The 144,179-nt window shown below is 37.5% G+C and overlaps 7 protein-coding genes, 1 long non-coding RNA gene and 1 pseudogene across 8 annotated transcripts in view; 6 read left to right on the top strand and 3 right to left on the bottom strand.

Moving 5' to 3' along the window:
* The first annotated feature begins 12,207 nt into the window (after positions 1–12,207).
* Positions 12,208–12,660, top strand: LOC144648387 (uncharacterized). The gene has a single exon (XM_078507964.1). It carries the CDS (start codon positions 12,208–12,210, stop codon positions 12,658–12,660), a length of 453 nt encoding a protein of 150 aa, XP_078364090.1.
* Positions 12,661–17,811: 5,151 nt separating this feature from the next.
* Positions 17,812–89,029, bottom strand: LOC144648388 (uncharacterized). Its single transcript, XM_078507965.1, has 25 exons — positions 88,965–89,029; positions 88,617–88,676; positions 88,199–88,208; positions 85,554–85,613; positions 85,143–85,159; positions 84,374–84,432; positions 82,000–82,067; positions 80,932–80,983; positions 80,354–80,407; positions 79,614–79,734; positions 77,187–77,258; positions 74,999–75,070; positions 73,740–73,811; positions 72,505–72,576; positions 71,181–71,252; positions 65,911–65,985; positions 65,196–65,267; positions 36,196–36,261; positions 28,714–28,785; positions 27,430–27,486; positions 26,033–26,238; positions 23,974–24,099; positions 21,088–22,650; positions 19,633–20,018; positions 17,812–18,150 (listed from the first exon to the last, which is right to left on the bottom strand). Exons 1-24 carry the CDS (start codon positions 89,027–89,029, stop codon positions 19,663–19,665), a joined length of 3,519 nt encoding a protein of 1,172 aa, XP_078364091.1. The 3' UTR covers positions 17,812–18,150; positions 19,633–19,662.
* Positions 89,030–96,962: 7,933 nt separating this feature from the next.
* LOC144648389 (uncharacterized) lies at positions 96,963–100,833 on the top strand. Its single transcript, XM_078507966.1, has 5 exons — positions 96,963–97,085; positions 98,466–98,653; positions 98,760–98,842; positions 99,653–100,390; positions 100,703–100,833. Exons 1-5 carry the CDS (start codon positions 96,963–96,965, stop codon positions 100,831–100,833), a joined length of 1,263 nt encoding a protein of 420 aa, XP_078364092.1.
* A 5,681-nt stretch (positions 100,834–106,514) lies between these two features.
* LOC144650172 (uncharacterized) lies at positions 106,515–109,518 on the top strand. Its single transcript, XM_078509830.1, has 6 exons — positions 106,515–106,967; positions 107,409–107,519; positions 107,921–107,955; positions 108,282–108,362; positions 108,647–108,816; positions 109,190–109,518. The coding sequence occupies exons 1-6, from the start codon at positions 106,758–106,760 to the stop codon at positions 109,498–109,500; spliced, it is 918 nt and encodes a 305-aa protein (XP_078365956.1). The 5' UTR covers positions 106,515–106,757; the 3' UTR covers positions 109,501–109,518.
* A 112-nt stretch (positions 109,519–109,630) lies between these two features.
* LOC144650173 (uncharacterized) lies at positions 109,631–111,649 on the top strand. Its single transcript, XM_078509832.1, has 4 exons — positions 109,631–109,795; positions 110,092–110,275; positions 110,645–110,851; positions 111,318–111,649. The coding sequence occupies exons 1-4, from the start codon at positions 109,631–109,633 to the stop codon at positions 111,545–111,547; spliced, it is 786 nt and encodes a 261-aa protein (XP_078365958.1). The 3' UTR covers positions 111,548–111,649.
* A 148-nt stretch (positions 111,650–111,797) lies between these two features.
* On the bottom strand, positions 111,798–116,114 carry LOC144650171 (uncharacterized). Its single transcript, XM_078509829.1, has 6 exons — positions 115,904–116,114; positions 115,136–115,541; positions 114,130–114,397; positions 113,401–113,633; positions 112,668–112,975; positions 111,798–112,362 (listed from the first exon to the last, which is right to left on the bottom strand). The coding sequence occupies exons 2-6, from the start codon at positions 115,539–115,541 to the stop codon at positions 112,177–112,179; spliced, it is 1,401 nt and encodes a 466-aa protein (XP_078365955.1). The 5' UTR covers positions 115,904–116,114; the 3' UTR covers positions 111,798–112,176.
* A 775-nt stretch (positions 116,115–116,889) lies between these two features.
* LOC144648391 (uncharacterized) lies at positions 116,890–119,181 on the bottom strand (annotated as a pseudogene).
* Positions 119,182–138,815: 19,634 nt separating this feature from the next.
* Positions 138,816–139,226, top strand: LOC144648392 (uncharacterized). The gene has a single exon (XM_078507968.1). The coding sequence runs from the start codon at positions 138,816–138,818 to the stop codon at positions 139,224–139,226; it is 411 nt and encodes a 136-aa protein (XP_078364094.1).
* A 4,614-nt stretch (positions 139,227–143,840) lies between these two features.
* The window catches only part of LOC144652334 (uncharacterized), a 3,449-nt gene continuing 3,110 nt past the window's right edge, over positions 143,841–144,179 (top strand). The window contains exons 1-2 of the long non-coding RNA XR_013570476.1: positions 143,841–143,925; positions 144,119–144,150. This is a non-coding gene — a long non-coding RNA (uncharacterized LOC144652334). The remainder of the gene's footprint in view (positions 143,926–144,118; positions 144,151–144,179) is intronic.

Consider the following 144,179-nt stretch of genomic DNA (forward strand, 5'->3'; position numbering starts at 1 on the left):
TGCTCCTCAAATACAATGCTGATCAAGCAGCCCCCAATAGAGCTCTCCAGCATCTGAAAATAGCCCCCCTTAAACTGCGTTAGAGTTTGTAATGACCTAAACTATTAAGGTGAATACCACCACGATGGTAAAAATCAGATTTGGACTTCCAAAAACCCCTGTGTTGCCAGTAAGTAAGGAAATGGTTCCAAAACTACTTAAAGGTATCTCGTCAAAGATTGACCTGTTTATCAAACAGGGCCACGTTTACCCGGTAGATTGTTTGGCAGACACATATCCTTTGCACATTGTAAGTCTTGTATAATAAACGAGCAAGGTCCTCGATGGAAGAACCAGTTTTCAAGTCATTTACTTTAGCTACAGTTCTACCTCCTATCCCGTGCCATTTGAAAATAAGATCATCGCTCAAGTTAAAATTGTTAACAAAATTGCAACCATAACGAGTAAGAAGAAACGTATGTAAGTGATGTTCAAAAGAGTGACTGAGAATAAGTTGGTGCCATTATAGTTATAAATATTAAAAATAAAAAAAATTTTTTTTTTTTTTTTTTTTTTTTTTTTTTTCCTTTTCTGCCTTATAAAAATTAAAAAAAAATTGTGTATGAAAATAAAACTGTACAACAACAGCTACTGAATAAGAAACAATGGGGAGATAATCAGCAAAATAGGAACTTGCCTGAAAATGAGCTTTCCTAGCGGAATGACAGAAAAAGAATTTTCTTCAGCACTCAACGTTTGAATGGCGTGGGATGGAAGGACGAATTACCCAAGTGTCCCTGCTTTTTACATAGGGAGCCCACCCCAAAATCCTATTGGTTGATCTTTGTACCTGGTACGAACCTCCGAACGGGTTATCATGTAACATGCCTCAACATAAAAAACTTTATGTCTAGACATGTAATGTTTGTCTATTACCATGATTAAAAATAAAAAAAATTAAAACATCCTTAATTGACTGACATTGCAGTAAAAAGCCCTGGAAATTAAAACTTACAATTTTAAACATAAAACTTCGAACCTTGTGGATGAAATCCTTAGTTCCAGCTAAGCTGTGTAAGTTCTCAGGAAGCACATTCCAGTGTTTCATGGTGTAATAACTAAAACGCTTTAGGCTGTATTTGGTGCTGTTCACCTAAGGTTGGGACAAGACATTTACACTTTGCAGATTGTAAGTACTCCTTCTGACATTTATAAGATGTTCAATTTTTGCCGGTGGTCTACCCTGAAATTAACTGGATAGAGGGTCACTAGCCTTGCATCATTGTCCTCAAAGGTAAGACGGTTGCTTAAATTGATGTTCACCTGCCCTAAAATGTTTTTGGCAAGCCTGTTATTCTGTTGACTTTGGAGATTCTTTGTGGCCTCTTGTTGGATGATTTCAACAAAACTTCTAGAGTTGCCACTATAACAACAACCACTTTCCCCCATCCCATTCCCAAGAATGGTTGCCATCTCTTGAACATAATAAGCAGGAAAAGTGAACTTATACTTAATTCCTGAGCTATGGCCTGGATTGGCTTTCAAAAACTCATTCATTTCTGTGGGATGTTCACTAGAAACATTTATTGGTTCCATGATGTTTGATTACTTGATACACTGGATTATTTCAAAAACTAAAAACATCCAACGATCTACTTAAACAGAGAGTTGTCTTTATGTTCTCGAAAACTTTGAAATGCCCCAACGATTTTGTGCCATCTAAAGTTGAAACCAAATAATAATGAAATCTACTTGTAACGAATGTGAAAGCATAAAAGTAACAAACAAAACTATGCTGTATAGAAAAAAAGAGAAACAAAAAGATATTACATAACTAAATATTCTCAAGCATAACATGATGTGAATTTAACTAATGAATTCAATTTTCTTGTGTCCATGGGATAACCAGCGAAAATCATGATCGCCTCTCTCCATTGCTGCTCCCATCAGTTGGTTGATAGCAATTCTTCCATAATCAACACTTGTGCTTCTTGGGGTTAGAGGATAGGCTTCACCAATGAATAACGTGCTGCCCTTTGCTTCTCTGATTTTTTTCATTAGCCAATGAGGTTTCCTCTCTGGACATCCCCTACTTTCCTCTTTTTAATTTTTTCCTCACTGTGCAGGAGATCTGCAAGTGAAAACATGAAACAAAAGGTATTGCTTCATAAACTGTTATAGTGATCGACTATCAACTACACATACTGCACCTTGCTTGTGTTGGTAATGCTGATGTATTGATTATAGCTACATCAAAGGGATGAAAACCTTGGTATTAGTTTCACAGGCGTCCTTCTAAAGGAACCCAGACTATACACATAACGCATTTTTTGGCCAAATGTGAAAAGTGAGTCTTGAGAAACGTGGATGTTTCATTTTGAGAAATTATGTTCCTGCCAAAAAGAAACAATGATGTGTATTGTAAAAACAAAAGGAAGGAGTAAAGTGGTTCTTGTTTGAACAAACGCAGGTACAGACATGACAGCATAAAAATTATATACAGTGTATGAAATATTCCTTTTTATTACAAGGTTAATATGTATATTTTATGTCAGTGTTGTACTTGGGACAGTCAGTGAATATAGAAATTTTAGAGACTGCTGTATTCCAGCCTCATTTCCATCCTTTGAGGTCACGTGACCACTAATTAAATAAAAATCCAGCAAACACCAATTGAGAGCAGAGAATGACATATTGTGGGCAAGTTTGGTAAGTAAGGGTCTTTTTTCATGTTACTTATATAGCAGATATTACACTGTAGCGAGGTATTGTGTTTGCCACGAGAACATAAAATTCATATCTTTAAGCCAATGTGTAATGTTCTTTTTATTATATGGAGACAAAATATCTGAAATTGCTCATTTTATTCTTTCCAAATTGTATGTTTTACAAGTACAGGTGGGCTTCGATCATAGAAAACAGAAAGTACATTGAAAAATACAAAATACCTGGTGCCAAGAATCCAACATGCAGCTGTACTGTGAACTAATTTCAACGAAAATGTCATTTACTCTGACTTGAGTCATCAGAAACAGTGATCTTTAGCCTTTTCTCTCAACGAATCTTTGAACACTTTTCAGTACAACTGGGCTGATACACTTGCCGTTAACTGTCTTGATTTGGCAGTGTTCAAATAAGCTTCTGAAAGGTGCACCCGCTTAATAGCTTTCCGACTACTTTCTCCTCAACAGAGATTGAAAATTTCTCATTCGACGCCATGTTTATATGTCCTTTAGCCGTAAACAGCAACGTTGTAACATGAATTTGTCGTTAATACTCCGCCATCATATACAAATGACAAACGATCGTGCTCGTCACGCTTTCCAGTTCTCCTAGAGGGTATCTGAAGTAATTATTGATCATAGCCCCCTATTGAAGGCAGTTTCGAAAGGAAATCTGGGATTGTTTATCATGTCGTGAAAACTCGACATCCGCACTCAGAGTCACGAAATGAGATGTCGAGTTTTCTCGACAACCACACCGAAAGAGTTAAAGGCAGCCAATCACAACATTCTGTTCTCACGGCAATTAGTTAATGTCATACAAGACGCGTTCCTTCAAAGAGATGAGGACCCCGACTTTTTTGCTGCGAGTCTCTCAGAAAAGCTTATTTATTTAACCTATGTTTTGTGATATTAAAGAAAGTTAACATTTGTTTAATTTTGTAAACATATTTTTCAACAGGCGATTTTACATAGGACATGACACATCGCAGTCCAACCTGTTTGTGGTGTATATCGCCGAACAAAATCTTTTTCATACCTTATGGAACTCTACTGGTGTTGAAAATTAAATATCGCTGCCCCTTAACCACCTTAAAATAATCTATAAAAGATTAATTGCACACTTATTTCGAACTCTTCCTCTGAAAGCTCCGAGGACGACATTCCGAGGCGGCGTTTAAGACTGCGCTGTGCGACCGCTGTACGCAAATGTTTTTTTCTGCTGACGTTTCTTCGAATTTTCTCATATTCTCTTTTATTCTTTAAAGCAGAGGAGAGGACTATGTCACAGATATTAACTGATTTTTGAACCGCCAAAATTTACATTGGTGTAGCAGAAAACGGCCTTTCTGCTTCTGAAATTTGAAAGACCGACTAATTCCGGGATTTAGGATTCCGGGCCTTGTTTTCCGGGTTTCCAGCATTCCAGGTTTCTACCATTCTCGGTTTTAGGACAACCTGAAGATTCACCACAACAGCGTTATTGTTGGTCTTATGTCCTGGGACGCTCAACAGTGGCTGTTGTCCAACTAACTTTAATTCTGCTTTCACACTTGTTCTGGAAGTTTCAGCCTATGTATAGAATTAGATCGAAAAAAGGCCGAGCAAAAATTATAAGTGCTGTTTTTCAAACAAGACCATGATCAACTAACTTCAATTCTGCTTTCATATTTGTTTTTGAGATTTCAATTTTAATTTCAATTTCAAACTGTCCCAAAAGATAGAATACACCTCTTTACGCATGCCATTGCCATCTGCATTTGACGTTCCCTTATTTCTTGGCGTTCTATAGATGTTCCAATCAATCCATCCATGGAACGTCCGCAGGTGTCATCTGGTGAAGGTAGTTTTGCCACGCTAAATATATGTATAGTTGTTTTTGGCACATACGTCTTTATCAGTTGACAGATTGAGGTATTAAATAAATTATATCACCTCTCTTTGGTGTACTTTAATCTACATTTAGTTTATATCAGACCAGTACAAATTTACACCATTTCATACATTTCTTCAGTTTTTTCCAATTTTCGCTTCTTGTTGTCTTTCTTCTTGTTCTGTTCTTTCTTTTTTCTGTACTTTTATTTGTGTACATTCAAGAGCCATAGTTGGTCATGTACACCTCCACTAGCTTTTCCACATTAGCAAGTTAGCTCTGAACCATTTGCTTTGTGTCCATAAAAGCTATCTTAAGTGGGTAGTAGAATTCATAGTCCTCAGATTTATCTGTTTAAAACAATGGTGTTTTTTTGAGTGACCATGGAGTTTGTTGTGCGGTTTCAACTGGTATGCTATATAAAATATTCATTTAGTATTTGGACTTTTCACAAAGATTTTTATAGTGGAGACTGTGAGCACTGTGTATGCCTCAAAACTGTATATATAAAAATATCTGCATCCTCCCCAGCAACCAGATTTGCCAGAATGTGTATACCCCCTCCCCCAACACCCCCCCCCCCCCCAAACAAATCCAGATTTTAACTACACAGTTCACCAATACAAGCCAAGCAAGATTCCCTACGAATTTGACATTTCCTGTGGGTCCTATAGCATCTTGAATGGTCATCTCTACAGTTTCTTCATGTCCAATTATAGTATAGCATTGGCTCTCAAGGGAGTCCTTGAACTCAACACAACTTTCATAGTCAGCTTTTTTACCGTTTCGTTTGTTAAAACTGTTACAGTTGGGAACCTTTCTTGTAAATTGGAAACAGTACCATAAGTACTATTCTTTTGTAATAGGGTGTCCATCCTTGATTGTTCTTTTCTAAAGCTAAGAGCAAGGAGATTAGCTTTTTGTGTTCTTTTCTTGCTCATGTCTCGCATTCTCTCCGATACTTGAATTTATGCTGTTGTGATTTCCACATTTAAAGCACAAGAGTGTTGCTTAAAGGGACCGTGTCACGGATTTTAGCCAAACTTAGGCATAGGAAATGACCATCAAATTCGTTTAAATGTATAAAATAACCTCTTAAAACAATATTAAGATAACACACAAAATGCAAAAGAAGGTATGGATGGCCAAAAGTGTCGATGTGGGCTTTTGAAATATGGTCCGGCGGAACAGTTTTCAAAGTTAATCTTGTCTGCTTGTAACTTTAATTTATGACGCCCGGGAGACACATTTAGCTGCAAGGAAGCTATGGTTTTGTCATTTAGTATCAAATAATTGATTTCTTTGCAAACATTTAGTTTCATAGCGATTATTTGGCACCATTTAATAACATAAGATTAACTTAGCCGTGACATAGTCCCTTTAATATTTGAACAGGATTTTGAGGATTTTTATAGTACACGTTTGCCCACATTTTAGCTGAGTGACATGTTGGAATAATAACACTTTTTCTACCATCACGTGTTGCAAGCAAGCTTTGGAATGCTGAAGGAAGATTCAGGGTTGTCCTAAAACCTGGAATGCCGGAAACTCGGAATGCTGGAATGCCGGAAACCTGGTTCTAAATGAAAATAAACTGACATGAATAACTATGTTCCGAATTCTTTTCTCAAAACATTTACATGAAGGTCAGATAGTTTTCCCTAATCACTCTCGGAAATTTCGATTTGATCCACATTCAAGTGCTTATTTCTCTTCAGCACGCATTTCTTTTTCATCTCATAGTAGCAATTGTGTGGCTTAAATGAGTAGGTTAGTTCTCCTCCTGGTTTGTGGTACATTCTCAGCTCTTCTCTTCGTAAAACAACATCAAATGGTGCTGGTGGTAGGAACTCTGGTGAGTTGGCTGGCGGCTTACTGTAGGTTGGATTTTTCTGTTGCATTCGTAGCATACATGGATTTTTGTTCCCTGAAGCCAAGTAAGGGTATACTTCTGTGGTACAGTTGGTTCTCCTGTGTTCAATTGATAGGAGTACAATGTACTTATAAATACAATGGCTCGATTTATACTAGAGATGGATGATCCGTCTGGACGAACTTACATTTTAATTAGGCGAGCATTTTTTAGTTCGTGCAATAATTCGTCTGTGTATATATACGGGCAAACAGATGGATTATCGGTCCAGACCAACTATTTTCATAATTCGTCTGCCAAGACGTGTGCATTATGTAACAAAGGGTGCAGCATTTAGTAATAAATCCAACTTACGCATTTTGTAACAAGGGCTGTGCTTATACTGCATGTCTGGGCTTGAGTCGCAATATTTGCCTACGAAGCAGGCGCCTGTGAAGTCAATGCGGGACTTGTAAAGTTACGTTACGTTTCCTTTCATAACAAATGCCATCCATCTATGCGGTCGCATATTTGTAAAGCGCGGCAACGAAGAGGGTGTATCTTTCTACAAGCGTTTATAGAACGAGGTATATGTTGTAGTTTAATTTTTACCTCTGGTTTAAATTTTTTCAAACCAGTTTGAAATTTTTAAACTGGTTTCAATTCATGTACTTGTTTTAATTTTTCCAAATGACTATGGCTATCACACAGTAACATTTGAGTTAAGATTTGCAGTAATGCTTCTTTACCAAGACTGAGGCTCTGCAGTGTCTGACATTAGGGCCATTGTTTATGCTTATTAGAGTTAACCACTTATTTGAGTCATTTGGGTTAAGCACTCAGTTTAGTGATTAGGGTTAAGCACTCATTTTAGTGATTAGGGTTAAGCACTCAGTTTGCTTGCAGTTAGGTTTTATTTGAGGTTAGGGGCACTACACACTAAAGTCACCCTATGCTTTTTCAGCCAGTCACTAAAAGCAACAGGTATTTAGACATTTGATTTTTGTGTTTATTCAAACAAAAATGTAAATCATAAATATTTTACATGCTAACAAAATGCAAAACAAATTCCATTTGTTCAAGATGAGTTCATAATAAATAACTTTTTATGTTCGATTCGAGTTAAATTTGTAAAATCCTCAATTTTCGCAAATTTTGTAAAATCCAGTGCCGCTCTGCTGATGTGTTGTTATTAACATAACAAAGGGCCAAACTTTTTGTAAAATCCGCAACTTAGCGCAGTAACGAAAAATCATAAAATTTGTAAAAACCGTAATTGCGTGCATTTCTGGACATAAGTGAGAAAATAAACTGCAAGAAAAAGAAGTACACCTAGACTTTTACAATATCATATGTGAAGCAACTGCTTTAAAATATTCACTTGCCTTCTTTTCTCGTCCATTCACTCACTTTATTCCACTGCCCATACAAGCGTTTCATCCATAGCTACAATGCAAAAAGGCTGATAGTTGTGTTGTTGCGAAAGTCGGCAGACATGAAGGATGTACAATATCAGTTTATCGATAGCTCAATATGGGTCTTGTTGCGCAGTAGTTGTCTTCCTTCTCAGTGAAAGTCCATTTCAAAGCATAAACTTCTGAAACCAGCCGTCGGTCACCTTAAACAAGTCTTGTTCACCTTCCGGACATCTCTCATCATACAGGTACTTTGCCTTAACCATTATTAGCTTGCGGAAACTCTGAGGCCATTTGCTGTTCGACCATGAATACATTCAAGAATTATTTCTTCAAGGTTATCATCAATGACTATTTGTCCACCTTCGTCAAGACTTTCCCTTCCTTGCCCTTTGCGTTTTTCTTTCGATTCTTTGATTGACTCTTTGTTCTGGCGCCACTCTCAGATACACTTAACATCGACCTTGATGCTACAAGGCTACGACAAACTGAAAGAAAGTTGCTGAAATATTGAGTACTGAAATTAAGAAGATAAAAGAGCGCTATCCGTACTTCGAGCTTGAAATTGAACAGGATGCAATTCGGAAGCCATTACCAACCAAACAAGAAAGAAACTAAATAACGTGTGATTTAAAACTCTTTGAAGCGTTTCCTTGATTTTTGAGGCGATTTGGGGGGGAAGTTGAGTGGGTGTCTTTTAGAGACGGGGCGTTTATTAGAGAGGGGCATTTAATACAAACCTCACACCTCAGGGGAGGCGTTTATTAGATAAGAGGCATTTATTTGAGGGGGGAGGTTTATTAGATCATTTACAGTATATCGGTTGGAAGGCAATTTATTTTTCTTCTACTTGCCATTTTGTGCTTTTAATATTTAAAATGAGGACTGCTGGAACGCGGAATTAGCCAATTAAATTCAAGGATTTATGGCTCCAGACCGCTGAAACGGGGAGCAGGGGGTGGCGAAGTGGTGAGAGCGCTCGCCTCCCACCAATGTGGCCCGGGTTCGATTCCAGCCCGGTGCCATATGTGGGTTGAGTTTGCACGTACACATCGACTCAACGAGCTCTAAGCTCTTCGGTGTCACGTGGGTAAATAAATTACATTTTTTTTTACAAATGCTTCAGAAAAAACCCCCCGATAAATATGATTTGAAAAGGACTAGGCCTTCATTATCTTTTACCAATACTTTACAGAAAGCCTAAAACTGTTAGCATAATTATCTTCTATCATCCTGGCAGGAAGATTCATCCAGATTCTTCACTTCTCAAACTTCACAGAACACTTAAAAATATCTACCTTCTTTGAAGCAGGGAAAATGCGGTTAAAACCCACATATACCAACGAAGGTCTTCTATTAAAATCCCCAAAATTAATAAACAAATTGTTTTTTATATAAATTGATTTAAGGAGGCTCATAACGTTTTCCAGCACTTTCCAGTTCTTATACTTTGATGGGTCATCACTACAAATATTGATCAGTTGCTCCAAAAATTATAATATCAAACAAATGTCCAATTATTGCTGAGTTGTGGTTTTTTTCATTACGTCACTGGTAACTATAGCAACAGCAGAGTATGTTAAAATACCCTTAATTTCTTAATTTTTGCTTCAAGTTCGATTTAAGTGCTTACAACTCAAAAACGAGCTCAGTGACCCCCATTTTTTATGATGGAATAATGATCACCATGTTGAGATAAAACTTTTGACAAAGTTTAAAAATTTATGTATTGCGGGTTCAGAGCCACCTAAAGTGTTCGAAAATTTAACGTGGCTCTGAACCCGCATTACAGAATTTTTTTAAAACTTTGCCGAAAGTTCTATCTTAATATGGTGATCATTATTCCATCATAATTAATGAGATCACCAAGCTCGTTTTTGAGTTATAAGCACTTAAAATGAAAATTAAGGGTGTTTTCAACAGGATATACCATTGCTATGGTAACTTGTAATGTCAAGAAAATAATCACAACTTGTTCACCAGTGATTGGGCATCTGATTAATCCAACACACATGTATCAACTTAAATAGTCACAGTATTGATGCTGAAAAATTTTACTTTGTTTTCTTGGTGTTTAATAGGCATAAAGGGCATTAAAAGAAATGTGATAACCTAGAATAAGGTTTGTTTTTCCTTTAGACTACATTCATTTCGATATATTTGTATGGATATTTTATCGAAACAATAGACTATACCAATATTCTATGAGCAGCAAGCACCTTTTTGTCTTCTTAAAGTAAAAAATTATAACATGAAAACCATTTTAGTCTAAATTAATGCAGGTTCTTATAACTGGGTTTTCATGTGCAATTATAACTACTTATTAACCAAGAGTGAGGTCCAAACGGGAAAATCTCAAACAGAGGCCTTGCAGTATTGACCAAGCGATAGCAAGGTCAATGCGGCAAGGCTGGGGTTTGAGATTTTTCCGTAAAGACCAAATGTTCGAGGTTAATAAGTTCCTTATTATATGGCTTTAAAAATAACGAATTCAAGCGGATTATCACTTTCCATCCGGTGTTGTGCGTGCTTGTCTGTTCATTCATTTAAAACCGCACAAGTCAGGTGAACTAATGGTACTCCATCAAAAAATATATTTACATGTAGTTTCAAGACGAATGATTACTACACAGTCGTAAAAAGTCAACCAAACAAGTTATTTATATAATACAAATTTAGTTTGTATCTGATCTTAAAATCGGTTTAAAAAGGTGGTAAAAAACGTATAAAACTGAATTTTTGGCAACTCTCTGTTACCTTCATCAGAGTTAAAATTGGTTCAGTTTTTGCATAGTAAGTTTTTATACACCGCCGGTCTCTAGGGATGTTCCCAATGTTAAATAAACTTGTGGGAAATCCACATGCTCATTCACACTCATTCACTCATTCACATGCTCATTCACACAGTTAATGTCCTGGATAGAATGTAGCACTTCTAGGAATAGGCGTTGTTGCCTATTGTTGACATTTCTTTCTGGAAATACCTACGTCTGCTCATTAGCCAGTGTCATCACAAACTTAAAGTTCTGGACAAAGTTCAGGAATCACTTCGGCAGAAGTTTGAAGATCGCATTGAGAAAACGCTCTACGGCACTCTAACTCAAGTCGTCAGGCAACGTTGCAAACACATTAAAACGGACGTTGAGAGGAGATATCAGAAGAAACTAGCAAACCCATCAAACTGACAGGAAGAGGCAATTAAGAAAAAGTGGGTTGTAAACATCTCCAACAGAGAACTGGACAAGAATGAAATATCACTCCTTCGAAAAGGCCTTAATTTCGCCATTACGCCAAGTAGTGTACCAACAAAAGAAATACTCGCTTCTGTCGAATCAGCTATCGATGGTCTGCCAAAACAATGTCAGAATATCATCCGAAGTGAAATCTGTAGCACTCTTAAACAAGCACACACCCCGAGACAACAAAATTTAACTAGGGAAGAACGAAAGCTTGCAAGGCTCTTAAAGAGGATGAGAGCGTTTTGGTTATAAAAGCCAAAAAGGAAACTGTACTGTTGTTATGAACAAGACGGATTATGACAACCAAATCCGTATACCAACCGATCACGGATAAAAGGCGAAATCCAACCTCAAGAACAGAGTCAGCCCTTAACAGAAGAAGCTTTTGGATCTCAAAAAGCAGGGAAATTTGACAGAATCAGAGTAATGGAGACTCAGGCCATCCGAGTCTACACTAGCAGCCTTTTACAAACTCCCCAAGATACACAAGGTAAAGCTGGAGCACAAAGAAGACCACTTTACTCTGCCAAAAGAAGCAACGCCTCAAGTTCCAATAAGACCAATTAACAGCTGTATTGGCATTCCGACAAACCAGCTTTCCAAGTCTTTGGCGTCCATCTTAAAATCCCTCCAGAGCGAAAGTGGCTTCCCTGTCAAGAACGCTAAAGAATTTACAAACTTTATAAGCAGCCAAGTAGTAGCCGAGGACGAACAAATTGTGTCTTTCGATGTTGTATCTCTCTTCACTTCAATCCCAGTAGATTTGGCGATAAATATTGTTCAACGTAAACTTGGTGAGACAACTGAATGGAAAGCCCTTACAATCTTAACACAAGCTCAAGTTCTCGATCTACTCTCCTTCGTACTTAACAACAGCTATTTCTCATCTGAAGGAACTCAGTACCACCAAGTATTTGGCTGTGCGATGGTATCGCCTGTCAGTGCAGTGATCGCCGAATTAGTCATGGAAGAAATTGAGAAAAAGGCCTTAGCCTCGGCATCAGTAAAACCGTGCTAGTGGTGCTGCTACGTTGACGACTCTAATGCGTGCCTAAAGAGTGAAAGCATCAGAGTTTTTCATAACCATCTGAATTCCATTAACCCACATATCCAATGCACGATAGAAATGCCAACTACAGGCGCGGAAGGCCAAACCATAGCTTTCCTTGATACACATAATGCGGTATCTGCGAGTGGTCAAGTGAAAGTGGGCGTGTACAGGAAACCCACGCACACAAACAAATATCTTGCCTTCGAGTCGCATAGTCACACGCAAAGCAAACGAGCTGTAGTAAAGACACTAATGGACCGTGGCAAAAATCCTCCCTCGATCTCTGAGTGGAAACAGAGCGAAAACCAACAAGTAATCGGTGACCTTAAAGTCAACGGATACCCCCAAAGTTTCATCGATGGCTGCCTTGTTTCGGCTCAAGAAACCATACAGCCAGAAAACCAAGAGAGTCCAAGGGGTTACGCTTCAATCCCTTACATAAAGGGTGTTTCAATGAGAGTTCGACGTTTGCTTAGGAAAGAAAACATAAGAACCACTTTCAAGCCTGTCAAACATGTACATTTCTAATTTGCATAATCCGTAATCGGCCCATGGGCATTACGGGAGAATAATTCCCTTGCACTTAGCCAATCAGAGCGCACATTATATCGGCTACAAGCGCTAGCCATATAATAAGTGTTATAAATATCTTCATTCGGTCTGGGATCTACTCAATCAATATTAGATACCAAAAAGATTAAGTTAAACCTTTTTAACTTCTGGTGCCTTCACAAGGCCTTTCTAGAGTGATTATTGATGCATTGATGGTTATTTGTCACATGAACTCCAGTGGTATCACACCCTTGTTTAAATTACGCACGACTGAAATGGTCTTTTAAAAAAAGTGCAAATGCAAATTAAATGGATACATCACCTTGTTTTTCTACCCTTATCTTAATCGAACAATTAACAGAACATGTGGTCCCATCTAGATCGATAGAAAGACAACTTTCTATCTATCTCAGGGTATATTGTAGCAAGACAGATTAAAGAAGAAGGGCTATATGCCAAAGTCTTTGCAATTGGTTCTGTATGGTTTATTCTCGGCTGATCTTCAGTTACAAGCTGTGGTCTTCAAGTATTTGAAGTGAATTCTAGGTAACAATGTAGCTCTATTATTGGAATCGCTTAACTTAATTACTGTTCTGCAAGGTAAGGTGCTATTCACATGCGAAAAGAAGGTGTTTCCATGTCCTATCTTTCAAGGGCAAAGGAATTCGAAATGATACCGTATTTATTTGATTAAGCACCCAACCTCAAATAAGCCCCCACCTCGAAAAGGGGCCACCCTGTAGGTAAGAGAAGTTAATAAGCCCCCAGCCTCGGATAAGCGCCCACCTCAAATAAGCGCACACCCTCAAGGTCCAAAAATTTAATAAGCGCCCAGGGCGCTTAATCAAATAAATACGGTATGATGTTTTCTTTGTTCATGAAAATTTTTGTTAAGTCGAAAAAAGAAGCGGTTTCCAAAACATAAAATCAACTCACTAGATCGAAAGCTAATAACTCAATCAATTTTCGACAGAAAGGATTTTAGCTTATTGTTGAGGAAGTAGGTGAAATTTAAACGAAAAATGGTTCAGCTGCAATAAAAAAAACTTGAAGGTGTCAATTCTTGCGAGCAGACTTACTTTTTAATGAGTTTGGGGAAACAAGGTACGCGAGGATTGAACAGCAAATGTGTTCACAGCTGAAAACACCTTCTAAGGAAAGTATTAGTTTTTCAGTGATAAGTAAGCTAATTCCTTAGAATACTTATTGTCCTTAATTTACATTTCTTCTAGAATTCTTTATTTCCGAGTTTTCAGGATTAAAAATACATGTACATAACCATTTTTTGTTTTGAAACTAAAGATAAAATAAGGCCCTTGCAAGGACTTTCTCGACCAGCTAGATTAGTGTACATATTTCAAACTAGTTTTACTGGAAATCAAAACTCTGACAGAAGAAAGAAGAGGAAGCGAAAAAAAAGAAAAAGAAAACCCAGACAAATATAAACCTATAAAGAACCAAAAGAAGGTCGTCGTGTTTTCACACCTACATTGTAGCTGATCAATTCAACCCTTGCCTTTGCAGAAATGAATGGATCTTAAGCGTATATATGTGTGGACACATGTTTATATATATAAACTGTATATGTTCCAACTACAGTATTTAGTAAGCATACAATTTAAATTCAAAAACTTCAGGTTAAGGTGGCTGGATCGGATTTTTTAGTGACGATACCTTTCACTTTTGAGCAACTTGTACGCCACCGTAAACAATCCGACCGAAAATCGATCAGTACAGCTGTACTAAAGAACCATGAAAGTTTCGAATGAGATAAGTTTCATCGAGATCGGAGTAACCATAGGAACATATGACGTCACCACCCATTTTACACCCATAAGTAGGCAGCGATCCGATGTAGGGTGAAAAACAGCGCAATGTTTACCTGAGTTAAGGCTTTCAATTAACTGCCTTAGAATGTTTCAATTATTTTGAAAATCATACATTTCATTATGCACCTCTTCTACTTTTTGAGTGCCAAGTTAAAGAAAATTTTATCGAGTGATTTTTACTTTGCGTTCATTTTAGTAAGCGAAGGCCCTTTTTCGATAAAAGAGCAAAAAAACACTTCAAGAAATCAAATGAAACGATTTCTCTGAGATTTTCTCCCAAGGTAATTAGATAGTACAAGATTCACTTAAGGCCACAATGTTACTTGATCGGGCCTTGTGACCGTTTTCTCAATGTTTTAACACTGCTTTGTTTTTGTTGTATTTTAGCACCTGAAAACTTTATCCAAAATTTTCTCGAAAACGCTCTCACAGAAATTCTTTAAATTTCGCAGACGTTGAGAAAACTATGTCAAGTCCAAGATCTAGAAGCCTTTTTTTAAAATTATCCCTCTATTACAAGAAAATCGGTCTCGTGTAAAATGGGTGGTGACGTCATTATGTTGTTATGGTTACTCCGATTTCGATGAAACTTTCATCTTTCTTTAGTACAGCTGTACTGATCGATCTTCAGTCGGATTGTTTACTGTGGCACACATGTTGCTAAAAGTTGAAAGGTATCGTCACTCAAAAATCCGATTGAGCCACCTTAAAATCCGACCAGAGAAAATCGTGAAAAGGAAAACATGAGAATTCAGATAACTTGCCAGATGTTATGTTTACGAATACAATTCACTTACAAATTGATAAGTGAAACCGACCAATAGACTGTTGTTTACCTAATCAACAAGCTCGTGGAATTATGAGACCTTTATCAACCGGATGACTTCATTATTTCCCTTGTCAGACTCTACACTAAAGTACAAGCGAATAAATATTAAGCGAAATTGTAAAGCAAATAAATGCTTCGAAATCCGACTGCAAAGCGTACGTGGAGGCAAAAGGAAGGCAGACACGGATCATTAATTCTTGTTAATTCCACCAATTGGAGTATTTGTTTGGCTTAGGAAGCTACTTCTTAATTCATTACTGCGGTCCTTTCATCTTACACCTCGCTTAGCTTGAGCTAAAATATCGGAGAGATCAAATATTTTAAAAGAAAAGAAAATCTTATGTGTTTTCTTGTTTTTAATTTTTTTGTTTGTTTCAGGTTTTTAATTTTTTTTGTGTATTTTTGGCTAAGTTTTGTGTTGTATAAGCGTGTAAATATCAAAGCTGAAGTTCGTAGCTTTCTGATGAATAGCAAATAGAGCAAAAACGTATCCTAACAATATGCTTTGAAGTTAAATATTTAACAATTATTCTGCGAAATCGCGCGGAATATCGCCTGATACTTAGCCGACGAGGCCGTAGGCCGAGTTGGCTAAAATCAGACGATATTCCGCAAGATTGAGCAGGATAATTGTTTTATTATTCAACAAATTTTCAACAAAATACATTTTGAAGCTAGAAAAAACTGTGGCTGTGCAGCATTTCTAAGATTTTGGGCGAATCTTGACAACCTACGTATATCGCAGGATATCTGTCATGTACGAATGTCAGATAACAATCACATTTTGACCATATTTGGGCAGCGCGCGCATCTGTTGAATAATAAATGCGGTTATTATGGTAATAGATAAACGTTTGTTTGTCTCACGATGGAGTCACATTGATGCAATGCAATGAGGTCGATTGTTTGCGTGTTGCTATTTGTATCACATTGTTCCTTATTATTCCGATTATAAGGTATTGTTCTCTCATGAGTCGGCTTCATCGATCAGCAGTTGTGCAGTCTTTGATCGTAGGTTTTCATGCTTCGGGAATTTCGATTTCACTGTGACTATTGTTGTTTTCAAGATTTAGTCATGCATGGATTACCTCTTTGACCTTACTTTTGTACCAATGGGGATCACGGTAACAATATCCCAAATAATAAAGTATTATTTCGTTTGTCTCACGACGTAGTCACGTGTGATGGAGATCGCAACGTTTCGACTGCATACTGCATACTATAGTAAAACGCGGTATTGTAAAGTGTCTTTACGAACGCGCTAAACACCTCGTAACAAAACCATCTGTAATCTCCAAGGAGAAAAAACATCTGTCATCTGTTCTTGTATCTAATGGTTATCCTTTTTCTTTCTTGCAGAAGATCACCAAGACTAGAAAACCGAACACCAGTGCTGAACCCATGGCTGAGTTTAAATCTACTGCCGTTCTACCTTATGTCAAAGGTCTTTCCGAGCAACTTCGCCGCTGCCTACGAAAACAAGGCGTACGCGCTGTTTTCAAGTCGGAAACTACACTACGATCACAACTAGTACGGCCGAAAGACGCTGTTGATTCGACTAAGCAAGATGGCGTTGTTTACAGGATTCCCTGTGAATGTGGCAAAGTTTACATCGGCGAGACTGGAAGACCTATGCAAGATAGGATCAAAGAACACGACCGGGACATCCGACTCGCACGCACCCAGACTTCCGCCGTTGCAGAGCATACCAACAACACCGGACACTACCCGCTTTGGAATAAGGTAAAGTTTATTGATCGTGACTCGCACTGGTACACAAGCCGGGTTAAAGAGGCGATTCACATAAGACTTCACCTTAATAATATCAACAGGGACAGTGGAATTGAAATTCCTGAAGCATGGATGCCCACGATCAAAAAACACAACAACAGGAGAACTGTACGACTGCGGACCGCCGAGGGAGCAACAGTACACCAGCATGCAGAACACTGAGGATCGAAATGCACCAATCAAAGCTGTTGAAAACCAACCAATCACAGCGCAGCCGTGTGCTTTATAAGCTAACGCACAACCAGTCGACCTTATCGCCTGATGAAGACTAGCAGTATGCAGTCGAAACATTGCGATCTTCATCACACGTGACTACGTCGTGAGACAAACGAAATAATACTTTATTATTGTACTCTACCACGATGAATAACCACAACATTTTTTATGACAATATCCCAAATGTTTAACTTTATTCCAAGTAGGAATTTGCCTGCCTCGTTGATGTGCTCTGGGACTACGGAAGTTGGTGTATGAGCACACAGTATGTCCCAAAGACCTCGCAACGAAGCCATCAGTTATATCCAAAAAAAAGTAACATTTATCGTCAGTATTTTCTTCAAAAGGATAGCCTCACTTCGAACAAGCCCGCACAGGAATTTAAATCTACCCGTACTATGGTTCTACCCTACATTAAATTCGTTTCATAGGCTCACACGCACTGCTTAAAATCTGAAACAAAAAAACTAAAAGAAGCCCAGTGTAAACAATCGTCCTTACAGCCTAATGAAGATTAGCAGTATAACAGTTGAAACATAGCGACCAACATTTCGAATAAAAATGTTTGTGAGACAAACAAATAAACGTTCATCATCTTTGAGAGAGAAGACCCAGCTAATAAATATATTTCTTAAGTTATAATAAGGCCATCTTTAGTTCCTACGTTTCACTAAATAGGTTCGATTGTTAAATTAAATCGGCTTAAAATTACTTCTTCTAAATAAAGAGTTTTATGGATGCCTGTGTGTCTCATGTCCTCCAGTCTTTTATTAGGTGAGCTCAATCAGGCAGAGCTGTGACCTGTCATAAGAAAAGACTACTTTTGAATATACGACGTTGAGTTACAAGGATAAGTTATACTTTGTTAATTTTAAGCAGGAACTTAAGTTCCGCTTTATAAAGGCCGATTCCCTCTATGGCACGTTCTTGCAGGGAATCATGGTAGTTGTAATCATCAAACCATGCGTGAGACTCGGCAACGATGATTACAACAGCCGTGATTCCCTGCAGGCGCGTACCATAGCGGGAATCGGCTATTGAGCTTGCCAGGCACAAATTTGTCAGCGACATGTTTAGCTGTGTCAAAACCATGCGTCGTGTACACACCAGGCCTAGGAAGCATGAAGCCGGGATGTGTAATGGTGACATGTAGCAAAGATAAAATTTGAATATGTACATGTTATTTGAATTTATGTTGTCTATTTAAGATATAAAATAAGAAAAAAGGAACATGTGCATGAACATACAAATAATAGGTGTTCCACTCTCATTGTCCTTCAATAGTTTTCTCGGTCTTGAGAAGCAGTTGAGAAATAGTGAAGATTGTTTTAGTAATTTTACGTTCAAACCACATTCTTTTGTTAATCGAGTTTGTGTTGTTGCACATACAGTAAACACCCGCGTGTTAGAACCTAGTGGTTTAAAAACCTGCTGGCAGAAATTTGCCATTTTAATACCCCAAAATATACGAACCTGTTTAGCCAAGCAAATTTCAGCAGGTTCTTATATGTGGGTTATAGAAAATTTTTATGAACATTTTTAACAGAACATGCCAAACTGTATTTACAAATAAAGAAAAGACAGATTTACATAGACTGTAATTGTCTCCTTTGGACCTTGCATGAGGCTTGAAGTAATACAGTTATGAATAAATGCTGAATAATGAAGGATCAAACCCATTTTTTTCTTCTCGTACAATCAAAAACTATGGCTCCTCCTTAGAAATTAAGAACCTTATTAAGAACCTACTTAGCCTAAATTACCAATAACTACCCCCAAATACAAGAACCTATTTTGCCAAACTTAGAAAATTGTAGGTTCTTACACGTGGGTGTTCACTGTATCACTAACATTTTAAGACACTGGACATTCCATTGATATATGGTGATGTGTCTCTGCTAAAGTATGGTCATATGTCTCTGCTAAGGTGATGAGAATACTATAAATGTAAAAATTAACATCAAAGAGTTACTTGCTCCCTTGTTTGTTTGGTTCTTGTTGTAGCCTTGCCTTTTACAGGCTAATAAAGCAAAACGGATTTACAAGGCTTGATATGCCACTGGGCAGCAAGAGGATTGACTAATGATTGGGAGGAGGGGTGGAGGCAAAATACTTTCGATATGTTCTACGAGAACGAGGGGGTACAAATTTATTTGTTGTCTGAGGGCGGTAGAAGGTTTTGTTTTCACTAAAACTAGTTTTTGAACTGCTCAAACTTGTCAACCATACAAAATAATAGTTCGTATTATTCCAACTGCATACTCATGCATAGTGTGAACTTACAGTGATTTACAAGCATGTCTTTTCAAATGACTAATTTACAGGGACATCAGCCATTGTGAAAAGCGACTTTAACTCCGTTTGTGTCCCTTGATCAATTTTTTTGCTGCTGTAGTTTACGTCACTACCCACATCATCAACATCACCTTCCTCGTTTTCTTCAAGGGTAATATCAATTGCGCCACTGTCTTGAAAGGCAGTCTGAAGTGTAACCATTTCAAAGTCTCCTGTTTGTAGCTGCGTGTTAAGGACGTTTGTCCCAGCAATCCCCTGAATTTCTCCCTGCAAACTGGTGAGAGGGAGAAGCAGAGCCAAGCAACAAGAAAAAGACCACTGTGGATTTTTGCGCCACTGCATGAAGAAATGATATAGGAACAAAGCGTACTCAACTGAAAGCAAACCAAGAATGAAGCGATCTTAAAACACTATATGGAAGAACTGGTACCAGAATGACAGGAAAAACATCTTCTCTTTATTTGGTCAATAAAAATAATTAATGGCTTATCTATTCCTGGAACTGGTATTGTGTCAAACACTTCGTATAGTTGCATGTAAGAAAAAAGATAACTTTTTATATCGCTCACAAAACAATCGATAAAAACTGGAATTAATATCTGCAAAAATCAGTCATGTTGTGAAAAGCAAAGCTTATATTATTTTCTTGTTCACTGCATCTGACTAAGGCTAAGTCGATGGAATGGCTATTTCTTCTTCAGTAGAACACTTCCTTTCAAACAAATATGTTTCCCAATATGACTGTCTCGAACTATTATAAGATAGCATAAACTCACACTTCAAGTACATTTTTTTATAAAGCATTACTTCTTTCAGTAGATAGAACTTGACCAAACGTCACTGTATGCTTTCAGTTGCAAATGCGAGTTGTCTTTCTGATAGGAAATCCCTGGTCAGTTTGTGAGTCGAAGCAAACCGATTTTTATTTGAAAGGAGATGAAAGTACTTTTAGCGAAGGTAAACTACATCAGGTTTTCCATCGGGCAAATAGCTATTTATAAGCCCAAAAACTGGGAAAAAAGAAAGGGACGCGCCTCTTTGAACGCTTACATGGTATTAAATGATTAACATTGGCGAATGAGGTTAACATTAGCATCACAGTAGAACTAAGGGATAATAGTGTGTTATTAAATTCAAGCCTTTAACCATAAAACCTCTCTGCCAGCGTTTTCAACATAAGTACGTTTGCGTAGGTTTTAGTTGTTAACCATGTAATGTCCACGGGTATGTTTCCCTTGCATAAACGGTCAATTTTAGCATCATTTATTTTTTCACTTTAGTAAAAACTTTTACGGCCAAAAATCACGAATGTCAGCCTGCAAGATCAAACGCGGAACAACTGGCATGCTAAACCTAACTGGCTGTTTGGATTTGTGATTGGCAGGCTGAACATCTGAGCTCGCTGTTAGATTGAACATATTTAAATATTTACTTTTTTCTTACCAACAAGCTGACCTATCACCAGCGAATTTGCTGCGAATATCAGTATCTTAAATAGAAGTGCATCAGTTTCTAGGCCGATCGAGCCTGTTACATATTCTGTGGGAATCTTACTCGCTGCTCCAATAACCAAGTTGACAACAGTAACGGCAAGGGACGTCGTCATCAGCCTGTTTTCCGTCGCGTCTTGTAAGGGTTTTACCCAGGCGAAAAGGAACCCATACATCCCAGCAATGACCAGTGCCAAGCCAATGTAGGACCTGCTCTCTTGTCCTACAAAAATTAGTCCACATGTCAGGATTACTTTACGAGTCATTTCAACAAGTTCCCAATACCACGAACTGGTGTTGTAATTTTCAAAGAGAAAGCGCAACCCAGAAATCATTTCCTTGTTAGAACCGGAATCCTGTGATGTGTCGTCGTCTTGTGTGCCCAACCGTGCTCTTTGTTGTCTCCAAAGGGTGATGAACGAGGCGGCAGGAAGGGCAAAAATATAGGCAGTTGAAATGTATGCCACGACAAGCATATGATTGTATTTTTGCCCTTGACATGGTACGCTATAATCCGCTTTCAGGTACTTGGAACACAAAACTTCTTTGTCATCTCGGCAGATCTCCTTGCACGTGAGTGGCAGAACAGAGGCTGTCTTGTAACATGTGCTGAGGTACGTTACATACAGGAAGAAAAACAAATTCCTGTACACAACCTCCTTGGATTGCGAGACTCTTCTTGATTTTTCATTCTCTTCGAGGTCGCGATTTTTTAAGATGAGCAGTTTATGGACTCCATAAGCAATGACTGAAAAGGAAACCATAGCAACATTCATTGCCATCACTGCAAAAAGGCTTCCAAAGGCATCCAAGTGTAATCCAGGGAAAAGGCACTGAATGGGTGCTATCTGCAGCATGTTCAATTGGAGAAATCCTGAATATTTAGCGATAGTTTCAAGAGAACCTGGCCATTCGATGTATGAGAACACGTCCAGCAAACCATAAGTGACCTGATAGAAGCCAATTACGATCTTTACCTTAGAAAAAAACTTATCCGTTAGAAAGCGTTCTTCTTCCTTCTTAATATTCCTTCTGCTTGACCACACCAAAACGGCAATGATAATCAACACGATGGCCAAAATTATAGACAACTGGCCCACAATCCACTTCTTTGATGGGCATCGTGTGCACAGTTTAAACTGTTTATAGTATCCTGAACTGCAAACACTGCAAAGTGGACCTTCGTACCCATTCTCACAGAGGGAATCTAGACCACCCTTACACGACTCTTCTGCTGGGCACATGTAAGGTGTTGGTATGGGATAAGGGTATTGTACATGGAAGGCATCTAAGGCTGGTGAAGATGCCATCAGATTTTTAATATAAAGATCGTAGCGATCTTTGTACGTCTTGTTTCTCCATTCCCACCAATGACCAGATTTCAATGAAGCGTAGTCATCTTGGCATTTCAGTCCCCCTTGGCCACATTTGAAACATCCTTCGAACATATGGGTCCGATATTGTCCCTCCAAGCATTTACAAGCGCGGTTTCCAGCAAAGAAGTCAGTTTCTGTCCCTGTTGAAAATTTAAAAAAAGCCTGTTATTTGTCAAGGGTAACTAAAGTGTTTATAGATTCAAATATGGAAACTATTGCAATCAAGTTAAATTAATTTTCTTTTATATTTTATAATCCTATGCAAACTGTTTGTTTGCTTTTCAAAATATTTGGGTTTTTAATAGAATTTTCTTGCCTCAGGTTATATACCCAAATCTCTTGGCATCAAATATAACTTTGTACTTTCTAAATTTTTAAATCTAACTTTTTGTTTATCATCATCATCATCTTTATTATTATCACACTTTGAAAATGTAACTGTTGTGGTTTAAATTTATTGTTGGTTTAAAATTTTAAAGCTGGTTTGATTTTTACTTTTTTCTTATTCCTTATCATAATGTAAAACAAAGGGAAATAAAAAATCAAACTGTTAACAAAATTTTGGACCAAAATAAGTTTCAACCACAGCAGAACTTTCATATCAATCCAATGAAGTTAAGGCTGCTGATAAGGTGATTGAAAATGTTCCGTATAGTCCAAACCAGAGATATCCCGTTCCACGCTCTCGGTAGTTGGGGGAGAGTGAAAATTGCGGGCGAGAGAGGAAAAAACGAGAGGGAAGAAGGCAAGCAAGCCTTCTTCAACTCTCGTTTTTTTCTCGCTCGCCCGCGTTTTTCGCTCTCCCCCAACTACCGAGAGCCTGGAACAGGCTAAACCAGAGAATGAACCAGATTATGATTTGATCATTCCTAGCATTTGGGTCTACCGAGACACCCGAAATTCATTTTTCCCTAATTGTCGTAAATTAATTATCAGAGTTTTAATATGAGTTAATAATGTAGGGAAGCACCAAGAGTTCAACTAACAAAAACTGGTCTCATTTCATTATATTCCTTGATTCATAGAACACTGGATTCTGATTGGACGAGAGCAGTATAATTAATCTCAAATTATACTTCCTAGAAGTTCCTTTTGCTTTTCTTTCCGACATCTTCAAAGATTTCCGCGGTTTTCCGAAGACTTTGAAAAGCTGACCCAAAATCTTCTGAAGATTTTCGAAGTTGACCAGAAGACTTCCAATGAATTATGAAGTTGATCCGAAGACTTTTGGAGTTGAACTGAAGTTTGGTCACCGGAAGTACTTTAAAGATAAACCGGGGAGTTATAATACATTCGAAATCCTTATTTTGCTGAGTATACTATAAATTGAAAAATCGCAAGACCTCGAGTACAATTCTTGATTAATAGGTACAAGTGATGTTTTCACAGTTCTGAAAATTGCATACACCTTGTTCACGAATTATATTCAAGGTCAAGCGATTTCCTATACTAATTATTTTTACCCAAGGGACAAGACTTGCAATCTCGATGTTGTTTTCCTGGTGTTTTGTCATATGCAACAAAAGAACCGTTTGGACATCTCTTGCAGGTTTTGTCCACATAGCCAATGGTGTCAGAGTAAAAACCTCCTGAAAGAAAGGCAAGCCCATTTCAAACTACACTTTAGTAGAAGATAAATGGGAAAACGCATTGTAAGTTATCTTTGTTTTAGCTCCAGGGTTATGATAAAGGGTCTTATTTCAACTCCTTCTTCAACTCTCAACGTTACAAGAGTTAGCCCATGTTGGTGGTAGAGTCATATGGGTGTGTCAGGTGTGGTGGTGGGGTTGGGGGAAACAAAGCCTCTTGGTGCCTGGGGCGAGCTACATAGCGTTGCCAAAAACAGCTGTGCCAGGAACAGAGCATGCGCAAGAGAACGGCCGGAAATGGGCAATAAGATAACATTTCCTGCCCTAGCTGCATTTTTGCAGAATGCTGAACCTTTACTGATCCTTTACTGAAATGGACCGAGAACACTTGATAAACACGACTGTTACTTTCACTTAAAATGTGAGCAAAAGCTGTGCATTGAAGCTGTAGTTGGCAAGATTTTCTTAAAGCCCCATACTTTGTTTTGAATGCACTCGTTAATAAAAAACAATAGCCCAAGTCAAGCAATAAATTGTCTTCTGGAGTTATGAATTGTTCTACTACTTTGGACATTTTAATCGCTACTTAAGAAAATTGTCTTAAAATTTGCTTAAGGACTTAAAGACTTCCAGAATTTTTGACCTGAACTTCTGAAATGTTGCAAAGTGTTATATAGCGCTGCGCCATATGAGGCTGGTAACCAGTCTCCCATCAACTTTCCTTCTCAGCCCCAGAACATCTCGATTTAGAAAATTACATCTGTTCTGACCATAAAGCAAAGAAATAAAAAGAAACTACCAACACCATGACAAAGACCGTACACACAAACTTCTTACATGAATCCGCCAGAACTTTTATTTTTAAGTTGAAAGGTCGATAAAGAGGAAGCAACCAAACTTTTTAACTGTAATTTTTACTTCCATGTTTTTTGCAATAAAAAAACAGCAGCTTTTTTTATAAAAAAAAAACATGTTAACAAATCTACAACTTAGCTGAGAAAGATCCTAGTTTGAGGTCTTAGTTTTTAGGTGATGTAAAACAATCCCTATGTTTTTATCAAGGGTTCGATGAAATCACAGCAATTAGGTTATTATAAATTGTATCCTAATAGCAAATGTTTGTCTCAACATTCACTGCTTTTGAGTAAAAACCCACTTCTGAGAATATAGTTACATGGCTCATGACGTCATTACTCTACGTTTTGTACAAGAGGTATTTTATGAAAATAAACCATGTAATCGCAAATGGTCGCACAACACATCTCATTGGTTTCGCCAGTACTTGAACGCATGCACACAGCCTATTACCGGCTCATCCTCGGTGTAAGAACCTGTGAAACTCACCGGTGACGTAAAACAAAGAACAAACAAAGCAACAAAGAGCGTCAACAACAATACAGAGCAGGAAAACAAAAGCTCCAAAACAAAGAAAAATATCACAGGTTCTTACACCGAGGTAAACCCCTATTACCCGTTCAGGGGCAGGCACAGACAGCTGTTTCATCCTTGTTAGTTCTCATCAGCAAGCATTGCCAGGTGTAAGGGTATCATGTAAAATCACCGGAGGCGAACTCAAAGGTCGCTTTAAACCCCAGCCCTATACAATACATATGGGAGGCGTGGGTGGGACTGTAGAAGAGTATCAGTAGTGTGACGACGTAAACCACGGAGATATGTTTTGTATCCATTCACATTCAGATGTCTTATTTTATGTATTTGTTGATTGTAGTGTACGACTTCATTATGGCGCAGGAATCCAAGTATCTTTCTTGGCCAACAGAAGTCTTTTCACTCCACATTAAACGTTTGACAGTTGATAAGGTGTTCGCTCATATTAAACAGACAAGAATCAGTTCATAAAATTTGCAGAGATTTCTTTGTTTGTGAAATAACACATCTTTATACTAGATAAACAAAAGAAGGTAGAAGTTACCTGCAGGGCATTTTTGACATCCTTTTTTTCCTTTAGTTAAAGGATCAATGAATGTTCCCAAGGGGCATGGTGTAAATGTTCCTCCAAATATTAAGACACCTTTTTGTTGGAATCCTGAAGCCAATAGAGAGGAAATATAGGAAGCTCTAAGCTTTCTGTCTGTTTCTTCCACGACGATAGGCTCTGAATCGGATTCGACAGGATTCCTAGAAGAAAGCAATTTCTCCTGAAGAAAGGTAACAGAACTATTTCTCTTAATCAAGGGATCCATCCTTTTTTAGGTGTAGAAGATTATCTACAAATACAATGGAGATAAGATAGTTTCTAGGTGATCAAGTTTTACCATCCACTTATGTAAATTTTACCATAGTCATTTCTCCAGATTTTTTATAGCTAGTCTTTTTAAAGTTAATTTTTTACTTATTGTTTGACATAAATAATCAATTGTAGGACCCTACTGATGATGTAGTATATACGGTTTCAACTGGATGTTAAACTCTTAAAAAAGCTGCACAGGGCACACAGCATAACCTATGAGCCCGGGAGTTAAAAATAAATATAGCCATAATGATAAAAGTATCTATGTAAAATATATAAAAACTATCTATATCTATTTATATACATGTACAATTTAATCGGCTCTCAACTCACTTATTATCATAATAAAAAGTTCTCATATGGCCAACACCAACAAAAATAAGGCTAGACACGATAAAACGCTCTCGAACGTCTTTCAAGTCACAACTTTTAATGTCCGGGCAATATTAAGCGTGCCCGACAGCACCGCCTTCTGCATTCTATTCAGCACCTCTTTACTTCTGCTCCCCACAATGTGGTACATTGTAGTGTCCATCTCCCGTGACCACCCCCCAGGGCATCAATGATGATGCTATGTTCTTTTACCTCGTAAACAGGGAACTGCTGGTTTTGTTCCCATCGGGGGGGGGGGGGCATATTTTATGGTCTTCTCTTCATTCTTTCCTCTGTTGCTGATCCATGAAAGCCTCATTTCGAGGCTAATGACACGCTTGGTCTTGTGGTTGATGATTTGGGCATCAGCTCTGTTGCATCTCATCTCCAGAAAATTAGAACTAGATATTTATTTGTTATTTGTATTTTTGGTTTGTATTTTTATGCATGTATTCATTATTATTATTATTGTTATGTTCCTTACGTAATGTTTGCTTAAAGTCCTTAGCGCCGGGACCAAACCATGGTCCTGGGGCACTGAAGGGTTTTCTTTTTTTTTCTTTACAACCTCCCCCTTAAAATTTTCCCCCTCCCCGCAATTTTTTTTTTTTTTTTTTTTTTTTTTTTTTTTTTTTTTTTTTTTTTTTTTTATTATTATTATTATTATTATTATTATTATTATTATTATTATACACCTGGATACTAACAGATATATTGTGGAATTCTGGTATTTAAGTGTTCTTACGGTTCGATTGTTTATTAACCTGAAAAAAGATAATAATAATAAAAAATAGAATGAGGAATAGGTTTAGCATCACTTGTGTACTAAAAACGTATCTGCTAATGTCTGCCCCCAGGTTGAATATCTTTCATCTTTTAAACACGAATTATCAACGAAAAAGCGCATTCAAAAATCAAACAGGCGAGTCAGAAATACACCTGGGGTTGAGCTTACCACAGTGTGAGTTACAGATTAAAGCCGTCATGACTTCTAAATGACTTTATTAACGGAGGGCAAAAAAGACGCGCTGGAAAAATCTTGGTTTCTTGGTGTTTCCTTAAGGAACTTGATCCGTTCTGTCAAGACTCAGGATTGATATTCTATAGTGCCCAAGTATATGAGAGACATTACAGGGTAGAAACCATGCCAGGACCAATGAATGATTCGAGGCTTAGTATCTTCAGGTTCGTCCGTAGCAAAAACCTGTTGACAGAAGAGGCATACATGTAAAGCACACTAACACAACAAATAAAACGTGTGCAAAAATGAAGCACTGCACAAACCCGATGTTAGCGAGGCGAAGAACACCGACAAAACAAATAAAGGCGTGCAAAAGGTGATAGGAGCTGACCAACAGGAAAAGCACTTCACAAACCCGGTGTTTGTGAGGCGAAGCACGCATAAGATAAACATTACAACAGTAGGGAACCGAGGAAAAAGCGCTGCAAAGAAGAGAGATTTGTGAGGAAAATATGACACATAACTTGGAAACACGTGGTTGGAAAAAACAAGCCAGTAAATGGCTAAAACAGGTAAATACACAATGCCACTTTAGCAGATAGTGCCGGACATGGGACTGGATAGCTTTAGAAGTGTAAAGGCATCGAAGAAATGCTTACGTTTGAAAGACAGCGGCCAAAACGGAGTTTGAACATTCGCTATTACAACACATCAGGTAACAGAAGTGAAGGATTCTATGCGAACTGGGCCGAAATGAGATACTGGGCTGTTATGTATACTCGTGCTTGTAAGGGACTGGCGCGAATAGGGCTATGTTCCAGAGATTTCTCGGGCATATAACAAAGAGACATGACCGACACCGGAAGGCGCGCAAGAAAAACGATAGATACGATAGGTTTGCTCGACCACATGTTGAACGCCATGCAGCTTCCACGTGATCCACCAGTCCACACAAATGTTTAACGCACTGACGTGCAGCCTGCTTTTTACATTATAAGGAGCCAGAAGTATATTTGGAGAGGTTACTTACACTGACAAATGGCCACTGCCGGCTCTGAATGCTTCTGGTTCGATTGTCTCTAAAGGATTATCCGACAACATTCTTAAACGAAAACAGTAAAATACTGATTATCAAACAAGTACCCGAGCTAATAAACTAGTTCATCATAACATTTGTACTAGACACAATTAGCTGCATGTTTAGTTCATGTACAGAGGAACATGATTTTACAAAATAGCTTTATTTCTGCAACCGTTTCAGTAAGATCTAACTTAGTCTATTCGAGGTTTATTTTTACGAGCAGTCCAATGGCTTTGAATGTGTTGACTCTTTCTTCAGGAGGATGATAATTTGAAAATTGTTTTCCTCTATTGGCTTTCCTGTACAAAGCACACAACAAGCATACAAACGCGTTATAAATTATTCAGTAAAGTCTTATATTCTTATATGAATTATTCAATCTTGTCCCAGACAGTCACCCCAAAATGCAGACCGTGCAGACTGCAGACTGCGCAGACCGTGCAGACTGAGTACTTGTTTTCTAACACTGGCTCTCAAAATTTCTTTTGACTCGAATTTGTCGGTAAGAGTGACAAAAAAGTGTTTGAAATATCTGGATCAGTATTTTTTATTTTGATCATTCACCTATTCACCTAAATGGCGGACGCACAAAAAAGAACTGGTACCTAAGGCATGAGAACAAGGCGTCTTAGGAGTTAAAAGGGGGAAAAATTACGTGAGTTTTTGAAGTTCTCGTTTGATGAATGAAGAAATAGATTGCTTTTCTTCTAAGCTTTTGAGAACATAACACAGTTAACTTTTTGGTTTTTCAAAGGAGCTTCAACATATGTTGGCTGGTACAAAAATTTACACGGAAAGATACTTAACATGATTTCCAAACGTTGTCAATGTACTGGGGTATGTTCTTTTCACTTTTGCAAAAGCAAGCCAAAAATTGAAACTCTGTCTCCTTGCGATCTTTAGCAGAGTACGAAGACTGGCTTTAAAATGACAGCTGCGAAAGGAGATTTGACAAGTCAAACTTCAACTTTCTGCCACTTTGACTGGTCACATTTCCTCTTAAAGCATATATATTGCTGTGCTAAAGCAAATCGTTGAAATGTTGACAAACTAAAACAGACGGTGACTATATATTGAATTCCAATGCAGTGATATGTTTCTTCATTGTAATAAACCATTATGTTTGAGAATATTTGATAAATAAGAAAACTCGCCTGGCAATAGTCTCAAGCTTTATTTAAATTAATGCAAAGGACATTTTCGTTCGCGGTGTCCTGTAAAGTGAAGCGAAAGCGCGATGTGCATGAATATTTGTTTATCAGTTGGCCCTTTATCGTGGCTTCCTAGCATGTGATTAACTGCTTCTTGAGATTTAGTTTTGCCGTCCTACACAACAGAACGATTTTACAAAATTTACAGAATTTTTAAATAGCTTTATTTTCGTTCATGAGTTGAGGTACATTGTGACAATCCTATTAGTTGAAGAATGTGTTGAACATTTACTGTCCGCTTCACTTATTGTCAATTTTTTGCGTTTAGCCAACCGATATTTTTCGTTTAATCGAGTTAGTCACTTATTATAGTCTGTCTGAATTATTGAAATACATTTTTTTCCTGCATGGAATGCAAAAATCTGCTCATAAATCGATTAAAGATAACACGTTTTTACATTGATGCGTTTTATGTTCGTATGGTTATTTCACCAGAAAAAATAAAGAAAGAGTAAGAGAATTCATTGGGACACATTTCTCCCAACGTACATGTATCTTTAAAAACAACCAGAACTTCAATCTTGATATGACCAAGGTATAAAAACTTTGGTAACCCAACGTATTTGAAGCCATGTGCATCTCAGCTTTTTGCTTACCTCCGGAAACAAAGCAATAAACATAAAGCCGCAAACTTATTTTGAACTAAGTGATCTAGAATAGAATATAATAGAATCTCAAAATCAGTTCTTTTCCGCTTGCCCGCCATTTATGAAATCGGTGAATGATAAATAACAAATACTGATCCAGATATTTGAAACACTATTTTGTGGAACTAGAACCAAAAATTCCAAGTCAAAAGTAATTTTGAGAACTAGTGTAAGAAAAAAGTACTCAGTCTGCACGGTCTACACAGTCTACACAGTCTGCATGGTCTCCGTTTTGGAGAAAACGCGTCCCAGAGGCCGATATTAGTTTGCTCAGCACTCCGATTGCGTAATCTGGTCAGACCAGTTTTTTCCCTTTCGACTGGCTGGTAAAACAAATAAAGATCAAGGAGAAAAGGGAAACGAAAACAAACTCAATAATCAGTTCGTCTCAGCATAGCCCTGTCAAGCTCATGCCAGTCGTCGTGATCTCAGTGTTGGCCCAAAAAAACTCAGGCATGATTGTTTGCTTGACAAAAATGACCGCAGATGCTTCAACACGTCACATACGCCGAAAATAATGTGACATGATTAGAAAACAATGCTGCTGTTCTTGTTTCAGTGTGATTCATTTTTCTTAAAGATAAAAGGTCTCCTTCAATCTGAGCACCGGCACACTGAGACACCGCACGGCTGTAATTATATAAAGGGAGCGTACCCTTACAAAAGAGTGCAAAATAATTCAGCTTGCTTACTCAAGATATGGTAAAAATACCTCAAGTATTTAAGTAAGATGATCGGCGAAGGAATCTTTCCCTCACTTAAGATGAATTTTGCATCGCATGATCAAATTAACTATTATCAAGAGAAAATGATCCTCTCTTGCTATTGTTCAAATGAAATGGTGATGTTTAACATTACATGAAATTACGTTGCAGTAGTCGTTGGTGGTGGCTTACTAAGCTAGATCACTGCTTGATACTCACATTACCGGCTTGCCCCACATAAGTCCTGTATAATCGAAGGCTCGATATGGAATATTCTTTAAACGGTTGGCACTTAAAAACCTTAAAGTGGAACAAACAGCAAAGGGAAGTTTTCGCATAAATACACGACGGAATTAGACAAAGTAGTTGATTGGAAAAAGGAGTTGTAACTTCAACTGGGAATAAGCTGTGGAATTCAGCCAGAAAATCGAACTCACCGATTGAAGAACAGGTGAGTCGTGTGGCCTGTTAAATGTTATTACTAGTGGTAACCACAGGTTAGAAAGTATGGGCCTAGATAGACTGCAATAGTTGTCTTGTGAGGGGCTTGGAAAGAGAGGTTTTGGGCCATAGGAAGTGGAGGTACTCGAGTGAGTGTGGACACTTGAGATTGGAACAAAAGAAGGATCCAAGCATATATTTCTATTGCAAACACTAAATTGGCGCAAGTGGCTGCAATTTTCAAGAACATTCCCACGTTCGATCCAAGGCAAATGAAGATTACTCACAGCGGATTTTTTTTCTAAAATATCAAACTACGTGCAATGTTAAGGTATTTTCATGCGATGTAAAAAGATCCATTTTAGGATAAAATTACAGCGAGATTTCCCTTGTATAAGCGCATACGCTATACGCTTTCTAAAATGATGTACTTTCCTTCTTGTAAAAACACTGATCAATCATCGTCACACACAATGAACACGCTCAGCACACACGTGAAAGTATTCATTATGACTCGATAGCTTATGTCCCGAACGACATTTTACATGCCTCTCAAATTTCCACAAAATGAATCTTACTTCTTCATTTTTCATTTTGTTTTGCTCAATAGCGAAACGGTATTCAGACGTGAAACTGTGCACGTAGAATCCTTCAACCACGGCTGTAGTGTGTTCTTACGATTTCTTTGCTTTGAGCAGACAATACTCCATTTTGTTCGATCCCTGAACACAAGCGAATGATCCTCCATTGTGTTACATGAGCAAAACAACAAGTTAAGATCGTTCTACAAAATCCAAGAGCAAAAGTTTACTTCCATTTGAACCAAAATATCCTCCATTTTAACGCAATGCTTTCGTAAACATTGAGGCAAATGATGGGCAACCTTTATGCAAGCTTCATCGTGATAGAGGCAATTGACAAAGGCTCCGATTTCATGGGATAAAATGCCCGTGATTGCATTTTAATCATTTTATGGGGATCTGAAAGAACAAATTTTCAACTTCCGGTTGGGGCAAGCGTTGTTATGATTGACACATTTTTTCGCATTCTGGTCGTTCTTGGTGGAAGAAGAAATTTTCAACTTCAGAATTTGAACAGCCCTGTAACAAACGTGGCGCGCACGCGTGATACGCAATCCGCTGGTCACTGTCAGCGTTAGGGTTGCGGGCCTTTCTTGGGCTCGCAATTTTTTTTTTAAATTATTAATTCTTTACCGAAAATTCAAGGGGTCCAGAAGGGGGTCCAGAAAGGGGGTCTACATTTCGTCTACACCCGCTTAGAAGGTTTGATGCTGGAACGTGCTGATATGAGGTTCAACGTAAGAGCATTCGTGGTTGGTGCTCATTGAGGCTGATTTGTATGCGTCTGCAACTGGGGGGTAAAGAAACTTCCTCTACATTCCCTTCAATGAAATCCGAACGATGTTTTTTGACAACTTGCAAATAAATAACATGATGGCTAGTGAGAGAGTTCGGTTTCCTCAGTTGTGTCATTTAAAGGGACAGTATCACGAGAAAACTTTAGTTTTAAGTTTTAACTAAGTTTTAGTGTGAACTATTCTAGAATTACAAGGTGCACTCACTATTTAACAGAATAGCCTTTGAACAGCAAAAGAAAGGCACAAATGTATTTTCCAAGATGTAAATGAACCACAATCAATGGTTCAAACTTGAAAACGTTGGCCCCATGTTTTCAGGTCTTAGGCCACTATGTTCTTATCAGTCCGTGACCACACCACTGTTTAACAGTTTTCTTGCCTAGTACAGTACATTTTAGCAACGCCAGACCACTTTTAGTGGATTTCCAATTAATTCCAACATCTTCATTGGATTTTCAGGTAGCGCTAATTGTTGGTGATACTGCGGGAAAAATGACTTCGAAAAAGGTTCTTGTTTTTAACATGTGTCGTTTGTTGTGAAATCAAACCAAAAGCAGCCTAAGCTTTTAAAACGACTGAAAATTTAATTATCGAACACTTATAATTAATCTTATTGTATGGTTTTATATTTTCGTATTAGCTTTATCTTCGAGCAAGAATCAGCATATTTCAAAAATCGCTCTCAATCCTTATAAAGCGTAGCACGGTCTAGTCACGAGAATGCCAAATAAAGTCGAACTGTTTTCATTGTATGGGCTTCAAGTCTTAATGTTTGCACTTTTGCACCCAAACTTCTCAAATTTGAAAGCCACGATAGTTATTCCATAAATTCATACAAGAGAAATGCCAACGATCGATTTATTTCCAATGTAAAACAACAACAATATTCCACCCGCCCACCTGTACAAAACATTCTCGAACACTCGCAGACCAAAGTTCTCTGCGCTTTCCATTAGCAGAACAGTTTTCAAGTCATAGCTGCGTTTTCATTGGAGAATTTACATTATCATTGTCGTGTGTGAATCACTCGTGTTCTAGCGTTAAAAAGTAAAGCAAAATCACATAATTCTATGTTTTTTAACATCACGTCGTCACGTAGTTGTAACGGCAAGATAACAGGAGATGGAAAATCCAGAGGTTTCGTTGAGCTGTATTGGACGATCCTCTAGGCAAATGTTATTTATTTCGTGCCATATTTTGCTTGTGTTTTCCTTCTAGTCGCAGTGTTACTGTCTGTAAATTATTTCAGGTTTCGAAGTCACTTATGTTGTGAATGAAAAAATTGAAACCTTGAGATCACAAACGTTGAGTATTTGATAATGGAGTAATTATCTACAACCGCAGCTAGCGGAAACAGCGAAAAATGAAATCAAATTTACAGTAATGAACTCATTAGGTGGAAAATTAATTAACACTATCACTCACACCATCACTAAATATAGTTACTTAAGAGCCTTAGAATTATGAGAACGTTGAAAGCAGAATATGGATTATATTTAAAGAAAGTTCTACCAAATGTGCAAAAATCATACTTACTGATATTTGATAAGGGTGGTAAAGGTCTTGTTTGAAATGGAGTTTATCTGGTTATTCTGCAAAAATCTAGCAATAAAAAAATAAGGTTTTTAAGTTGTGAACAATTTTCATTTTTTAATATTCAACGGACAGTATTTGCACTCGAATGCACTAATAGTATTAAAAAGACAAATCATGTCAAGAAGAGTCGATCCTCGCCTTAGGAACACCTCTGAAATACGATAATCATGTCACATATTGCGGACAGCTGACTTGGTCCGAAAGAGACAACGTTCATATAAACTCTACCACTGTAATACGGACAGTCTTCACTGTCTTTTTCGTGTTCGTATTAAAGATGTTCGACGGTAGTTGGTGCGCATTCCTCATACAGTGCTCCAAAAATAGACTTGGTACTTTGCAATCTTGCCTCGTTTGTTCCACACCAGTAGTCGTTGCATTAACTCCACCGAGAAGTAAAAAACAATAACTAAATTAATGAAGCACTACTGCTTGCGCACATGCTTAATTAAGGCCGGCCAAGCAGTGCGGTGCGGTTACGTTCACTTAGTATGATAACTTGTATTCACTTTGGTATTTTAAACAATTTGCACGGCAAGTTTTTCACCGTTTGGCCACCTAACACAAGTCAACAAAAGTCTTGTTGTTTACTTAAGTTCTTTAAAAAATGCAGTGTTCGCAGTGCCATTGAAACGGCTTTGGTGACAACTTGCGTGCACTTGCGAGGAAACGTGCAAGTCCTTTTGACCGTACGCTTCTGGATTGAAAACCCAACGCAAGTCTCTATGCAAGATAAACTTGCCACTACTTGTGCCTCGGTTTGACCAGGCCTTGAGCCACATTAAGTTGGTGATAGTAGTGACAATATGCGAGCCAGCGAGTCATGCGAGCCACGCGAGCCAGAAATCCCAAATCCCAATAAAAGGCTAACCGCAAGCTACCCAAACTAAGTAGAGGCTAACCAGAGTGCTATTTAGGCTAACCGGAGTGCTATTTAGGCTAACCAATGTGTTATTTCGGCTAACCTGAATGGCTCGCATGACTCGCATGACTCGCGAACCATGCAAGCCAGAAATCCCTAACCCAATATAAAGGCTAACCGCAAGCTACCTAAGCTAACTGTAGGCTAACCGGAGTGCCATTTAGGCTAACCGGTGTGTTATTTAGGCTACCAATGTGTTATTTAGGCTAACCGAAATGGCTCGCATGACTCGCCGGCTCGCACTTTGGCAATACCCAGTTGGTGAGCTTTAAAATGTTGAATTGAGGAATGAACTGTCATGAGCATTGACAACCAATACTATGCTATTAATTAAACATTTAATATTTATATATCCTCGCTGCCTGTCCCTTGGGTTCATTTCACCATATTCTCCGTTGATACGACAAGCAATGAAAATTTATTATCATCAGGGTAAGTTGAAATAAGATGGTTAAAGTGAAATATGAAATGTGTTCATTTGGTAAGTTGTCGAAAAGAACATATTTATCTAACTATACCATAAGGTACTTACAAAGCTTGCAAATGATCATTACAGCAACTCCCTGGCAAGTAACGAATTTCGTTGTAAGAAAGATCTCTGCAGATGAAAAGAGAGAAGTGACAATAATGATAAAAAGAAGAAAAGGAACGTTAAAATAATCTAGGAAAAAAGAAAAAATATTAGCTCCTGTATGAAGGGTGAACACTGTTCTCTATTGCCAATAAATCAGAGCATTTAAATATGTTTGACGAAGAAGAATGCATTCTAAGGCCAAACACCTCCAGATCTTTTTGACCCTGAAAACACAAAGATGAGCACCATATGGTCTTTGTGGTGTGAGACGTTGCTTTTCGCTGCTGGATGGATAATAATCTGTTTTTTTTAGTTTGTGCTTATCTTCTATCCAGTTTAAGGCAAATGTTGTTGACAAATTTTATAGTTACGAATTGTCAAAGACTGAGAGAATTGTGAAAATCAACTCGAACGTGGCCTATTTCTTCGGTATAGCAGACGACGAGCATTTTTGCTTGGTGGCAATAATAAGAACAGTTGGCCCGTTGCTGTGGTAAAATAAATCCTTCAAGCGGTGTTGTTGATGGCCATTGTGCGTTTCGCCCCCCTGGCTTTGGCAAAACTAACGAGCTTAGCTGGGGTGCTTTGTCGCCCTTACGTCAATGAAATGACGCAAATAGTGTTTTGCTATTCAGTTATTCACATTCAGCATTAACCCTGAGTTGAACTTTGATAGCGGTTCCACTGATGGCAAGCTGAGGCAAACCTTCATCTGATACAGTTTTGACAAAAATAACTAAGGATGGTCGATTCTCCCCATCATTTGTTGCTGGTCGGGATATTTTAAAAACTGCTGCAGTTTAGCGGTATGATGCCATTATTTTACCATAAACAACATTTTTTATTCAATACAGTTTAATTGCTTTATCCATTTTGAACTGGGCCTTAGCTGTTATGCATACCTTCATCGCTTTAACAATCCTACAAATAGTTTTCATCCATATCACACTACAATTAACAGATGCACTGAAGATTTTGTGGTGTGTTCTTTGAATGTGAGAAGGATTTGGAACACAATAAAAAGTCACAGACTTTTCGATGGCCCAAGTTGACGACTTATGCAATTTATCTTTTTCGAGAAATTCAATATACTAAAAAGAATAAGATCTTGTGAACTTCAAAGTGGGGTTTCTCAGCTATTTGTAGCAGCTTTACAAGTGGTAGTTCTGGAGTTTGAATACTTTTTAATGATAATTTTAAATTTCAAGTTCTTTACAAATTTTCAATACAGAGAGGAGACTCTTTATAGTAGACGTCGAAATGAAAAATAAGATTCTGACGTTAATAAATGTTTATGGGCCAAATGACGACAATTCCACCTTCTTTTGAAGAGAGATGCTCAATCAGCTTCTCTCTTACGACTACAATCTTGGACAAAACTGTTGAACACTTAACAAATTCACACCTTTTTAGCCAACGGAGTTCAGTTTTGCTACCCCCCTTCCCCCCATTTCAATGTTGGTAATGCTTAAGTGTTTTTAAAACAAAGCCTGTGGAGCCGCAAACCACAAGAAACAACATTGAGTTGGGGGGAAGGGGGATAAGATATTTTATCCCGCTTGCAAGTCGAGTCATTTGCGAAAAATGCGTGAAATGCGTATGTGTCAACGAGTTTTGTCCAAGATTGTGTAAACGGCTTTTTCATGAATTTTGAGGAATTGCGATATTTCGGTGAGCTAAGGACCCATATATAATTAAAACTCTTCGAGTTGCTTTTGTTAAAATAATTTACGTCTCCAAAATATTGGTCACTTAAATTTTACAGGGAAAAAAGAGACTTCTCAGGTCAATGGCGCACGCATGTTCTTTCCTAGGGCGGTCAAATATGCTACTATGAGTAGGGCAAGCGCTTTTGAAGACCATTGGACGTGTTTTAGTCATTTAAAAAGTATTTAACCAAAGAATCCAGTTCTAAATTATATAGAGAGGACATTTTGCAATAACAGATCATTTAAAAATAGCCAGGTATTAGGGGTCACGTTCCAATATCCCGCGCTAACCCGCAGGATCTTAACACTAAATCCCGCAATTTTCGAAATGTTGTTTCTCCCCTTGAATTTAGAATTCAATAGATGATTTTTTGCGACAGTCGATTAACTTTGAATGCTAAACATAAACGAAGCGAAAAACTACGGTTAACAAAGGTTTTCGACGGTTAACGGCAAGTCTTTTGTAAAGAATAGAAGATGTCAAGGTATCTTTTATTAATAGCTGTTAACCGGTGTTAACCGTGTGTTAACCGTTCAAATCACTAAAAATTATCTTGTTAATCGTTCAGAATCACAGTGTTTACGCTAATTCAAAGTTGTAGCAGACAACTAAGGGTAACTAGTGCGAATTGAGAGAGAAAAGTCCTATTTAGTACACAGAAACAGTCGTTAGCAATAGTCTGTTATTAACTGCCTGTTTGTCACGCCGCGTCCATTTTGTCACGCTTGAGACGTTGTGGCGTGACGCCATTGCTTTTCACGTAATCCCACTCATAAAACGCCTGTAGCTTAATGCATTTTCGTTCTTTTCCTATGGAATTGTAAATACGTTACGTTTTGGCTTGTTTTCTGTACTAAACGTTTCTTTTTATGACTTCATTTGTGTGAATTGTACTCAGGTCATTTGAATGTACACAGTGTATCGACTATTAGCGTTACAAATTGTTCTAATTACCATCAATGACGCACATCAAAACCAAACTTTGTATTTTATCTGAAGTTTGAAAATGTAGACATTTGATGAAAACTTGAATCAGCCCTTCAATAAAGCCATTTCCTATTCAAATCCTTGAAAAGACTCTGACTGAGTAGAATCAGTGAAAGTTCTGTTGACTCGATTGGTAAAGAGCCTCCGAAAACCCTTGTAATTGATGATTCCATGGATTAATTAAAGCCTGTCGTGGCAACGAGCAGTTGGTGGTAAAGAACTCGAAGGGTACCAAAAGCTGAAGGCGTTTTATAGCAGAACTTTAAAGCGTTTTCTACTTATTAGCCAAAATATCGTTTACACAATCTTGGACAAAACTGTTGAACACTTAACAAATTCACACCTTTTTAGCCAACGGAGTTCAGTTTTGCTACCCCCCTTCCCCCCATTTCAATGTTGGTAATGCTTAAGTGTTTTTAAAACAAAGCCTGTGGAGCCGCAAACCACAAGAAACAACATTGAGTTGGGGGGAAGGGGGATAAGATATTTTATCCCGCTTGCAAGTCGAGTCATTTGCGAAAAATGCGTGAAATGCGTATGTGTCAACGAGTTTTGTCCAAGATTGTGTAAACGGCTTTTTCATGAATTTTGAGGAATTGCGATATTTCGGTGAGCTAAGGACCCATATATAATTAAAACTCTTCGAGTTGCTTTTGTTAAAATAATTTACGTCTCCAAAATATTGGTCACTTAAATTTTACAGGGAAAAAAGAGACTTCTCAGGTCAATGGCGCACGCATGTTCTTTCCTAGGGCGGTCAAATATGCTACTATGAGTAGGGCAAGCGCTTTTGAAGACCATTGGACGTGTTTTAGTCATTTAAAAAGTATTTAACCAAAGAATCCAGTTCTAAATTATATAGAGAGGACATTTTGCAATAACAGATCATTTAAAAATAGCCAGGTATTAGGGGTCACGTTCCAATATCCCGCGCTAACCCGCAGGATCTTAACACTAAATCCCGCAATTTTCGAAATGTTGTTTCTCCCCTTGAATTTAGAATTCAATAGATGATTTTTTGCGACAGTCGATTAACTTTGAATGCTAAACATAAACGAAGCGAAAAACTACGGTTAACAAAGGTTTTCGACGGTTAACGGCAAGTCTTTTGTAAAGAATAGAAGATGTCAAGGTATCTTTTATTAATAGCTGTTAACCGGTGTTAACCGTGTGTTAACCGTTCAAATCACTAAAAATTATCTTGTTAATCGTTCAGAATCACAGTGTTTACGCTAATTCAAAGTTGTAGCAGACAACTAAGGGTAACTAGTGCGAATTGAGAGAGAAAAGTCCTATTTAGTACACAGAAACAGTCGTTAGCAATAGTCTGTTATTAACTGCCTGTTTGTCACGCCGCGTCCATTTTGTCACGCTTGAGACGTTGTGGCGTGACGCCATTGCTTTTCACGTAATCCCACTCATAAAACGCCTGTAGCTTAATGCATTTTCGTTCTTTTCCTATGGAATTGTAAATACGTTACGTTTTGGCTTGTTTTCTGTACTAAACGTTTCTTTTTATGACTTCATTTGTGTGAATTGTACTCAGGTCATTTGAATGTACACAGTGTATCGACTATTAGCGTTACAAATTGTTCTAATTACCATCAATGACGCACATCAAAACCAAACTTTGTATTTTATCTGAAGTTTGAAAATGTAGACATTTGATGAAAACTTGAATCAGCCCTTCAATAAAGCCATTTCCTATTCAAATCCTTGAAAAGACTCTGACTGAGTAGAATCAGTGAAAGTTCTGTTGACTCGATTGGTAAAGAGCCTCCGAAAACCCTTGTAATTGATGATTCCATGGATTAATTAAAGCCTGTCGTGGCAACGAGCAGTTGGTGGTAAAGAACTCGAAGGGTACCAAAAGCTGAAGGCGTTTTATAGCAGAACTTTAAAGCGTTTTCTACTTATTAGCCAAAATATCGTTTACACAATCTTGGACAAAACTGTTGAACACTTAACAAATTCACACCTTTTTAGCCAACGGAGTTCAGTTTTGCTACCCCCCTTCCCCCCATTTCAATGTTGGTAATGCTTAAGTGTTTTTAAAACAAAGCCTGTGGAGCCGCAAACCACAAGAAACAACATTGAGTTGGGGGGAAGGGGGATAAGATATTTTATCCCGCTTGCAAGTCGAGTCATTTGCGAAAAATGCGTGAAATGCGTATGTGTCAACGAGTTTTGTCCAAGATTGTGTAAACGGCTTTTTCATGAATTTTGAGGAATTGCGATATTTCGGTGAGCTAAGGACCCATATATAATTAAAACTCTTCGAGTTGCTTTTGTTAAAATAATTTACGTCTCCAAAATATTGGTCACTTAAATTTTACAGGGAAAAAAGAGACTTCTCAGGTCAATGGCGCACGCATGTTCTTTCCTAGGGCGGTCAAATATGCTACTATGAGTAGGGCAAGCGCTTTTGAAGACCATTGGACGTGTTTTAGTCATTTAAAAAGTATTTAACCAAAGAATCCAGTTCTAAATTATATAGAGAGGACATTTTGCAATAACAGATCATTTAAAAATAGCCAGGTATTAGGGGTCACGTTCCAATATCCCGCGCTAACCCGCAGGATCTTAACACTAAATCCCGCAATTTTCGAAATGTTGTTTCTCCCCTTGAATTTAGAATTCAATAGATGATTTTTTGCGACAGTCGATTAACTTTGAATGCTAAACATAAACGAAGCGAAAAACTACGGTTAACAAAGGTTTTCGACGGTTAACGGCAAGTCTTTTGTAAAGAATAGAAGATGTCAAGGTATCTTTTATTAATAGCTGTTAACCGGTGTTAACCGTGTGTTAACCGTTCAAATCACTAAAAATTATCTTGTTAATCGTTCAGAATCACAGTGTTTACGCTAATTCAAAGTTGTAGCAGACAACTAAGGGTAACTAGTGCGAATTGAGAGAGAAAAGTCCTATTTAGTACACAGAAACAGTCGTTAGCAATAGTCTGTTATTAACTGCCTGTTTGTCACGCCGCGTCCATTTTGTCACGCTTGAGACGTTGTGGCGTGACGCCATTGCTTTTCACGTAATCCCACTCATAAAACGCCTGTAGCTTAATGCATTTTCGTTCTTTTCCTATGGAATTGTAAATACGTTACGTTTTGGCTTGTTTTCTGTACTAAACGTTTCTTTTTATGACTTCATTTGTGTGAATTGTACTCAGGTCATTTGAATGTACACAGTGTATCGACTATTAGCGTTACAAATTGTTCTAATTACCATCAATGACGCACATCAAAACCAAACTTTGTATTTTATCTGAAGTTTGAAAATGTAGACATTTGATGAAAACTTGAATCAGCCCTTCAATAAAGCCATTTCCTATTCAAATCCTTGAAAAGACTCTGACTGAGTAGAATCAGTGAAAGTTCTGTTGACTCGATTGGTAAAGAGCCTCCGAAAACCCTTGTAATTGATGATTCCATGGATTAATTAAAGCCTGTCGTGGCAACGAGCAGTTGGTGGTAAAGAACTCGAAGGGTACCAAAAGCTGAAGGCGTTTTATAGCAGAACTTTAAAGCGTTTTCTACTTATTAGCCAAAATATCGTTTACACAATCTTGGACAAAACTGTTGAACACTTAACAAATTCACACCTTTTTAGCCAACGGAGTTCAGTTTTGCTACCCCCCTTCCCCCCATTTCAATGTTGGTAATGCTTAAGTGTTTTTAAAACAAAGCCTGTGGAGCCGCAAACCACAAGAAACAACATTGAGTTGGGGGGAAGGGGGATAAGATATTTTATCCCGCTTGCAAGTCGAGTCATTTGCGAAAAATGCGTGAAATGCGTATGTGTCAACGAGTTTTGTCCAAGATTGTGTAAACGGCTTTTTCATGAATTTTGAGGAATTGCGATATTTCGGTGAGCTAAGGACCCATATATAATTAAAACTCTTCGAGTTGCTTTTGTTAAAATAATTTACGTCTCCAAAATATTGGTCACTTAAATTTTACAGGGAAAAAAGAGACTTCTCAGGTCAATGGCGCACGCATGTTCTTTCCTAGGGCGGTCAAATATGCTACTATGAGTAGGGCAAGCGCTTTTGAAGACCATTGGACGTGTTTTAGTCATTTAAAAAGTATTTAACCAAAGAATCCAGTTCTAAATTATATAGAGAGGACATTTTGCAATAACAGATCATTTAAAAATAGCCAGGTATTAGGGGTCACGTTCCAATATCCCGCGCTAACCCGCAGGATCTTAACACTAAATCCCGCAATTTTCGAAATGTTGTTTCTCCCCTTGAATTTAGAATTCAATAGATGATTTTTTGCGACAGTCGATTAACTTTGAATGCTAAACATAAACGAAGCGAAAAACTACGGTTAACAAAGGTTTTCGACGGTTAACGGCAAGTCTTTTGTAAAGAATAGAAGATGTCAAGGTATCTTTTATTAATAGCTGTTAACCGGTGTTAACCGTGTGTTAACCGTTCAAATCACTAAAAATTATCTTGTTAATCGTTCAGAATCACAGTGTTTACGCTAATTCAAAGTTGTAGCAGACAACTAAGGGTAACTAGTGCGAATTGAGAGAGAAAAGTCCTATTTAGTACACAGAAACAGTCGTTAGCAATAGTCTGTTATTAACTGCCTGTTTGTCACGCCGCGTCCATTTTGTCACGCTTGAGACGTTGTGGCGTGACGCCATTGCTTTTCACGTAATCCCACTCATAAAACGCCTGTAGCTTAATGCATTTTCGTTCTTTTCCTATGGAATTGTAAATACGTTACGTTTTGGCTTGTTTTCTGTACTAAACGTTTCTTTTTATGACTTCATTTGTGTGAATTGTACTCAGGTCATTTGAATGTACACAGTGTATCGACTATTAGCGTTACAAATTGTTCTAATTACCATCAATGACGCACATCAAAACCAAACTTTGTATTTTATCTGAAGTTTGAAAATGTAGACATTTGATGAAAACTTGAATCAGCCCTTCAATAAAGCCATTTCCTATTCAAATCCTTGAAAAGACTCTGACTGAGTAGAATCAGTGAAAGTTCTGTTGACTCGATTGGTAAAGAGCCTCCGAAAACCCTTGTAATTGATGATTCCATGGATTAATTAAAGCCTGTCGTGGCAACGAGCAGTTGGTGGTAAAGAACTCGAAGGGTACCAAAAGCTGAAGGCGTTTTATAGCAGAACTTTAAAGCGTTTTCTACTTATTAGCCAAAATATCGTTTACACAATCTTGGACAAAACTGTTGAACACTTAACAAATTCACACCTTTTTAGCCAACGGAGTTCAGTTTTGCTACCCCCCTTCCCCCCATTTCAATGTTGGTAATGCTTAAGTGTTTTTAAAACAAAGCCTGTGGAGCCGCAAACCACAAGAAACAACATTGAGTTGGGGGGAAGGGGGATAAGATATTTTATCCCGCTTGCAAGTCGAGTCATTTGCGAAAAATGCGTGAAATGCGTATGTGTCAACGAGTTTTGTCCAAGATTGTGTAAACGGCTTTTTCATGAATTTTGAGGAATTGCGATATTTCGGTGAGCTAAGGACCCATATATAATTAAAACTCTTCGAGTTGCTTTTGTTAAAATAATTTACGTCTCCAAAATATTGGTCACTTAAATTTTACAGGGAAAAAAGAGACTTCTCAGGTCAATGGCGCACGCATGTTCTTTCCTAGGGCGGTCAAATATGCTACTATGAGTAGGGCAAGCGCTTTTGAAGACCATTGGACGTGTTTTAGTCATTTAAAAAGTATTTAACCAAAGAATCCAGTTCTAAATTATATAGAGAGGACATTTTGCAATAACAGATCATTTAAAAATAGCCAGGTATTAGGGGTCACGTTCCAATATCCCGCGCTAACCCGCAGGATCTTAACACTAAATCCCGCAATTTTCGAAATGTTGTTTCTCCCCTTGAATTTAGAATTCAATAGATGATTTTTTGCGACAGTCGATTAACTTTGAATGCTAAACATAAACGAAGCGAAAAACTACGGTTAACAAAGGTTTTCGACGGTTAACGGCAAGTCTTTTGTAAAGAATAGAAGATGTCAAGGTATCTTTTATTAATAGCTGTTAACCGGTGTTAACCGTGTGTTAACCGTTCAAATCACTAAAAATTATCTTGTTAATCGTTCAGAATCACAGTGTTTACGCTAATTCAAAGTTGTAGCAGACAACTAAGGGTAACTAGTGCGAATTGAGAGAGAAAAGTCCTATTTAGTACACAGAAACAGTCGTTAGCAATAGTCTGTTATTAACTGCCTGTTTGTCACGCCGCGTCCATTTTGTCACGCTTGAGACGTTGTGGCGTGACGCCATTGCTTTTCACGTAATCCCACTCATAAAACGCCTGTAGCTTAATGCATTTTCGTTCTTTTCCTATGGAATTGTAAATACGTTACGTTTTGGCTTGTTTTCTGTACTAAACGTTTCTTTTTATGACTTCATTTGTGTGAATTGTACTCAGGTCATTTGAATGTACACAGTGTATCGACTATTAGCGTTACAAATTGTTCTAATTACCATCAATGACGCACATCAAAACCAAACTTTGTATTTTATCTGAAGTTTGAAAATGTAGACATTTGATGAAAACTTGAATCAGCCCTTCAATAAAGCCATTTCCTATTCAAATCCTTGAAAAGACTCTGACTGAGTAGAATCAGTGAAAGTTCTGTTGACTCGATTGGTAAAGAGCCTCCGAAAACCCTTGTAATTGATGATTCCATGGATTAATTAAAGCCTGTCGTGGCAACGAGCAGTTGGTGGTAAAGAACTCGAAGGGTACCAAAAGCTGAAGGCGTTTTATAGCAGAACTTTAAAGCGTTTTCTACTTATTAGCCAAAATATCGTTTACACAATCTTGGACAAAACTGTTGAACACTTAACAAATTCACACCTTTTTAGCCAACGGAGTTCAGTTTTGCTACCCCCCTTCCCCCCATTTCAATGTTGGTAATGCTTAAGTGTTTTTAAAACAAAGCCTGTGGAGCCGCAAACCACAAGAAACAACATTGAGTTGGGGGGAAGGGGGATAAGATATTTTATCCCGCTTGCAAGTCGAGTCATTTGCGAAAAATGCGTGAAATGCGTATGTGTCAACGAGTTTTGTCCAAGATTGTGTAAACGGCTTTTTCATGAATTTTGAGGAATTGCGATATTTCGGTGAGCTAAGGACCCATATATAATTAAAACTCTTCGAGTTGCTTTTGTTAAAATAATTTACGTCTCCAAAATATTGGTCACTTAAATTTTACAGGGAAAAAAGAGACTTCTCAGGTCAATGGCGCACGCATGTTCTTTCCTAGGGCGGTCAAATATGCTACTATGAGTAGGGCAAGCGCTTTTGAAGACCATTGGACGTGTTTTAGTCATTTAAAAAGTATTTAACCAAAGAATCCAGTTCTAAATTATATAGAGAGGACATTTTGCAATAACAGATCATTTAAAAATAGCCAGGTATTAGGGGTCACGTTCCAATATCCCGCGCTAACCCGCAGGATCTTAACACTAAATCCCGCAATTTTCGAAATGTTGTTTCTCCCCTTGAATTTAGAATTCAATAGATGATTTTTTGCGACAGTCGATTAACTTTGAATGCTAAACATAAACGAAGCGAAAAACTACGGTTAACAAAGGTTTTCGACGGTTAACGGCAAGTCTTTTGTAAAGAATAGAAGATGTCAAGGTATCTTTTATTAATAGCTGTTAACCGGTGTTAACCGTGTGTTAACCGTTCAAATCACTAAAAATTATCTTGTTAATCGTTCAGAATCACAGTGTTTACGCTAATTCAAAGTTGTAGCAGACAACTAAGGGTAACTAGTGCGAATTGAGAGAGAAAAGTCCTATTTAGTACACAGAAACAGTCGTTAGCAATAGTCTGTTATTAACTGCCTGTTTGTCACGCCGCGTCCATTTTGTCACGCTTGAGACGTTGTGGCGTGACGCCATTGCTTTTCACGTAATCCCACTCATAAAACGCCTGTAGCTTAATGCATTTTCGTTCTTTTCCTATGGAATTGTAAATACGTTACGTTTTGGCTTGTTTTCTGTACTAAACGTTTCTTTTTATGACTTCATTTGTGTGAATTGTACTCAGGTCATTTGAATGTACACAGTGTATCGACTATTAGCGTTACAAATTGTTCTAATTACCATCAATGACGCACATCAAAACCAAACTTTGTATTTTATCTGAAGTTTGAAAATGTAGACATTTGATGAAAACTTGAATCAGCCCTTCAATAAAGCCATTTCCTATTCAAATCCTTGAAAAGACTCTGACTGAGTAGAATCAGTGAAAGTTCTGTTGACTCGATTGGTAAAGAGCCTCCGAAAACCCTTGTAATTGATGATTCCATGGATTAATTAAAGCCTGTCGTGGCAACGAGCAGTTGGTGGTAAAGAACTCGAAGGGTACCAAAAGCTGAAGGCGTTTTATAGCAGAACTTTAAAGCGTTTTCTACTTATTAGCCAAAATATCGTTTACACAATCTTGGACAAAACTGTTGAACACTTAACAAATTCACACCTTTTTAGCCAACGGAGTTCAGTTTTGCTACCCCCCTTCCCCCCATTTCAATGTTGGTAATGCTTAAGTGTTTTTAAAACAAAGCCTGTGGAGCCGCAAACCACAAGAAACAACATTGAGTTGGGGGGAAGGGGGATAAGATATTTTATCCCGCTTGCAAGTCGAGTCATTTGCGAAAAATGCGTGAAATGCGTATGTGTCAACGAGTTTTGTCCAAGATTGTGTAAACGGCTTTTTCATGAATTTTGAGGAATTGCGATATTTCGGTGAGCTAAGGACCCATATATAATTAAAACTCTTCGAGTTGCTTTTGTTAAAATAATTTACGTCTCCAAAATATTGGTCACTTAAATTTTACAGGGAAAAAAGAGACTTCTCAGGTCAATGGCGCACGCATGTTCTTTCCTAGGGCGGTCAAATATGCTACTATGAGTAGGGCAAGCGCTTTTGAAGACCATTGGACGTGTTTTAGTCATTTAAAAAGTATTTAACCAAAGAATCCAGTTCTAAATTATATAGAGAGGACATTTTGCAATAACAGATCATTTAAAAATAGCCAGGTATTAGGGGTCACGTTCCAATATCCCGCGCTAACCCGCAGGATCTTAACACTAAATCCCGCAATTTTCGAAATGTTGTTTCTCCCCTTGAATTTAGAATTCAATAGATGATTTTTTGCGACAGTCGATTAACTTTGAATGCTAAACATAAACGAAGCGAAAAACTACGGTTAACAAAGGTTTTCGACGGTTAACGGCAAGTCTTTTGTAAAGAATAGAAGATGTCAAGGTATCTTTTATTAATAGCTGTTAACCGGTGTTAACCGTGTGTTAACCGTTCAAATCACTAAAAATTATCTTGTTAATCGTTCAGAATCACAGTGTTTACGCTAATTCAAAGTTGTAGCAGACAACTAAGGGTAACTAGTGCGAATTGAGAGAGAAAAGTCCTATTTAGTACACAGAAACAGTCGTTAGCAATAGTCTGTTATTAACTGCCTGTTTGTCACGCCGCGTCCATTTTGTCACGCTTGAGACGTTGTGGCGTGACGCCATTGCTTTTCACGTAATCCCACTCATAAAACGCCTGTAGCTTAATGCATTTTCGTTCTTTTCCTATGGAATTGTAAATACGTTACGTTTTGGCTTGTTTTCTGTACTAAACGTTTCTTTTTATGACTTCATTTGTGTGAATTGTACTCAGGTCATTTGAATGTACACAGTGTATCGACTATTAGCGTTACAAATTGTTCTAATTACCATCAATGACGCACATCAAAACCAAACTTTGTATTTTATCTGAAGTTTGAAAATGTAGACATTTGATGAAAACTTGAATCAGCCCTTCAATAAAGCCATTTCCTATTCAAATCCTTGAAAAGACTCTGACTGAGTAGAATCAGTGAAAGTTCTGTTGACTCGATTGGTAAAGAGCCTCCGAAAACCCTTGTAATTGATGATTCCATGGATTAATTAAAGCCTGTCGTGGCAACGAGCAGTTGGTGGTAAAGAACTCGAAGGGTACCAAAAGCTGAAGGCGTTTTATAGCAGAACTTTAAAGCGTTTTCTACTTATTAGGCAAAATATCGTTTACACAATCTTGGACAAAACTGTTGAACACTTAACAAATTCACACCTTTTTAGCCAACGGAGTTCAGTTTTGCTACCCCCCTTCCCCCCATTTCAATGTTGGTAATGCTTAAGTGTTTTTAAAACAAAGCCTGTGGAGCCGCAAACCACAAGAAACAACATTGAGTTGGGGGGAAGGGGGATAAGATATTTTATCCCGCTTGCAAGTCGAGTCATTTGCGAAAAATGCGTGAAATGCGTATGTGTCAACGAGTTTTGTCCAAGATTGTAGTTCTTGGAGGTGATTATAACTTAGTTCTGGAGATTAAGAAAGGAAAAATAAGGAGGAAATCCGACAATTCATAAAAACTTGTTAAAACAAGTTCGGTACATTGCCAATTCGTGAGATCTAGTAATCCAGATGCTAACATGTTCACCTGGCGGAGGAGGAAACCTGACATACACTGCCGCCAAGATTTCGTTTTGACCAGTTTCAGTTTGAGTACAACTATTACAAAATGGAACATTTTACCTGGCTACAAAACTGGCCATTCTCTTATAACACTACATCTTGCAAATAATACGAACAGGGTATGGAAAGGTATTTTCGGGATCCGGGATTTGAACAAAATATGGTGCGGGATTCTGAAAAACGCAAAATATCTTGATGGGATTCAGGATTTGACTGCTCACTGGGTGGCGAGATTTACCAAAATTTGGGCACGGGGTGCAGGATTTTTGTGCCTGTCTGTTAGGAATTTGGGAAATCGTCACGATCCAAATTAACGTTCTAGCGGCAAAAGCAAAAGCAAATCAACCAGGCAACTGCTAAGTGGTGTTGCCTTGAAACTGTCAAGTCTATCGCGAGACGGCAAACAGCAGACAGTATTTTGATTCAACCAGATCCTAGGATTTAGTCCCAGTTAATTAACATGTTTTGACGTGTAGTAGAAAGGAAGTTTTTTCATGATAGCAACAACAAACATGGCGGAAGATGCGGTCCAACTTTTTGATTTTAAGGACGATACCCAGGTGATTTGGTCGTCTGAAGTTAGCCAATCAGAGCCGGGGAAGAAAAATTTTAAAGCCGCCCAGAATTCCTTGCGCGCTTCGGCTGAGGACGATTTGATTCGGGTTTGAGAGTTTATTTGAGAAGGCTCTTCTTCAATAACAGAAGATCACGTAACTTACCGTCATTTGATCTAAAAGATGTTTTATTCAGTGCAGAGAATGCTATTTTGTTTGACGAAGCGAAAGGTTGACTGCCCTTTAATCGCATGTGGAATGGCGCTTCAGCCTTTCTTGCAGAAGGAGCTTGAATTTTAGCCCGATGATGTCTACATTTTTGTTACATACTCGGCTTTCTGATTTTTGGAAGGCTGTCAAGAAGATTCAGGGAATAAGTTGTGCCACTCTTACCAGTGAGTGTTGGATCTTTGACGATAGGGTAATTATCCTATCCGATCCCCTGTACGGACCGCTCACGAGGCAAAATTATTTTGCAGCGTTAGACTTAGGAACAAATGATAGTTTTGCTCTCCAAAATCGGAATAGATGCTCCTTAACCATTGTAGTTTTTAAAAGGGCAAAACAGAAGTGGAATTAAAGGCCCCGATGTTCTTCAAAAGGCGAGTAATTATTTCGTTCTTGTAATGCAGTTTACCGTTCAGTTCAAGGTTTGTTGTTGTTTGTGCACTTCGTAATGATTTTCACGCCACTGCGGATAAGCTGCACAGGTAAGCCGCACGGGTAGTTACACCGCCTTGTTTACGCAATTCATTTAGTTTCGCCATAATTGACTTGCTCATCGGAATAAAATTCTGCTGTCAACGCAGAAATTACCTGTAAATGTATAAAAATCAGTCCGCAATGCGTACGTGTGGGGGCTTGATAATTTCAAATTGGATTCTTCTTTTTTGTGAATTCATTTAGTACATTCAATTACCTTAAGGCTGCTATTTATTGCGGCAAATAATCTTTGCGATTTTTTGCAAATCGCCAAATTTAGTAGCCGCAGTAATATCTACTAGCGAAATTTACCCTGTTTTGCAGTTTAAGCAAGATCAAAAAACAAGATCAAAGAGCTCTTCGAGCCACGACTGAATTTTTTGCCAAGTTTAAAAGTTTAGTTTTCATTCCTTGAAAATTTATGAGCAGCAGGTGATTCAAACATTTCTTTGATGCACATGATAACAGATAAACAGCGGAATGTCTATTACATTTAAATAAGATATTTTCGCCTCACATTATTAAGTATGTCTGAGTAGCTCACTCGGGTAGGCTTCTGACTGGGAAACGAGAGGTCGCTATAGGTCCCGAGTTCGAATCCCAGAGGAGACAATTTTTTTTCTTTTTTCCTTTTTTTTTTCTTTTTTAACCAGAAGCACTAAAATGGTTTGTTTATTTTATCGCTCCGTAGGTATGCATTGCAGAATAATTTACATATATCAGAACATATAGCCATATAGACTGATTCAAGCACAAATGTATTAAATTGTGCTGTTTCATCTGAAAAACTCTTCCTTTTGTTCCGAACAAGCAGCCACGCACTCGATTTTAGCCAACGCTCTGGTTTCTAGATAGATCCATCATTAATGAAGCTTATGTGAAACCCGATTTAGTTTTCGAATATTCCTACATGTACGACGCTAGCTCGACAGATACGAAAGAGATTGATCATTACATCGCTTTTTGCGGCTCTCAATATTGGCTTGCGTAAGCGTAAAAGCTCCTCTTGAATTGATGTGCAACCTGCACAGACTTCCAGCCAAACGAAATGTTGGCTAGTATGACTTCGTGAGCTGCTGTAATGACGAGCAACTACAGGAACAGCTGAAATCAAAACAGTACAAAAAGAAACACGCCAAAATCCAATATGGCCGATTTCTACTCGACACGCACTCATCCCCAGGCTCCAGCCTCAGGCTCTTTCGCAGAAGACCACATGACACAAGCAAACCCACACACAAATAAATAAATAAATAAATCCCTCAGTCGACGCCAATGTGCGGGCTTTGCCCCCACAAAAATCGTCTTTTTTCACATACCGGTATTTCTTTCTTTTTCATTTTTTTTTAAAGCAGATTTGTAAAATTTCTATGATTTCACATTCCATGAGAGTTTTGGCTTGATTTTACATCAGTTTCCATTATTTTTTGACTTTCTAAGAAAAAAGAGAGTAAAATCCAACATGACAGACCCAATTTGAAGGCTCTAATAACGTCAAAAAATGAAGTATATGAAGTATATAATGTCACAGTCCACAACGATCATGCCATCTTGTAGAGTTAGCTAAAGGCTTTCTTAACAGTGCAAAGTAGTGTCATTGCGCATTCACAGGACGAAAACTTTAAGGGGGTGCTCCAACTCCCGCCCTTTACCAGTGTGGGGGTATTAATTTGCATGTACATACAAGGGCTAATAAATGAAGGGGCTTGATTTTTCATTAACATTTTGTTTAATTTAATTTACTTAATTGTTCATGGATTTATTATCAGTCATTTTTAATATTGGGGTTTCTGATAGCTACAAGCATTTATTTGATAACTTTGCCAGGTTGCAGTACGTTGTTGCTGCAATTTTCTTGAGGTCAAGAACTTCGCACTTTGCAATCAGAACCGCTCTTTTTTCCGTGTTCGATCGCATTTGCGGAGTTGATCACGTACGAGTCGCGTTTGGGAGTGAAAAAGGTTCCTCGTCTCCAGGTCAACTATTAGTGCCCACCATGTGATCATCATTTTTAAAACTGTAGAATAAAATGAACGGTGCATGAGGCGGGCTAAATTTTAAACCTTGTTAACTGTCTTCTGAGATTGAAAGTATTCTTTGTTATACGTTTACAGCTAAAGAGGGATTGAAAAGTTAAAACAAATTATGAATGAATTTGGTATATTCTTTAGTACCCGTTCACTTTAGTTTTCACAACTATTTTCGTTGTGGTACAAAGCGATGTTGATACAAACAAACTGAATCGGGTCAGATTTTCTTTCAGGTGCCCTTTGGGCCGTGCGCACCACACACAACGTCCATGGCAGGAAAAACTTGAAGTTTGCGTATTAAAGCGAATAATTTTTTCTCCCAGAATTTTGAATTTAAGGATAGAAAAGTCTTCCTACTTACAGGTACAATAGATGATAATAGTTTTGAAAAATTCCCTCTGGCACAGCCTGCAATCGGATATCGGACAACAGCCTAGAAATAGTATTTTCGATAATTGTAATTTTTTTTATGTAAGGACATTGATATCGCTATCACAGTAGTAAACAACTGACATTGCTTTAAATCGAATCATCTATGGGAAGCAATCATAAATCTTTAATTAAATTAAATTATATTCTAATTCGCTCCCCGCTCAACCGAATATAAAACATTTATCATGTAATAGGCAACCATTTTAGGGGTGTGTCAACACGAACCGTGTGCGACCCTCTTTATTATGTCTTGCAATCACAAATACATAAATTTCGCAAACAATACATGGCGAAAATAACGAGAAGTAATAACAACTATAAAGTTTACAAAAATCAGAACATCTGCTAGTACAATATAAATATAATAACATGATAATCCAATACTCGAAAACGCTAATCAAACTTAGTCATTGGGTATTTAATTTAGAGGGCGAACTGAAGCGGTCGTAAGACTCGAATGAATACAAATGAAGACAACGCAATATATATACCCAACACCCCGCTAATGAGGCATTGTACAGAATGCCACCTAACACCCCCAAGACTTGGTTACGTAACCCATGATAAATTCATTTACAGTATTTAGAGAGGAAGCCACTTATGCATAAGCCCTGGCTGGTTTTTATGCAGGTTCTCTACCCAGGTAGAGTTAAGATAAGTAGGTTAAAATACCTTTTGAGTTTTAAATAACATTAACACTTCAATTCTCTCAGCATTTTGTTTCTGTAGTTTGTTATGGTATACCTTCAGGGGTGTCTTACGTCAAAACTCTGTAGCGCGTTAAGGTTAAATGGTAGATACCTAGAACCCTGTATCAAATTAAAGCTCATAGAACTGGCTATCGAAATATTTAATCTATTTTGTAAAAAATAAATTGTTGAATTTTTCACGATGTCTAAATGCGAAAGCTGGAATCGGCTATTGTAAGCTTTAACTAACGACGGATTTTGAATTTCGCTTATTTGATTTGTTTAAGGGTTTCCGCTCACAAAGCTAAATCTAAATTGTGTCGGCGTTTTGTCGTATTCGATAACAGTAAAAAGTTACGGAGCATTTTTGAAGAAGGGCTAAAAAAACATGGATTGATCGTTCAGAAAAGCCTCTCAACGCAAAAATATTTTTCAGAAATAAAATAACGCCGACACGTTTTTGTTGATGACATATTCAACTAACTCCTCTGAAAATTTGAGGTCAATTGAACAAAATCGCTTGGAATTTTAGCTCTTTAAAGTGTCCCTATCAAGCAAAAGATATTATTCGAGAGAATAGCGTTTAGAAAAATCTCTCGCTGCGCAAGCAAACACCTCCCATAAACTGCCGCAAAAATATTCTCAGATGAGCGGGCCAATCAGTGCTTCGTTTGTTTTCGTCTGGACACCTACCTCCTGGGGGAAATTTTCAGGCAATTCCATCTTCACACAAAGCCCCAAATTTCCGCTAAAAGTGCAGGGACGAAATTCGTTTGCGAAATTCCTGCGAAATTCGCTTTTAGCAAGTGACCAAATTCGACGACGTGAGGAGCTTACAAAGTCCTGACTAAAGGTGGATTTCCACTGAGGCGTAATTTTTTACGCGCGTTTACGTGCGTAAAAAAAATTTAAAGACAATGTATGAACGACTTGCGTACACGTTTGCGCTAGTCGTTCATACATTGTCTCTAAATTTGTTCACGCACGTAAACGTACGTAAAAAATTACGCATCAGTGGAAATCCAGCAAAACAGATTAAACATTTACATCAAGTATCGCTTTGGGTGCTTATTCACGACCGACAAAGCTTAGATTGTTGTGTGATAATTACATGCGAGTCTGTGGATGTCACAAAGGATTGTCACGTAGGCCCTGCAGTTGACACATTCTAATTAGCCTATAACTTTTTGGAAAATTGGACATAAACTTAAAATCTTTCATCTGAAAAACTCACCCCTTGAAGGTATATAAGTGGGAAATGCGTTCAGTAGGATGGCTATTAGATGAAACGATGGGGCGTCCTGGATTACCGGGTTTGTGTATTTTAGGTAGTTTGTAGAATCTCCCTGGTTTTACGTCAGTCTGTTTGAGGTATTATAGTTTTGTCGTCAATCAGCTCGTCCTTTTCAATATTGTTAACATAATAGGTGATTCGGTCTTGTACGTCTGCAGTGATGTTCTTGTCTAATCGTTTGCAAAATTCAAATCATTTTCATCACAATCAACATTGATTGGGAAAGGGGGGCACCTAAATAGCCTGTTGTAGCAAAATTTTAAGCTTTCTCTCAGATCTTGCTCAGAAATATTAGCGTGGTGTGTTTTCGCACCCAGTTCATCAAGTGTTCTTAGATATTTTGACCAGGGTTGATAAGCTTGCACAAGTACGCATTGCAGACTTCATTTTAATTGCATCACTTCTATTACTTCTTTCCCTTTACAACAATGAAAATCCAAATTAGGAACAGTTTAGAAAACATAAAAATTTCTTAAAACATGTAATGTTCTTCATGCTTGGCTACATTTCATAACAGGGAAAGCTGACTACTTACAGTTCATGCAGGACAGAATTTCTAATTAAAATTTGCAAAGGCACTCCTTCTAAAGGGTTATTGGACAAGACACTGCAAGATAAATGAAAATTTTGTCTGATGGTAGCTGGTTCCATAGTTTAGACGCAGCCGCCGCAAAAGCCTTGTCAACGAGGGTAGATAGAGTCTTTACAACAGGTGGTGACAAAAGCAGTTCATCATTTGATCTCAGGCTATAGTTCGATTTTGACTTGAAAGATAAAAATCTATTTAGGGGCAAATCCATGGATCGCTTTATTGAAAGCAAATACTAGAATGTGAAATTTTTCTAAGAAAAAGTAATAAAAATGATAAAAGTAAAAACAAAAAAACAGATTTGGAGGTATACGTTAATTTCTTTTCATGGTTTTCTTATGTCTGTTTAAAAATGAAAATTCATCAATTAATCCTTTCTAAATGTTAAATGAAAACTCTTTTATTGTTGACGTCACGTGAACCTTGGCTACAAGGACATTCATTTCCAGAGCTGTTGTTTTTTAATCACTTGGTCGGCGAAACGAGAAGCAAGGTCAGGCTTCACCATGGAACCAGATGAGTTGCTCATACTACATGACGTGTACACTTCAGTATTCAGAGTGGGCGCTAAAACGGCAAGTTATACTGTGCAGTTTCTTTGGAGAGACTTGATCTCTGGGTGCGACACGACTGGGCCTTACTTCCCTTTTCCCACTTTTAATGATGAAAACATCTTTCAGAAGGTCTTTATGTTGTGCGTGAAGGCGTTTAGCCCTCTTTGTTTGTGGATAGAAGGTTGACACATCGATATGCCAGCAATGGCTGAATAATTAGCTACTGAAAGTTTTAGCATCACATAGCAGACTTGTGATTGCAAAATCTTACTCGAAAAGCATTCACTGGGTGACCACGTTGGTTGTATCTAATCAAGCCTATGGTTGACTGATCGTGGACCCAATGATTATTTTAACTGACTCTTTGTTGACATACCGTATAACAGTTTTTATTATAGAATTATAGATAAAACTGTTCAATTTTGCATATTGATGAACAGTCTCTGAAAAGGAAAGAAAGCTTAAATGCCGAAGGGTAATTATTAAAAATACATCTCAAATCTAATATCCATGAAGATTTAGCAGTTGCTAGTAAAAAGTGTTATTTCACTCTTTGAATAATATGAAACTTTCTGGCTTGTAACCATTAAACGACAATTTTCTTGCTCTGTCTCTACAGTTTAGTTCCGCCCAATGTGAATATGATTGATTGAATATGATTAAATATGTCTCTGATAGTAACAGAGGATGACTGCTTACTTACAGTCGATACAGGTGAGTATTGTGGTCAAACACTCCCGTACGTAATTCCTTCAACTGGTTATTGTTCATTTCTCTATAAACAAATAATCGCCAAACGTCAACATAATGTTGAATGTAAACAACGTTAGCAAGAAAGTTTACTTGTTATTGGCTACCACTTAACCTTTATGAACACCAGATAGTTTGTGGTCCCACTTTTTTCCTCTCTTCGCGTACTAAATACGATTAATGTTCTTCAATCGATAAAGAAGGAGAATACTAGCATAACAAGCTTGATTTATATTTCCAATTCATAGGTCTGTTTAGTGACTGCTAGAGACTATTGCGAAAGTCCGCCTAGGCTGGTCAGTTACTTTTAAATAATTTACAATTTTATATGTACATTCGGAATGAAATTATTTTCAAATTCACCTTTAAAAAAAGGGATAAGGTGTTATCAGTGTCGTCTTATATTCTTGTTAACTCTAAACGTTTCTTCAGCCACTTTCATTTAAACGCAACTAGAACATTTTTATTAAAACGAATTCTTTTGCTTTCGCGTGTACGGCGGCTATATGCTAATTAAATATTGAGAAAAAAACTTTAATGGGTGCTATTAAAATCAACTGTTTGACCCATTTTGGGTTATGAAAATTCACTGGGTGACCATGGTGTTTGCATCCAGTCACGCCCATGCTTGGCTGATCGTGGACCCAATCATCATTTTAATTGGGTATATGTTGACATATAACAATTTTAATTGTAAAATAAAAGATAAAACTGTTTACTCTTGCATACTGATGAGCAGTCTCTAACACGAGTGTGGAAAAAGGAAAGGAAGCTTAAATGCTAGAGCTAAGGGCAGTTATTTGAAATTTTGAAATTAATCTCAAATCTAATATCACTGAAGATTAACCGGTTGCTATTAAAAACTGCTATTTCACTCTTTGAATAAATATGGAACTTCCTCGGTTGTAACCATTAAACGACAATTCCTATTATTTTCACGACTATCAAACAGACAAAATGGGTGTGCAGCTTGAAGTATGAGTCCGAGTATTGAATGCCATCCTTATCAATTACATTGTATAAACGTACAATACTGAAACACTTTGCGTCGCCTGGTATGAAAACCCAAAAACCCAGTGCAAAAAATGGGAACGTACTCCTCAACCAAATGCAGGCGCATGAACCTTTGGGGGTTAAAGGTAAATACAACGATAAGGTAAATACAAAGTGTATAAAGCAAAAGTAAAGTTCGAGAGCTGAGATGAATACATTACAACTATCAATCCTTATATACGTTACAACAATAGAGTCAATTAACGCCATAACGGCTCATGTGCGTTCATATCAATAAGAAACTTTTTACATTCTCTGTCACTGCCACTTACAGTTTAGTTCTGCCGAATGTAAATACACTTTTTTGCTCTGACTTTTCTTCTCTTCCCGAATCAAATATGATTAAAGATGTTCGTGATAGTTAGAGAGGATGACTGCTTACTTACAGCCAAAACAGACGAGTATTGTGGTCAAAAACTCCCGTAGGCAATTCTTTTAACTGGTTATTGTCCATCCGTCTATAGACAAATAATTGTAAAACGTCAAGATAATGTGAATGTAAACACCGTTAGCAAACAAGCTTACTTGTTTATGCCTACCACTTAACCCTTACGAACACCAGATAGTTTGTGGCGCCAGCTTTTTCATCTCTTCACGTACTAAATACGATTATTGTCCTTCAGTCGATAAAGAAGGACAATATTAGCATAACTAGCTTGATTTATATTTTCAATTCATAGGCCTGTTCAGTGACTGCTAGAGCTGATTGCAAAAGTCCGTCTAGGCTGGTCAGCTATTTCTTTTTAATAATTTACAATTTTTTACGTACAATCGGAAGGAAAGTATTTTCAAATGAATCTTTGAAAAAGGGATGAAGTGTTCTCAGTGTCGTATTTTATAGGTTACGGTATATTCTTGTTAACTCTAAACGTTTCTTCAGCACGTATTCTTCAGCCACGTCATTTCAAATAAAATTATATAGGAGCTTCAAATGTTAATTTACTCATATACCCGTCCCCTTCTTTGACTCCATCTCGCTTCCATTTTTATTTTTTATTAAAACGAATTCTTTTGCGCGCGCGCGTGTACGGCGGCTTTAAGCTAATTAAATATCGACAAAGAAAACTTTAACTATCGAGCGGTCGGTATTATTATCAGTTCTTCAGATGGAATTAATGAGATTAATGATGGTCTGTTGATAAAGAAGAAGGGTCCTTATTTACAGTGTGTACAACCATGTTTTGTGATCGAAGGAGCAACAGAGAACAAGACGCCTAACTTACAGCAGGAGTAAGCGGGCATTGTTATGGAATACTCCAGTAGGCAAGTGTTTCAACTGGTTATAGTTCAACTCCCTACCGAAAAATAACCGCAAAAACTTTTTAAAAGGGGACTTTAAATAAAATGACACAAGAGCTGACAGCTAGAATAGCTGAACTGTAACGTGGGCTGGACTTTGCGCATTTTTTTCTTTTGTTTACAAAGGAGTTGAGTTTGCTTACAATAGACCGGCGGACCATGACTTTGTTCAGAGATGTGTAAGAGACCCCTCCTGTTAGATCCCTAATTTCCGTAATTTTTTCATGTGATAAATGCAAAAACATTTCAGCCAGAATAGTTGAAAATAAGCATCTCGAAGATCACAAAAACTTGCGAAAAGCAGGATAGAAGTTTGTTGTTGATGGCACTGTACTGCGTAAGAAAGGCTGTGGGTCTTGCAAGTTCACATAGGCGAGTTGTAAGCTAAGAGCTCCGAGCTGCTAAAAACTAATGTATTATATCCCGGGAGTTAATTGACTAGAAGGAGCCATCACGCGTAAAGAACTGATACAAGAAAGGCTACTTGCATCGATTCCATAAACCAAAGCCCACTCGCATGCAACCGTAACTGTTTAGCGACTGCTAATAAAATCTACACTTTCATTTCGTTTGTCCCACTGTGGAATCGCTTTGAGGTGTTGACCGCGACGTTTCGACTGCAATACTGCGATGAGGACGACTGTTTGTGCTACGCTGTTTTTAAATAGCAGCGAACCAATGTGCTTTTTTCGACTTCTTTTGCTTGTTTACAAGCAAAAAGAAGGAGAATAGCAGTTATGTGGAGTAATCTGGAACCGGAAGGAACCACATTCTTGTTAACTCTCAAGGGACTGTTTTAATTTCTCAAGGGAATACTTTCCGCTGTGGGTGATCAAAGCGCGTGACTTGTAAAGTGTCACTCTATAGTTGTGCTTCAGCACTTCCGTTCTTGTAAAAAAAAATTAAACGTGACTTTTCAAATTTACAAACGTTATATAACAATTAAAAACGTGAGTAGCCCAAATCTTACGTCACATAACCAATTAAGAATGTAAGGGATTCAGCGCTCGAAGGCAGCGGAGTTTAAAACGATTAAGAACTAAGCCTTTGTACATTATGCTAGCATGTTTTCGAGCATTTTAGTCAGGCAAAAGCATTGAGCATTATTCGAGCATTTTAGTGGCATTTTCCCGGAAAATTGATTTTTTTCCCGAGAAAATAAAAAAGAAATTAATTTTTTTAGAGAAAATGAAGACTAAAACTCAAAATTCAACTACAAATAACTTTCTAGAGATAGTCAACTACTTTCTGTTCTTAGCCTCGTAGATGATTTCGAGGATTATGTTTTTTTGGCTCTATTTATGAACTTGTATACGTTGTTGTTGTTACTTGCAACACTTGTAGGTTTTTGTAAGTGTTAACAGTTAACACCATGTTAAAAACTTTGAAATTAATTTAAAAAACTGTTTGTATAATGAGCATTATCCGAGCATTTAAGTGACCTTTTTGGGGGGAAACCGAGCATTTTAGTAGGAAAAATGGAGCATTAAGGTGGAGCATTAAGGTGGAGCATTTTAGTGGGGAAACAAAAGCATAATGTACAAAAGCCTAATAAGAACGCAATTTGTACTGGTACAAGTCTTTAGGCTCTAATATTAATTTAACCTTAAACGATTAACAACTCAAATTTGTACTGGTACAAGTCTTTCACACACTAAAACGTTGCTAATAGTTAACCAAAGGGAACTCATTTCGTGACAATTGATTATTTCTGCTGAATTGCACAATTTAGAATTGCAACATCATTAAATGTGTTAAGTGATATTTACAAGTGTTTTTGTAGCCTGTTGCGAAATTATTTCCGGTGGAAGCAGTAAACGCTAAACGTTTTTGCTTCTGTTCGGAAGTTAATGCATCGCCATTAGAAAAATAAACAGCAACGGTTTTACTGGAAATTTAGTCGTTAGAAATGGCATGTGTATCCGTAAGGTAAAGAATAACGCGAGGAGAAGCGGCTTTTGGTGATATCCAAACGAAAATTTACTTCTCAATGTGGGGTTAAGATTGCGTGACGAGACAAAAGGTAACTCTGTCGTGCGTAACCTTTATCGGGAACCCTGCTTTAAGCCGAGAAGAAATATTTCTAACTCGAAAGGAAACAACTATTTCGATTAAAGGCAAACGTCAAAGTTTACCATTTTTAACCAAGCCAAAGTATATGAGTCGCAAAGCACCCAGCCGTCGCGACTGACAAATACAGCATTTCCTCCGCGAAAATAAAAAAAAATGCTTGAACTTAAAGACGTTTGAATTCTTCCATGATATGTTCGAACAACAATGCCCAGGATAAACCTTCTACTCATACTAACTTCATGCAAAAAAAAGTCGATATCTCGAAGAGATCTTTGATTATTAATGTATTTCGATCCTCATTATTATTCCGACTAGCAGATGTTGTTCCCTCATTGGTCCGCTTTGTTGTCGATCGGCTGTTGTGTTTTTTTTTTTTATCGTTGGGATCCATGCTTCAGGAATTTCAATTCCACTGTCTCTATTGATGTTATTGGGATTAAGTCTTTTTGGATAGCCTTTTGACCCAATCATATGCATCATATGCTCATGCCTTACAGCTAGCTCAATTAGTTAGAATGGACACTAGAAGAGAAGACTTATGCGGTAAATACATGAATCAAATGAAGTCAGATGAACATCCTATTCACCATCTGCTACCGAGACCAGCACTGATAGAGTCTAAGTATAATGTAAGGCAGAAAGCGCTAAAGTTTTACCTGTATAATAATGCCATAACATGTAGGACAAAGAGAGCTGAAAGCTTTTTCACATTTCGATACTTTTTGTAATTAGTCCTTTTTTGATAGATTTTCAATTGTAAATAGTAGACTTTTCATTTCATGTAAGTGTCACTCGATAATCCAGTTTCTTTTAACTGCAAAAGTGTTTAAATAAACTATTATTATTGTTGTTGAGGTCACGATCAGTAAACGTGACTTTTGTTCCATAAAGGAAAATGCCCCGTTTCGTTGGCGTACTCCGAAACTGCGGAGTTTTGTGTTTTAGCAAGCCGTATGTCTCTGTCGTGCATCGCCCTCTCTGTTTCTTTAATATATACTTTATTGCATTCGCATGGGATCTTATAGACAACGCCTTCTTGTTTAGATGGTTCTATCGACTAAGGACTCCTTCGGTCGCACTAGGTGAAACCGGAGTGTCAGACTTGAAAACGATGTGTACACCTTACTGTTATAGGCAAGAACCTCTGATACACCTTTGATGTAGGGTAGAACCGCAGTAGATTTAAATTCGCGGTGGGCACATTGTTGTCTGTTGGTTTTGTGGTTCTAAAGATCTTCCGTATGAACGAAGAGGGATATCCATTAGAAACAAGTACCGACGATAAATATTTCTTTTCTTCAGAGATAATTGCTGGTTTTGTTGTGAGGTGTTTGGTTCGTTCGTAAAGACACTTAACAACAGCACGCAAACACCTCACAACAGAAGCGATTCTATCGTGAGACAAACGAATAAACGTTCATCTTTCCTATCTTGCACCACGATGAACAACAACCAAATCTTCAACGAATATTAGCTTACTCCGTCTTTTCTACCCTTCCCGGACTTGATCAGATTAACGGATAAAAGAGAATCCTAACTTACAGCCAATACAGGCGAGTATTTTGATCAAAAACTCCAGCAGGCAAGTCCTGCAACTGGTTATTGTTCAACCTCCTATCGACAGATAATCACAAAACGTTATCTTAATGTAAAATTCAAACAATGATGGGTTCTATCGCTGATGGTCAAGGACTACTACGTTCTTCATATTCATAAATAGCCATCACACTTGACATTGACACTGAGCTTGACAATGCTGTCATGAAGACGGCGAAACGTTGTTTTATACTTATATCGCTAGTTTTCATTTTAAAATATAAAATTATTCTTTACGTATAAATCGACTGGTCATTTTCTTTTTATGTAAACGACGTGATAAGGGAGTTTTCTTTCGAAGACATTCCTCGAACAATTTCCTTCGAAGTCATCTATACATCCTGAAAAACTGTGGCAACAATTAAGCTTTACGGAAAGATCCGAAGCAATATCTTTTCTGAAAAAAAATATACGCCTTGTGCAAGTGGAACTATATTATGTTGAAACGTAAACGAAATTGGGCTGAGAGTCTTACAAGTTAACTGACGCATAGAAGGAAAATACCAAGATTGAAAGATATGAACTTTACTGAAGTTTTGAGCCTTATTTTATGTCGTACACTGAATGAAATTGTGCCAGTTTTCCGGTCTCCCTGTAAATTACTTGCTGCTTTTTTTCTTCATTCAGTCGCTCTTGTTGTACATTTTCAAGTCGCTTCATTTAAACTTTTCACATCAATCCTTTGGTTTTGCGTATTTGAGTTAACTGTGGCATTTTTGTGGTTTCTTTCCTGTATTTCTTGTATTTTAAAGCTCGCCAAATTTGCTGTTTTCAGCCAACTTTAGAATAGCCGTGTTATAAAAAAGTTTTATTCTTGCTTAGCGTGCGTACATCGGGTTATGGATGCTTTTGGAAAATTTGGAGAGCTCTCAAGAACCTAACGTTACTCGAGCAACTCTTACGCTTCTTTCGTGCTCCCCAAACTTCCGACTTGCATCGAAAACTCGATGTACGAACGCCAAGCATGAATCGATTCTTCACTAAAAATCACTTGAAAAGCGACAAAAACTTTCGCTTTGTTTTCCACGCAATTTTCTTTGTTGATTATTATTATAATTCCAACCTGTGAGGTATGTTTGAGCTTTAAACGTCAATTTCTCTCATTCAGAACCAAGCATTGGAACAAGATGGATTAATAGCGGCCGTAAATTCTCGGAAATGAATGTTAAATTAAAATAAAATGACACTGATGTCCGCAATGGATGGAAGTTTGGCAAGATGAGTTAGAAAGTATAATTTTGCATGAAGATGTTATTCTGTAGGAAAATGAAAATCAAAAATTTGATCAAAGGGGCACTTTAAGGTCTACCTAACATGAGAATATAAACCAAATTGATTTTTCCACTGTTGCCACTGTTTTTTTGAAAATGTTCGATATTTGACAACTTTTTCTCTTTAAAAGGAGGCAAGCGTGGCCAAGTGGTTTAGGGCGCTGGTGTTGTAATCCGGTGGTCCTCGGTTCAAGACCTGCCCTTGCCACTAGCTGGATTTGTTTCTCGGTTGTCCCGAGTTCAAATCCTCATCCACGCTTTGTATATAGCCAACTGGTCTGCCTCCTGCCAGTTTGGATTTTTAATCTTGTTATGTTCATTTAAAATTATTTGTTTCCTCTGTTTCAGTGGCATGCCTGTAAACTAGCTATCTCGTTGAGATATGAAGCTAAGTGCATGACCACCATAAACATATATTTATTATTTTATTATTATAAAAGATAAGAAGAAAGCAATGTGATGTAGACGCTTTAAAACCTGAAAAGTGAGGACGTGATGAGGTCATGGGATGAGGTCTGGTAGTGTAAACTGAGCAAGAAAGGTAAAGGTGACAATAAATCAAAATCGCTTCAAAAGGCGAAAACCTTTCAAACACTCTCGCAATGAATTAAACGCGAAAAGAAGAAACGCTCTGAATCTACAAATTCGCGCCCACTGTGCTCGTTACCTCAAGCCTACGCTCAAGCGCAACACCACCAACTCCACCACCCCAACAAAAAAATACTCGCTACGGGCCTTCGCTGTAGTGAAATATGTTGAACGTCATTTTGTAAAAATACAGAAAAAGATAAGGCGATCAAGGATACATCGTACTCACAGTTGTCCTAGTTGTGTTAAATTATTAAAAACTCCTGCAGGTAAGTATTCCAACTGGTTATAAGACAAGTTCCTAGAAAATAACATTGAAAAAGAGAAACAAAAATTCCAGATCATAATACATTATGATCTAGAAGGCAAATTATGCGTCAGCTCGTACCTTAGACAAAGCTTTAGCGCGTTAAACATAAATAACCCGGCAAGATTGGTCAGAACTTGTCTAATTATGGATGATCTGTTTGTCTATCACATACAAGGAGATAAGTCATGCGACTCAAGTCGACTCCGTGTTGTCCAGAGTATTAGACTTTGTAACAATTGAACAATCCTGTTCAATTGACATCTCGTGCCTTCCACCGTCGGCACGAGATGTCAATTGAACAGGATTGTCTATTGTGGGGACTAAGAGTTGTCATTCTACATGTTATCAGAAGGATTTGTTGGAAGAGCTACACGTGGGTCACCCAACCGTATGTGGTGTAGACCAAAAAAATAGCAGATGGTAAGGAACTGTGGCAGCTGTCAGCAGGTTAGAAAACCGCCGGCGATAGCACCCTGGATGTGGCCAAGTCATCCATGGCATCGCATTCACATCGATTACGCAGAATATGAGAAAAGGCTCTACTTCATCATTGTCGATACACAATAAATACGTTGAACGTCATTTTCTTATACTACAGAAAAAGATAAGGAGATCAAGGATACATCGTACTCACAGGTCTTCTTCTAGGTTTGTTAAATTATTAAAAACTCCTGCAGGTAGGTATTCCAACTGGTTATAAGACAAGTCCCTAGAAAGTAAAAAAAATTCAAGATAATAATACATTAAGGCGGCTCAACTGGATTTTTTAGGGGTAACACCTCTGAAGTTTGATAATTAACTACGTCGCCAATAACGATGCTATCGAAAAACGATCACCACAGCTGTGTTAGATAAAGATGAATTTTTCTGACGACTGTTATATTGACATTGGGGTTGCCATAGCAACGAACTAACATCATCACGTTTTTTACTTTCGCTCGTATTTTTCGGCACAAGGAGATTTTTTCGGAAATCGATCAACAGAGCTTGTACCACACATAGCCGCCTCGATGTTCGCAAAGTTTTAACAAATTGTATGAGCGCATTATCGAAACATTTGGTAATAAAGTTTTGGGGGCTATAAAAACAGTCAGAAACATACTAACGAGAAAATGTGTAAAACAGTGGCGGTGATTGCTTTGGTTGATTGCGAGAAAAAAATTGATGAGCGTGCGTTCCGATGCTCTTGTTGCCTTTTTTGTATTTAGTCTGGTCTATGCCTACAAAAGTGATAATGATATGAATTTGTTTCAAAATTTGAAAATCTCGAGATTTGTCATCAATTGATATGACTTGCAATTTTCAAACATTTAAGACAATAAAATTGCCTCCAATGTACTATTTCTTCCCACAGATTTCGTGTTTACAAGCGAGTGTCCTCATTATTCACGGTTATTGTGTTCAAGTTTCATATCCACGTTCACGACTTTAGCAAAATATTTACTTGCATTAAACAGGACACTCGACTGCTTTCCGAAAAATTTTCAGAAACATGCTAATATTGCTTGAAAATTGTAACAGCATTTGTCACACTATTAAGCTGTAATACAGTAATGTTAAGGGCCTCTTTGTCCAGAAAACGAAAGCTATTATTCTGCAGATGTTGTCATTGCTATTCTAATCCCAAGGCAGTTATTAGCATGCTTCAGAAAAAAATTTCGGAAAGCAATCGAGCGTCTTGTTTAATGCAAATGAATATTTTTCTGAAGTTGTGCACGTGGTATGTATACGACAGGATCGTCTGGAAGGCCTTTTCGGTTCATTATCCAAGTAATTTGCTAACTGGATTTGAGGCTGTTTTTGTGGGGGGAGGTTTCAGAACAGATGGGATCAAGCAAGGGGAGGGTGCTATTGTGGCTGCTGGTGCTTGAACTGACGTGGTTGGGATAATCGCCGGTTGTTGACTAGGAGCTGATACAGTCGCTGTTTCTTGACTGGGGGGTTGGTACTGTTGGTGAATTCTCTGTGGTAGATATTTGTTTCTGCTTTTAAGGTTCGGCCCACCTTGTTGCCTCAGGTATCAAATTAATTAGATGTTTGTACGTCAAAAACCTGTTTTGCTGTATATACTGCCTCGCTTTTTAGTCATTTCCAAGGCCATTACGGAAGAGAAGGCCATCCATATTAATCCGCAAGCGTTGCATGTCCGGCATTACCGGGGGAGCCATCAGGTTTTGATGCTTGAGATAGTGCAGTAGTTCCTCAGAAACATTGCCTTCTACTTCCCCTTTATCGAATCGTTCTTTACCGGGCAATACATTTGTTCGCAATCTGTATTTTTCTTGAGTGGTTGGCTGAAGGCCAATAAACAGTTAACCAAACGGTCTCCATACCGCTTCTTCGTACTGTTTTATAAACCAAGGAGTTTTTCCAGGATACAATTGTTTTGCTTGCGTCAAAATCTGTAGCTTGTCGCGAGGATTCTTGAAGAGGACCAAGTAATGGCTGTTTAAGCTGATGCTTCTTTTGCCTTTGTCTTGATGAAACAGGTTTTGCACAATGTAAATGACACTCAAGTTTCGATGATGACAATCATTCCGTTATCATTTATCTGTTTACTACTTATGTGACTATCTTTCTTGCATCAGCTCAACGAAGGATTAACACGAACTGACAAAATATTTAATGTTTCACAATTATATACACCACAATTCTATTGTTTAACTCCGCCATCATCGCCACCAGCACCACAATTTTATACTTTAACCCCACCGCCACCGCCGCCACCACCACAACAATTCTATTGTTTAACTCCGCCACCACCACTACAACCGCCACCACAATTCTAAAAACTTGAATATCTCTGGAAAGAAAAGAGATATTGGAAAACAGTAAACAGCATTTTTCTTCTTATATAGAGCACTGTTAATATTGTTACAGTGTTTTTAGGGGGAAAAGCTCTGCGAGAGGTAACCAGGACTCTTAGCAGATCTTCTTTATTTTCTTCAGCTGCGTCTGGCTGTTCACTGCTACAACTCTGCTGACTTAAGACTACTCTACTCTTCTAATCAGCTAATCTTAAGCTCGAAGGTTCATTTAATATATAGTAAAATTGTAGACATGTTTGGGTTCGAATCGCTGTGACCTTGGAAAACTTGAGACATTCCCAAGACTTACTTAAGAAAGCAAATACAAACAGATCTACATGAAAAACCAAAATAAAGAGTAAACGACCAATGACAAATTCGGAAGAATTAAAACTAATAGGACCCGGAACTATACCAGGAACCTTTATGGAGGTCCAAAGCAAGTTCAGCTAAAATTATCAAGTTCATTTACCGTGGGAACGAATCCTTCAAGTACAAACACTTGACTAAATAACCAACACAACCTAAATTTAGAAACTTCTTGTGGGAGATAAACCTTGAATAACCTTGGAATTTAAACTCGATCATTAACCCAAACATATCCACTGACGAAGGGAAGGGAAACGAAGCTGAAACGAAGCTGAAATTCTGAAGCTTAATTATTCAAAATGTATCCAAATGATTTAGCGGTTGCTAATAAATAGAGGATATTACACGGTGGCGAGAAGATATGAATTTTATGTTCGAGTGGCAACCACATAGATATTGTGTTTGCCACGAGAACAAAAAATTCATATCTTCGAGCCAACGTGTAATGTTCTTTTTATTATATGGAGACAAAATATCTGAAATTGCCCATTTTATTCTTTCCAAATTAAGGTTTACACAAATACGGGTGGGCTTCATTAAAATAGAAAATACACTGAAGTGAAAAATACAAAATACCCGGTGCCAAGGATATAACATACAGCTGTACTCTAAACTAATTTTACAAACTAAAATTAATGTCATTGACTCTGACTTGAGTCATCTGAAACAGTGATTTTTAGCCTTTTTTCAGATCGAATCTTTGAACACTTTTCGGTACGACCGGGCTGATACACTTGCACATTTACCGTTCCGATTTGGCAGTTTTGAAATAAACTTCCGGAAGCTGCACCCGCTAAATAGCTATCCGAGTTAGTTTTCTCCTCAATGGAGACAGCTGACAAGGTTTGGCTGGTATTGGCATCGTTAGACAATACAGCGGAAATCTGCTTCTGTTTCTTATCCGACAGAGATGAGTAGTTGTTTAAAGAGTTCACGTTTTTATGTCCAGTAATTTGAATGATTTCGTTGGGTGGTATCTCGTTATCCACCAGCTTCTGGACCAAATGCTTTCTTGTGCTGTGATTTACGAGCTTTTTGTCTGAATCCAGGCCTGAATCTTGTACCATGTTCTTCAGCATACTTCTCAAGGAATTGATTCCAAGCGGAGAGCATTTGAACCACATTTGACCGGGTTTCGGCCTTTCGATGTTAACAGCAAGATAGAAAGGCGATTCATCGCTCATCATGACAGCGGGCAGTTGATCTTTGTAGACCAAGTAGGCATTGACAGGGCAGCGATCTGCATTGCTCTTGTTTTCGTACATTTGAGGTTTCTTCTCTCTGATATTTCGAGGGTTTTCACCGGTATGCGTTTTTGTTTGTCTTTCTTTGTTGAATTCGATGAAGCGGTTCCCTCCGAATCTGTTTTTAACTGCAAATCGCCCCAGCAAAGGTCCCTCTGCTCTTTACCTGGCCTCATACCAAAGAATGTACAGTTGTTCATCCAAAGGGTATTTAATAGAGCTCTAGGAGAGTGAATTCCTAGAACTCCACGGCTGTAAAAAGTGGCGATGTCTTCATCCAACAACGGATCCGCTGCGTTTGGCCGGTTTCCTTTGCCCACGGATTTTAACTGTTTTTGTTTCTTCTTTAAAATATCTTGAACCTCGTGAAACTCTTTGTCGTTGAGGACGGAAAATCCATAATTGTTTTTTCGAAGATGCCGGTCGATGCTTTGTATGAACGCCCTGATTGACGAGGGTTCGTACTCTTCACCATTTTTCTTTCGCACAGCGAGAACAAATTTTTTGATGATTTCTTGCAGCTCCACAGGCGCAATATCCTCAATCTCTCTCTTCTCGTCGCAAGTGTCGAGACATTCTTTGAAAACCTTTAAATCGTACAAGGTCTTCTTTTTCGTGTTTTCGTTGTCGAAGCTTTCGGAAAACTCTTTCACTTGTTCATCGTTTAGCAAAACAAACCTGCTTGCCACCGCCATGATTCTAAACACTGAGGCAACGACGCATTCAGTTCATTCAACAAAGTAGAAAAGGCGGGAATCGTGACGTCATTGAACGATATGACACTCGAAAGCGTGACATACGGAAAATACGCCACTCGGGTCCCGGATGGAGTGGCGTATGAAAACTACGAGTGGTTTAGTTCCCAGTAAAACACTCTCCTCCATATAATAAAAACTGCTATTTCACTCTTTCAAAAAATATGGGACTTTCCGGGTTGTAACCATTGACCGACAATTTTCTTGCTCTGACTTTTCTACCAGGGGGGGTACTCCGGCTTGTAAATGACGGGGATGATCGAATGGTGGCAAAACTCAGGACCCAAAAAAATCCCTGAGTCTTCCGACATTACCCAAAAAATTCCCTGCACCAAAAATAAGCCCCCCAAAAAAATCCCTTGTCAAATTACCCCTAAATAGCCAGGAGGGGCAGTAATCTAACGCAAAGAAAACCATAAAAATTGAACGCTCGTGTTTGTTTATTCATCATACCATAAAAACACCAAGGCCGTGCCAGGGCACTTTAGTTCGTTTTTAATAACCAAAAAAACCCCTATATTAATCAAGTCACCCAAAAAAATACTTGCCAGATTCTCCAACCCAAAAAAATCCCGTAATCGAAAATTTCAAACCCAAAAAAATCCTTCGATCATCCCCGTCATTTACAAGCCGGAGTACCCCCCCCCCCCCCCTGGGCTTTTCTACTCTTCCTGGATTGAATATGATTAACAATGTCCTCTGTAGTTAAGTAGATGACTGCTAACTTACAGGATCCGCAGCTCAGTATTGTGGTCAAAAACTCCCGTAGGCAATTCTTTCAACTGGTTATTGTTCATATATCTATTGACAAATAATCGCAAAACATTAACTTAATGTTGAATGTAAACAAGGTCGACAAGAAAGCTTACTTGTTAATGGCTACCACTTTACCCTTATGAACACCAGATAGTTTTTGGCCCCAACTTTTTCCCTCTTTCCGCAGGCACTGAGAATAACTCATGAAAATCGCAGCGAGTAAAAATCTTACTGATTCAGAGCTTAGCCAATCAGAAACGCGAACGATGGGATTTCACTAGTGAAAAAACATCGTTCGTCCAATCAACAACGTGAACGATGAAATTTCACAAGTAATGAATGAACGTACAGGGTTGCACGGCAGCTGTTGCACACAAATCGCGGGCTTTGATAAATTAGAACAGAAGAAAAGTTTGCTTCTAACTTGTGTTGTATTGAAGAGTTCACTTCATTTCACGTCAAGAAAGCAATAATCGCCCTTTACAAAACTCAACAAGATGGAAACACTACTTCAGAAGACTTGGGGAGGCGAGGAAAATCGAAGATAGCTCCGCTGTGGAACTCAATAATAATTCTTACATCTGTGAATTTAAAATGTCAAGCTAAAGAACGATAAAGATGGCAACGAATACGAGCCTTCTTCGCTTCAAAGTTTAGTAAAATACTGGTAAGTAAGCTATGGCATTTTTAACGGATTATTCATTGAAGCGGAAATCATTTTGCCATTAATATGATTACAATAAATCTGGTTAACAAATCTATCGCGAGGTACACATTGTCAAGGTGGAAATGACAGACAGTGAGTCAGATGAACGTGAATTGTTTTCCTAACATTTAGCAACCTCTGCCATTGTAAATACACACTTGACTTTAAGCAAGTGGAGGAAGTCTACTTTTAAAGTTATATTTTTAAGACAATTTAGAATTTAAAATATTTTTGACCATTTTTTAGCTTTGAATCACTTTCGCCTCAACGCCGTTTTGTGTACTTTCCCTTGTTCGTAATATTATGGCACGAAAAAATCTCAGTACCAATAAAATAAACAAATCACACCATGGAAAATGTTTTGTACGATTTTTATTTACTCGTTGAGGTGTATCAGAAAACTCACTCGTTCGTTTTCTTTCACTACTCAACTCGTGAATAAAATCGTATCCCATTTTCCGTGAAGTAATCTCTATTTCCGGGTTGTAACCATTAAACGAAAATTCTCTTGCTCTGACTTTTCTACTCTTACCGCTTTGAATAAGATTAATGATGAACCTCTGTAGTTAACGAGGATGACAACTAACTTACAGGTGCCACAACTGCGTATTGTGGTCAAAAACACCCGTAGGCAATTCTTCTAACTGGTTATTGTTCATCCATCTATAAAAAACATAATCGCAAAACGTTAACTTAATGTTGAAGGTAAACAAGGTCGACAAGAAAGCTTACTTGTTAATGGCTACCACTTAACCCTTATGAACACCGGATAGTTTATGGCCCCAACGTTTTCCTCTCTTCCCGTACTGAATAGGATTAATGTCCTTCAATCGATAAAGAACAAGAACACTAGCTTGATTCATATTTCCAATCCCTAGGTCTGTTCAGTGACTGCTAGAGCCGATTGTATAATTTACAATTTTATGCATACGTTCGGAAGGAAAGCATTTTCAAATTAACCTTTCAAAAAAGGGATGAAGTGTTCTCAGTGTCTTCGTTTATGCTTTATGGTATATTCTTAGTAACTCTTAATGCTTGTTCAGTACGTATTGTTCTGCAATGTTATTTCAAATTAAATTAGATAAGAGCTACAAATTTTAATTTACTCCAATACGTTCACCTTCTTTGACTCTGTCTCGTTTCAATTTAAACCCAACTACAGTCAACTCTCTCTAAGACGGACACCGTCGGGACCGGCCCCAACTGTCCGTCTTAGAGAGGTGTCCGCCTTATAGAGAGTCGAGGTAACGTGACACCAGAAATTTTAAGAAGATAAAGCCAAACGGCTATGCACAACGAATACACGTCTGTTTCGAGTGGCTTACTTTAGCAAAACCTATAAAGTGGAACAAAAATAATATCAGAAATTCGACTTGTTTGTTCATTACAAACAGTAATACTGTAAGTAGAAAACTACCTCTTTGGTGCCATATACTTAAGCAGTGAAATAATACGTTATAGCGGACTGTTTTTGGTACGTTTGGTATTCTAAAGGCGCTGACTTACTATGCTATATGTTGACATACTTTTCGAAGTATTATTCACTAAAAAAATAACTTCTTGTGCGTGTCCGTTGGCTGTTTCAAAGTGTCCGTTGTCCGTCTTACAGAGAGTTTTGTTACAGTAAAATGACTGAAAAAACGGCAGGGACCATCACCAGGTGTCCGTCTTATGGAGGTGTCCGTCTTATAGAGGTGTCTGTTAAGAGAGAGTTGACTGTAGAACATTTTCTATTAAAACGAATACTTTTGCGCTCGCGTGTACGGCGGCTATATGCTAGTTTAATATCCAGAAAGAAAATTTAAAGAACAAGACGCCAAACTTACAGGTATTCTAGGTCGGCCTTGTTATGGAATACTCCAGTAGGCAAGTGTTTCAATTGGTTATCGTTCAAGTTCCTACCGAAAAATAATCGCGAAACCTAAATTAAAGGTGAAATTTAAACAATGTTGGCGGGGAAGCTTAATTGTTTTTTTAGATGAACAGCTTGAAAAGTTAGACTGGACCGTGCACTGGACTTTGCATTATTTTCTTTTATTTACAAAGGAGTCGCGTTTGCTTACATTGTCCTGTCAGAACATCACTGAGTTCAGAGATATGTGTGACATTCCTCTTGTTAGGAGTCTAAGAAAGTTTTTACATTCGAACACTAATTTTTCCATGTGATAAATGAAATAATATCTCTAGCCAGTATAGCTAAAAATGACCCTCTCGGAGATCCCCGGGGGGGGGGGGAACTCCGGCTTGTAAATGACGGGGATGATCGAATGGAGGCAAAACTCAGGACCCAAAAAAATCCCTGAGTCTTCCGACATTACCCAAAAAAATTCCCTGGACCAAAAATAACCCCCCCCCCCCCCAAAAAAAAAAATCCCTTGTCAAATTACCTCTAAATTGCCAGGAGGGGCAGTAATCTTACGCAAAGAAAACCATAAAAATTGAACGCTCGTGTTTGTTTATTCATCATACCATAAAAACGCCAAGGCCGTGCCAGGGCACTTTAGTTCGTTTTTAATAACCAAAAAAAATCCCCTATATTAATCAAGTCACCCAAAAAATACTTGCCAGATTTTCCAACCCAAAAAAATCCCGTAATCGAAAATTTCAACCCCCCAAAAAATCCTTCGATCATCCCCGTCATTTACAAGCCGGAGTACCCCCCCCCCCCCTCTGGGCGGAGATCACGAAAACTAGCGAAAAACATGTTAGAAGTTTGTTGTTGACGGCACTGCACTGTGTAAGAAGGGCTGGGGATCTTGCAAGTTCACATCGGCGAGCTGTGAGCTGCGAGGTCCTAACTGCTAAAAAATAAAAAATAAAAGTGATTCGACGTAAAGCGCATACCGTATATTATATCCGGAAGGTATTTGACTAGAAGGAGCCACCGTGTGTCAAGCGTCAAGAACTGACACCAAAGCCCACTCACACGTAATCCTAACTATTTAGCGGATGCTAATAAAACCTACACTTTCACTTTTTTATAACTGCGTACCTTTCCGGGCTGTATCCATAAAACGAACATTTACTTGCTCCAGCTTCTCTACTCTTTCCAGACTTAATAGGATAAAGAAGACCCCTAACTTACAGTTTGTACAGGCGAGTGTTTTGATCGAAAACTCCAGCCGGCAAGTCCCTCAGCTGGTTATTGTTCAACATCCTACCGACAGGTAATCACAAAACGTTATCTTAGTGTAAAATTCAAACAATGATGGCGTCTATCGCTACCACGTAACCTTGATGGCTACCAAATGTGTATAGTTCTGGCTTCTCCTCTCTTTCCCTACTGAATTGGATTAATTTTTTTAAGTAGGTAAAGAAGAAGGCTGCTTAGGTAATTCATATTTGCAATCGACAGGTCTGTCTTCTGGATGTTAAAAAAAATTGTGAAAGTAGGTCAAGGCTGGACAGTTATTTTTCAATAGTGCACATTTTTGTTGGTTCGCTTCGAAAACATTATTACATTTTCTCGGTATTTTCTTTGTGAGTTATGGTATTTTCGTATTAACTCTAAGGGGTTTCTTCAGTACGTAGTGTTCTGCTGTAAATTCCAAATTAATTTCAATTATTTCAATTTTCCCTTTCACCCGTTGCCTTATTTGACAATGTCTCTTTTCTCGTTTTATTGACACTTCTTTTAACACGGTAAAAAACATGAGGAATTCTTACTATTAAAAAAAATACAAATCTAAATACTATCTAATTACTAATTAATTTACCTACAGTCCTAGAAAAAAACCCTACAGTCCTGGTTTCCATGAATGCCGTGTAGAACATTTTTATAAAATCGAATTTTATTGCCCGAGTACAGCGGCTATATTCTAATTTAATATCGAGGAAGAACACTTTGACTACCACCCGGGTGCTTTTAAAATTAACTGTTTTACTCACTTTGGGTTCTAAAAATTTTACTGGTTGACCATGTTGGATGCATCGAGTCACGCACAAAGTGGGCCGATTGTGGACCTAATTATCATTTTAACTGGTCTTTGTTGGCATATAACAGTTTTAATTGCAAAATTGAAAAGAAAACTGTTCAATTTTGCATACTGATGAACAGTCTCTAAACATGAAGTGAAAAAGGGAAAAGGAGCTGAAATGTTGAGGGTAACTATTTAAAATTCATCTCAAATCTAATGTCCATGAAGGTTTAGTGGGTGCTAATAAGAACTGCTATTTCACTCTGTGAATAAATACGGAACCTTCCGGATTGTAACTGTTAAACGGACATTTGATAGTTCTGACTTTTTTACTCTTCCCGGATTGAATTGATTAAAGATGCTCCTCTGTAGTTAAGGAGGATGACAGCTAACTTAAAGCTCCCGCAGCTGAGCATTGAGCATAAATCTATAGACAAATAATCGCAAAACGTTAAAAATCACTGTTGGTATATCTACTGTTCTTCAGAGGGGTTTAATAAGATTAATGATGCTCTGATGATAAAGAAGAAGGGTTCTTATTTACAGCGTGTACACAGCCAAGTTTTGTGATCGAAAGAACAACAGAGAACAAGACGTCTAACTTACAGCCACCATAGGTCGGTATTGTGATGGAATATTTCAGTAGGTAAGTGTTTCAATTGGTTACCGTGCAAAAACCTACCGAAAATAATCGAAAAACCTTAAAGAAATATGAATTTTTTAAACAAAATGACAGGAAGGCTCACTTATTTTAGGTGGACAGCTAGAATAACTTGACTGGACAGTGGACTGGACTTTGCATTTTTTATCTTGTTTACAAAGGAGTTTCGTTTGCTAACATTAGACCGCCGGACCATGACCTAGTTCAGGGATATGTAAGAGGCTCTTCTTGTTAGGAGTCTAAGAAAGTCTTTACATTTGATCCCTTATTTCTGTATTTTTTTTTTCATGTGATAAATGCAATAAAAAAGTTTGTTGTTGACGGCACTGCACTGTGTAAAAAGAGCTGGGTATCTTGCAAGTTTACAAGTTTACAGCTGCAAAAAATAAAAATAAAATAAAAGTGATTCGACGTAAAGCGTATGTATTATATCCCTAGAGTTGTTCGACTAGAAAGAGCCATCATGCCTCAAGAACTGATACAAGAAAGACCGCTAACATCTATTCCATAAACCAAAGCCCACTCACATGCAATCTTTACTATTTAGCGGTTGCTAATACAATCTACACTTTCACTTTGTTAAAAATTATGTACCTTTCCGGGCTGTATCCACAAAAGGAAAATTTACTTATTCCCGCTTTTCTACTCTTCTCAGACTTAATAAGGTTAACGGATAAAGACGATTGCTAACTCACAGTGTGTACAGGCGAGTATTTTGATCAAAAACTCCAGCAGGCAAGTCCTTTAACTGGTTATTGTTCAACCACCTACCGACAGGTAATCACAAAACGTTATCTTAATGTAAAATTGAAACAAATTATGGCGACTATCGCTACCACTTAACCTTGGTGGCTACCAAAAATGTATGGTGCTGGCTTCTCCTCTATTTCCATACTGAATGAGATTGATTTTTTTTAAGTAAGTAAAGAAGAAGGTTGCCGAGGTAATTATATTTGTAGTTGACAGGTGTAACTTTAATAAGCTGGTCCTTTAATATCGACGTACAAAAAAACTAACTAAACGTGCACATTAAAGAACTGTTTGGACACTACTCTAAATTGCAAAACTCAAAAACTCGCCGTGCACAAATTCGCACCTGTGATACCCTAGAGAAATGTCATGTGACACTAAAACACAAATCGGATGCAATGAAACCGGATGTAACAAAACGGTAGCCACAACAGGTCTGTTTTCTGGATGTTAAAAATGATTGTGAAAGTAGGTCAAGGCTGGGCAGCTACTTTGTTTTGGTTCGTTTCGAAAAGTAATTAAGTTTTATTCTTTATGGGTTATGGTATTTTCTAATTAATTCTGAGTGTTTCTTCAGTACGTATTGTTGTGCTGTAAATTTCAAATTAATTTCAATAATTTCAATTTTCTGCTTCACCCTTTGCCTTCTTTGACAATCTCTTCTCCTTTTTCCCTTTTATAACTGCTAATCAATTAACCTACAGTCCTGAAAAAAAATCTTTACAGTCTTGGTTTCCACGAATGCCGTGTAGAACATTCCTAAAAAATCGAATTTTATCGCCCGAGTACAGCGGCTATATTCTAATCTAATATTGAGGAAGAAAACTTTGACTACCACCCGGGTGCTTTTAAAATCGACTGTTTGACCCAGTGTGGATTGGAGAGACGATTGAACTGATTATTGACATTTTCGGACTTGTTTGTAAAGCGTTACTGTTGTGACTGTTGTAAAGCCCTAGGCGCGCCGCCGCGCGGGGACTGGAGACTTGTAAAGAGTATTATTGGATGGACGAAAGATTGTGAGTAAAAGAAAAGCACATGGAATGGCTGTGTTTTGGTTTTATGCGTTTTTCTAAAGCGATAGAATATCCATGGATTCTGAAATTTACTGGATGACCATGTTGGTTGCATCGAGTCACTCCCATGGTTGGCTGATCGTGGACCCAATTATCATTTGACTAGGTCTTTGTTGATATATAACAGTTTAATTGTAAAATTGAAGATAAAACATTGTTCAAATAGAATTTTGCAGACTTATTAAAAGTCTCTAAAGATGGAGGGAAAAAGGGAAAGAAGGCTGATCATGGTGAAGGGTAATTTCTAAAAATTCATCTTAAATCTTATTTTCATGAAAGTTTAGCGGTTGCTAATTAAAACTGTCATTTCACCCTTTGACAAAATATGGAACTTCCTGGCAGAAACCATTAAACGACAATTTTCTTGCTCTGAATAGGATTTTAATAGGACATTGACTTCCTAGATAATTTTAATTTTCAAAACAATCACCCTTCGGCTAAAAAAACTCCATCGAGATTCCTTAAGGTGCTTGTTACATCACGCCTGCAATCTAAAGGACCACACCCCCCAACAAAAAAATTACTGGCTACGGACCTCCGATGTAAAGAAATATGTTGAAAGTCATTTTCTAATGCTGAGAATTGGAAGGAGAATTGAAAAGGAGATCAAGGATTTGTCCTACTCACAGTTCTCTTAGTTTTTTTAATTTTTTAAAAACTCCTGCAGGTAAGTGTTCCAACTGGTTATAAGACAAGTACCTAGAAAATAACATTGAAAAAGAGACCGAAAAATCCAGATCATAATGCATTAAAGGAATGTTTAAGAATGGGCTTTAAAACTTGTAAAGAGAAAACCATACAGCAACACAGCGTAGGTAAAACACTATTTCTTTGGGAATAAATCAAGAAAACCTTGACTATAAGGAAGTTGCCATAAAAAACTACGTTACGATGTTTGTATTATCTAGTCGCCATGCTTGGGCTTGACCACTTGTTCTTGCAAATTTCGTGCTTGAACAGTGGAGCTGGGATTTCGTGACGCGTTGACAGGACATCTCAACGGGCAATTAACATAATTAACCTTGCAAAATCTTTTTCGTGCAATACCTTTGTGCAGAAAAAAGATTTTTGTGTGGCTTTTCTGTAAAAGAACGCCCTTGAAGAGCTTTATCTGAACATCACAAAATCTGAAATTTAGGAAAAGTGCACTTTTTAATGGTTCTCGATACCTAAAGCACTTTATTTATAGAATACAAAATTAAAAAGTCAGTGGGTAAAAGTTTGTTTATGCTCAATGGTACATCGATTAATGTGGTTTTGTATTAATGTTCTACTTAGCCTGGGAAAGATACTTACAGGAATCCAGTATTTGCTGGAAAACGCTTTGGAACAGACGTCAGATTTTTCTTCGTACAGTTGACCTTTTCGAACTTTGGAATCAAATTGTAGGGGGAACAATAGCATGGTTCAGGACAGGCTGATGAAAAGGAAAATGAAAGTCACAGTCAGCAAAAATTACGGCTCTCTGAAGATGATTCAATTGGAAAAAACTGCCCACATGTTTTAAGTCAAAATTTGTCTATTGGTTTTGTGTTTAAGGGAACTTAAATTTTGAAACAAAAAAGAAAGAGAGCCCCGTATTCTTATTACTTTAATTATTATTATTATTTATTTATTTAAATATTTATTTAACAACATAAGTGTGATAGTAGTGTCAAAATGTTTCCAACAGAATTTTCTAAATAGTCGCCGAGTTTGGTGATTATATCTTTAATCGTTTTGAAGTAACATATCTTCATATTTGTGGCGGACCCCAAAAGCCCCCCCCCCCCCCCCCCCCAATGCCTGGTCCGAATAGGGTTAATGGAGTTCATATTATTGTTCATAATTCTTCTACCATAATATGCCATATATGTTTGCCTATTAATCTGCTTTCGTGGAGAATATATAAGAGTTTTAAATGGCTGAAGTGCTCCGCATAAACCTTAAAAACAGTTTTCATTAACCCAGGGCGTTTGCGGTTCTTTGCTTTCTGAAAAATAGTTTTGAGGCAATGCATTACAATCAATAATTTCGTTTTTAATCTCAAAACTTACTTTTCTTGTCTTCTTTTTCAGTATCTTGAAGGGACGTCTCAACAATCATTGCAGCTGATAAATAAGAAGCAGGAAATAATAGAAGTATTAAAAAATTAACTTATTATAGGAAATAAAAAATTTGCTTTAATTTAAGTGGCGTTAATTTTTGTTAACATTTAAATCCGTGCCATTAATTAAGTGGAGCGTTACTTTTCGCGACCTTAATTTCCATTACTTTTTCCCCAGTCCAGACGTTCTAATCTCCTAGGAAAAAGCATTATTTCATTAGGGTGGAAATCTACTGGTATCACTGAAACTGTGAAGAATGCTCAAAGCGCTCAGATTCTTTCTCCTAACCCATACGTTTGGCTAAAGTATCACAAACATTGTTTCCGTCTCGGATTATACGTCTAGTGTTGTAAGTCGCGATAATTTCTTTCATTTTGAAATGTTACCTTCTCTTTCGCGTTAATTTCCTTTATTGGTAAGTAACTTTTCCTTCGATTCGCGTTAATTTCAAATATCTTAATTAATTATAATAAGATAAGTTGTGTTCTTTCATCTTATGAAAAGTACTTAATAAATCCCTCCTTTACCTTTCCTGTTGATAAAGCTTGCATACAACTTAATGCAATGAAATACAAATTCCTGTCAATATACAATTAAATAACATGTTGAGTCCTTTCACATACCTATCACAAGAATGACAGCCCACACGATTTTCCTGGATGGCATTTTAGTATCTGCGATGGCTCTGAAATTATTATTGTTTCTTTATATTGATAGACAGTTCATTTTATGGAGGCATGTTACTTTCTTTTAAGCAGTAAATGTAGTTTTAACGTAGCTGTTACAAGTATTATGCATTCGCAAAATATCTTCTTCGAAGATATACTTCATCATTTCTACTGAACTAACACTGTTACCACAGAACATTACGTCATTATATAAATATCTGAGATCATTCGTAAACAATGCACAGTTTAAATTGCATAAGATTCTGTTGTTTGTGCATTTGAGACTTTTCATCGAGCAGGGATCTGAAGCTCATTGTTTTTCTGCCAATCACTGTTTAACCAGGAGTGTTTTCAGTTGATCAGACCGTCGAGTTTGCTATATTAGTCTAGCCCAGGGGAACTCCAATTTCAATGGGATGGGGATGCTCGAAGAAAAATTGGAATATTAAACCCCTAAACGAGACCAAACTGGGCTGGCTTAAACTTTTTTGACCCCTTAAAGATACCATTTTTATGCCTGATCTGTGTAGACCGCTAAAACAGTATGACGTGGTCTTACATTTCTTTTCTTTCTTGGCGTTTTGTCCTCGAAATCCTTATGAGACCAGGACTCCGAGTATTGCAGTTGTAATAAGCAAAATATAGTTAAAGTGCTATCAACAAGTTGTGAACATTGGTGTGTATTATTTCATTCTTTCTTTTTTTCCATTTTCGTATGAAAAACTTTTTTTCATTTTATAAATTCTTAAAACCAAGTTTTGTTGTCAAGCTATAGATGTTTTAGGGCTTAAAAGCTAGATATAAAGCACATAACTTCATGGTCAAAGACCACTTCTTTCCAGATACACTCAAACTGTTTGCGTCTCAACGCATAATAGCCATCTATATATTAATTAAAGGAATGCTTTCCACAAACAGGAAACTCACAACTTTGCTTGCAGTGAATATGTCTCCTAAATGAAACATCAGAGAATTTGCAAACATAACATTTCCGCCTAATAAAAAAATAAAGGCATAGGCAAAAATTTTCAAGTGTCATATTTGGTATTTTAACATAATTTTATCCATATAAAATGGACGGCTCGCTCTCGGTAGAAACCGAGAGCGAGCCGTCTAATTGTGTTAGCATAACCCACTGACCGATCTATTTATTGAAGGTTTTGATTGATAAAATTCAGTGAAGACTACGCGCGCACTCCGAGAGCCTTCTACGGATCGATAGTAGGCACCTGTGTAGCCAATCAGATTGCGCGATCACCAATAGTAGGTCAGTGTGGTTATGCTAATACGTGATAGAGTTTCTCAGTCGCCGCTCAAGAAAAACAGATGATTTTATTTAAACCGTATTACATCAAGGTTTTTCGAAATTTAGCCATATCAATTCAAGCCAAACTTCTCCTTACTTCATCCAAGCCCGAAATAATGATATTCATTGATATTCATCATTATTCATTAAAATGTGCCGTCCAATAATATCTAATCAAATGTAGGAACGTTTCCTGACCTCCAACATTGCAGTTTGGCAATAGAACGATCGGTGTTTTGTTTTTAAGCATACAGTAGAGCCATTTATGAAAATTAAGTAGCACCCTCTCCACACAAAGCTCAGAATTTGGTAAAGTGATGCCTATAGAACATCGTCATACCTGTTGTACTAAGAAAAACTGGACCAGTAAAAGGAAACATTTTTTAATTATTGATGTTTTAATGAAAACCACTTTAACCTACATGTAAAAGTTTAATCTCCTTCTAACTGTACAACACTGACATTAATGGACAAAAATCGTGATTCATTAATCACACGTTTAACATTAGTCCCGCTTGTATTAAACGTCATTTAATCAACCAGCAGTGTTTGAACTTTCCGGTAGTCTTTATTGCACATTTCATTACGCGATAGAGTCATCACACAACCAGAAAAGATGTCTTTATTTTCATTTTCATCAGAAAAATATATACTGGACGGTTTTTTTCTATATAAAGTAACAACAGCACGTGCCATGCTTCAAGCATACAGATTCCCCTTACAGGTCTTCGAACATCTTCACTGGACCAGTTGGGAGGATTTTTGTTATTATGTTAAGACAATTCCTCATGGTGATCAATAATTTTATTCTCAGAATCTATGCAGGTGATTTTGTATTGACATTTGGAGGAGAAATAAAATGTTTATAACTGTTACGTTTGAAAGAATTAAAACCTTGTGAACCTTCGATACGTTTTCCCGAAAAAACATTCACAACGAATGGACTTTTTTTACGACAAAAAGTAATCGGTACTGATCAGGATTAACTTAAAGACTGAGCGCTTTAGCCAATGGAAGTTATTTGACACAGAAAAAAATTATACACTTGTTACTTTCCCAAGTCAAGTTGTGTCAATGGAAGAATGATAGTTTTGGGGAAAAATGGGTTTTACATTGACCTGAAAATATTTTTTTTTCTTCTGTTTGCAGATGATCGTGCTTTTCAACCTGGACAACTCTGCTAAATTAACACAAAGAAACGTTAAGCCCTAAGCGCCTGTCAATTCTTTGTTTTTTTTTTAATAAACCTAAGACATCAGCATGAAAACTCGCATGAATATTTCCTTCCAATGCGAAAAAAAGATTTTGTTTTGCTTACTTTTTGCATTGACATTTTAAATTATCTACCCAAAGAACCAGACTATTTACAAACATTGACCGTTTTTGATACAAAAAGTAGCCGACATCTTGATTAACCTGAAGACTGAGTGCTTTACCCAAAGGAAGTTATTTGACATAGAAAAAAGTAAGGGCATTTGTTACTTTGCCACGTCTAGTTGTTTAAATGGCAAATGATGCTTTCGGAAAGAAAATTAAAGCTTTTAAATTTACCTGAAAGATGATTTTCTTTCTTCTGTTAGCAGATGATCGCACTTTTCAACCTGACCAACTCTGATTAACAAACAGAAACGTTAAGCCCTAAGCGCCTGTTGATTCTTTTTTTAACACACAAAAGACATCAGCATGAAAACTCTTATTAATGTCTCCCTGAAATACGTCATGCAGACGAAACTCAGCAGAGGATTTAGTTTTGATTACTTTAACAGTTAGATTTTCACTAACTAGCCGAACAACCGGACTATTTACCCATGAAATAGACCTTTTTAACACAAAATGTAACCAACACTTATCTCGATTAACCTGGCGCCCGAGCGCTTTACCTCCAAAAAGTTATTAGCCACCGAAAAAGAGTTAAAACACTTCATCCTTTGCCAAGTGTAGTTGTGTAAATGGCAGAATGATAATTTTGGCAAGAAAAAAGGGTTTTTAATTTACCTGAAATATGATGTTTTCCTTCTAATAGCAGATGATCGCGCTTGTCAATCTGAGCAACTCTGAGGAATTAACAAACAGAAACGTTAAGCCCTAAGCGCCTGTTTGTTCTTTGTTATTTTATACACTAAAGAAATCGGCATGAAAACTCTTATGAATATCGCCCTTACATGTGACATGTAGATCTAACTTAGCAGGACATTTTGTTTTGATTACTCTTTTTTGCTGGGATTTTTTTAAACACCAGAATGACCAGTGTATTAACTAAAAAATAGACCTTTCAATACTTTGTTTGGATTACTCTTTTGTGCTGAGATTTTTTTAACCACCAGGATGACCAGTGTATTAACTAAAAAATGGACCTTTAAATGCAAAAAAAGCTGATACAAATCTCGATTAACCTGACGACTGTAGAGCTTTACCCAAGGAAAGTATTTGACATAGAAAAAAAAAAACAAGACAGCTGTTGCTTTGCCGAATCTAGTTGTCTCAGTGGCAGAATGATACTTCTGGCAAAAGAATGGGTTTAAAAAAGGGTTTTTTCTGTCAGAAAATTATCGCACTTTCCAACCTGAGCAACTCTGATGAATTAACACAGAGAAACGTTAAGCCCTAAGCACTATTCGGTTCTTTGGTTTTTAAAGAAAGTATTTGACACAGAAAAGAAGGCAGCTGTTACTTTGCCGAATCTAGTTGTCTTAGTGGCAGAATGTTACTTCGGGCAAGAAAAAAAGGTTTTTAACAAGGCTTTTTCATTAGAAGATGATCGTACCTCTCCAACGTGAGCAACTGTGATGAATTAACACAAAAAAACGTTAAGCCCTTAGCACCTGCCGGTTCTTTGATTCATTTTATAAACTAAACGCATCATCATGAAAACTCTTATGAATATTTCCCTTGCATGCAACATGACTTTTACGGAATATTTTTTTTACTTTTTGTACTGACAATTTTTTATTCACCACCGGAATGACCAGACTATTGACACAAAAATGTATCACTTTTACTACAAAAGTAACCGACACTGAGCAGGATTAACCTGAAGACTTAACGCTTTACCCAAAGGCAGTTATTTGACATAGAAAAAAAAGTTAAGGCATTTGTTACTTTGCCACGTTTAGTTGTGTAAATGGCAGATGATGCTTTCAGTAAAAAACAAACAATTAAAGGGCTTTTAATTTACCTGAAAGATTATTTTCTTTCTTCTGTTAGCAGATGATCGCACTTTCCAACCTGAGCATCTCTGATGAATTAACACACAGAAACGTTAAGCCCTAAGCGCCTGTTGATTCTTTGTTTTTTAATACACCAAAGAAATCAGCATGAAAACTCTTATGAATATCACCCTTGCATGCACTGAGTTTTTTAATTAACCACGAGAATGACCGGTGTATTTACCAAAAGAATAGACCCTTTTAATTCAAAAAAGCTGATACTAATCTTGATTAACCTGAGGACTGTAGAGCTTTACCCAAAGGAAGTTTTTTGACACAGGAAAAAAATAAGGCATTTGTTACTTTGCCACTTCTAGTTGTGTAAATGACAGATGATGCTTTCGGAAAGATTATAGGGCTTTCATTAACCTGAACACTTATTTTCTTTCTTATGTTAGCAGATGATCGCACTTTCCAACCTGAGCAACTCTGATTTATTAACACATAAAAACGTTAAGCCCTTAGCGCCTGTTGATTCTTTTTTCAACACACAAAAGACATCAGCATGAAAACTCTTATTAATGTCTCCCTGAAATACGTCATGCAGACGAAACTCAGCAGAGGATTTAGTTTTGATTACTTTAACAGTTAGATTTTCACTAACTAGCCGAACAACCGCACTATTTACCATAAAACAGACCTTTTTAACACAAAAAGTAACCGACACTTCTCTCGATTAACCAAGGGCCTGGGCGCTTTGCCTCAAAAAAGTTTTTAGACATCGAAAAAGAGTTAAAACACTTCTGTTTTGCCAAGTCTAGTTGTATTAATGGCAGAATGATAATTTCGGCAAGAAAAAAGGGTTTTTAAATTAACTGAAATACGTTTTTTTTCCTTCTTTTAGCAGATGATCGCGCTTTTCAATCTGAGCAACTCTGAGGAACTAACGCACAGAAACGTTAAGCCCTAACCGCCTGTCGGTTTTTTGTTATTTAATACACTAAAGAAATCAGCATGAAAACTCTTGTGAATATTTCCCTTGCATGCGACATGTAGACCTGACTTAGCATAACATTTTACTTTGATATCTCTTTTGCTCTGAGATTTTTTATTAACCACCAGAATGACCGGTCTATTTACTAAAAATAGTCCTTTTTCATTCAAAAAAGCTGATACTAATCTTGATTAACCTGAGGACTGTAGAGCTTTACCCCAAGGAAGTTATTTGACACAGGAAAAAAATAAGGCAGCTGTTGGTTTTCCAAGTCTAGTTGTCTCAGTGGTAGAATGATACTTCTGGTAAGAAAAAAAGGTTTTAATAAGGGTTTTTCTGCTAGAAGATGATCGCGCTTTCCAACCTGAGCAAATCTGATGAATTAACACACAGAAACGTTAAGCCCTAAGCGCTTGTTCATTCTTTGTTTTTTAACAAAGACATTAGCATCAGCATGAAAACTCCTATGAATGTCTCCTTGAAATGCTTCATGTAGATCTGACTCAGTGGAAGATTTTGTTTTGCCTCCATTTTTGCACTGAGAGTTTTATTTAGCAACAGAATAACTGGACTACATACAAAACATGGACCATTTTGAATGAAAAAGTAACCGGCATTAATCAGGATTAACCTAAGGACTGACCGCTTTACCCGAAGATAGTATTTGACACAGAAAAAAGTTAAGGCATTTGTTTCTTTGCCAAATCAAGTTGTCTCAATGGCTGAATGATACTTCTGGCAAGAAAAAAAGGTTTTTAACAAGGTTTTTTTTTGTTAGAAGATGATCGCACTTTCCAACCTCAAACCTGAGCAACTCTGATGAATTAACACACAGCAACGTTAAGCCCTAAGCACCTGACAGTTCTTTAATTCTTTTTATAAACTAAACGCATCAGCGTGAAAACTCTTATGAATATTTTCCTCGCATGTGACATGACTTTTAAGGAAGATTTTGTTTTCCTTCCTTTTTGTATTGAGAGTTTTAGTCACCACCGGAATGACCAGACTATTTACATAAAAATGTATCATTTTTACTACAAAAGTAACCGACACTGAGCAGGATTAACCTGAAGACTGAGCGCTTCACCCAAAGGCAGTTATTTGACATAGAAAAAAGTTCAGGCATTTGTTACTTTGCCATTTCTAGGTATGTAAATGTCAGATGATGCTTTCGGCAAGATAATTAAAGGGTCTTTAATTAACCTGAAAAAAGATTTGCTTTCTTATGTTAGCAGATGATCGCACTTTCCAACCTGAGCAACTCTGATGAGTTAACACACAGAAACGTTAAGCCCTAAGCGCCTGTCGGTTCTTTGTTTTTACTACACTTAAGAAACCAGCATGAAAACTCTTATGAATATCTACCTTGCATCCGCGCAAACCTGACTTAACAGGCCATTTTGTTTTGACTACTCTTTTACAGTGAGATTTTCTATTAACCACCAGAATGACGGGTCTATTTATTAAAAAATAGACCTTTTAATACAAAAAAGCTTATATCAATCTGAATTAACCTTAGGACTGTAGACCTTTACCCAAAGAAAGTTATTTGACACACAAAAAAAGGCAGCTGTTACTTTGCCGAATCTAGTTGTCTAAAAGGCAGAGTGATACTTCTGGCAAGAAAAAAGGTTTTTAACAAGGGGTTTTTTCCATTTAAAGATAATGGCGATTTCCAACCTGAACAACTCTGATGAGTTAACACACAGAAACGTTAAGCCCTAAGCACATGCTGGTTCTTTGCGTCTTTTTTTTTTTTTTTAAACTAAACACATCAGCATGAAAACTCTTACGAATATCTCTCTTGCATGCGACATGACTTTTAAGGAAGATTTTTTTTTTTTTTTACTTTTTGTAATGAGATTTTTAGTCACCACCGGAATGACCAGACTATTTACCCCCCAAAAATTATCATATTTACTACAAAAGTAACTGACACTGGGCAGGATTACCCTGAAGACTGAGCGCTTTACCCAAAGGCAGTTATTTGACATAGAAAAAAAAGTTAAGGCATTTGTTACTTTGCCACGTTTAGTTGTGTAAATGGCAGATGATGCTTTCGGTAAAAAAAAAAACAATTAAAGGGCTTTTAATTTACCTGAAAGATGATTTTCTTTCTTCTGTTAGCAGATGATCGCACTTTCCAACCTGAGCATCTCTGATGAATAAACACACAGAAACGTTAAGCCCTAAGCGCCTGTTGATTCTTTGTTTTTTAATACACTAAAGAAATCAGCATGAAAACTCTTATGAATATTACCCTTGCATGCGACGTGTGGACCTGACTTAGCAAGACATTTCTTTTTATTACTTTATTGCACTGAGTTATTTGAGTTATTAAGGGAGTTATTTGACATTAAGAAAAAGTTAAGGGATTTGGTACTTTGCCACGACTAGTTGTGTAAATGATGCTTTCGGAAAGAATTTTGAAGGGCTTTTAATTTACCTGAAAGATGATTTTCTTTCTTCTGTTAGCAAATGATCACACTTTCCAACCTGAGCAACTCTCATGATTTAACACACGTTAAGCCCTAAGCGCCTGTTGATTCTTTGTTTTTAACACACTAAAGACATCAGCATGAAAACTGTTATGAATGTCTCACTTGCATGCGACATGTAGACCAGACTCAGCAGAAGATTTAGCTTTGATTACTTTTTCACTTACATTTTTTCTTAACTACCCGAACAAACGGACTATTTATCAAGAAACTGACCTTTTTACTAAAAACGTAACTGACACTAATCTGGATTAACCTGAAGACTGAGCGCTTTACCTCCAAAAAGTTATTAGCCACCGAAAAAGAGTTAAAACACTTCTTCCTTTGCCAAGTCTAGTTGTGTAAATGGCAGAATGATAATTTCGGAAAGAAAAAAGGGTTTTTAATTTACCTGAAATATGATTTTTTCCTTCTGTTAGCAGGCGATTGCGCTTTCCAATGTGACCAATTCTGATAAATTAACACACAGACGCACTTGTCGGTTCTTTGTTTTTTCTATCAACTTATGGCGTCAGCATGAAAAGTCTTATGAATATTTCCCTCGCATGCGACATGTAGACCTGACTCAGCAGAACATTAAGTTTTGCCTCCAAGTTTGTACTTTGAATTTATATTTAGCAATGGAAAAACTGGACTACTTACAGAAAATGAAAAATTTTTAATACAAAAAGTAACCGACATTTATCAGGAAAGGACTGAGCGCTTATCCCAAAGAAAGTATTTGACAGAAAAAAAAATAAGGTTGCTGTTGCTTTGCCGATCTAGTTGTCCTGGTAGCAGTATGATACTTCTGGTAAAAAGGTTTTTAATAAGGGTTTTTCCATTAGAAGATGATCTCGCTTTCTAACCTGAGAAACACTGATGAATTAACACACAGAAACGTTAAGCCCTAAGCACCTGTCGGTTCTTTGATTCTTTTTATAAACTAAACGCATCAGCATGAAAACTCTTATGAATATTTCAGTAGTATGTGTTCAGCAAAGATAAGCCACGTTAGTGCCTTCCCCTGCCTTACTGCATACAAATCACTGTCTTTCTCCATACTAATAAGAGAATTCCCACTGCATACTAAAAAGTGTCTAGTCGCTTCTTTTCATAAGTTAATAAACTGTCTTTTGAGGTTTCCCTTACATCGGGCTTACTCAGACATGTTCCTTTGTTTGCGTTCAATCTTCATTCCTTATTAACATTCACGTCATACGTGTATATTGCATCTTTTCATACTTAATAATATACATGAAAAAAATTTCTTGAATCTGATTGGCTTAGAGAAATGCAGTTTTAAGTAAATTTGATGCAGAAATGAGTTAATTTAGTGCAAAAAAGGACATTCGGTGCAAAAAAGAGAAACAAATAGAGCATTCTGATTGGTTTATAAACAAAGGCACTCACAGCGGACCAATCAAACGCTTCCACGCGATCTGAATGGCGCGAAGTTTGGATCTGCTTTGAGATGCGAGTAAAAAAATGGCTGGCGTTTTGAGCACAGTATAGGAGACAGAGGACCTGAAGACAACTCTAAACACCATAGCACTAAAAAAGCATGGGTTATGGTTCTCTTTTTGGAAAAAGTGGTTTCTCAAGAAGGGAATTGCTGACGAAATAGGATCTACGAGCTGACAAAGTTTCACGCTTTGCTTGAGCTAATTTATTTACGCCGAATTCGCCGAATTCAATTTAAACAAACACATTGGCGAAGATTATGGACCAGATAGCCTCAAAGTAATGACTACATCGCTTGAACACCTGTTAAAAGACACTGTAGTTAGTGAATAGCACCTATAGGCTTTCTTTTGTACGGGAAAGAGAGTTGTTTCGTCCTAGAAGTGTTGAAGAAAAAGCGAAACAGCTTCACTCAGCGCCCAAGCTCGACAAGTATTAGAAACAAAAGAAAATCTCTGGAAGAGGTAAACCCAGAATCTTTTATCAGACAATTTGTTTGACTGTTTAGAAAAACTTTTAAAACATTGAGAAACCTGTAGGTTGTTTGGGCTTTGAACTTGTTTTGAATGAATGTGTGATGATATTTGCCGAGTTTGAATAAATTGTTTTTTTGTACGAGATTTGCGCATGTTATTTTCTCGCAATTTTTTCATGAATATTATTAATAAGTAATCACATGATTTTTCTCATTCGATTTGGGATAAAAAAGCACTCGTAAAGCGCTTGTGCAATTTTGTTAGCGTTTGAAAAATTGACTCGTGCTTTTTTATCCTAAATTGCACTCAAAATCCTGTGATTACCTATACAAAACACTGATTTACTACCCGGTCCATGCCTTACAGCTGATATAATTAAAAAGGAAGATTTTGCAAGGTATGTTGATACTTTCATAAAATAATGAACAGCCAAAGAAAGGACGGGTACGAAAATTAAGTAATACGTTTAGTTTCGCGATGGAAAACTTGAGTGGAAAAGCAAAGCACTGATCGGATTTTTGAGTGACGATACGTTTCAACTTTCAGCAACTTGTATGCCACCGTAAACAATACAGCTGTACTAAAGAAAGATGAAAGTTTCAAATGAGATAAGTTTCACCGAAATCAGAGTAACCATAGCAACATACTACTCAGTTACTGGAGAGAGCCAAGTTGCTAACTCTAGCAAACAGGCGTTTACAGGACATCAGTATTCTCATGTATAAAGTTAAACATAGACTATGTCCTGAATAGCATCTGTAACAATTTTAACGAGCATACTTCCGCATATAACCTGAGACAATCAGATTTTTCTACTCCTAGATACAACACTGTTACTTATGGAAAGTACTCTCTGCGTTATGTAGGACCCACACTATGGGGCAAACTGTCTATGGCTGACAGATCCGCCAAGACACTACAGACTTTTACAAACTATATTCGCAAAAGCGATATAACTCGCTTAATGGACACCGGCTGTAAGGGCTGCATCCTATGCTGCACATAATGCCTTTCAAGTCATATCTTTTAGTCATAATTTTACAATTCAGTAGTTAAAGATTATAACATTTTTTATATCATAGATTATAATAACATTTTTATATCACTTATATATATTTTTATTGTATTGATATTAGTATTTGTGTAGTTTTTAGTTTTTAGCAGTGTCCCCTAATTAGTATGGTGTTTCATTCTTAGGCTATAAGGTTTTGACACTTTAATAAAGTTCTCACTCACTCACTCACACTCACTCACATGATGACGTCACCACCCATTTTACACGAGACCAATTATTTTTGTAATAGAGGGATTATTTTGAAAAAAGGCTTCTAGATCTTGGACTTGAAAAAGTTTCCCAAGGTCTGCGAAATTTGAAGAATTTCTATGACACCGATTTTGAGAACTTTTCGGATGAAGTTTTGAGGTGCTTAAATACAACAAAAACAAAGCAGTCTTAAAACATTAGCGAGAAAACATTGACAAGGCCCGAAAATTGCATCAAGAATTAGTCGATGGCTCCAGCGAAACATTTTGTTGTGAAAGGTTTTTTTTTCCAGAAAATTTTGAATCGATTGCAAGCATCGTTTTTCGGGTTATATGTTGAATGCCCCGCTAACAATGCCAAATTACGTGGCCGGGGAGTTTTGCAAAAACTCAACGTTTTTTTTTGGAGATCAAAAAGGAGCAATAGGAGCTGTTATAACAGCTTATGTAGGGAAGGTAAGCTCAATAACCGTTTACATCTTTCTAAAAGAGTAAGCTGAAAAAAGAGATAAAAAAAATTTAACACTTCAATACTGGCGGAAATACCAGGAAAAAACCGCAGTTGTCTGCCCTGGACACGGTGTTTTTGTCTTCTGAGGATCGCCAGTTTGAGGCATCATCAAAAGGACAAGCAGCAGATAAAGATGCTTCTAAAGCTGAAATAGCACGCTTGAAAAGAGAAATTTCTTACTTGGAGGCGTACTCTTTCTGTGGAAGGAGAAGATTATGAAGTTACAGCTTCAGTCTTGCGCACGGTTTTGTCTAACATCTTGAAAGTTCACAGCCCTAAGGCGATTGAGTTCCAACGAGTCCACTGCTTAGGAAGAAAGAACGCCAAAGGCCCCAGAATAATAATCGCCCGCTTTCTTCGATACAGCGATAGGCAAAGAATTGTAAAGCTTAACAGATCTCTTCAAGATGACCAAATCCGTATTTACCCTGATTTTCCAAAATCTATACAATAATCAAGGTGACGTCAAATATCTTCAACGGCCTAAAACGGCCTTTTTTCGCCCAAGGAAACCGGATTTACTGTACATCAATGGAAAACTTGTCCCGGAATAATATCTCAACAAACAAACTGATTTTTGATAACTTTGTGGGCGATTTTTATCGCTGCAACACTCTGGAATTCTAATTGTTTGTACATTAGAATGATTATTTCTTCATCACTTGTAATATTGCTTTCAACACTTGAATATTTTTTGGAATGAACGATAGTCTTCGTTCCATCTTTCATTCTTGGAGGTAGGTTGTGTGTGTATATGTTTGTATTCGTCCGTTTTGTATAATTTAATAAGTTGCACATTTATATTTTTGTTTATAGACATCACACTGTTGAGCCTTAATTTTAAGATTAAAAAATTTAATTTTATCTTCAATGGAAAACGCCGGGAAAGACTCTGTTTGTTAGGTTCTTTGTCTTCTTGACCTTCAGATTATTCGGAAGGAAAACCTTGAATAGATTGGAAATTGCTGTTTACCTATGTCTAAACTATGCCAGCTAGCTTGAAAATAGTTTCTTTGAATGTAAGGGACATTAGTAATTTCAAATAGAGGCGCACTATTTTCACATGGTGTCGCAGAAAGAACACAGATGTAATTTTCTTACAAGAAACGCACTCAATTTTATTGATAGAAAAACAATGGAAAAACGAATGGGGCGGCAAAATGCTTCTTTCACATGGTAGTCCAAACTCATGTGGGACCGCAAGTCTAATAAGTAACAAAGCTAACTGTACAGTGCTTTCTACTTTTCCAGACTCTCAAAAGTTCAAGTTGACGATAAGGTTTATGTACTTGTGAATATTTATGCACCAAACAAAGACAAAGACTCCGTTCAATTTTTTAGGAAATTATTTACCATACTTCAAACTAATAATTTGGATTCTGAGGAAAACATAATTTTAGGTGGAGACTTCAATTGCCCTTTAAACCCTATTCTGGATAAACGAGGCGGAATAATGATACCAAGAAAGTCGGTCGTGGATAGTATAGAAAGTTTGCAAAATGAGTTAGATCTTGTTGATATATGGAGAGTTAAAAATCCTCAAACAAAAAGTTATACATGGAGTCAAAAATCGCCTACAATATTATGTCGTTTGGATTATTGGCTAATTTCAAAAAAATTAATGATCTCTGTGATTTTGTTAACTCTACCGATATCATCCCTGCTATAAAAACTGATCATGCAGCAATCAGCTTAGTCCTCTGTGAAATTGAAAGTCAAAGGGCCCTGGAATGTGGAAAATGAACGCTTCTCTTTTAGACGATGAAGAATACATAAATTATTTAAATGTCAATATACCTCAATGGATAGCAGAAGGGGAAAAAGGAATTGTCTGACAAACGCTGTGTTTGGGATTGGGTCAAATACAATATTAGAACGCACGCAATCAAGTAAAAACAAACATGGCAGAACTTTCTTCGAAGGAAACCACGTTTTCAAGATTCTTGGAAACTGCTACCCGCAACAGGATTAACACTTCATGCAGAATAACAGTTTGATAATCCAGCAGGTGCATTTGCTGTGAAGGTCAATGAAAAAGCGAAGTGGTTGGCCATTTGCCTTGTGAGTACTTGCGTTTATCTTGGTGCTTTCTCGCACGGGGCGGAAAGACTGCCAACAGTTTTCAGGTTGTTATGTTTATTCAGTGATGTCTTGAGAAGTTTTGTTATGAATATTAATTAGTCCTTTGAGAGCTCCAACCAGAGATGTTTCCGTAGATAAGCCGCACCCCCGATTTTTGACTTGAATTTAGGGGGAAAAGGTGCCGTTTATACATGGATCTTTACGGTACTCTAAAGAAAGAGCCAAACATAGAAATGAAAAAGAAAAGTTAATTCAACAGGAACATAAAAAAGCAACCAGGCTGTTTGAAAACGAACCAAATGATTTAAACAAATCTCGTCTAAATGAAATTAAAGAGAGGCTTAAATTATTCTACGAAGAGAAAACAAATGGAACCATACGTTAAGGCTTTTCAATTCAAGGTATTAAATTCTATACTTTACACAAATTCAAAATTGTGTAAAATTGGTTTCATTGCAGACCATTTGTGTTCTTTCTGCAAACACAATTCAGAAACAATGCATCATCTTTTTTATGACTCTCCACACTCAAGCTCTTTCTGAAAAGAATTCGAATCGTATTACTTGTCCTTGACAAAACAACAAGTTGATCTCAATCTAAAAGATATTCTAATTGGTGTTCTAACACCAAAATGCCTCTTACTTAATTATTTGTTACTTATAGGGAAAATATATTTATGGGGGTGTAGAAGAAACAAAGAACTGCCAAATATTCAAGGTTTCAAATTTAAAGTTAATTTAAAGTATGAAACTGAAAAGTACATAGGCACTAAAAATAAAAATTTAGATAAATTAATGGAAAAATGGACAATGTAATCTAAACTTAACCAGGAACTTTCAAATATATATATTAAAATATTTGTCGGTTAAATTAGATAATAAGTAGGTGAGGATTTACTTATAAACAATTAGGCCCACACAGGTGCGATGTAAAAATGTATTTCTTTTTTTGTAGTTATGTATTTTTGTGTAGTTGTGCAATTTTCTGTAAGGTATGTATGTAAATTTTTTGATTGAAAAAAAATATAATGATTTCAAGTCTTCTTTGACATGTACATTGTGTGGACCCTCTCTGCATTATCAAGACAATGCAAAAACAATGTGGCTGATAAAGCAGCATGCGAATGAAAACTCCCATAAAGTTAAGATGCATGATACTTGGATGCAAACTACCACGTTCTGGCAAGTAAGCCAAAGGTACGTGACAATAACTTACTCTTTGCTTGACCAGACCGTGGCTTTAAATATGAGCACTGCCACTTATCAGACTTATACATGTACATAACTATCGCAGTAGAACCACTGGAGGCTCAAAATCATCCACGTGCCAGCTTTCCGAGACAGGTCACTTTTATTGGGTTTCTTGAGGCTTTTCCCTTTCCGCACTATGGTAGAAAGACAAGGGTCTGAAAAATGCCAAGAAATCGAAGAAGTGAGTTGCTTGACTTTTAATGTGCATTGATACCACGCCTTAAGATAATTACAGAGCCAGTAAACCTGGAAATTAAGACTGATAACCTAATAGAGGGTAGCTTTGAAAACGAAATACTCACCAGGTGCTCCCAGCATGAATAAACTAAATATGCTTATTGTTAGTATTCAAAATAAATCTTACTGGACCATTTCCAACAAGCGTTAAAGTTTTGCCAGTTTAATAATTATTTTTTTGTCTGGGTAATACTTAACCGCGATCAACCTTTATTTTTTCATCCAACCATTTTATTCAGGTTCATTTTAAGTACACACACTGTATTTTACCTTGTTAGAACAAAAGCTAACCAAGTATTTTGCTATGTTAGAGCAGAGCATTTTACCATGTTAGAAGAAAAAACTTTGGCGTGATAGAACAAAGTATTTTATGGTAACCGAACATAGTACTCTACCAGGAAAGAACAAGGTATTTTATCATGATAGAACAATGTACTTTACCGTGTTAGAACAAAGTGCTTTAAAAACAAAATTTGACACCAATTCTGTCACTATTCAAAGTTATTTGCATTATGCATGCGAGTCAATATCCCCGTGCAAATGGAATGCTGCCACCGGACCGCTCCCTGATTGGTTAAGCCACGCTATTTAAGCTGCTCCCGCTCCAACAGTCACGTTTCGTGCTATCAAGAGTCAATGTTACCATCTTCAAAATGGGAACACGAACACAGATCTCAATCTTCGATGGCAGAGGTCGCAGAACAAGTTCCTGCACCGGTTCCAGTCAAAGCAGTCGCTCAAGTTCTTCACGACAATGATCAGGATAATGCAGCACCTGTTCAAGAACCTGCTCAGCAAGCGCCAGAGGTGAGCTTTCTTTGTTGGTTTAGTTTTGTCATCGTTTGTGCGCATTCCTTTTCGTTTTCCTTATCGTGCGGGGTTTCAGCGCTTCTTTGCTAGCTCTGGTTTAGCTGTTCGCGATCTCGGCGCTCTCGTTCGCTTATTTTCTAGTGGTTTCGTTTAGCTCGACTCTCTTGGTTGTCTTTTGCGCATGGGGTGTTTGTTTTCGTTCGGTAGCCCTTTTTTGCTGCTCGGTTTCTCGTCAGCACTTGGTTAATTAGTTCATCATGGCGGTTAGGCGTTTTGCTTTTGCCATTTGGTTCGCAATTTTGCTTGCAGTTTTTTAGGCGCGGGTTTGGTTCCGGTTTTGCCTATTTTTTAGCCGCATTCCTCTTTCGAAGTTTTTTAGGTTTTTCAATAGTTAATTTATGGGTGTGATTTATGTTGTCCGCAGTGGTGTTTAAGTTTGTTTCGCTTAGGTGTTGAGGGTAGTCCAATAAGTGGGGCTATTGTTACCGCTCTTGTTAGTTCCGGGCCTTTGGGATTTTAGGGTGTTTTGTTTTTGGTTTAGCATATTTTGTTCCCGTTTGCTTTCGGGTGTTTTTTAAATATTTTTTTGTTAACTCCGCTTTGAGTCTCCGATTGGCTTCGGGCCCTTGTCGGAATGTTCTCGTTTATCGAGGGCTTGGCGAGTCTGTTGACCTTGTTGTCGGGAGCGTTGGTTGTCTTCGCCTGGCTTCGGGCCCTTGGCGGAGTATCCTCTTTCGAAGTTTTTTAGGTTTTTCAATAGTTAATTTATGGGTGTGATTTATGTTGTCCACAGTGGTGTTTAAGTTAGCCTGCGTAGCTGGCGGTATTGTTGGGTTAGTGCGGGCAAGCAAGCGGCGAAGCTGCAACAAACGAGCGGCGCAGCCACGAGTGGCTTGGGGCGGGGGCTGAAATACCGCCTGCCCAGATGGGCTGCTTTTTTGAGAAGCCCGTACGCTGGCGTACGGAGCATTCTGATTGGATGGAAATGATAAGCACGTCAATCAAATGTCTCGGTAATCTCCAAAGGGAGCGCTGCAAGAGACCGGTATCTCTTTTGCCGCGAACAAACCCACACAAAGTAAATATCAAACATGGCAGAGGAAGCGTTATCGAATGCGTTGTCGAGATTGAATCTTCTACGCGAGGATAGAAAATTTGTTTTGAAGGAAGAACAAGAAATGGCTGTTAACCACTTGCTTAATGGATGAGATGTCATGGCAATTTTGCCAACAGGGTTTGGCAAAAGCATGATATTTATGGTGTTTGCGCTAGGGAAACAAGAATTATCATCGACCAAAACCTCCGTTATTGTCATTTCGCCGTTAAAAAGCATCATCGACGACCAGATTTCTGAAATGTTGTCACTGAACTTCACAGCGATGGAACTGTCGTCTGAAACGATCGATCTGGTACGAGATAATCCACCGCAGTTCTTACTGCTTTGCAGAGGCAGTGCTCGAGAAGCCATTCCTTGCGATGTTAAAAGGTGACAACGAACTTCATCGTGCAGTTTTGGCGATTGTTGTCGACGAGTTCCATACCATGGAAGCTTGGACAGGGAAACGGTAATATTCGATCGACTCTTTGTTTGCTATTTGTGGTAACAGCATAATTTCAATTTGTGTTACTGCCGCTCACGTAACTTTTGCGATCAATTATTCATTTTGTCAGGAAGACTAAATCTACCAAACCTGTCGAAGTGTTCCGTGGAGCTTATGGAAGACTGGCAATTCTTCGATCGATGTGCAAAGACGGTTAATAAAGATTATATTTTCACAATGATATTAAAGATTAGATAGTTTTAAATTCATAGACTGTAAAACAAGGATGCATTGGTACGAACTTGAACTCTGTTTTTAATTTAAAACTGCAAACTGTCACGCTGCGAAAAATGCCTCATAAATAGTTGCTTCAAATTAAATACAGTTCAAACCCGCTAGTAAGAATCTAATTTTTTCCAGGTTAAACAGGTTCTTATATAAATGGTAAAGCTGACACAAATTTAGGCTATTTAGGTTCTTTTTTTCTAAGGAAAAAATTATATTGTTGCTAATAGGACTTTTTAGTTTGTTATATGTATAAAATTTGCATACCAAACAACTCTTTTTATGTAAAAATGAAGCACTTTTCATTCAGAACATCACATTGTATACATGTACAGAAACGCCTTGCGCAAACTAATTTTCCCAAGAGTGAAATAAAGAAACTAACAACCTGTTTTCAAATTAAGGCTAAATATGTTCATTTGCATATTTTGGCCTAGCAGGTTGCAATTGTTAAATGTTAGGTTCTTACTCGCAGGTTTTTACTGTATGCATATCTAGCTAAAGTACACACTAATAAGGGACCCATTTTCCAGCTAGAAAAAAGTCCTGGCAACATCCCCCTCAATAATTGCCTATTGGAAGTTGCCTTAATATTTATCAGAATCCAAAATGAATACGAAAATGAAAGTAATTAAAAGTGGGATATCACAATTTACGTTACCATTAAGTGAAACTCCCCTCCCCCACTTTTAATCTGTAGTTTTGGTTCTAGAAGAGGATGGATTTTCTTTATTTTAGGAACTCCAGTTTTGGCTCTAACTGGAACAGCTGACGAGGAAACAGAGACGACTGTGATCAAAGAGCTTGCCATGAAAGACCCCATCCATTTGTTTGTCAGCCCAAACAGAAGCAATTTACGATTTTCAATTAACAAGGTATCAAGAACTGCTTTGTTGAGGGAACTGGATTGGCTGGTAGAACTGATAAAGAAAAATGGCAAGGACACCCCCAAAACCATTGTGTTTTGTGACACCATGTATTCGATGGCAAGCGTGTTCAACTATCTCATGATGTCACTTGGAGAACACGCATTCCACCCAAATACATCAAGAAAAAGGATCGATTGTTTCATTGGTCTGTTTCACTCAGTTTCCCATAAAGAATACAAAGAGAGGCTACTTCTTTCATTTAAAAACAATGGACTCAAGCGTGTTGCAATTGCTACCACTGCTTTGAGCATGGGAGTAAATTTCCCTGACGTTCGTTATGTTGTGCTCTTTGGCCCATCGAGGAGCTTGCTTGATTTCCATCAGGAAGCAGGAAGAGCTGGACGAGATAGCCTTCCTTCAGATATTGTTTTGTATTATTATGGCCAACAGCTGGCACACGTCGAGTATGATGTTCATGAATTTTTGAAAACGGAGGTATGCTATCGAGTAGCAACTTACAAGAGCCTTGATCCAAACATTGCCAGTATTTCTCCTCCTCATGACTGTTGTAATATTTGTTCCATTAAATGTAAATGTGGCAATTCAAGTGGGTGCACAAAACCAATCAAGCCTTTTGACGTACAACCAACGCCAACACCTTTGTTGTAAATTAAGAGCAGAACTGTGACAGATGAGAAGAAGACCATTTAAAAAGATGCTCTCCTAGAGTTACAGGAAAGCCTCGTTGGCAGTGCTTTTGGGTATTGTCATGGATTTTCAAAGGAACTTGTTTCTGATGTAGTTGCTTGCTGTCATAAACTATTTACCCTTAGAGATTTAATTCTAAATGTTCCTGTTTTTTCAAAAAATCATGCTGTCAAAATTCTTGAAATTTTTAATGAGATCTTTAATGACATAGATGAGTCCATGCTTGGTGATGAATCAAGTAATGTCAATGTGGAATTTGTTAATGGCCTTGAAGAATTGCTTCTCAGTGATTATATGGATTTCCAAGATGATTTGCCAGATCCAGATGCTTTACCAGAGTAGACTACTCCAAGGACAATGCAATTTGTGCCTATCAAATAATATTATGTTAAGTAATTCTCGCAAGGCAATTGCTTTAATGGCTACCGGTATCCAACACAATGTCCATAGATTACTGCGGCAGTGATTCAAAACAATTTTCGAAAACCAAATCAGGATAAATGAATTAATTAAATCAGTCAAAATGAAACTTTCATTTTAGACAAATGAAATGTACAAGCAAATGGTTCCAGGGAAAATGTTTTCAACTGTGTACATCTTTGTTTTTTAGGTATTTGTTCTAATTTAGCCTGCACAGACAAACAATAGAACAGTGGAGGGGTGCAACAACATAGAGAGAGTGAGAGTAACAGTTGAACTGAAGTGGTGTGTGGTAATATAGGGTAGTATAGTCTGTTGACAAATAAATTCTTTTTATTTGCATGTTAAATAAGTAATACTGGACATGACATTCTCTTCCAAGTCATTTTTGTTTTTTCCCTCCTTTTAGTCATACAATTTGTGTCAGTTAAACACTCAGGTCTCTTATTTTTTAAAGGAATAATTATTCCTGTTAGCCTGAGATAGAAATACTACCTGTACTATTCAGGCAAATCAATGCATGGATTTCAATAAAATACAGTTCAACTTTACCAGTGTCTGCTGCTACCTATTGGGCCTTTAACTGTCCACTGTAAGTTATGATTTCATTGGTAGATAACTTAATCGTAACTACAAAAGCAATATATGTGATTTTAATTGCCAGTTCAATAAGAGAGCATGGACAATTAACCTATAATTAGTGAAAAGGGTACATAAAGCCCCATAATTTTATCGTCCCAACTACGGTTGCACTATTAAAATGTAGGGGTGTCGAATGGTAAATGTGAGACTTTGCGAGACGGCGAGATTAATAATTATCTTTTCTGCGAGCCCAAGTCCTTTTTAGCCTTGCATAAGAAATCGAGACTCCGAGAAAGCGACAAAGAAAAATTCGTGACGACGAGACCCCTGAAATTTGGCTAAATTTTGCGAGACACACAGTTTTTGAAGGACCATTGTTATTGAAATCCCTGCAATAATGTAGAATTGAAATGTGTGGTTCCAGAAAATGTCCACACTCCACCCACAGAAGGGATTGGAAATTCCTGGGGGTGGGAGGGGCCTTATGGGCCAAAAATGAGGAAATGTAAGAAGTTAATTGGAATTTCCAGAGGGGGTGGGGGTCTTAAGAAAAATCAATTCCGTGGGGAAGGTATAGATAATTATGGAACTTCACAATACCTAAATTTGAATAAATTTGTTCAAAGCTCAATGTCCTAAATAAACAATATAATTTGCATTAATTATTTGTAGACAAATGCTGTCTCCTTCAAAGCTATAAATAATTATTAAAAACTAGTTGTGTGCTTATATCTATGAACAAGCTGCTCGTTTGAACATGCAGCAACAAATTATTTACTTGATTAAGCACTGCCTTTTTTCTAATGCTGTCAGAGCATCTGCACCTAAGAATAACTACCACAACCACTATGGAGCTCCATTTCCGCCAAAATTCGATGTTGATATTTGACATTCGATGTTGACATTTGACATTCAATTTGTTGTATTTTATGCCAAATTATTCAATGTTTCATTCAACTTAGTTTATTTTGAGTTCAATCGTACCGATTGTACATGCGACTTCTCTGTTCCCACATTCAACATTACGAATGCGATATGCTTAATCGGCGATTCTTTTTGGTTCAAATAAGAATGTCGACCATTTGCATTTAACATTTGAAGGTCCGTTTTCAACATTCTTGATCAGCTTTGATCATGTTTCCTTCCTGATAACGCAAAATCCAACTTCTCGCATTCGGCGTCGTTCGACATCCTTCCGCAATCCAAGAAGTAATAACATCGCAGGCGCACACAATCCCCGCACCCTCCGGGTGAGGGAAGTGACAAATAGCCCTCCAGTAGAGTGGAGTAGCGAGAATTTACCCTACCCCTAGACAATCGTAATCTTGTCGTATTACAGCACGCTGTCAGAGCTATCGATCTCGCCGGATTGTCTTCGTTTGCTGCATTTAATAATTATGAACAACAACAATATCATCGAAGTTCGCCAAAACTTGTTGAGGGCTTTGGAATCCCTCGATGCAAGTTCACCGACGACGTCCTCGCCGTCAACAGGTAAGCTTTTGTCTTATAAAATGATACTACTCGAATTAATTTGAATATATTTGAATATGAAGTGTGCTTGCATCAAGCGTCAATATGGAATTTGAATTATAGACTATCGGGAAGGTGACCGGACAAATCGTTCCGAACGCATTTAAGCTTTTTTCTTTAGTTAAAGCATCGTGATGGGATGTACATTTACAATTACTGGCTCGTTATGAAGCAGACTCGGACAGTAGCTTGTGTAATACCCACGTGGCGCATGGTGGCGGGAAGGCTAAGGGGAGCATGGAGCAAGCTGACAAATTTCCCTCTTAAGCTTAAGAAACGGTGTCGCCAATAAATTTAATCTATTTCGATTACGTTGTGCCAAGCAAACTACGACAAACTTTCAAATGGCAGGAAAATTACTTATATTCAACCCCAACCTCAACCCCCCCTCATGGAATAGATTTTCAGGGCGTGACAGAGCTTTTGCTGGAGTTAAACAGGGGCAGTTCACTGGGGATGAGCGAGTGGGAAGCAGGAGTAGTCCTAGGTTTAACACGATTGATTTTTCTCAACAAATATGCCATGGGAAATTTTTAAGAAAGGAAGGGTTTCAGATCTACTAGATTTCAAAATTTTCTGGAGGATACTTTCAGAACCTCCAAACAATATCTTGCCTCATCTATTGCAAAGGTCTGGTTACGGCCCTGTGAAAATGTAGACTGGGTAATTAGTCCAGCACTCTAACCACTCAGCCACACTGTTTTAGCCTACAGGTATATTAAAATTTAAATATATATTAAATATTTTTGGAAATGAAGAAGATTGTAATCAGTGCCAAAAAAATGTAAGAACATTAATACATGTTTTAATAACCGGTATGCAATGCATACTAAGGCGAGGACGTTCCAGTTAAGCAAGTCAGCATGTTAAAAATTCCAGACAAAGAACTGAGAATAAGCCTTTTGGGCTTTGTTTGTTGTCCCTTTTCAGACTATGTGGCATCACTCTTGAGAATCACTTCTTTCAAATTCAAACAAATGCTCTTGGTATTCAGATAGTTTTAGTTTTTTTTTTTAAATGTTTTAAAAAAAACAAGTTCTCTGGGCAGCATCATGTGGTTTGAAATGGCAATTTACACTGTCAAAGCCAAAAATGTCAATTGAGTAAATTGTGAGTCCAAAAGCTATCCAAGTAATTGAACGCCGAAATTGATATCGTTGATTAAAGTGTGATTTACAGCAAGGAGCCCACATTTGTGACCACTTTTAATTAATTCACATTCTTTCATGCAGCCGTTTTCCAATGAGAAGCTGTGATGAGCTTCTGATTGGATAAAACCTGCAAGAAAGAATATGAATACATTAAAAGTGGTCACCTTTTTGGGCTCCTTGCTTTAAGTCGAAAGTTGAGACACTGAGTCATTTGCTATAAAAGAGGGAAAATGGGTTTGTCAGGTAAATAGAATTTTAAAATACAGCACGTTGTTTTCCAGTGGTGTTTTTAGTTGTGCATTCCAAGGTATGGTTAGTTTGTAACCAACGTTAATTAATAAAAGGCAAATAATAAGCTGCTTTGATCACAAAATTGGCAATTTAATTTGTACAATTCTAATATGATGTCTTTTATCACGACTTTTGACAATGGAATGCAACATATTTTGTAACTGTACTAGACAGCAAGGAAACTTCCACGAGTTCAATTGGCATAAAAATATTGTCTTGCAATAATGTTCTAGATTGCCTCTTGTTTAAATATAGCTGACAGTTGCCCTGACTGTACAATCTATAACGTACCCTTGTCCAGTAGGTCCAAACACTTAATATCATTTACAGGTAAAACACAGTGCAAGGAAGTACAAGTTTCCAGGAAGAAAAGTTGATATAATATCTTGATTGACTCTTGTTAAATTTAAATGGGGCTGAGTTGTTTGCACTATCTGTACAATCTGTGATGCAAGAAAGTCCAATAAGTCCAAAATGTTGATACAGTACAAGTGGAGACTAGGAAGTAGAGTTGATACAGTGGTTTGCCAGTGATGAATTTGTATTGAGGGTCTTTCAGTAGTAAATCCAGAGATGTTTTACACTGTTTTTTAACTTTGGTGTTATTGCTACATGGTTTTCGCTGTGTTTTGCTTAAAATATATCTGCCATTCATAGTGAGGATTGGGCTTTTCATTATGTACATATTGCATAGAGGCAGAATAGAGGCCAATAACCAGTTCCAATGCAATAGCTATATTCACACATTCATGGTGCTTCTTGACAAAGTGCAGATTAAACATATTGAAGCAATTAGGACAAAGCACAGCAATCAGTGGATTCTTTGAAAACTGTATCTTGGATGTTTTCTGTTGTTGTTGTTTTTATTTCTGTTCTGTAAACATAATGAAAGAAAGAATCAATAGTTGAAAAAATTAATAATTGTTTAACACATATTTGTTTAGACACCAAGACTGATTAACTTCAACAATTTAATGCAACATAAGTAGTTACTTAATTCACTTAAATTTTTCTTTTTTCTGAAACACATCTTTCTACATGTACATTATATCTTTCTTAAATCATTTACTTGTTATCATAGCCTACAAAAATAAATGGTTTTTTGGTTGTTAACCACACAGCTTTAAGGTCAAGTGCTGAGGTGTGTCTCTAGAACACCAGTTTGGACTCTTGATTTATTTAGATTTGTATAAATATATGATCAATTGTAGTTCTGTTATCAGTGGTAAAGCCTGAAATAAGTTTGTTTGTATCCATATCTTACAATCATTTGTTAATATAGATTTACTGCTGCTTTGTACACCACTATTAAAATCAATGTTGAAATCTGACCTAGTAGTAAGAGTGAAAACGTTCTGTCGACAGAAGGGATCGCGAATGAGCTTTCTGATCTATAAATTTTAGCAAATTAAATATAACAACATCTGGCAGATACTTCACTTTTAAAATCGTTATTTCGATTCAATAAATACTTTGACAATTATGTTATTCCAACACTACGGTATTCAATAAAGTACAAGCAAAATAAACTTTAGATAGCTCACCTCAGCTGCAGTTGTCCCAGTACGTCTTCTGCATTTCTCGTCTTCAGTTAAAGCTCAGGTTACAATGTCGCCAGGCAGTAGTTCAAATCACAAATAGTTTAGTCCCTCGACTTATAGGTGTGTCGATAACGTTTTTGTGTACTTTGATATCACAAAAAGTTTGTAAGTGAGCGAAAAAAATATCAGCTACTAATCGAGTCAAGGCTTCTGGCTGCGAAAAATTCTCACATGCTCGACCGAACACTCCAAGATGGCGGACGCCAACAAATCTCAAACCATGGTCTTAGTTACCAGTCCTCTTCGGTTCAAATCATCACATCTTAACACGAAGAATCCAAAATCGCTTTATACTAACATGATAACATTAGGCTCGAGACTACGTCCTCGCCTAAAAATGCTTCTGATTGAACTTTCCTATTTGTATTTGAATTTGTTATCAGCTGTGCCAACACAATCAACACAAGCTATCATGGCGCCCACCACTGCAGCTGCTGCCGCAGCTGCAGAACAGAGGAGGCTATTTAGTTTTGGCAGGCCTGCCAGAACTTCAAATCAAACTGGCAAAGGAAAATCCAAAGGAAAGAGGCCCCCCACTTGCACTATAAAATTTGTCTGCCTGGCATCGAAGGATGCCACGAAACCCCCCACAAGTGTTAGAGAAAAAGCTGCACTTTGTAACGGTGGTCTGGGGGATGGGAGTATCACATTCGACGTTGGATCAGGGTCAGATCATTGTCACTTAAAAATGATCGAAAAGTTCCCCAAGCTGGCGACAGCTGGGGGATACGAGCTGATGCTTCACCAGAGGGGCGGTGGAGATGATGCAGGGTTCCACCCCTTCAACCCACCCTACACACCTTCACGATTGAAGGATTTTGCAGGCCAAGCAAAAATATACATAAGGCCACTTCAAAGGGATATTGACATTAATTATGAAGACCAGGCAGAAGGAGAAGTAAGTGAATGAAAACAATAATTAATCAATTACTGAATTACATGGCTGCTACCTACAAGAAGCTTATTTTGTGATGTCATTTATGGAGTATATATACTTTGTAATGTGGACACATTGTTCTAACTAATGGACAAAATGCTTCAATTTGTCCACTGACCAGTTGGACAATGTACAGTAATAATATTTTATTTAATATATGAGTGGTAACATCTATAATGCTCACAAATACAAGTCACAACAACTGCAAATTGACAACAAGAGATATGTTCTTAAAACGATAATTTAAAGAATGAGGTGATGTTAATGTCAAATGATGTGAAGATAACCCATTTAAAAGCAACAGATATTTGATGATATGTCTAAAAGGATGGATGGGCTTTTATGTACATTGATGAATACATTTTTGTATTTTAATATTTGTTTTATTATGTGATAATGCAGACTCAAAATGCTGGCCCAGTAATTGAATGCTTTGCATGTGGTGCCTTGGTAGCAATGTCTGCTTTGCGGGAGCATCAGGACCTCCATGTTGAACCTCAACCTGCTGTTAAGGTAAATATAAAAATTTTAATGAAATCTTGAGAGATTACTGGAGCTTAAACCTAATAGAATAGCATATAAGATTCAGTAAATTTACTTATCCAATGGTAGATCTAGGGGAGGGATCCAGGCCCCCGTCTTATTTTTAGGCCAGGCCATAAGAGGTAGAGGAAAAATATTTTCGAGAGCGGGCCCCCTATTATTTCATGGCCAGATGATTGGGCCCCCACTTACCTGAAAGTCTGGATCCGTGACTGTAATCTCTGGTTAATACACTGGGATAAAATGCATTTTATATTTTGGAATTAATAAAACATGTCCCATTATAATTAATGTGTAATGAACATAAATTTCATGCCATACCTCAATGTCAGGTAACTAAAGCAATTTGATTTTCATTAATGTTCCAACAGAAACAGAAAACACTGGACATGCACATTCTTGAAAGGTACAGTTAACATTAAATGATCTTGGATTAATTAATATCACAATAATGCATATGACAAGTTTTCTGACTTGCAATAATAATAGATTACTAATTCTGACTTGCAATAATAATAGATTACTAAATAATTATTAGTCTTTGAAAATAAGAACTAAACTTTTGTTTTTACTACATATTATAACTAAAGGCAACATTATAATTTGTTTCTTAAGGGAACTTCAAAGAATAGTTTTTGTAATAGTTTTAATTCAGATAACAGCTGCAGATACAGCCCCAGATTTATTCCTCGCTATTCAAATAGTTACGATTAGTATATGAATTTTTTTCAGTTTGCCTGGTACAAGTGGTACCACACAGCCCTCGGAATTGCCCCGTGTAGTTGGCAGCTCAAGTGTGCACATTCTTGAAAGGTACAGTTAACATTAAATGAAGTTGGAGTAATAAATATCATAATACAGCTGAAATCAAAAGTTTTGACTTGCAAATAATAGATTGCTAAATAATTTTTGTCTTCGAAAATAAGAACTAAACTTTTGTTTTTACCACATATCAACATTGTCTGATTTGTTTCTTAAGGGAACTTCAAAGAATAGTCTTTATAATAGTATTAATTGAGAAAACAGCTGCAGATACAGCCCCAGATTTATTCTGCACTATTCAAATAGTAATGATCAGTTTATGATTTTTTTTTCAGTTTGCCTGGTACGAGCGGTACCACACAGCCCTCTGAATTGCCCTGTGCAATTGGCAGCTTAAGTGTGCACGCCCTGCAAGAAATATGCCCTAGTACAAGTTGGTCCGACATACAGAGTGCCTTAGCTGTATCCAATGGTGATGCCGATGAGGCTGCACAGCATCTTCTGGGTAGTGTTTTCATTCTTTTATTGTTTAACCCCTTTCAGACCAACCCAAATCTTAACCAGACCACATGTGTTGAAACAAAAATAAAATGTTCACAAAAGCTGAACAAAAAAGTTGTTGCATATGCAAAGCTGTTATCCATCATGTGTCCCTCGACATTGTGCAAAACTAAAATCCCTGCAAAACTTAAACTTATATCCCTGGAGTTATCATTCTTAGATTTTCATCCCTGCAATTGTTTTTCTAAGAGGTTACATTTTTTCAGTGGCAACACAATCACTAGTTAGGTAGGGCTGATCTGCATTAATTCTCTTTCAGATCATTTCTTTCTAATCTCATCATGTTCAATATCAATTTCTCTTCACTGTACCAATAGGAGCCACAAGTCTTACTGCCACATCTCCCTTGGACATTGATGACTTTGGAAGCCAAGAAACTGCACATAATGCAAACTTGTCAACAGCTGTTGCGCTTCTACGATTTCAACAGGAAATTATAGAGCCAGATCAGCCAGCTCAGCGAATTTTTGTCAGCCGAATGGATGGTACCACTGAGCTGCGCAGAGATATAATGGGCATTTACAAGAATCCCAAAACCAAACTTACTGCTAATCCGAGGGTGCGCTTTGAGGATGAGGATGGTGTAGGGTTGGGGCCCAGTTCGAGAGTTCTTCGTAAATGCCATTAAGATTATAGATGAAGGAATCCATTCTTCATCTGGCAAACCACTCATTTTCTTGGAGGGTCAGGCTGACCATCGCCTCCCAATTCATGACCAATCTCTTCGTCTTACTGGGGCCTTCAAGGCAATAGGAAAAATGATTGGCCATTCCATTTTGCATGGAGGCCCAGGGCTGTATGGTCTATCGCCAGCAGCAAAACACTACTTTTCCACAGGAGGAGGGGCTTCTGATGACCAACAGCCACCACCCATTGAACTGGCAGATATTGCAGATATAACATTGCGAAATCTGATATCGGAGGTTAGTTGTTATCTTTGATTAGTAACATTACCCTCCCCCCCCCCCTAGACACAAATATTGGTACAGCCAAACTTCTCGTGAAGTGTCTGCTTTTGAGATGTCCACTTAAAGGTGGTTAAAAGGTAGCTTTTTGTGTTCCTTTAGTGTCCATTTTCAGGGGATTCAGCTGTACTTGGAGTTTCAAATCTGGTGTTCCGCATAGCCATGTAATTTCAAATATTTGTTTAATTCTTTCAAGTTAGCAAACTATTTCTCCTGCCTAGTCTCCTTTAAAATGTTTGCCTTTATATTTCTAGCTGGATTCCTTGCCCAATGATGAAGACAATACACAAGATGCACGATTATCTCTTGAACCATACCTGTATGAGGCAGGTCTTGATCCAGACAACCTGTATGGCAACCGGAAACTGGTTCTGGAGGGATTGATGGTCTACCATGTGATTGATAAAAGACGTTTAGAATTAAATGAATTGGCACAAGGTGAGAAGGGTTTCTTGGTATTGGAATGGCATCACTGGTATCGACTCACTCATAACTAGTCCCAAACTGAAGTTTTCTACAAATGAATACAGGTCGACAAGGTGCAGCCAAATTGACTGAAAATCAGGCATGTAGGAAACCGGAGGAAGTAGATTAGTGGGATTGTCTAAGTATAAACCAATAAAGATTGCAATTCAAACTTCTTGTATTTGTTGAACCACAGGAACAACATAAACAGGATTCATTTCCCCTTCATATACAATTAACACAGTCATGTTCTCACATTAGCACCAAAAAGACAATATGGCATCTATGGGTGGACTACCAAGATCGACAAGTTTGTGAATCGATTATACTCTTATTATCTAGGAATGGAGGAGGTTTCGCTAATTACCTACTTGAGAAGGACTCCATCCCTTATCAAAGCTGTATTCCCTAATGAGGCGGAAAAGGTAATCCTTGCAGAAGAGGTTAAAGAGTTATTGACATTTGAAGACAGAAATAGCAATGAAAAGAATGAAAGAACTGCAGAGTTCTTTGGAGTCTACATTGATGAACTGGAAAGAGAAACAAGAGGTAAGACATCAATTGAAAACAATATGTCAGATGTTGAATCATGGACTTTTCATTTCAATTGTTAATGAAGCATTAAACGAAATCATAGTTTCCCTTTCACCAGCGACACAAATTGAAATGATGTTTTGTTTTGTAATACTGTATCAATTCTGTTAAAAAGTATTAGCCCTGGTCCTAAACAACAGGAGGGATTAGGATTATGAATGAAATATAGAAATTTTTAATGGACTACTGTAGCGTTGATCAAAAAAATATTATGGATTATTATAGCTTTAAAAACTCATAATAAATCATTTGATTTATTAGAACAGTATCGAGAGAGGGGGATATCAACAGTAAAGTTATCAGTTGTTTAGGTTATCAATTAATTTTCTTTAGCTGACTTTTAAAACCTGTGGCAACTTAAATTTGCTTAAAATTTAAAAAATATATATACAATCTTAAACCTGCATTAATTGCTTTTAAGGTGAAGATGGTTATCAGATGGTTACCCTTGTTCACTTTTGGACTGGTGCAGATACTCTGCCTAAGGATTCACTCAGGGTAAAATTTGACGATGGGTCAAATGTATTGCCGCTCGCTGAAACTTGTTTCAGGACTATTGTCCTGCCTACTAAACACACCAACTACGATGATTTTAAGAAAAATATGGACATTGCTCTAAAGTTTGGGTCGCGAGGATTCAGTTTCGCATGATGGTCAAAATTGAAGAGTCTATCTCTGTAAAGGTGTGCCATTAATAGATTAAGTGGCTATGGTGTTTTCTTGGAACTGAAGTTGCTAGTTCATGTTAAAATTAATATTTTCAAATTTGTTGTAAATTTATGCCTTGATGGTGGTTGTGATTAGAGCTTGTCCGTGTGAGACATACTTGAAAAAAAATACATGATCAAATCAAACATATCATGGTTGTAGTAAAAGTAAATGAAACACATACCAAAACAAAGGAAATAATTTAAAAAATTTAAGAAAAAATAGCATCTATATATTAATAATATACTTTTCACTTGTTTCAGTTCGGTATATATATATTTTTTTTACAATGAATATTTATTGTAGAATGAAAATTGAAAGTAATTCATGTGGCATTGAAGATAATTTGGCCAACTGGCAGAATTAATTCTGCAGATGGTTTAGTTTAACTGATTTTCATAAAGTTATATTTAAATTTAAAAATGCCAGGTTCCAGTTCAGTGTACTAATAATTAATTTGAGGTCATTTACTGTTCTCTCTTTTTTACAGTATGTTTGATAACTTTTTTATAATGTTGAAAAATAAATTGTTGTGTCTTCAGCTTTGGATTTTCTGGTGTTCCATATGCAAATCATAGTAAGCTGACAATAGAACTGAATGCCTCAACTCCCTCAATATAACTTAAGTTTTCTGTCCTTGGCAATACACGTCGTTGCTCCTCAGTAAATGGGCAGTTTGTATCAGGAACATCAACATAATCTGGAGAGGTTTCAGGAACAGGCCCTTGCCAGTCGATACCATAATTGGCATAATCACCCTAGAAAGAGTTAAACTATCTTTAGTACTGAGCTTATAATTTATAAGAACCTTTTTTAAAGTTCACTTGATCCCTTCGAGATATATCATAACTTATGACGCATATCATTATCATCACTAAGTATTATAGAAGACAGCCAACGTAAATAAAATTTTAGTCACAAAAGTCTTTAAAAAAATCAAAATGTCTGCAACTTACTCAATTTACACTCATACAAATAATGAGCAATGGGATGACACAATAATATGAAAATAGATGTTCAATATTAATTGTGATCAAGGTTATTCAATCGAATGTGTTTATACCTGAAATACTTCATCTTCCGGACCTTGTGAACCCCATGCGGCTTGTAGCCCACTAATCCATAACTGCATGGGTGTTTTGTTTCGTTCTGTCCGCAGTGGATGATGCACCCATGCATCTTTCCAGTTGCACAAGTGCCTGTTTATGATTGGCAAAAACACATAATGCACACACCACAACTGATTTTCGTCATCAGGATTTAACACATCCTGATTTTCTAGGGCGTAAAAAAGATCATAGAATAGACCAAGACATCCACCAAAAACATCTCTCCATAGCCGTTCAATTCTTTGATTGTGTGTACTCTTTCCTGAAGTAAAAAAAAGGGGAGTGTTAGCCTGTTATCCCAAATTATCACCTAACATATAAATGAGCAATTACCTTTCAAAATCATAAAAATGCAAGGAGATTTTTATTTATTTACCAATTTTTTGATTAGTTAAATTTTTGGATGAGAAGTCAGTGGCTTGTAAAATGATTGCTCACTGCCAGTTGTCTAGAGAAAATTTTCTACCCCCTTGACGATATGGCATTGGTTTTGCGACAACAAGAAAAAAGGGCAAAAGATAATTGTGGGTAGAAACTATTGTCCTTTGTTAGTATGATTGCTGGGTAGTTGTTTTGTTTTGTTTGCCGTAAACACCCACAGATAAGCCGCACCCGCAGATAAGCCGCATCCTTATGATTGTAAAGTACTTATTAAGAAATCTACTTTTTAACACAGCAGTATTGTACCTGTTATCATACTTCCTCTGCCGGGCCCTCGCTGGACGTGGTTAAGCATAAATGTGGATACTTCCACATTCTCTCCACCTTTATCAGAACGTACCCGTGATGGTAGGCCAAACTCTGACACAGCTTCAAGGAAACATGCCAAAACAGTGCTTGCCTTGTTATTGTTTGAAGCTTTCAAAAAGACCGGTATTCTTGAGTAACCATCTATGCCACCATGAATGACAATCCTCCATCTGCACAAATTTAAGGTAACACATCTTAAAATACATGGCATGCAGTGCATACAGGGGCAATGATGTCTTAAAAGTTTACAGAAAAATTGTCAAAAATTAACATACAGTAACAAAATTAGCTGACAACTTTGGTATTGAATGACTGTTAATCAAAAGTTGTGTTGTCTTATAGCGTGACATCTGGTATACAATACTTCTTGTGAGCGACAAGCAAGGACAGTGGTATCTCATACTTAAACACAGGCTGACCACACAGTCCCACTGTATTAAAAAATGTAGAGATGTGATCATGTTTGTCTCGACTCTGGATTCAATAAAACTGATCAAAAAAGAAATATTTCTCTTTGTTTATACATTGTATATGTATCAATCCTTCCCAACTTTTTATGGAGAATTTTATTTTTTTTGTGTGGTTAAAAATGAAAACTCCAGTGATAAAACCTGAAAGTACTTTACCTAAACTGTCCATAAACCAATGGAATGGCAACATAAGTACCTTATGAGTTTGTGATTTCCATCTATGTGCCACAGGGAAAGAGGAAACCTTACACTGTACTTTCTCCTCTTAACAGTTAGTCTCCACCTCTCCATTATGCCTATTGGGTCAATTCGCAACAGTGATAATCTTATCCTCTCACGTTGAATCCGGAACCCTTGACTGTTTAAGAAACCTTTAAGCATTCGAATGCCAATTCCGGGATGTTCATTTGAAGCATGTTGAACGAGTGCATCCAAGTGGCTGTCATCTATAGTACTGTACATACCTGAAACAAAGAATCAGAGTTCAAGAGGCCTGAAAGAAAATTTATGCAAAATGGAGTTGACAGGCCTGCATATCTGTCACTCTGTTATTTAGGAACCAGTAGTATCCAAGTCACCATTGGGGGTAACCATAAGCCATGTGGCCCACACTGCCGGAGTTATTCCGGTTTTCGTAGCATTAAGCGGCTAGGAATATTTCTACACACCCCAGAAATGGGATGTTAAACCATCACAGGGTACCCTCAGCATTATGTTTCTGGTACCCATTTATTTACCTGGGTGGAGAGAGGCACTATGAGAGTAAAGTGTCTTGCCCAAGAACACAATACAGTGACCCCGGCCGTGACTCAAACTCGGACCACACAATTTGAGGCTGGTGCACTAACCATTAGGCCATCGCACCTCACATGTTTAAAAACATTGTGGCATAATAATAAAGATAATGATGATAATGATAATCATAATAATCATAATCATAATAATAATAACAACAACAACAATGAATAGTTATTATTATCAAAATAATTATTATAGTTATAATTATGATAATGATAACCCAGAGAACCAACAACAAACCCGGAAGAAGCTAAGAAGAAGGTAAATCCTTATGTGGTGACATCTGAGGGTCTGAAAATCAGACCCGGCCACATTAGTGGGAGGCGAGCACTCTCACCATATTCTCAGTGTTACAATCATTTACCTTGTCAAAGTAATTAATTGTACACAAGCACATATGATACCTGATACACTCAATCCAAAGCTTGACATCCTCTTCTCAACAGTCCTGGAACTAACCCCAAGAATGCTGCTTATGTCCTGCACTTTAAAACCTTGTTCAAGCAAAAACTGAAGCTGCTCCTCATTTATTTCAAATGATGGTCTTCCTCGTCTTCCACCACAATTCAGTGGAGCTTGGTATCCAGCGTGGTTGCTTTGATCAGTCTCAACCAATTTCCTGAATGCACGTCCAACCAGCTCTGTAACCACATCATCTATATCAAGGCTAACTGCTATTCTTTGTACAAGGTCAAGTTTAGAAATTATGGGTTGAAAGTCAGTTGATGGATCTCCAGACACCCAAAATCTGTCAATATCACTGATAATATCTCGGATAGCATCACACAAGTACGGTATGTCAGCTGCCATCTGTTGAAGCGCACGTATAATTCATATCAGTCATACCAGTGATTTAATTTGCTAGGGCAATTTAATGATGAATTGAATTTTATGGAAAGAAATGTTTTGTCATGAAAATACTTTGTCCCAGAAGTTAAGTACTAGTCATTTACAGGAATAGCAAGCGGAGGTTTAGATATTTTGAATCGTCTCGAAACGTTTAATCGCCTTTATAAGCAGAAAGCATTAAACAAATACTGTTGCTAAAGCAGGAAACTCTTAAGCTTAAATGACAAATTATTCGAACGGGACAATTTTGCAAACCAACAAGGTATTTATAGGTATTTCAAATCAGGGTAATATTTATTGTATTATTTTTAAACGGTACATACCTCATTCTTTAGTCACTTCAGAAATAACTCGAATGGGCGACCAACAGCGCGAAGATGTTTTCAATCCGCCATGTTGAAAATGCAAACAACATCCGATTGTCTAGGGGTAGGGTAAATTCTCGCTACTCCACTCTACTGGAGGGCTATTTGTCACTTCCCTCACCCGGAGGGTGCGGGGATTGTGTGCGCCTGCGATGTTATTACTTCTTGGATTGCGGAAGGATGTCGAACGACGCCGAATGCGAGAAGTTGGATTTTGGGTTATCAGGAAGGAAACATGATCAAAGCTGATCAAGAATGTTGAAAACGGACCTTCAAATGTTAAATGCAAATGGTCGACATTCTTATTTGAACCAAAAAGAATCGCCGATTAAGCATATCGCATTCGTAATGTTGAATGTGGGAACAGAGAAGTCGCATGTACAATCGGTACGATTGAACTCAAAATAAACTAAGTTCAATGAAACATTGAATAATTTGGCATAAAATACAACAAATTGAATGTCAAATGTCAACATCGAATGTCAAATATCAACATCGAATTTTGGCGGAAATGGAGCTCCATAAACCACAGCATTAAATTTTAGGTACCCAACATCATTCAATGGAGTAAAACCTTAGGCAAATCAGGATTTCTGCAAGCCAAAACCATGCATAAGACTAAAACTACCCCCAGATCACTGGAAGCCCATTGTCACTCCTCAAATGACCACCACACCCTTAAGCAACACTCCCGGGGGGGGGGGGGGACTTCCTATAATGGCCTATACAGGGAGGCTCCGCCCAAAAGGGGTACCTTTTTCAAGCTTCAGGTTTTAAAAAAATGTTGGGTTTTCATGAGTTTAGGTACGTATATGAAAGTATACGTACTTAAGTATACATATGTCCTTTTTAAATTAGAATACTATTCTCCCGTGGAAAGCCAATTTTGCACTTCTTTTAAAGTCTCCCTCTACCCACTTGGTGAACAGTAATATAACACTGGTTCAGGGAAGGCAATGTTGTACCTGCCTCAATAAACTCATATTTTCGATATGTTGGTTTATAAACCTACATACTGTAAGAATAAGAATTACAGGAGTAACATTGAAATAGTGTTTTGCACCAAAATATTTTCATCAGATTGGGCTAATTATTTTCAAAATTTATTTTATTTGGTTTCATACCATCAAATGTTGTCATTCCTGACATCTCCACAAATGAGGCGCAGATATGTGCTTCCGTTTCACGTTGATGAAACTCCTTGTATTCATTATAGTGGTTTTTTACTCCCTTTGCAGCATTCGTCTTGAAAAGCTGAAGAGTGGTCCACAAAGATTTCACTTTCAAGCTGAAAATTTAAATAACATAATATCAAAGACATTAACATGTAAAGTAAATAAAATTCATACAAATGTTTAATTGTTGATTGCCATTTTAAGTATTCTTTTATCTTGTGTCTCTCCCTCCCTCCCTGAGATTAGTAAAGGTAATTTTCCCTGGCTACAGTGGTTTTGATTCCATTTCATTCAAAGTCTTCCTGGACCCTGCTCTATATAACCAGTGTGTTGATACACAGAAAGCCTCAGTAGATATTTATTTGTAAGCAGACATGCTATTTAATGAATAAATGATAAGTCTTATTCTTATTTCCAGATAACACATGTACATTTTAATGTTCTTTTGAATCTTTATTTTTTGAGTGAGACTCAAAAGTCTGTTTGCATTAAAGAGCAATATACAGTAGATATGCATACATTCAACTAGCAGGACTTGACAGAAGCTACGTCCGGTTGTACGGGACAAGTAGATTTTACTGTTGTGGGACAAGTGACTTTTCATGTTCTTGTGCCCGATTGGCAGGAGCCCTGGCAAACCAATCATGAATTATCAATAAGTTTGGGCAAGGGGGGACGCATAGTGTCTGGGCAAACAAAATTGAAGAGTTACTGGCCAGGCTGGAATTAAAGTTTGTCTTGAGCCCTGATTGGAATTGGTAGTAAGATATATTTTTTAGTAATTATCCTAAATTGGATCTAGGGTTAATGAAAGCTTCAATGAATTGTCAAAATTGAATGTCTCGTAACCATTATCTAAATCAACCAGATAGTTTACTGGGAAATTTGCCTGATTCCATCTCCTGGACAATATATTATTAGTCTTTATAATTTTTTCAAAACAAACCCTAGGATCCACTTCTATTGTATATTTGTTAAATTTTATACAAACCAAATACAAGTTCATCTTTGCATGCCAATCTGCAAATTCAGTTTCAAGTCCCTCAAGTCTGTCAAATGCATTATCACCATCTTGATAGACCCACTGTGTATTCCGAGCCCTTTCTTCGAATAGCTGATCTCCGTGAAATGGGACTGTTTCGAGAATAATGGTTTCTTCATTGGTCTGGAAAGATGGGACATACTTCTGCTGTTGCCAAGCCATCTCGCTTGCAACATTTGGGTTGAAAAACTCAATGCAAAGACTACACTACAAAAAAACAAATTCATTGAAAAGTAAAATCACTAGCCAATAAACCAGTGAGTTGAAAATTTGGGGAGATTGAACTTAAGGGTGCCAATTCTGTGTTTCTGTAAAACATTTACCCGTACATCATTTAAAAAAAAACATGCTAGAATATTGCATCAAACTGGAGTCAACAAAGTAAATGTGGTTTCCAAATACACCAACTTGAAGGGCTGGGTATTAGATTTGAAAACACTCTTCCATGCAATTTAACTAAAAACATTGATGGATGGTTCAACAAATTCATTTGGAAGTATTTTTTTCTAATGTGAAATTCTAGAAATGTTGATTTTATAAAATTCAATTTGATCGTTTATGTTTTATGGGAAAGGTGGGGGGGAGCTTGTGGGATTTGACAGATAGTCCCCATTATATATAATCCCCCCTTCCCTATCTTGTAAAATTGAATTGTCAGAACCTAAGGAATGTTATTTTGGGCATTCTGACAATTTTATTTAATTATTACAGAAGCCCTCATTACAACAGTGCCCCCTCTTACAGACCATATTATTTGGACTGCCCCCCCCCCCTTTACAGCTAAACCTATTTCTTGCTCCCTCAAATCCTACCCACCCACCCCCACCTCCCCCACCTCATATTAATGGACATTCCCTTTGACAAAGTATATAATTAATCACATTATTCACTTTTTCTTTCTAAACTGGCACCTTGTTATTGTTTATTCCATCTTCATAACAATGGCAAGTAGGAACACTGCTTGCTTGAGGTAGTGAAATAAAATATTTTCCACTTACTGTTTTGGATTTAGCTTTCATATCATCTGATTAGCGATGAGGAATATGGCGGATGACTACATCACTGAACGGATTGAACTTTGGTAGATACTTGTAGACCCTGCTCACTATCACTGCCAATCTCTGCTTGAGGAGTTCAAGCGGGGCGTGTTTAAAACACGAAATGGCGAAACGACGAAACGGCGAAATGGCGAAATGACGGAATGGCAAAATGTTAAGATAAATACACGTAAATAATATAGTTTGGTTTCCTTTTGAACTTCAAGGTAGTTCTGTTTACATGTCTAGACTGAATTATTTCAAGGGAACATTTCAATGTTCTGGTCCAGGACAATATAATGACTACTTGTCACTTATCACAACGCCAAATTGAACGTATTGCTGAAAGGTCGCAGTATCATTTCGTCATTTCGCCATTTCGCCATTTCGCCGTTTGGCCATTTCGCCATTTCGTGTTTTAAACACGCCCGTTCAAGCGTTCCCTTGTCTGGAAGAAGATCAATCAACTGGACCTCTTTAAAAGACTTTCTTGGACGTGTCGCGTCCAAATTAGGCTCATTCACTCTGTTCAAAACAGCATACTGCTGGGTCCAATGTATGGATCGGTTGCTGTGTTCTGCACTTTGAACTCTTGCATGAACCTCCAGGTCAATGTTGTCACCAACCACCCTTAGGTTAAGGAAAAGAAATAGATAAATACATGTATCCACCTACTGTAATTGACTTACAAGTCTACCACCTTTTAATATGATTATAGCCTTATTTCATAAGTAACAGGTTATTATTTTGATAAGTTGGCAGTACTTCGCTTAATCATTTGCTGTGTACCTCAATTCATTTGTCATTGTCAATTAACTTTAAACTGAGCATGTGTTTAGTTGTAATTATATTGATTCTCAGAGGATAAGAGATAAAAAGAGATGGAGCCAACTTAAACATTATATACCATGAACATCTGAGCCAACAGTAAAATCCGTAATAGTCAAACCTAAGCCAAACGAAATAATGGATTTGGGGTCTTTTAAAGTTTGAAAGTGTCATAATTAATTTCAATACGCTAAAAACAAAGGGTTAATTATTATATTAAATTCATCATATTCATATTTCATTATATTCATCAGGAACATCAAGGGCGCCCTATCATCAGCTCACGGTTCCCTGGAGGTTTTCATGTCGAGACCATTGAAGGAGAAAATTGCCTATTGGAAATTCCTTGATTCGTGGACGGGCCACGTTTGTTGGAGGAGAGAGAGACACACTCGTTTCTCCCTGGAAAGTGATGCTTCTGGCTCTGGTTGGGGGGGTGTCATCCATCTTTGCGATGGGGACGTGACTGTAAGGGATTAATGGTCTCCGGAAGAGCTGAGCCTTAACATCTCCACGAAGGAGACTTTAGATCCCTGGAGTCTACCGAGTCTGCTACCGAGACCAGCACTGATAGAGTCTAAGTATAATGTAAGGCAGAAAGCGCCAAAGTTTTACCTGTATAATAATGCCATAACATGTAGGACAAAGAGAGCTGAAAGCTTTTTCACATTTCGATACTTTTTGTAATTAGTCCTTTTTGATAGATTTTTAATTGTAAATAGTAGACTTTTCATTTCATGTAAGTGTCACTCGATAATTCAGTTTCTTTTAACTGCAAAAGAGTTTGAATAAACTATTATTTATTTTTTAGCAGTCCTCCGGCTTCTCGAAGCGGCGCCGCCCCAGATTAAAGATTGCAGAATAGACCTCAACACGGATAGTCAGGTTTTGATCGACACTTGGCACAGAGAGGGAAGCAGAAGCCAGAAACCCTCTGACACGACTAAAGCTCTTTTTTCAGTAGTCTCTCGGAGAAACTTCCACTTGCAGTTGTTTCATGTTCCTTCAGACGAGAATACAGCTGATGGTCCCTCCAGGTGCCTTTCCAGGTCCGACTCCATGTTGTCTCCGCAGGCGTGGTCGCGTATTCAGGCAGCCTTCGGGGGTTCCCACGGCCACTCTTTGGATCTAATGGCCCTGGATTCCAGGAGAGGAAGCGGAGTTTTTTCTGAAGGTTGGTCCCGTTTTGGGGCGGTTAACAGAGGTAGGGAGTGCTGAAGGCGGAGTGTCACTCCCCATTCCTTAGCCTACAACAATGACTGCAGAAATAATATAGTACTATTCAAAGTTATTTGCATAGTACTTTATTATGCATGCGAGTCAATATCCCCGTGCAAATGGAATGCTGCCACTGGACTGCTCCCTGATTGGTTAAGCCACGCTATTTAAGCTGCTCCCGCTATCAAGAGTCAATGTTACCATCTTCAGCAAAACTTTGCACCCAACCCCCCGCCCGAGAGATCTGTGTTCGGTCCCCTCGAGCGAGACTCCGTGTCGTTTCTTGTCTACACCGGAGTATCACTCCCCATTCCTTAGCCTACAACAATGACTGCAGAAATAGTATAGTACTGTTAAGTCAGAGGGTTGAGAGTGACGAGTTCTGTATTGTTGCAAAGTTTCAACATAATCGATTTGATGCTGAAGAGCTTAGTTTATCTTTTTAGTAATTTGTGCCCACCGTGTACGTCTGCAATTGTTTATCAGATGATGATTTATGATGGTATCACATGAATACCAAAGTTCAAGTATTTTTTAGATATTACAGGTTACCATGGCAACAGTGTTACCCTTAAAGAAACATCCATTAACTATATGATCTTATAGCTCAAAAACGAGCTCTGTGACCCCAACTTCTTATTATTAAATTGTGATCAGCAAGTTAAGGTATAAATTTTTGAGGGTTTCGGAGCCACCTTTTATGTTTTGAAAATTTGAGATGGTTCTGTACTCCTCGAAATAAATTTTTGTAACTTTTCAAAAAGATTGTATTTCCACATATTTGACCACGGTTTGATAATATAGACTTTAGGTCACAGAGCTAAAATTGAGGGTGGCTGTTGCAATGTTAATAAATGACCTCAACTTTTCCAGCAATGATTGTGCATTCATACCATTAGACCTATGAAGCATTCACTGATATACAAGTGGTAGGCAACTTTATCCATGAAAAACATTGTCTTTGAAAATTTCACAGAAGATATAACCTTTATTTTGGGATAGAAATCAAACTTTAGCCATAAAAATGCAATCCATTTCCACTTCTCTTTGGTAAATTCCTAAATTCTGGTAATCTGCAACGACACCCTCTACATAAGAAATTAAACTTCTGCATGCTATTGGCAAAGTATTACCTTTACAATCAGAAACTTAATTAAACAGAGCCTGAGGTAAATGAATTCGGTACTAGAAAACTTAATTTCAAATACCGCGTAGAGAAATTTATATGAAAATTTAGATTAGTAAAAAGTTTTTGTTAGTTAGCTAGGCTTTATCAGTTAAATTATGTAACTTGATGTATTCTGTCTTCCTTTTTTTTTTGTATATGCCTTTTTCCACTTTCTGTAACAGGTGTGATATTAAATAAATGTATTAAAAAAATGCAATCCATTTCCATCCGAGCCATCCATAGCCAAGCACGCTTTTAAAGAGTTTTAGAGTTCTTAAATAGCAATTGGTAATAGAAATGGACCGCTATGTTTAGGTTTCCAACGATATCAATTTATTTCAGCCGTTAAAATCCATAACAGAGTCCCTTTAACGATTTACCCCAAATGATCACTTTTCATGGAAAGTTACTCTACTTCCGGAGTGCAACACTCTGAAATGGCAATCATTATGTTTGTGTTTTCAGTTATGGAAATACCTGTCTCATCTATGATGGACTGTGAGAATCAAGACAGAAACACTGGACTCTCACTACTATAGTTGACACTCAATAAAGAGGATTTTCATTAAGTCATGTTCTCTACACATCTCGCCAACTACTATGGTCTACTAGTGAAATGGAGAATACGCATGGCAGTTGCCATCTTTACAAAAAATACTGCTGCCAGATGTGGATGCATTACTGACAGGTAATAATTTTCAAGAAATCTATACGGTATGCTGCTGATGCTATGCAATTTTGTCCGATTTCGGTGAAACAAACGAAGGAATGAAAGAGCAAAGAAACAGGAACGACTTGTTATTTACATGTATGTAACCTTACTAGCAGCTGCGCAAAATTCGTTAACACAATTTATTTATTCCTACAGTATCCAGTCAACAAAAATCAATCATTTTTGTGGGGGCAAAGCCCGCACATTGTCGTCGACTGAGGGATTTATTTATTTATTTATTTATTTATTTATTTGTGTGTGGGTTTGCTTGTGTCACGTGGTCTTCTGCGAGAGATCCTGGGGATGAGTCGGTGGTCTTGTCAAGTAGGCCATATTGGATTTTGGCGTGTCGTTTCGTGTGGTTTCTTTGATTTCAGCTGTTCCTGTAGTTGCTCGTCATTACAGCAGCTCACGAAGTCATACTAGCCAACATTTCGTTTGGCTGGAAGTCTGTGCAGGTTGCACATCAATTCAAGAGGAGCTTTTACGCTTACGCAAGCCAATATTGAGAGCCACAAAACCGATGTAATGATCGATCTCTTTCGTATCTGTCGAGCTACCGTCGTACATGTAGGAATATTCGAAAACTAAATCGGGTTTCACATAAGCTTCATTAACGATGGATCTATCTAGAAACCAGAGCGTTGGCTAAAATCGAGTGCGTGGCTGCTTGTTGGGAACAAAAGGAAGAGCTTTTCAGATGAAACAGCACAATTAAATACATTTGTACTTGAATCAGTCTATATGGCTATATGTTCTGATATATGTGAATTATTCTGCAATGCATACCTACGGAGCGATATAATAAACAAACCATTTTAGTGCTACTGGTTAAAAAAGAAAAAAAAAGGAAAAAAGAAAAAATTGTCTCCTCTGGGATTCGAACTCGGGACCTCTCGCGACCTCTCGTTCCCCAGTCAGATGCCTACCCAAGTGTGCTACTATCATGTGCATCAAAGAAATGTTTGAATCACCTGTTGCTCATAAATTTTCAAGGAATGAATTTGCAAAAAATTGCAAAGATTATTTGCCGCAATAGATAGCAGCCTTAAGGTAATTGAATGTACTTAATGAATTCCCAAAAAAGAAGAATCAAATTTGAAATTATCAAGCCCCCACACGTACGCATCACGGACCGATTTTTGAAAGTTATATTAATTCTATTAATCATTAATGTGACATTTTTTATTTGTAATTCCTGTAGATACAGTTGCAGTAGGTGGATCTGAAAATGTACGACTGTCAAAAAACGATTTCAGCTTCATTAAGGCAGCTTCAAAACCATCAGCAATGGCACTTCGTTTGGCGGACATGCTGTTCCCGAAAGCAACCTTGGTGCACTCTACAGTCCACAGGACTAAGGACTTTGATCCACTGGATCCCACGCGAATTTCTGCAATAAAAGGTAAGTCAATCCTGAATCAGTTGTGTTTTATTCGTATTCATTTCACCTGGGGAAAGGACAAAGGTTTTGTAAACTTTTAGCACCAGGAAAAAAGGGAAAAAAGAGTCAAACAATTAAACCCCTTTCGTGATATCCTGTTAAGTATAAAAATTGAAAATGAAAGTTGAGCTTTAAACTTAACTTTCCAAGATATAAAATCATTTGGATACAGTTAGGACAAGAGTAGACAGGTAACCTTTACTTTTTATTATATTTTCAGCCGAGGTGATCAAACCCTTTTTCCCACCTGTGCAGAAACGACGAAGACACAACAAAGATGTGGGAGGCATCCAAAATAAGCATTGGCAAGAGGTGCCAAGTTTGACGAAAATGGTCGTGCATTATAAAATTGTCAACTTTGTTGCATATTTTTATTTTAAAAAAATCAACACAGTCCCAGATTTTCCTTGTTCATTGAACACTTACATGTAACATGTCAAAAAAGCATTGATATCGAGAAAAGGTCTGTACAGCAAAGGGATTGTGATGAATGGATCGCACACTGAAAAAAAATAGACTTGCCAAGGAACTACACCAGCCCTTTTAAGATAGTTTTCAAAGGAACATTTTGCCAAATTTGATGAAAAGTGTGTTTATGAGTTCCTTAAAAACATTAAAGCTACTTTTTAAAAAATGTTTTGTGGTGATAGTTTATTCACTGAACCAACCAAGGTTTAAAGTCATGATCAGTGACTCACTGTGTCATCACCTTATCAAATTACATGGTGGACCCCTGATGGGTTGTGAATAAACTTTTTTAAGCATTTTAGATTTGTAGATATAATTTTCTTTTTCTATTTTTTAAATTGATTAATTACTTTTAGACACACGTGCCAGTTTAAATGAGAACTCTTGTACTCCTTGGTGTTACCTTTTAAAAAATTATTTCATTTGATTTGCATTTAGTTTACCAACATTGTTCTTTTTTGACAGTTACATCAACCATCACTTTTTTACCATCAGATTTGAACTGTGTAGAGCAGAGCGGCTGCACAGTATAAATGGGGGCACTTTAGAGAGATATCCAGGTCGTGAGTTGATGTTTAGAAGACTGCGTAAAAAGAAAGATGTCTGATTAAGGTGCATCGTACCAGTTTTTCTTGCATGGGAAGTCTGGTAACTAGCATTTGCCACTCACGCAAAATCCTGTGCGAGTCACAGTTCATACGCACAAGATTTAAAAATCAATAACAAATATGGTGGCGCGTGGCTTTCTCAATGCGAGGATAGTTTTGTCTTGTTTCAGAACTTACTTAGTTAATTCCTCATACACAAGCAAACATGCTTTCCAATTACATTTCCCGTGTTTCAAAACAAAATTCCCATGTCAGCTTTTATGTCTTCTACTTTTCGGTCATTGCTTGTGGGGGGACTGAATTGAAGGTCCACAAGTCTGTAGTCAGCATAAAATTATACACATGGACAACGGTTTCATACTAAAGAAGGGCTAAGCCTGAAAAGTGTGTGTTTGTTAACTACGCAAAATGATACTTTTTACACCATTATTGTTTATAGTAAAATTTTATTACTTTATCAGTTGGAAGATGGTTACCCTGAAAATGCAATGAGATTGCAGCACCAACAGTGTTTGCCTTTTCAAGGAAGCAGAATTAACGCCTCCCAGATTACCTCTTTCTTCTTCTGCCAAGTGCTGCACTGCACCAGAGAGATCCTGATGAGGTGAATATTTAGTCAGATGAAAAGGAGATTAATTTCAGATATGCAAAGGAGGCGGAATTCAGCTACAACATTCTCTAGTGTACGACCAGTACGACCTGTGTGCAATGGCTCAGAATGGTGCCATCAAGAACCTTAAGCTGCCAATTAAAAGATTTGGGTTTTGATGTACCTCTGCCACCAGTATGAAAACGCCGTACTTGACACTTCTTAAGGAAATAACTGACAAGTGCACCTGTCAACAGCAAGTAAGAACTGTCAGCATTCTTCTTTCAAAATGTGATTTTTCCACAAAACAATATCGTTTCATTCCAAAAAAATTCCATTCCTGGGCTCATAATTACTCAGTTTATAGCTCAAATAAGCCATTTAATTATATAGCTGCCAGTAAATCCTATATTGTCAGCACAACTATTTCTCCCTAATTTCTGAGAACTGTCCAATTTGGGATGAAATTTGGATAGTTTCAATTAGGACTTTCAGTTAAAATGCAAACTGTCCAATTTAAGAAAAACTGGACAGTTTTGTCTCAGCCAATCAAATCCAAGAAAAAACAACATGTGACAGATATTAGCCAATTAGCACAAAGCATAGCGTCAGCCCTGTAAACTTGTTGCATTGTTAGTTAACAATGGCGGAATTTTTTTGGCAAATTTGCCACTTTTTTCTATTCCTTTTTAGCTTGTCAGCAATAATAATGAAAAAGAGAAAATTTCTACGTTGTCAGAAGAGGAGCTAGCTTTACTAAGAAGCAAAACCCGAGACCAAAACTCCTCCAAGAGTACCAAACTTAGCAGAACGTAAGTGAAGCAAAGCACGAAAGCTGAAAGATATCCTTCGCCATGAGCTAGATGCAATTCTTTGTTGTTTTTTGCTGAAATTCGAAAAGAAAAACTGGACTAATTTTCTCAGTAATTACAGTTTGTTTTTCTAGATTAAAGTCAGTGTTAATTAAGTAACAGAGGTAGGTCCAAGATATATATTTTTAAATATTCATTTAAATAAGTGAACATGCAATTTTCTTTTCCTTCATTGTACCTTTATTCCTTTAATTACTTATTTATTTCCTGTATTTATTTTTTGTGTGTCGATTTACTGTAAATGTGTCGTATGTTATTCAATAAAAAATATTAAAAAATTCTATTTAATGCCTGCCCATTAAACATTTCCGTTATTCAGTTGACGTCAAAGGCCACCTTTTAGAGATGGGAGTAACATACAAGACAGTCGGTAACCAAAACAACGTCTAACTAAAAAAGAGGTTACAAAGAGTAAAGTTCAGCTAGAGAAGTTGCTGCGAGACAAAAACAAGTCATCAAGCTCAAATGCAGCAATGACAAGAAATGAGCTTCAAGGGGCAACCTATCAGGATATAAAAAAATGTAGGTTTACATGGATCATAATAAGTGTCATAGTAGTGACTATTTTTATCCTCCACTTTCACAACAATTTTTTTCATTCGGTGATTGTACAAAATGAAACATTTTACAGATGTAGTATATTAGAAGATTTGAAGTTATCTGCTCCATTATAAACTAAACTAAATGGTTGTGATAGCTAACTTAAGCTTGCGCTGTTTGTTCAAGAAATGAAACATTTTACAGATGTAGTATATTAGAATATTTGAAGTTATCTGCCCCCTTATAAACTAAACTAAATGGTTGTGATAGCTAACTTAAGCTTGCGCTGTTTGTTCAATAGGTTTGAAGTTAAGTTTTCAGGTTGCACTGTGGAGAATGAAATGGGGATAATTTGCGGGATGTGCAAAACAACTGTTAACCTAAATTGCATTTACTACGACGATTATTTTGAAAAGGTAAGTTTAGTCAGTGTCAGTTCATTCATTCATACATCCATCCATCCATTAATTCGTTCATTCGTTTGATCATGCATTATTTATTTACTTTCTATGTTTTCGATATCAGACAGTTAAAAGTATCGGTATTGGTAATGTTACCAGTTGGCAATTTTTTTATTTATTTGTTTGTTTATACACTCGATTCGCGATAACTCAAACCTTCAAGGGGAATTGAAAAAAGGTTAGAGTTATCGGAAGCTGAGAACAAATGACTGGGAATAAGGAAAAAACGACGTTTAATTCGGTTTCTCTGTTCAAGGAAACGCAGCAAGAGCATAAAAAACGGCATGCCAGAATTTTTCTAACATTTTAAGAGGAGAATAAACTGACCCAAAAGACAATAGATCACTTTGTTGACTGTGTAAATTTTTTTGAACCGAACATTGTTGACCAATGCACAAACGTGTTTATTGAACGTACATGACATGGATTGCAACATGAATCGCGACCTAAAACAGCACTTAGAGCCTCTGGAAAACCCTTTGCTGGGCTTGAAACAGTGTGAAGCCAAGCAGTGTACTACAAAGACTTAATCAACCATCACAGAAGGAAACATTACCAACAGTCTGGCATGTCAAGTAGGAAGCCCCACCAATTGTACTTTTTTTCCATACTAAACCAACTCAACAGGAACATTAAACATCGTTTGCCTTTGACCACCTTGTTACACACAAAAAGGCTGTTTGTTATGCCTAACCAATCATGTTGAAAGGATACCATCTTTTGCCTTTAAAATGGCAGAGACCGCAATTCTTTTTCCATAAAAATATTTTTACTTCAAATGTAGGTCTCCTTTCTTATAGACTGTTTCCTAAAAATTTGGGCAACTTGCGAAAGTGTTTTGGGCAAATAGGTCACCACCACAGAAACAATCTTTCAGTAAGAGATACTAAAAAAAAGGCTCTTGCTTTTAAGACAAAGATCAACTTCCTGACATCCTCCGAGACCAAGGGCAGTCATCCTCAGAGTTTCAGTAAAAATATTCAATGGTGCGTAAGAAATCGCCACCTGACACCTAGGCACAAGGAAACAAACACTCTGTTGCACGGGCCACGCAACTTAGTCGATCGAACGTGGGAACGATCGGCGAGCTGCACACACTTTGCTTCCGTGCCTTCCCAGCGAACCAAATCACAACTGGCCCATTTTCGCACCCTAGTTGTACACGTTTGATTACCAGGTTATTAATACATGTACAGCTGCTGTTTTCTGTCCCGATCTTTTCTCTTCGCTGTATGATGAATCTCTCGTTCAGTGAGGTCGATTGATGCAGACTGTGTGGGTTTGTTTTTGTAGACAAGCAAAGAAAACGAAATATCGTTGGTGAATTTGTGAAAAGGTTTGAGACAGTGGTCAGTGTGGAGATTTCCGAAGGTGATAAACACACAGTGTGACACATGTCATTACTGTATAGAAACGTTGTGGAAGAGTGGGTTGACCATTCAAGAGCAGTTGCTGAAAGGAAAACATCCAATTTCGCTGCTTAGTTCAAGGAAAGGAGATAAAGATACGGAAAGACATATTTTGAGAAAGAAGCCGGGCCACTGATTACAGTTTGGTGAAACGTTAGAACCAATACCTATAAGGCCAAATCGTAAAATTCCGAAACATGCTATAGCTTGCCCAAATCCATCTACCATTGGGGGGTGAGGGCACCCCATTAAAATTGGACATTTTCAGTTTTTCAAATGTCAATTTTCCAGCCTCAGATCTCTCTTGAGAGTCAAATTCCCACCCTTAGCCAGGCCCTTTCCATGTTCCAAGATGGGGAGTGAGTAAAACTTTTCCTTGGTTGTACTGTTGTAGATGTCAAAATTCCTACCCGGAGGTTACACGGGGTACATACAAAGTCAAATTTTTGGTGTGTTGACTGCATCCCCATCATGGGGCAAACTATTGATAGGTGCATACAAATACATGCACTGGTCTTATAAACAAATCACTAATACCAGCTTGAGCAAAGAAGAGTCAAGAAATAATAAAAATTGGTATGAATAAATATAAACACACTTAAAGATCAGGTAACCTTATATACCATTCATTCACACTATGTTGTCATTAAATTTTCTGATTAAGTTTAATCAGCATGACTTTTTCTTATGAGCAATTTATTCTTTCCAAATTTGGAATTTTTTTTTTCAGTTGATACACGAAAAGAAACGGCTTAGTTCCTTGCCCCCAAGTGGGGAATAGGGCCAGAGAAAAGAAACACTGAAGAAATATGCTGCCTGACTTTCAAATAAATTATTAGTAGAAAATACCTTGCAGAAAAAAGGGTTTCTTTTACTCCTGCGGTTAAATTCCTTGAAAACTCATTGAAGTTAAGTACGTTTTTTAGGTCATTGTGCATTTCAAATCAAAAACAATTGTCAGAGAACTGCCACATGGTCTACATGGCCTTGGCATATCTCTTTCCAAGCCTCTCTCCCCATCACACTACTCGAAATTCAGCACAGCTGCCTAAAGGCCAAAACATTACAGAAAGCAACTGTAGGTCAAACATGTCTGAAGTTGGAGAAAGAATGCAGAAAGCTTGTCAGCAAAAAAAATCGGTTTTGCATTCAACCTCACTGGAAGACCTTAAGGCCTTCAAGTGGAGAAAACGTATCAAGGAGTGGAAAGCAGAAGCCCCTACTCTGTAAATTTCTCAAGAGCGTATCAAGCAATGCAGTTAGCAGCAAATGGGCATCAAGTTTGAAACCATTCATTGGAACAACTGGTGCAAAACTCATAAATGGAGGGAACCAGAGGATGTCTGCGGCCTAGCACCTGGTTGGCCTTTGCCTTTTTCTTGGCTGCATAAGGAAGAAGGTTAATTCGTTTTAGGATATATTTAAAGCACAAAACGATTTTTTTAAAATTATTTTTATGACATCTACACATCAGTATGTTACCTTTTGATTGCATTCATATCTCACACAACAAAACTGGCTTATGTTCCCACTTTTATGAAAACATACATAATGCACTTCATTGTTGCACTTGCTTTCGTATAGGCCAAGATTATCTCTGGACCAGTACAAAACTGTACATTTGTACTTAAACGTTAACTTTCTCACCTTAAGTGTCAATGCACAGACACAACATGATATTTTGATCAGATGCTCGATTTTCTTTTAAAATATCAGGGTTTCTCTAGACTTCAAAAACTTGGTAAGCCAACAGTTGAAAGGTAAGCCTCTTTCCATTGTCCAAACCCAATTGTCCAAAAACATCTCTATTCGCCACAATTTTCTCAATAATGAGTCTTTGCTCCGCTTTCAGCTTTTCAACAGGGAACACAGACAAGCAAACAAACTGACGGTTAAAATCATAAATGGCCAAAGAACATTACTGAAAGAAAACATTCCTGTGACATCGGTTCCTCTAAGGAGTGTCTTTCAGATTTCATAAATTTTCTCTTCAGTAATTTTACACGTAGCACATCACATCACACTATCTTGATTGGACATAATACTTCTACTTTTAACACTCCCACTCTATTAAGATGTGCAGGACAGGAGTTCAAAGAAAAGCTTGCGTCGCTGAATGTATTTTGCAGACAGCTTTTACCTCGTGGGAGCACTGATCAAAACTGGGGTCACATCACTCAATCCAGGAGGAAAACCTTGCAAAGGCAACCTTCCAGCTGTTTTCGAAGCCCTCTTTGGTGAAGCTCTTCAAGCACATGACGCTTTTGAGAATATTTGTGCTCGAAGTCGTGTACTTCAAAATCCCCACTGATGTTGACTGACGAAGATATAATAAACAAGTGTAATCTGAAACCAATCTCCTTTGCTTTCAAAGATATGTTTCGCATGAATACAAACGTTTCAAGACAAGCTATTAACACAAAATGACAACGGCGTTATAAAAGAGAGCCTCATTCAAAAAAATGCGGAAAGTGGCTTGTCTTACGAGGACCTTCAGCATCAGTACACACATGGTGGCAAAGAAGAATTGGTGGCAGTTTAGAGCCAAGCGCCAACACGAGCTATTCGATCCACGCCACGAGGAACAAAACAAACAGCGACTTTAGCCAAAATTGTTCATCATTTCGAAAGCAAATGATACAGCAGCCATTAAAGGACACCATTCCTCCACAGGGTAACACTTCTTAGCCAAAAAAAGCTGTTGACTGCGCTCTGGACAAACTACAATGTGAATTGAGCAATGAAATAAACAGGTATAGAATTTCCGCGTGACCTGCGTGTCTAGTACGTGTATAGCACGTAGCGCAGTAGCAATTGCCTGTCTTGTCATGTCTTCATTTTTGGAATTTTAAAACTTTTGGCGGATATATTTCCACTTCAGCTCGGTAAATTTTTTACTTTTTGGCACGTTCACATAACTCCATACAAATTGTGTTTCAAGCAATTTTTAAAGAATTCTGTCAACAGAAAAAGAAAGTAATTGTGAGTTTTAAGAAGAAGGGTTTTTCGGTAAAATTTCTAAATTTCTTTTTTAAAGTTGACTCCCAGGGAGAATGCAAAAGTCAAAGACTGTATGCAAAATTTCAAAACGAAATTACCGTCCCATTTTCAAGAAAAGCGAAGTTATGTCTCTCGAGAGGCCTGACTCAAGTAGCCATTGGCATTGCCATGGCAATGATTCTTTTACAACCAATTGTTGGGGTGTTATCACCTTTATTTCAGCATGAGATGTAAGGATGATCTGCTTTTTCCAAGTAAAATTGTTTTAATTCCAAATAAATTGCATAGAAAAAAGGAATAAACTGTTTCGAGCCACCTTAATATAAGACTTAATAAGACTTCATAAGACTTGCTGTCGGGAGTGTTTAGAGGATAAAACTCAAACATAGTTTCCTATTTTGGGGTGATGATTCTTTTAATTTCACTTCCTTTTTTGACCATGTTTTCATTCACTAGTTCTAGTTTTCATAATCAACACATTGGGTTACTTGACATTTTGCACTTTAGACAGTCACTTTTTTATAGTGCAAAAGCCCCCTTCCAGGGGTTATTTTCTACACTCTTATCGCACTAAACATTGCTTTTTAGAGAGGCCTTTTTATATTAATCATATTTTATTTTTTAATCCAAAGTAAATTGTAAATTACTTAACTTATATTGTACTTTTTAAAATTATCAAGACTTAGAGGCCTTTTTATATTAATCATATTTTATTTTTTAAATTCAAAGTAAATTGTAATTTATTTAATTAATATTTTACTTTTTAACATTGTCAAGCACCTTTGAACGTACGAAAGGGCGCTATACAAATGATTATTATTATTATTATTATTATTATCATTATTAAAGCAACGGAAAATAAGAGTTGAACTATGGGACAGTGTGGGCAAGGAAGTAGTGGAACATTTACCGGACGACATCGATGAGGACAAAGTTTACAAAATAAAGGACCAATTAGATAGAGAGAAACTAGTTGCTGCATTGGAGGATGGGAGGAAGTGGAAGAAAAATTGCCCCACCACTTGGAGTCTACATGCTCGTGTAAGGTACGCAGACTGTAAAGGATCATTCAAGTGCACTAGAAACGATTGCCCTTTTAAAGTGCAATATGGAGTGATCAACACCACACAGACTGAGAAAAAGAAGACTAGCGGAGAATTTCATTGTAAGGGTTGTCGCTTGATGGCTGAGTTTGTTCCCTGCTCTGCTTGTAGATATATAAGTCATGGAAAGAAATCAGCCAAAGTCTACCACTGTGGACAGCACACCTGTCCTGTGATAAAGGCACAAGTCGAAAACACAGATCAAGCGCATCAGATTCTAAAGGACAATCCAAACATCAAACCAGCAAAATTACAGTCTGCATGTATACTATCTACAATCTGCCAGCAGTGCGGTTGGCTCGACATAGAGAAGCAAGCCGAAGCAACAGGCAGCTGGGTTGAATTAAACATTACAATGAAGTACTTCAAAAATCATGCCTATCCAAACCCTGGAATTTCAACTATTTATGTCCACAATCAAACTTTTTTGCTTTCAGAAAAAATTAAAATGCAAACCTGCTTAAATTCTGGTCTTGCTGAGTCAAGGAAACAGCAAGGTTAGGGGCATTGTGGGATCCATGCCATTTATAGCACCCGAGGTAACAATGTTTATGATTTGTATGAAGATTATGTCAGTGGTTTCTCTACAAGATTTGCTTCATCAATAACACACGCCAAATAAGCCTGTGATAAAAATCATCTTTGAATATCTGAAGAAAGATATAAAAAGTCAAGCAATGGCTACAAATATCAATTTTTTTTCAGATGCGTGGAAACCACTTGAAAAGTTTACTGTTAATTTTTCAAGTTGTAATCCACTTCCAGCGAAGCATTCAAAGATACTTTTCAGATGGGAAATATTCATTAAACATTTTTGTGGACAAGGAATTTGAGAAGTCACGTCAAGTCCTTGCCGCCAAGCAGAAAAAGTTAGTACAGAAAGCTGGCATTTAAAGGTCACGATCGTTACTAACCACATTGAATATTATTATTCTGTTTGGCTAGAGTGTAACAAAGATTTCAGCTTAAAAAGAGACATAAAGACAATGGTCCAACATTTCACAGTTTGAAGGCAAACAGAAGTGAATTGTTGAAAGAGAACACAAGGCTAGTGGGCTTGATTGTTTATACTAAATGTTGCAGTTGACAAACTAGTTTTTAAAGTCCAATGTGTACATTGTCACTTGCTAATGTAAAGCAAGTCTCAAGGACTTAATTTTGCACCTGCCAATTTCCAAGACACATTTTGTACATGCAGATTGATTTCAAGAGGCAATATTATATAATTCTGTCCTTTCCTTGTATCACGACTTTCATGACTTGATAACAACATCGTATTGTTTTGATCTCGGATCAAAAATGTTAAATATTATCACGATCATTGCATCAGACCTTCGGAGTCTCAGGTTTCATTACCTCGTGCTCTGTCCTGTTCCCTCAATCTAATTGTAATTTCGTTTCAATCAAGTCCTCCAACAAACTCACCAGGAAAACGTGCAACACTCGCAGACACCTCGCCAAAAAACCCACCAAGACCAAACACAAGAAATATGATCCACTTGCACTTCTGCCGTTTATGTGCATCTCAAGTTGCTCAAGCAGAGGCACGAGCTGGAGATCCGCAAACACAAACTCCAGCTTGAATTGGCTAAATTATCCTCACATGCCATACAAATCATCAAGCAAGCCAACACAGCGGACAAAACGTCAAAGTCCATGGGCAATCTCAAAGCTCCCCAGAAGACCCACTTTCCCCAGCTATGGCCACACATCTTTGCTCCAGGTGAGCCACAGTTATTCTCAGAATTATTGCTACCAACTATTTCGCAGGCTATATGGCAATTCTCCAGCAGCAGAAAGACAAAGATTTTCCCTATGATGCCCAACTCAACCATTTCCATGACTTTATGGTTTTCACCTGCAGTTACAAGTAGGTCAGCTGTCTGCTCGTTTCACTATAAGGCACTCTGGTCCATTGAGTTGGGCTGCGTGAAATGGGGAGACTCTTTCCAGTCGCTGAAAGCCAACCTCAAAACATCATCGCTTAAGCCAACATCATCACTTATGCAAACCTCAAAACATTATAGTCTTTTGAAAATTTCTTACAGATATGAATTTCACACAAAGCCCAACAATCTTACACCGTGTGCCTACCAACTTCCCAATACCTCTTCAAACATTTGTGGTATCTATCCAGACAACTTCAAGCTAGATAAACATGAGCGATCCCTGCTAAGTAAAGGACTCTTGTATAAACCAAAAAGATCTTAATGTGACGAGTACCCAGCCAAAGTAAATTGCAACTACTTTTGTAATTTGGTAACACTGAGACCTGTGATGATGATGAGTAAGGTAATTTTTGTTCAAGATCTGAAATTAAAGTACTAAAGGAATGGAAGAGAAACAAAGAAGAGAGGAAGAATAAGCATAAGGAAGAATAAGCATGGTTAACTGATCAACTCCTTCACACCAAAAACAGGAGCTGAAAGCAATGAAGCTTCATTTTCATGCTCAGTGATATAAGTAATCACAAAGCTCTCAACCTCACTGGTTGATAGTCCTTGATGAAACAGATTGCACACAAGAAACGCTGGAAAAGTAATTCATTTCCATTGTTCCAATTTCAAACCTCAGGGATCTGAAAGACAGATGGTATGTAGTCTTACAGAAGAGCGGAATTGTTCTACCTTCAACAGAAATGCCTTCATTGAATCTCAAACTATTGTTCAAATTGGTTCAACAGCTGCGATGCATACTGCTTGGTAAGGATAAAGTTAATTTAACTGACAAAAAATAACTACTTTTTGATATTAAGTCAAACATTAATTTTTACAAACATTTTTCTTGAGACAAAATGTTATATTGTTAGTTTTTACCTGTTTATGTATTTCAAAATCACTGTTAATAGAACTGCACCAATTATCTCATTTTGGGTTTCATGCCAATTGCTTGAATCAATAGATTGTGAATAGTCCTTTTTACAGTTCACGGCACCATCTTGGAACAGTAACCACGCAAACATCATAGCGAGGCTGGCATTGACCCCGCGGTAGGTTCAAAAAGATGTTTTGGTAGCAATTCAAGTGTGAATCGTCTTTCTCATGCGACTTTTCCCTTCAAAATGGTCATCAAGTATAGAGACAAAGAAATATCTTCACTGGAAAACATCCAAAAGCTTAGGGTGAAAGATCTCAGAGAAATCCTGAAGTCTAATTCAGAACTCAGTTTTTCTTCGAGGGAAACATAAAAAAGCTGGAAAGCAAAGTTTTTGGGAACAAAACTTATGTGAAAGCGAATGTCCTTCCTTCTATGAAGAAAACGCCATACTGAGTTATTGTTGAGTTGTCACCTACGTGTGATGTATTGCGCGTGGCCTGCACTTGCCCCGCTGGTCTTGGACTGCATGGCAAAGGAAAGTGCAACCACATTGGAGGAGTGCTCTTTGCCATTGAGGATTTTACAAGAAGAGAGTTGCAGAAAAATCCTGAACCATTAACCTGCACGTCACGACTCTCTGTCTGGGTTGTACCTCACAATCAAAGTGTTACAGCAAAGCCGCTGAATGAAGTTCTTATAAGGAAGATAAGATTCGGCAAGAAGAATATTCGATCGCAACCAAAGATCATCAAGTTTGACCTGACGGCTCCACAGCAGCATACTCGTGACGAGGAAGGTTTTAAGAAGCTTTGTGACAACCTTCAAAACTGTTTACCATCAAGTTCTTTTTTCATGTTCCATGACATCGAGTCGAAATGCGCAGGTGCTGATCAATCAGATTTTAATGAAGAGGAGGGGGGTCAAGAGGTCCAAGAGGGCACACCCTTCACTGACAACTACGATATTGCTACCAATCGATTTCGAGAGATTGTAGATGAGTATGTATCTAACATGACAGTTACTGACGAAGAGATCAGAGAGACTGAAACACTTACAAGGGGTCAGAACAAAAACAAATTTTGGTTTGAGAAGAGAAAGTCAGTGTTGACAGCTTCAAATTTTGGAAAAGCTGCCAAAACCAAAGTGGAGCCAAGTAACAAACTTAAAGCTATGCTTTATTCAAATTTCACCACAGAAGCTGTCCAATATGGCATTGAAAGCGAGGAGAAAGCTGTTAACCTTTACATCAAGGAAATGGAGAAAGACAAAATAAATGTAAAGGTGGAAGAAGTTGGTATTTTGCTATCCAAGGAGAAGCCCTTTCTGGGAGCAAGCTTGGACAGAATAGTGACCAAACTCACCACAAAGGAGAAGTGGGGGATGGAAATTAAGTCCTCATTCAGTAAAGCAGGCATGACAGTTGAAGATGCTTGCAAAAGTAAAACCTTTTTTTAGAAAAACGAAATGATGGAACAATTAGAAATGAAAGGAACCATGACTATTATACTCAAGTCCAAGGACAACTGTTTTCTGCTTCCAGCTTAGACCTGAAAGGCATTTAGCTAAGACTGCTAAATGATTTATAAGACACGGGAGTAACAAATTTTTACCGTATATGACTGGTGTCCAGACTTTTCTCTTAACAGTACTGCATGGTTACAAAGCAATTGCTTGGTGTCGTCCATGATCCTCTGTAGTGGTTGTGCTCATAATCTTTCCATTCAAATTTCATAGTTTTCCACAATAGAGTTTAGTACTAAAGACAACATCTTGTCAAAAGAGCATCTCTATTTGAAGAAATTAGAAATTTGAGTGAAGAAAAGCTTAAAAAGGTATTTTGTACTATTTTTGTTTCAGAAAGCACTTTGGTCTCCTTGTGGTACTATTCTTTCTGTGATGAGCATTAATGTGGTGTGAACAATACTCTGGAATCCCTCTTGAAGAGAGTCAACATCTTTGTCACTTCCTTTGTGAAAGAGTATTAAAAAGTGGTGAAGCAACCACAAAACAGAGAACTATGTGACAACACACTTACTTATTGTTTAAAGACGATGAGTTTAAATACCGTCACCCAGCAAACCCGCAATGGGTTTGTGCTTTAGTTGTTGACAATATGCTACATGGATATTTTGCCATGATGTAGACTTGAATTTCTAGCCAGTCAAATGCAGTAGTTTTGTGTTCTCTTTATTTTATGCTTTATGCTATTAAGGTTAATAAATATATATCAGTTTGTTTCATTTGTTTGGTTCCTTGATTGCTTCTTTGTTTATATAAAGGTTTCTAGTATGGCACATTTGTATTACAATTAGCAGAGTATTTAAATAAATAACTTATTTATTAGTAGAGCTTAGTAGAGCAAAGGTGATGTGATGTGAGATGTGGAGGATTACATCAACAGACATCGAGCAGCTAGACGTTTTCCACCGAAAATGTCTAAGAAGAATCCTCGGAATATTCTGGCCACACACCATCTCTAACTGTGATCTCTATGAAAGAACTAAGCAGAGACCCATCTCAGAAACCGTGAAAGTCAGGCGATGGAGATGGATAGGTCATATCTTGAGGAGGGAAAAAGACAACAATTGCCGAGTTGCTCTCACCTGGACCCCTGAAGGTAAGAGAAAGCGAGGAAGACCCAAGATTTCATGGAGAAGAACTGTGGAAGGTAAGCGTAAAGACCTGGGCTGGACTAGCTGGAATGAGGTGGAACAGCGAGCAAAAGACCGTGAAGGATGGAGGACGTTTCTGGGAAGCCTTATGCTCCAGTCAGAGGAGCAAAGAGGATGAGTGAGTTATTTTGCTGCATTAAAGCAGTAAGCTTGTTACTAAAATGAAAACCCATGAATCTGGAAATGAAGCTGAAAAAAGAGTGAGCTGGAATTGAACATTGACAATGACAGTTATTTTGCTGTATTAACATAAATGTTTATTCCTTTATTAATCTGTTTTTTGAACAAATAGAAGCAGCAAATTACTACTGACATGTATTTTAAGAGTGAACTACTTTAACCATTTTTAACATTTCATTTAACACTATCTTTTTAAATTTTCAGTTCAGAGTAAATGTTCCCTGTGTCAGCACCCAGACTCAGAATAAAAACCTTCACAAGTCACCATTAAACTCCAAGCAGGAAATTCAGGTAAAGAGAGTTGATAAGTGATGCTCCGATTTGAATGGATGGAATATAGTTGCCAAATGTTATTAATTTAAACTGAATGATAAGTGTGGCTAAAGGGAGTGTGGTGTATACAGAGCCGTTAACCTGATGGGTATAGTGGTAGGGAAGAGGGCTTTTAGGTTTGAGTGGCTTATAGTGTTACATAACAAGAAAGGGTTATCCCAAAGAACAGAAGGTAGATATGAATCGGGGTGGACAATGTCTTTGTGTAAAAAAGAAATACGCAATTTGCTTTGTTGTTTACTGCGTGCTAAACATCTTTTCCTGTTGCAATTTTTTAAGATGGAAGCAATAAAGGAACTGAGCAAGTGCAATCCCAAAGGGCATTACTACATAAAGGGAGATGGAACAGATGTTAAGGCGACATTGCAGGAGTCCATGCGCAAGGTGTGGAATGGAGATGTTGATCTTTTGGATGGAAAGTTGCAAAATCTTATGACAGAGTATGACACATGGATATCCACAAGTCAAACCATAACTACATGTTATGACATCAGATGGATGACTTTGTAGCAGCCTTAGCAACAACGGCTGCCCTGGATGAAGTCAATGTTTCTGGGTGGTGGTCAGCGTGAAGCAGTGCAGACTTTTTGAGTGAAATTTAACAACCTAAGTACGTCTACTGAGATTGTGAAAGGCCTGAACTGGGATATTGTTGAGTTCAAGACACTGCTGGAACAGGCATTTGTCTTCAAGCAGAGGATCAATGATATCATTGCAAATTTTAATCCAGTGGTGCAACAAGTACCAATATAACCTAATTGGAGGCTGTGGGTAAAAGAATCGCCTGGGTACCTACAGCACCTTCGGAATCTTTTTAAGAAGAAAAGAAATTTGTGCTACACATATACTGGTATTAATGGTGGCAGACGAGCAGCGAATCACTAAGCCTTAAGCCATTCCCATTCAGTACGTTCCCTACAAAGGGACTTAACAAAGGGAATCCAAGAACAAATGACCAATGCTCATCTCAAGGTTGTTGGTAGGTCTAATTTTTCTTGATTGTGTTATTTAGATTCTTAGGTACTTGCAAAAAAGGATCAACTGTTTTATACACAAGGATGGCAATGTTTTGTAGCTTTTGTAGCCGTTGTTGGTACAGACTTGGTAGACCTGTGTGGGTCTTCGATTGGGATTTTGAGGCTGCCCTGAGTGCACATTAAAAATGCAGTGCTGCCTTGAGTGCCCAAATATGTGCATACTCACATCCCACACAACTTCCAAATGCATACAGTGCTTGCTGGCTTGTGCAACCTGTGTGATGATTTCAGCCATTCAAACTTAGATGCCCTTTGTTCCTTAAACAAAAAGTTGCGAGCTTGAAGGGAACACAGGTAACGTGGATCAACCTTTTGGTAGGCATTCTTCCTACAAAGAATTGTGTCTGAGTTGTGCCATTGGGAAAACATCACACCTTCTATGATGTCTGCGACAAATTGTCACCAGTAAGAGTGGCAGATGCTGTTGGTACTCATTGGGAGTACATTGGTCACCTACCTCAAACAAAAAAAACGGCCAATTATTACCAGTTTGTCCAAAAGAATCTCAAACCAGTGAGTGTGTTGTGGTTGTGGACTACAAGATGAAGCTGGAGCTGGGCATGATGATGTGGGATATTCAAAGGGAATGGAATTTTCCTCCCCATTTATTTATTTGTTTGTTTATTTATTTATTTACTAGTATTTATTAACTACTAGTCTTGTTTATGTTGTTTATTGGGTACAGAACACAGTAAAAGTATAATTCCCAAGGCACTCTACAACAGAAACCCTATTGAAAAGGTTCAAAAGGAAACAGTTCAGAAAACAATGAATTTCGTGGTGAAGATATTTTTGCCTATAAGGAGAACACTCAAGATTTAATTGAGAAACTTCTTTTGCTTGAGTGCCTGGACTATCAGCTGTCAACAAGCGGTAAGCTTGAACATTGACAAGAACACTTATTTTGCTGCATTAAAGCATTAGCTTGTTACTAAAATGACAACCCATGAATCTGGAGAAGCTGAAGCTGAAAAGGAGCTGAAATTAAACATTGACAATGACAGCTATTTTGCTGTATGTCTATTCCTTTATTAACCCGTTTTTTGAAAAAAATAGAAGCAGCAAATTACTACTGACATGCATTTTGAGAGTGAACTACTTTAACCATTTTTAACATTTCATTTAAATTGTTCATGTTTCATTCACAAATAACAAACAAGTTACATGAATTGTCAAGATACAGTTTGATATTTCTTATTGATAGATTTCTTGGCAAGACACATGTATTAATGCATACAAACAGGACCGTAACGAGCAAGAGGCAAGCGAGGCACTTGCCTCGTCTAGACTTTAACCCGAAATTAAAAAACAAAATATGTTTTGTTGGGTAAATAATCCCAAGTTGAACAAGATTTATTTTCTCAAGATCAGAACTTTTAGATTTCAAATTTTTTTGAAGGGCATGCCCAAAGAGCCCCCGAGCAACATCTTGCCTCGTCTATGGCAAAGGGCTGGTTACGGCCCTGACAAAGGAGAACACTCAAGATTTAATAGAAAGACTTCTTTTGTTTGAGTGGGTGTGTCGTGTTCATAGATAAACACTGCACTTTTATAAAGAGTTTGAACACTTCTGTTACATTACATCCATTGTTGATTTAGTGTTTGATTTATGTCTCTCGGCTGCCTGCTCTAGGTGTTTCATCATTGTAGATATTATATTTCTTAAGCATGTTTCAGTGGATCAGAGTCACATGTTTGAGGAGTGGCACATAGTTTAACTCTGAGTATTTGGAGCTATTTTCTTTGGAGTTTCTCACACTCGCTGATATATCAGATTAAGTCTTTTTTCTATATTTTCTTTCCTTATAGTTTCATTTATTTTCATTTAGCTTGTCATTTCGTATGCCTTTTGTAACACAACAATCGTCTATTGATTTCTAGTTTTTACCGTAAGTGATAAACAAGTGGCTCACCCTATTCTCCAATAAATCTTGTTGAATTGCTGCCTGCTGTGCTCCACTTTGGTTAAGCTGGCAAACTCTGGTGTACAAACACTCACGTCCACAACATCGGGAACGCAACAGTGTGGACTATCAGCTGTCAATAAGTGGTAAACTTGTTACTAAAATGAAAACCCATGAATCTGGAAAAAAAAAGAGTGAGCTGGAATTGAATGCTATTTTATTCCATTAAAAGCCCTTTGAAAATACAATAGACCCTTCCACGGTTTCTGACGCCATCTTGGTTGGGGGGGGCAAACACAGCAAAATTTACAGTAAATGTATGGGGAAAATCAGGAGTTTGGCGCTGGATGATTCGAGGACCGTTGATGTGAACAATTTATCAACGTCAAACTACCAATTTTTCCAATAAATTTACTGTAAATTTGCCGTGTTTGCTCCCCAACCAAGATGGTGTCAGAAACCGTGGAAGGGTCTATCAGCAAATTACTGTCTTACTATGTGTATTTTGAGCTGCTTTAAAGCTTTAATCATTTGTTCGTGTTTCATTCACAAATTAGAAATTAGTCATATAAACTGTAAACATACAGTTTATTTATTTTATTTATTAAATATGCAACTAAAATGCTTTTTACCATCTCTCATCCACTGTCGTTCTCAAAGTGCATTGCACACTTTTGGGGGCCCACACTATTGATGTTACGCATGAAAGATTTTTGTCATTCGACGGATGATCTTTTGTTATGGATTCTGGGACAAAAACGAAAAAGTAACAATCTGTCACAAACTACGTCGTTAAATAGACTGCTTTTGGTTTGCTGTTGCAGCAAAATCTAATAATGTTCAAAAATAAGCGCAAATCATGAAACTGCAAGCGGCCAGCTGGCTGAGATATTCGTAGTCACATGCGTACATTCTCTAATTCCGAGCCAGCAGACTTACTTAAAGAAACAAAGCGTAAGCAGTCTTTACAACATGTTGAACAACTGGAAATACGTGAGAAGATACAGACATTACCACTAACCTGAATGCCGAAACACTGCAAACTTGAGTCGTCTGCAAAAACAGCTGACATCTCGCACCTCGCACATGCTCTCGGCTAGTACTTCGTTTAGAACAAACAAATATTCCCTCTGTTTCATCAACATATCCTCCCGGTGAGAATGATCAATAGGATCAATTGACCACACGTCCGAAAATGATTGTTATGAACATTCTCCGGGTCATTCCTGTACATCAAACCCAGGTCCCTGTCGTCACACCTGCCGAAAGGAAAAAAAAATGGCGGATATTTCTGCAAGCGATGCTTCCAGCTCTTCAAGTTTAGGTGGCGCAGGATCAAGTGTGCATGTGGAAACTCCGAAAGGTACGTATTAGTTTTTGATATTAGTTTTCAAATGAACACACACAATTAAGTCACTCGCTTTTATCAAATAATCGAATATAAACCCCATGCATAAATGCATACATAAATCGCCCTTTCGCGCCACTTTGAAACTAAGCTAATTAAAATTTATGTATGCATGGCAGTCAATGCTTTTCCAATGTTCCCTTCTCAGGAAAGCAGTCTGTATCCAGAAAGACGTTTAGGGTAAGTGGCTATTTCACTGCACTTTGTAT

This window comes from Oculina patagonica, chromosome 4 (assembly GCF_052425735.1).
Source record: "Oculina patagonica isolate OP01 chromosome 4, crgOcupat, whole genome shotgun sequence".
Lineage (NCBI taxonomy): Eukaryota > Metazoa > Cnidaria > Anthozoa > Scleractinia > Oculinidae > Oculina > Oculina patagonica.

Bases quoted from the DNA above. Each gene is read 5' to 3' on its own strand.
- LOC144648387 (XM_078507964.1), top strand. From the start codon at position 12,208: ATGCCAACTACAGGCGCGGAAGGCCAAACCATAGCTTTCCTTGATACA.
- LOC144648388 (XM_078507965.1), bottom strand. From the start codon at position 89,029: ATGAGAGTTGCTCAGGTTGGAAAGTGTGATCATTTGCTAACAGAAGAA. The intron at 72,577-73,739 runs GTAAGTTTGGCG...TGTTTTTTATAG, and splicing joins AAGGCCGACCTAGAATACCT to ATGGATGAACAATAACCAGT. The intron at 65,268-65,910 runs GTGAGTACGATG...GTTATTTTCTAG, and splicing joins ACAAACCTAGAAGAAGACCT to GAACTTGTCTTATAACCAGT.
- LOC144648389 (XM_078507966.1), top strand. From the start codon at position 96,963: ATGGCAGAGGTCGCAGAACAAGTTCCTGCACCGGTTCCAGTCAAAGCA. The intron at 98,654-98,759 runs GTAATATTCGAT...TCATTTTGTCAG, and splicing joins GAAGCTTGGACAGGGAAACG to GAAGACTAAATCTACCAAAC. The intron at 98,843-99,652 runs GTTAATAAAGAT...TCTTTATTTTAG, and splicing joins TCGATCGATGTGCAAAGACG to GAACTCCAGTTTTGGCTCTA.
- LOC144650172 (XM_078509830.1), top strand. From the start codon at position 106,758: ATGATCGAAAAGTTCCCCAAGCTGGCGACAGCTGGGGGATACGAGCTG. The intron at 107,956-108,281 runs GTACAGTTAACA...AATTTTTTTCAG, and splicing joins GACATGCACATTCTTGAAAG to TTTGCCTGGTACAAGTGGTA. The intron at 108,817-109,189 runs GTAGTGTTTTCA...CTGTACCAATAG, and splicing joins GGCTGCACAGCATCTTCTGG to GAGCCACAAGTCTTACTGCC.
- LOC144650173 (XM_078509832.1), top strand. From the start codon at position 109,631: ATGATTGGCCATTCCATTTTGCATGGAGGCCCAGGGCTGTATGGTCTA. The intron at 110,276-110,644 runs GTGAGAAGGGTT...CTTATTATCTAG, and splicing joins ATTAAATGAATTGGCACAAG to GAATGGAGGAGGTTTCGCTA. The intron at 110,852-111,317 runs GTAAGACATCAA...ATTGCTTTTAAG, and splicing joins ACTGGAAAGAGAAACAAGAG to GTGAAGATGGTTATCAGATG.
- LOC144650171 (XM_078509829.1), bottom strand. From the start codon at position 115,541: ATGGCAGCTGACATACCGTACTTGTGTGATGCTATCCGAGATATTATC. The intron at 112,976-113,400 runs GTACAATACTGC...TTTTTACTTCAG, and splicing joins CAGAGGAAGTATGATAACAG to GAAAGAGTACACACAATCAA. The intron at 112,363-112,667 runs GTATAAACACAT...AACTCTTTCTAG, and splicing joins CGGAAGATGAAGTATTTCAG to GGTGATTATGCCAATTATGG.
- LOC144648392 (XM_078507968.1), top strand. From the start codon at position 138,816: ATGTGGAGGATTACATCAACAGACATCGAGCAGCTAGACGTTTTCCAC.